The sequence below is a fragment of the Oncorhynchus mykiss genome, chromosome 13, assembly GCF_013265735.2.
Source record: "Oncorhynchus mykiss isolate Arlee chromosome 13, USDA_OmykA_1.1, whole genome shotgun sequence".
Classification (NCBI taxonomy): domain Eukaryota; kingdom Metazoa; phylum Chordata; class Actinopteri; order Salmoniformes; family Salmonidae; genus Oncorhynchus; species Oncorhynchus mykiss.
Genome location: NC_048577.1, coordinates 39,823,195 through 39,967,373, shown reverse-complemented (window position 1 = coordinate 39,967,373; position 144,179 = coordinate 39,823,195). Strand labels below are relative to the sequence as shown.

At 43.2% G+C, this 144,179-nt stretch overlaps 3 protein-coding genes across 5 annotated transcripts; all 3 read right to left on the bottom strand.

The window, feature by feature from the left end:
• Window positions 1-6,373: 6,373 nt before the first annotated feature.
• LOC110486331 (probable G-protein coupled receptor 146) lies at window positions 6,374-23,493 on the bottom strand. The gene is made up of 2 exons (XM_021557843.2): window positions 23,084-23,493; window positions 6,374-9,745 (listed from the first exon to the last, which is right to left on the bottom strand). Exon 2 carries the CDS (start codon window positions 9,700-9,702, stop codon window positions 8,695-8,697), a length of 1,008 nt encoding a protein of 335 aa, XP_021413518.1. The 5' UTR covers window positions 9,703-9,745; window positions 23,084-23,493; the 3' UTR covers window positions 6,374-8,694.
• Window positions 23,494-74,912: 51,419 nt separating this feature from the next.
• LOC110486329 (BAI1-associated protein 3-like) lies at window positions 74,913-112,795 on the bottom strand. Of its 3 annotated transcripts, XR_005035535.1 has the most exons (35): window positions 111,408-112,795; window positions 103,546-103,698; window positions 95,170-95,257; window positions 93,886-93,969; window positions 93,111-93,218; window positions 92,225-92,284; window positions 90,818-90,884; window positions 90,167-90,380; window positions 89,986-90,030; window positions 89,820-89,897; window positions 89,541-89,649; window positions 88,438-88,545; window positions 88,266-88,358; window positions 88,055-88,158; window positions 87,688-87,805; window positions 87,306-87,430; window positions 86,387-86,477; window positions 86,249-86,305; window positions 86,005-86,102; window positions 85,823-85,874; window positions 85,482-85,633; window positions 85,154-85,277; window positions 84,726-84,866; window positions 84,428-84,523; window positions 83,721-83,936; window positions 78,880-78,948; window positions 78,659-78,738; window positions 78,379-78,487; window positions 77,689-77,763; window positions 77,508-77,591; window positions 77,022-77,142; window positions 76,773-76,896; window positions 76,406-76,611; window positions 76,131-76,282; window positions 75,911-76,022 (listed from the first exon to the last, which is right to left on the bottom strand). XR_005035535.1 is itself a non-coding variant. In XM_036941042.1 (34 exons), the coding sequence occupies exons 2-34, from the start codon at window positions 103,689-103,691 to the stop codon at window positions 75,919-75,921; spliced, it is 3,546 nt and encodes a 1,181-aa protein (XP_036796937.1). In that variant the 5' UTR covers window positions 103,692-103,698; window positions 111,408-112,793; the 3' UTR covers window positions 74,913-75,918. The 3 variants fall into 3 exon arrangements, 2 of the variants coding, with proteins under 2 accessions (XP_036796937.1, XP_036796938.1); XM_036941042.1 differs by lacking the exon at window positions 76,131-76,282 and having other exon boundaries at window positions 74,913-76,022; window positions 111,408-112,793; XM_036941043.1 differs by lacking the exons at window positions 76,131-76,282; window positions 103,546-103,698; window positions 111,408-112,795 and adding an exon at window positions 95,499-95,583 and having other exon boundaries at window positions 74,913-76,022.
• Window positions 112,796-126,726: 13,931 nt separating this feature from the next.
• Window positions 126,727-138,595, bottom strand: ube2ia (ubiquitin-conjugating enzyme E2Ia). Its single transcript, XM_021557840.2, has 7 exons — window positions 138,445-138,595; window positions 136,547-136,626; window positions 135,962-136,045; window positions 133,990-134,062; window positions 132,500-132,609; window positions 127,546-127,625; window positions 126,727-127,322 (listed from the first exon to the last, which is right to left on the bottom strand). The coding sequence occupies exons 2-7, from the start codon at window positions 136,610-136,612 to the stop codon at window positions 127,262-127,264; spliced, it is 474 nt and encodes a 157-aa protein (XP_021413515.1). The 5' UTR covers window positions 136,613-136,626; window positions 138,445-138,595; the 3' UTR covers window positions 126,727-127,261.
• Window positions 138,596-144,179: the final 5,584 nt, after the last annotated feature.

Below are 144,179 nucleotides of genomic sequence, written 5' to 3'. Positions count from 1 at the left end.
AATATATTACTTGGTTATGGCGGAATGGAAAATTGTCGTCATGGCTGCCAGGAGGTATTTTTGCGATGCCTCCATATATAAAAATGTTCCGGGTCCCAAACTGTACCAAGTTTCATGCTTTTATGAAAAAGTGAACATAATTTTCACATATTGCCTAGACTAATATGCTGTACGTTTAAACATTTTGTCTAGAGAATGTCTGCGCATTAATATACTCAGTATCCGCAAAGAAGTTATTGTACAATGTCAAGGGATGGTATGGGCTTGTACATGGCAGGACTATCTGATACTTTATGTTCCCTCATGTCCAGTTTCATTCAAACACAGTAAGTCGGGTTATATATATCATTGAAGGTTATATCTGTCATTGTAGCTTCTTCTATCATTGAAACGGAGGCTCACGAGAGAACGCCAAAAACACACTTACCATAAGGTAGTGCCAAAGGACATTTATTCAGCTATTTTGGACCAAAAATGTGCTTTTCTTTCAAAAACAAGGACATTTCTAAGTGACCCCAAACTTTGAAAGGCAGTGTATGTTAGCTAGCTAAGTTAGCAATGTTATGATTTCAACTCCCATCTGCTCTCCACATCAGGATAAGATTTGAGAGCACTATTTAACTCTACAAGGGGTTATAGCTTTGACTGAATGCTGACAGTGAATTCAGAGCCATTCAGTGGCTAGCTACACTAAAAACATACTTTTACCAGGTTCCTGTGAAGTAATTGTAATGACAGTCCACCACATCATACCCAAGAGTTTCCTAATTAGCAAGGGGTAGTCTGTGTTTAATTTATTTGTGTATTAGAACCACAGTTTGAGATCATTGTGAGGGGATTGAGCATCCAGGGAAAGTGTTGTCCGAGGTTGCAACAGTAACCAAGGGGGGAGGAGCTTAGTGAAAGGTCAACTGCACACTTTTCTCTTATGATAAAAATGATGTAACCAAGGGAGGGAAATATTGAAAATAATGTGTAAGTATTCTGTGAACAAAACAAATACTATAAACCAGCACAGATATTCCTGCCATGTGTGAAAGGCCAAGTAAATCACGTGATGAACAGGTCACAATGAGGCTGGAGTAGGTCTTTAGCAGTGAATTTTGTATTCACTAAAACATATGTATTTAAAGTTTTGCAGAAAGTGGTCTAAGATGTGCAAAAAGTGCACTGTTTGGAAGTTGGAATTATTTTGGAGTGGACGAATGTTTGCAGGTAGCCTACTTTTTTAAGTGATTTGTTTGATAATCAGATGGAAACCTCATGACTTGTTGTAGAATTTAAAAAAAAATAGAGACCCCCTGAATGTCACAGTCTAATTCACACTCTGTAGGTTTCAACACAGATCCAAAAATGGTTTGTATCAACTGAGAAAAACTGTAGTCAAATACTGGTGCATCATCAATGGATGACCACTGGGAGGCACACTAGTATTAATTATTGATGATTTATGAACTTAACAAAAACAATGCTACAGTAGTGGCTTGGAATGTTTCGAGAAATCCTTTTTTTTGTGGATATAGTTGTGTCAAGAGTCTAGAGAGCTTGTATATTATGAAAAATAGCAACAAAATGTTTGTTCACTGCAGATGTGATTCACAGTGGTCATACACCCTTAGAAAAAAGGGTTCCAAAAAGGATTATTGACTGTCCCCATAGGAACATCCTTTTTGGTTCAAGGTTCCACCTGGACACAAATAGGGTTCTTCAAAGGTTTCTCCTATGGAAGGGATGGGCAACTGTGATGGGGGAGGGGCCACAAACAAAATGGAACTAACCACCCCCACCATCTTAGTGGCCCCATCTTGACAGCAAAGTGACAAAAATTGTTTGAAAGTTCATTTCCTGCTATTCTGCACATTTTTCCATGGGGCGTAAAGAAAATGTTTCCGTTTAAAAGCAATTTTTCTGCAATTCTACACATTTTGCCATGGGGCGGAGTGAAGATTTTTGAAATGTTATAACTAGTTTCAGGCAATTCTACTCATTTTGCCAATAGGGTGGATGTTTGCAGATTTTAATATGATTACCCCCCCCCCCCCCCCCCCCCCCCCCCCCCAGTTGATTATTCGACCATCTTACTACAAGTTTAGATAGCTGGCTGCTAGACTAATTTACTAATCCAGAAAGAAAATGTAGCTGACATGGGCTAATTGAGTGATGAACAACCAAATTTGTAATTTGTGTTTAGTGTATTCTATTATTCTAACTCAACAGTAAGTTGAGACCCCGACTGAGCTTCTTTTATTTTTTTATTGGTCCGTGGGCCTGCAATGGGGACAGCTAAAGAACCCTTTTAGGTTCCAGATAGCACCTTTATTTCTAAGGCTACAGTCGCTAGTATAACAGACTTGTCTGTGCCTCCCTGGCAAAGCTAGTGTACTGTGGCTAAGAAGAGATCATCGTGTACTTCATATCCTCACCTGGCAGAGGTCAGAGGGTACTGACCTGGGATCAGTTGATGTGGCTGTTGTTGTGACACACCCACAGTGAACTGTGCATGTGCGCTCTGAAAAGCAGGTCCAGCTGCCTCCTTGAACAGTGCACTAGTCTTCTTGGGTGACACCGCACTGGCTCCCACCGACACTGGCGAAGGTGTGTTGGGGGGAGTAGGAGGAGGTGTGTGTGTGTGCATGGGTGCCACCCACATTGTTGTTGGTTTTGGAAAGACCAACATTATCTGAAAGAATGACTACCTGTGTGCCACATTGGACATCCTTTGAGCCATAATGTAAGCACGTTCCTTGTTTATTTATTAAATTAGTCATTGTTGATGGCTGTCTAACAGGCTAATTAGACAGATGATCTGATGTACGTTGATAGTACTCCCTGGCGGATTATGACGAACTGCTTAGATTCTCAGTTTGAGTGGGTGTTTGATAATAGGATGAAGAAAGAGGGGTGGGGTGATGGTTTTGTTGTGATTAATGCAAAAAAACATGTCAAAGGAGTTCTCCTTCCACAACTCATGCCCCTTGGTACAGCAGCACAAAAGAAAGGCTCACCATCAAAGAAAGAACAACAACACACACCGCAGCAAGTTACAGACAAGACAATGTGAACAGGATCCAAATGTTATTAGTGGAGTGCCGTGCCAGTTTTCTGTCTGTGGGTTCTGGGGGAAAGGAGGTGGGAGGTCTATTGGGCTTCAATAAACTGGGGAGAAGAAGAAGGAGGGTGTGAAGAAGAACACATTCATCTGCCTTCACTTAACAGCCCTTGCTGCCTGGCATGCTGCTGGCTCTCCGACAGTCTTTCAGACCCACAACCACAGCCTCATGATGGGGCATCGTACACGGACCGGCTCCTCCAGTGGTTCCAGGACCCTGCTTGATATTCTGCTGACGCTGTTCTCATTGTGATTGTGTTTTTGATTCTCTGGTCCCCATCTGAGGGAGAGGGAGTAGAGATCATAGAGTATGGCTGGCAGGCGAGGGAGGGTGGATAGTGTTTCAAAAAATCTGCTTTGGTCTGGTTGTCTTCCCAGCGGAGGGGAGAGGATAGGGTGGCACAGGGAGGATGATTTCACTGAGCGTCTCTAAAGTAAACCTCCTCACCCCAAATCCATGTCGTGTAGTACAGCTTATCATCAGCCGTCAGAGGAAGTTACAGGGCCAGGACAGCAGTGTAGCCAGAGTCCAACTCCACTCCGATCATGAGGTCATTGCTCTCATCCGTCCTACAGTGCTGTTGTCATAGGAGATAAGCAAATTCCTAGCCAACTGACAAGACTGGAAATACATCAGGCTGCAAGCCTTCAGTGTGCTCGACACCCAGAAATGATCTAATAATATTTTTTTAAATCACCGATTGTTTTTCTTTTCCCTGAGGTTACAGAATGCAGGCTTGTCTTGGACTTGATTTTGGCACGTTATTGAAGGAATCGCATGAACCAATGGCATTGCCTGAGTTGACCTGACTGGCTGTGTTTTGAAAGATCTTGTGAGGGATCTGGGTGCCAGCCAACCGAAACAGCTAGGTGTAAGTGATAAACCAAATGTGCAAGCTACATAGGTGGTCTAGCATGCTCTAAGGCATGTGTAAGCTCCCGTTTAACCTAATTAACAGCAGGTCACAGTTAATAGCATAGCAGCTCATTATCCTATGTTAGCATGTTAACTGAATTAACCCTCTGTTAGCTGGTATCATTGCTATTCGTACCATTTCCACAGCCTGAAACATGTAGCTTAAATATATGCTTTTCTCTTGTTGTTCATTGGAGAGCCTCTGGCCAAATGCTATGTATATTTAGTAACTCGGCAAATAGACCATAGGATACGAGGGTGAAGGGGTCAGTGGCAAACATGGTGACCTCACCAACTGTCTTTTCATCAAGAACATCAACATTCTCTCCTGGTCAGGCTAAAGCAGGTTGTTGTTGTTTGATGGCTGCTCCACAGGTGTATCTCTGACAATGGAGCTGAGGGGAGACAATGAGTTGATTGTGTCCAGGCACAGGGTCATGTCCTGTTGTCTGTCCTCAGGCTAGTTGGCAGCATGTTTCAATGCCCTTCACCTACATAGGACTTCCTGTGTTCTTGGAAACAGCGTCTCTCTCCCATTTGGTACATGCAGCTGACACACAGAATATAGTACATTGACAGATGGATATTATCGTACAGACCATAGTTCATTAATGGAAATAACTACAAATGACGACATGCAGCCACAAGCTAGTCTATTTATTTCAGCAACTAAAATGGTTAACATGTGATCATAGTGAGGGAAATGTAAACTGATAATGGTTAGTGTGTTGTTTTCGTAATACTGCTTTCTAGTGAGTCTACCTTAAGAAACTCCTATTCTCAGAAGGGAACTGCTTCCATGGCAACCGTTTTCAATTCTCTCCATTATCATATCATTTCCAGATGTACAGTCTGTAGTATTTTAAGCCTTGTCTTTTAAACTATGGCAGGACCTATAGCTACGAGGACTCAAAGCACAGCAGTAGTGTATAATGTACTGTATATGTTGCACGACTGTGCAGACTCTGGACTTCCTAAAGCCTGAACATTTACAGTATCTATGAACAGTAGCTGAAGCAGCAGCAACTGATCATGAAGTTAGTTTTCCCCCCCAGCAGGGAATCCCTTTAAAGTAGATTAAAGGGTTGTCCTTTATGCAATGGCGCTTAAGCTCAAATTTCATCCCCTCATAAGTAATTACAAATGTGGACTGAGTTAAGTGCGAGGGGTCTGTTGAGTATAAACCCTGCCAAAGTCTCCAGGGCTCGATCTCATGTCTGTCACCTGTTCCCCATGCTGGAATACGTTAGAACCATGTTTACCCTCCTTCTACTCCTCTCAGTTGGACATTCTAACAAAACAATTTGCTATTTAATCTCTTCACTTTTCTGCTTCTGCTTTCTCTGACTCCTTTATCTCCAGCACGACTCCCACATCAGCTGCTCCACACGGTTATCGTGTGGCAGAACAATGTTGCTCTTGTTGAGAATTGCCAACAACACTGGGCTGTGTAGCCAGGCCCACGGATGTCAAAACAATTCATAGAATGCCTGGATTGTTCCTGTTTTACACAGTGTGGTTAAAGGGACGTGCCACAGCCACGGTTAGTCTAGTGGGTTTACAGTGCAGACAGAGAGTCTATTCTAGGTCTCGGTATATGAAGAGATTAACGTTGGAAATGGATGTGTCCCGCTGTCATACAGATGTTTTTTTTTTTTTTTTTTACGTCTATAGCGCACAATGGTAGCTCAACATTAACCCTGGAAATGGACATGGGGGAGGGGATATCAACCCATAATTACACCATCTCTCAAAAAGGGGGCTTCAATTCATCAGAACATATAAATAGCGTCGATTCATTTCAAAATGTGTGGGTGTTTTAAGTAGATCCTGCTGTTGCGAAGGCTGGGTTTCAACCACATGGATGTAAAACATGACAGGTCTGTATTTGGACCAAAGAAGGGAAACACCCCCAGGTCACAGGGTCCCAGGTGGGATTGTCTGAGCCTGTCCCATGTGATTAGTGTGTTGATTTGGGGGGAAAAAAAAGAGACCCAGCTGCCAATGGGAGAACGGGCAAACAAGCTCTTTTTACAGTATAAATGGCTATGGTTTACCAAGCTCTGCAGATGGGCAACCAAACCTAATTACGGTATGTTGCAAGATAACCCATAAGTGTGGTTTCTGCTCTCTATAGCTGGCACTATCCCCATGAATTCAAACAGAAATGAAAAATAAGTTTGGCATTGTTTACTGACACAAGAATACCCTCAGAAACGGACTACAATGCAATCTATTTTGACATTGATTTGTCATGACAATGCACTGTGGATACTGGATACCGTTGACATTAGCATATCAAAGAACACTTTGAACGTCAAGACAAAGAGAAACTAAAAGAACAGACATTGTGTTTAATTCCCATGTTAGTTTATTGTGTAAATCAGTCTTTGACTCAACCGACAATAGAGAAGATTACTGAAGCTACAGTATCTAAATATATATTTGAGAAAATAATACTGTATTTGTGAGAGGACATGGTGTTTTTCCATTAAATCTCTAACATACAATATATACAGATATTTCAATATTATACATATATACTGGTATATACACAGTCACAAAAGCATCACATCTGAAACTGGATTCATCTTGACCTGTGGAGCTAAACCTCATGAAATAAAATACATTCTTATCTCTGCTTATATAGGTGGATTTAAAAGAGTAGCGTTTCCCATAAACATACAGTACTGGTTCTTTAAAAAATATATACTAATTGTGGTGGGTTATAACGGCACAACATAAAGGGGAGGTAAAGGGCGATGCAATCTGTCATACTAAAACTAAGAATCACAGTAAAGTGACGTGCCAAAGGTTTTGTATCATTTCAGCCAGTAGTTTTGAATGTAGTGCTCGAGCCAAAACTGGTCCCTGAAAGTAGAAAAGAATTGTGTACCATGTCGTCCATTTCGCATGATATGTTAGGAATTTGTAAGTGCTTAAGATCTCTGAATCTTTAACTGAGAATTCACTGTTCCCTATTTCTGTTCCTAAATGTTCTTTATTTCCTGGTGTTGTTGGTCATACCTAAAGGTAGCATAACATTGCTTATAACTAACTTTACCATGCAAAGAGCCAGAATCCTTTTCATTGTATGACATTTTCAGTGAACTCTACCATCATTCAACAACCCTGGAATGAAAATGAGCCAATTTAAGTCTAGATATAAGTCATTTGTTTGTTAGTAGCAGGGCAGAACATGTGACATATCTGTCCCTCTGTTGCTCTACTGCTCAGAAAGAGCATTTCAACTGTAAGAAATTAGGACTTTGACTAGAGCTTAAATAATGATTAACAGGGTGTGGACTCATTTTTTTTTAGGATTCCTCAGCATGAAACTCAAATGGTTTTGCTGATCTTTTAATTAAGTCAATACTTATCATCAGGTGGCCTGGATACCCCAGCAGTAGCAACATGTTTAAACAATGGGTTACAGCTTATCAATGTATTGTCTCTTTTAAATTGGAGATGACTAAACTGACCTTTTCAATTTAGCAACAAAAAGACTTCAACACTTCATAGCATCATAACCGCATGCAATAACGTCACCGTGACAACAGCGAAATGTGATTGGACGTGTTCATTATTTAGCTCAATTATAAATAGGACATGTTTTATATATAAACAGTCTTCCTCTTTAGTGGGAAGCAAGGTAGCAAAAACAGCTGTGCAGGTCACTTCTGTGCCTCTAAGCAGCGTTTAGACAACACATAAACTGAGCCAAGGCAAATGTTCCCCACACAATGACTGGGTGTTGTGTGCAGCCGGTTAAGTGAGAGCATTCTAGGAGACAAGAGGTAAGTTGGCCATGCCTGAACCCTGAATAGAAGCTGTGTGGAGAATTCTCTCGGTAGTTCACTTGATCCTATGTAATGTCGTAGGTTTGTGAAATTAAAATGAGGTACATGTATAGTAGTGTGTAAACTGCTGAGGCTGACGAGCAGGCAAAGGTTCTCTCTAGGTGCAAGACAGTGGAGGACAGAGGATGTGTCCGTAATGGGACCCTATTTCCTATATAGTGCACTACTGTTTAACAGGACACACAGGGCTCTGGTCAAATGTAAGGCACCATGTAGGGAATAGGGTGCCATTTGAGACCCCTCCAGAGTGTTGTGGCCGAGGCTGGACAGGAACTCTTCAATGAGACATGGCCTCAGGCCCCGGGGCACTGGGTGGTCTGACAGGGTCATAAACAGGTTGCATTCCACTTCCTACCTACATGCGTAGTAGTAACATGCTGATTGACACATGAGATATAAAAACAATTGTTACTCCAATAGTATCACTCATTGTCAGTTTTGGTGTGCAGCGCAGTATCTCTACAGCCTGTGTTGGTGAATCACCCTGTGTGTATTAGGAGAAGAGACACCGCATTACAACGGCTTTGCGCCCCAAATCTAACAACCAAGTGTCCAAGTGACAAGCTTGCTAATGCACTTAGTGGTTTCTAATTGGTTCGTCCTCTCGCTACAGAACTGGACAAAGAAAGTCAAGTTCTAGAAAATCACTGAAAATTCCTTAGTTTCATTGAAAGTCAAGACTCCAGCCAGATTGGCAGCAGTGGACCTGTGGCTGACTTCTAAGGCCACGTGTTGTGGGCTCTGTGGGGTCTGTGATAATAAGTGCAGCCTGGGTAAGAGGTTAGGGGTTAGTAAGGCCTGGCCATGTCTCACGTCGCCACCTGCTGCACTGAGGAGTGTTCGTGAGGGCAGGGTGTGCCCCTGCAGTTTAGCCTCTTTAGCAGCCGCTGCAGCTTGTGGGAGAAGTTCTTGTTCATCTGCCTGTACATGAGAGGCATGATGAAGCTACTGGAGAAGGCCAGCAGCTCCGACAGACACCTCAGGAAGAAGTAAATTGTGAACCGCTGTTTGTTGTTGCTGCTGTAGCTCCCCGGCGCCCCGGCTATAGTGTGTACCAGTAGAGTCATGTAGTACGGGGTCCATAGGACAAACTGCATGCAGACAGAGGCCAGCAGCAGCCGGTGGATAGAAGGGTCCAGCCGGGATGAGTCCTGGTCCAGCGGGGTGGACTCCTTCCTAATGCGCAGGATGAGCACGAAAGCATACAGCACGGCCACGGCCGGAACCACGTAGCCGATGAACATCATGATGGCGTCCGCAGCCTCCTTGTTCTGCATCTTGGAGCACTCGATGATCTTGGTGGAGACGTGGTTGCACACGTAGAAGAGCAGCGAGGAGAAGCTGGTGAGCACGGCGCCGCCCCAGATGAAGCCGCACACGTGCTTGGTGTTGTACACGCTGGACATGTAGGTGCGCGGCAGCGCTCGCTCGATGTAGTAGTCCAGGCTGAGCAGCGTGGTGGAGTACATGATGACCAGGGAGGAGACGTTGAAGAGGATGAGCAGGGTGATGTAGATCTCATTGTTGTACTCCCACACAGGCCATCGTGTGAAGCTAGGGCCTAGCAGCGCCACAGGGGCCACCAGGTTGAGGACCAGGCCAGCGATGGCCATGTTGACGAAGTAGACGTCCGGCATGGTCATAGACATCTTATTGGAGAGGTGGACCACCACCAGCAGGGCGTTGTAGCAGAGCCCTATGGGGAAGCACACCATGAGGTAGAACAAGGAGAAGACGGAAAGGATGAGGCCAAAGTCCTGGCAGAGCCGGTGTTCGGGGCTGGAGTCCGTCTCATTGTAAGCCATACAGCTCCACATAGCTAGGGCTCTGAGAGAGGGCTGGACTGGTGCACTGGCTTGGCTGGAGACAGACAGAGAGAGGAGAACAACATTAGTTAAGTTATCTTGTTTTTCATTACATAAACAAGTGCTGATGTGTGGTCAAGTATTAACACTATTGACTGAAGAGAAAACGTCCTCCACCCTCATTTGTCTCCCCCTCTCCTTCCTACTGTTTAAATTAAAATAACTCAAATATGAAGAGATAATGCGATTCCATTCTCTTTTAAACAAATCTCATTATCCATCATGATGAAGATCAGTAGATTGTTTTAAATATATTTTTCTATGTGGGAAATCACAAACGAAACTAAACAATGGGCATGGGTTTTTCTCATGTCAAGGGTTTCCTTGAGATGTTCTAGGACTATATCTATGTTATTGGAGTCAGTCTTGTGGTTCTTTAAAAGTGCTACGCTGTGGAGAGAAGCAAGCAAGACCATACACACACACACACACACACACACACACGGCATGCTATTATGCCTGGGGTAACACCATTAATTCCACTTCATTGCATTTCACTGGCTGAATAAAAACTCACTGGTCAGCTCCAGCCTTAAAAAGCATTCTTTCTTTCTGCAGTGTTCAGGGCCAATCCAGCCAGAGCAAGTGAATCCCTTGTTCTAATGGAAGAATAACATGCAGGGGCCAGGATGCCTTCGGAGAGTTGCCCTTCAGATGAAGACCTCCCTCTTTACCATCGCCTGACTCTGCAGGCCGCTTGGCTTCTACTTCTTCCCATCCATGACTCTTCCAAAGCATGAGCGCCTTCTGTTCAGGTTACTACACTGGCTTGTGTGTGTGTGTGTGTGTGTGTGTGTGTATGTGTGTGTGTGTGTGAGCGAAAGAGAGGAACAGAGACGAGAGAGAGAGAGAGCGAAGGAGTTTGCGTGATGTTGCGGGGTGATGGGTCGATTTATAGACTGTGAAATGTGATGCAGCCCCCCTGCGCCTGGCCGTCCCAGGGAGGGGTCAGTGTGGAATGGACTGAGAGTGATGTTAGAGTTCAGGGTAAGGTCAGAGAGAACGCCTGGGCGCATGGAGGGGGGGGAACGGCCTGAACGGCCTGCTGCTCGGCGCAGTGAGAGGCTGCTCATTAAAACAGCAGTTACAGAACTCTGCCTGCCGGAGTCTGAACTGGAACATGCCAACTCTGATCATATTAGTTCTGCTCAGGAAGAAGTGAAAGCATACGCTAACAAAAGAGCTTATGTCAGGAGGGAATGGGACACGGGGAGAATTCTCAACATTGTATTCAAGCTTGCTTGGACAGTTCATAATGAAAAACATAGAATCAATGACCAGATTCCCCTCAGAGAGACGTGGGGTTTGATGCTTCGTAAAAGTTCGAGACAAAACACGTTCGATTTTAAAAAGGTTGGATGAATCAACTGGTGCACAAGCAGCTCTCGTGCAAAGTAAGGAAGCATATTTACAAGCTCACATTACGGAGTGTTTACCTGGTGACCAGCCAGACTTCTACAAAATAACATTTCCAGACAATGTTTTGGAAAGAGAGCAGACGGATGATTTTGTTTGCAAGAGGCTGAGAAGATACCACCGCCAGTAAAGAGAACATTCCTTCTTTCAATTACATAACCTCAGTTTTGGCCTGAGGACACACACACGGTTATTGACGCCCCACACTCACACAGAAACACTTTCACATATACGGCTGCAACTCTGTTTATTATCTATCCTGATTACCTAGACACTTTTACCCCTACCTACATGTACATTTTACCTCAATTACCTCGTATCCCCAGACATTGACTCGGTACCGGTACTCCTTGTATAAAGCCTCGTTACTGTCATTTTATTGTGTTACTACACTGCTCAAAAAAAGTAAAGGGAACACTTAAACAAAACAATGTAACTCCAAGTCAATCACACTTCTGTGAAATCAAACTGTCCACTTAGGAAGCAACACTGATTGACAATAAATTTCACATGCTGTTGTGCAAATGGAATAGACAACAGGTGGAAATTATAGGCATTTAGCAAGACACCCCCAATAAAGGCGTGGTTCTTGCAGGTGGGGACCACAGACCACTTCTCAGTTCCTATGCTTCCTGGCTGATGTTTTGGTCACTTTTGAATGCTGGCGGTGCTTTCACTCTAGTGGTAGCATGAGACGGAGTCTACAACCCACACAAGTGGCTCAGGTAGTGCAGCTCATCCAGGATGGCACATCAATGCGAGCTGTGGCAAGAAGGTTTGCTGTGTCTGTCAGCGTAGTGTCCAGAGCATGGAGGCGCTACCAGGAGACAGGCCAGTACATCAGGAGATGTGGAGGAGGCCGTAGGAGGGCAACAACCCAGCAGCAGGACCGCTACCTCCGCCTTTGTGCAAGGAGGAGCAGGAGCACTGCCAGAGCCCTGCAAAATGACCTCCAGCAGGCCACAAATGTGCCTCAAACGGTCAGACACAGACTCCATGAGGGTGGTATGAGGGCCCGACGTCCACAGGTGGGGGTTGTGCTTACAGCCCAACACTGCAGGACGTTTTTCATTTGAAAGTGAAAACCAAGATTGGCAAATTCGCCACTGGCGCCCTGTGCTCTTCACAGATGAAAGCAGGTTCACACTGAGCACATGTGACAGATGTGACAGTCTGGAGACGTCGTGGAGAACATTCTGCTGCCTGCAACATCCTCCAGCATGACCGGTTTGGCGGTGGGTCAGTCATGATGTGGGGTGGCATTTGTTTGGGGGGCCGCACAGCCCTCTATGTGCTCGCCAGAGGTAGCCTGACTGCCATTAGGTACCGAGATGAGATCCTCAGACCCCTTGTGAGACCATATGCTGGTGCGGTTGGCCCTGGGTTCCCCCTAATGCAAGACAATGCTAGACCTCATGTGGCTGGAGTGTGTCAGCAGTTTCTGCAAGAGGAAGGCATTGATGCTATGGACTGGCCCGCCCGTTCCCCAGACCTGAATCCAATTGAGCACATCTGGGACATCATGTCTCGCTCCATCCACCAACGCCACGTCGCACAACACAGTCTGTCCAGGAGTTGGTGGAGACCATCCGCCACCTCATCAGGAGCATGCCCAGGCAATGTAGGGAGGTCATACAGGCACGTGGAGGCCACACATACTACTGAGCCTTATTTTGACTTGTTTTAAGGACATTACATCAAAGTTGGATCAGCCTGTAGTGTGGTTTTCCACTTTAATTTTGAGTGTGACTCCAAATCCAGACCTCCATGGGTTGATAAATTTGATTTACATTGATCATTTTGTGTGATTTTGTTGTCAGCACATTCAATTATGTAAAGAAAAAAGTATTTAATAAGAATATTTCATTCATTCAGATCTAGGGTGTGTTATTTTAGTGTTCCCTTTATTTTTTTGAGCAGTGTAATTCCATGATTAATAATTTTTTTGCTAATCTTTTCTAACTTTTTAACTGTGTTGTTGGGAAAGGGCTTGTAAGTAAGAATGTCATTGTAAAATCTACACCTGTTGTAGTCGACGCATACAAAAAAATACAATTAGATTTGACACACACAGTTCCTGTGTGCTCCTCCACACCTTTCCAGCTGGCTGTAAGGAGAGTACACTGCATGGAGGGGTATGCAGCAGGGGGGTGGGGGGGTGGTGTACGGTTACCCTTTCAAAAGCTCCCAGATGCTTTCCTTTCCCAGAGACAGGTGAAATGGGGCTGACACTGCCCCTTGTAAAAACCACTCTAAAACCACCAGGTGACTCGTTTTCTGCTCCAGTTTAAGGGGGTGGGGGAGGGCTCACCAAGACTAAAGACAAAGGCATGTGAGTAACCCGTCTTTGGGAATAACACCCTGCCATACTGAACAGGAAGAACAGGTGTGTATCTTGAGCTCTTAAACCCCTAGTTAGAGTCGGTCTCTCCTCAAATCAAAGTTTATTGGACGTGTACACAGCTTAGCAGATGTTATAGTGGGTCCCTATAGTGGGTGCAGCAAAATGCTTGTGTTACTAGCTCCTAACATAACATACAGTATATGAATAAGAATCCAGCATACACTGAGTGTACAAAACATTAAGCACACCTTCCTAATACTGAGTTGCACTCCAATGATTCTCACAGCTGTATCATGTTGGCTGGATGTCCTTTGGGTAATGGACCATTCTTGATACACAGGAAACTGTTGAGCATGAAAAACCCAGCAGCGTTGCCGTTCTAGACACACTCAAACAGGTGCCTGGCACCTGCTACTATACTCCGTTCAAAGGCACTTAAATATTTTGTCTTGCCCATTCACCCTCTGAATGACACACATACACAATCCATGTCTCAATTGTCTCAAGGCTTAAACATCCTTCTTTTAACCTGTCTCCTCCTCCTACAGTGATTGAAGTGGATTTAACAGGTGACATCAATAAGGGATCATAGCTTTCACCTGGATTCACTTGGTCAGTCTATGTTAAGGAAAGAGCAGGTCCTAATGTTTTGTACACTCTGTGTATAATCAAGCAATAAGGCCTAAGGGAGTAGGCCAATAAACAAAGTCTAAGGGCTGTTCTTTCGCGCAACGCAGAGTGCCTGGATACTGCCATGCCCTGATCTGTTCCACCTGTCCTTGTGCTTGTCTCCACCCCATCCAGGTGTAGCTTATTATTCCTGGTGTATTTATCCCTGTGTTTCCTGTCTCTCTGTGCCAGTTCATCTTGTTTGTCAAGTCAACCAGCGTTTTTGTGTCTCAGCTCCTGCTTTTTCCAGTCTCTCTTTTCTCACCCTCCTGGGTTTTGACCCTTGCCTGTCCTGACTCTGAGCCCGCCTGCCTGACCACTCTGCCTGCCCCTGACCTCGAGCCTGCCTATCGTCTTGTACCGTTTGGACTCCGACCTGGTTTATGAACTCTCGCCTGTACCCGACCTGCCTTTTGCCTACCCCTTTTGCTATAATATATATCGGATCTCAACCATCCTGTGCCTTTATAGATACAGCCCTTAGCCGTGGTTTATTGGCCATATACAACAAACCCAAGGTGCCTTATTGCTATTATAATTATCCAGTATGTAAATACGTAGTGTGTATAAACGGTGTAACAAAACTGCAATGTGAAGAATACAGTATATGAATACACAGTGTGAAAAACATTAAATGTCTATTTATTCATGGGACAGCAGTGTTGGCTGTGTGAGTCTTCCCAGAGACCTGGACAGTGTGTTCAATAATGAACACAGCAGCCTAATGGGATGTGGAAGTGTGTGTGAACAATCAAAAGGCACAGCACACAGTGTGCTTGAGACGTAATCGCCCTTTTATGTCAAACTGTCATCCCCTCTTAATTGTTTTCATTTGATTTATTTCACCTTTATTTAAACAGGTAGGCTAGTTGAGAACAAGTTCTCATTTACAACTGCGACCTGGCCAAGATAAAGCAAAGCAGTGCGACACATACAACGACACAGAGTTACACATGGAATAAACAAACATACAATCAATAATACAGTAGAACAAGTCAATATACAATGTGTTCAAATGAGGTAGGATAAGGGACGTAAGGCAATAAATAGGCCATAATGGCAAATAATGACAATATAGCAATTAAGTGATAGATGTGCAGAAGATGAGTGTGCAAGTAGAGATACTGGGGTGCAAAGGAGCAAAATAAATAAAATATATAACAATATGGTGATGAGGTAGTTGGATGGGCTATTTACAGATGAGCTATGTACAGGTGCAGTGAACTGTGAGCTGCTCTGACAGCTGGTGCTTAAAGCCAGTGAGGGAAATATGAGTCTCCAGCTTCAGTGATTTTTGCACTTATTTCCAGTCATTGGCAGCAGAGAACTGGAAGGAAAGGCGGCCGAAGGAGAAATTGGCTTTGGGGGTGACCAGTGAAATATACCTGCTGGAGCACGTGCTACGGGTGGGTGCAGCTATGGTGACCAGTTAGCTGAGATAAGGCGGGGCTTTACCTAGCAAAGACTTATAGATGACCTGGAGCCAGTGGGTTTGGCGACAAATATGAAGCGAGGGCCAGCCAACGAGAGCATACAGGTCGCAGTGGTGGATAGTATCAAAACAACTAATTTATTTTGTATTCCAGTACACTCGTTGTGTCGCAATAGACTGCAGTGCTTCTCTGTAAAGCTCTTTTCATTCACCGGTTTTTCAGAACCTTTTCTCCCTCAAGAGACCATGACAAAACTTGGACTGGGATGGTAGACACATTCCTATGGGTGTGAAAAAAGTGAGCTACGCCACTGACGCTTCACTGACAGTAACAGGCACATCAACACAACAGGGCATCCCATAGGCGCTTTCTCCACTATAAAGGGCACCTGGTTGAGATGGGAAAATGTCATTTACAGGACACCTGGTTGAATTGTAAGAAGCCTTCGGTCAACAGTATGTCACGAAACCCTACCATGACTGTGGTATTACACTAGCCTGGTCCAATATTGTATGCTGTAACCATAGAAGTTAACCACAACACATTTCGTATGGGAACGGCAAGATATTACACCCGACCTGATCCAAGACAATCTGCTCATTTCACTCATCTTCGAGGTTCAATGTTGTTAGTTTAATATGACCAGAAGTAGAAAAGGAGAAACTCTGCTTTGGCAAGTCCCCTCCCTCCAGACCGGGTGTTGAGGGATACAGATGGGTTTGATATCTCAGGGTTTTTGATGTGAATAGCGTGACACGCTGTGATAGGCTCACACCCCTCACTTCCCCTCTGGAACGTACAGCTATTTCTCAGAATCGCCTGAATGACGTCACATGAGAGCACATGTATGTCTGTAATCGTGTTTGATAGCTGGAGCAAGAGCAGCCTTCTGGAAGGATCATACTGCACATTTGGAGACTTACTTTCAGATGTTGTTCAAACTAACAACAGAGCATTCAATCAACTCTGAATCTAACCACAATTAGATTAGGCCAACATTTCATTCAAGATCATACCATACCATACAAGCAATTTCCTCTGCTCAAAAATCGAGCTATTCTCCCAAACAGGATAACCCTGGCATCGCGTCTGGTTTCACACCGATTGTCCTCGTTGCACTTCGTTTGAGGAGAGGCTAGGAGGGAACACACATTAACATTTCAGAACGATGAGAGAACACGTTACTGTTTCATGAATAATTCCACCTGTGAAAGTCCTTCAGCTCTCATGAATAGCTCCCTTTGATATTCTCACCTGCTTTCGCTTCCCTCAGAGTAGCATAACAAGCCAGGGGAGCGGCGTGTGATTCATGTTAAGGTGCCCGCTCTGGTGAGCCGCAGGCATAGGGTTTGTTATATACCATAACGCTCCAGTGTAAAACCTGTTGCATTTTCACTCATTATAATTATTGGCCTAGAGCGACTTTGTTACACAATCACAGCAAAATGATGAGCAAGACTATGCATTCTGATGCTGTATGTCATGTGGCAGGTGGCTTCTTTTACTACTTACAACTTATTTACAATATTGGGGTAAATAGTTCTGTTCATTTTGTCTGACGCACTCTATTCTACTGACTTTATTCCACACCATCACCTCTGTGCTTTCTATTGATAGACTGGCTGAGATTAAGGACCGGCTGGACTGTGTACTATACATGCTAGACAAGAGACTAGAGGCGATAAAGAACAGTGATCAACCTCAGTCTAAAAGGGTGACCTCTGACGTCTTGAATTCCTGTAAACACTCTTTCAGTTGTTTGGACGGCACTCGGTGAAGCGATTGAAGGAAGACAACGTTGATGACGATATGGGAAAATGTGATATGTCTCTTATGTAATCCAGTAGAAACATGTTGTCAGCTACACACTTGGAAAAACCCTCCCGAGTGCTTCCCCTTGCTCTCATATAGGGGAATGCCGCTACTAAAAAAGCATGAATTCATGTAAACTAATGAACTTCTGTTCTATATTGGCATTCCAGAATTCTTCTTCATAAATGGCTTGACAAAATAATACAGTATTATTAGAATTTCAGCCTATTCAGGTGGGATGGAGTTTTTGGCCCACTGCATATGACATCACAATTGGATCTGATTATTCTGACCAATATTTTATTTGCATATGTATCCTCCTACTTTGAAGAGGTACGCGGGAAGGCTCTAGTGCAGGGGTATTTAACTCTTACCCTACGAGGTCCAGAGCCTGATGATTTTCTGTTCTACCTGAAAATGTTACACCCAACTGGTGTCCCAGATCTAAAATCGGTGCCTGATTAAAGGGGAACAATTAAGAAAAAAAGCAGTGGAACTGGCTTCGAGGTCCAGAGTTGAGTTCGAGGGCTCTAGAGTCTAGATCACACGTGCCAAGCTCATTCCACGGAGGGCCGAGTGTATGGGTGTTTCCGCTCCTCCCTTGTACTTGATTGATGAATTAAGGTTACTGATTAGTCAGGAACTCCTCTCAACTGGTTGTCTAGGGCTTGATTGAAAGGATACATTTTTTTTTACCCACAGACACTCGACTCTCAGTGGAATGAGTTTGACACCCCTGGTCTAGAAGATCCTATCCGCCAATCAGAGCTGTGTATGTAAATATATTTACATTTGTATCAACACGACCACACGATCAGACTGAGCATTTCAATGGAAAAAGGAGGCTTAGGGAAATAAAATGGAAAAACATGGAAAGTGTGTAGTTGGTTGTAGTGCAAGCACTTTTCTAAAACCAAAGTCATCTGTGAGAGAATGGCCTGTCAGTCTTCTGGAACATTGCCTATAGTTTCCCACAACTTACTTGTAAAATGGCTCATGTGAAGTTCATTGGAGCATATCAAATTAGGTTACAAACAAAAGCTAACAGTCTATGTTTTCAGGAAATGAATGCATGGATACATTTTTCAACCATTTTCCATCTTAAAAAATAGGCATAAGAAATGACTTTGATTTCTGGTCAAACAGAATGAAAAGAGGTCAGAAAACATCTACCAGAAAAAGTCTTAAAAGGAATACATCAAAACACGATAATGTTTAAGTAAATACCTCTGACAACTAATATCAATATTTAGTTTTGAAGAAATTATTTGACTTCTGTAAGTTTAAGAAACATTGCCTTGTGTATTTTCACTTTTACCAAAAACCCACATACAGTGGGGCAAAAGAGTATTTAGTCAGCCACCAATTGTGCAAGTTCTCCCACTTAAAAAGATGAGAGGCCTGTAATTTTCATCATAGGTACACTTCAACTATGACAGACAAAAGGAGGGAAAAAAATCCAGAAAATCACATTGTAGGATTTTTAATGAATTTATTTGCAAATTATGCTGGAAAATAAGTATTTGGTCACCTAAAAAACAAGCAAGATTTCTGTCTCTCACAGACCTGTGAGGCTCCTCTGTCCTCCACTCGTTACCTGTATTAATGGCACCTGTTTGAACTTGTTATCAGTATAAAAGACACCTGTCCACAACCTCAAAGTGCCACTCCAAACTCCACTATGGCCAAGACCAAAGAGCTGTCAAAGGACACCAGAAACAAAATTGTAGACTTGCACCAGGCTGGGAAGACTGAATCTGCAATAGGTAAGCAGCTTGGTTTGAAGAAATCAACTGTGGGAGCAATTATTAGGAAATGGAAGACATACAAGACCACTGATAATCTCCCTCGGTCTGGGGCTCGCAAGATCTCACCCCGTGGGGTCAAAATGATCACAAGAACGGTGAGCAAAAATCCCAGAACCACACGGGGGGGACCTAGTGAATGACCTGCAGAGGGCTGGGACCAAAGTAACAAAGCCTACCATCAGTAACACACTACGCCGCCAGGGACTCAAAATCCTGCAGTGCCAGACGTGTCCCCCTGCATAAGCTAGTACATGTCCAGGCCCGTCTGAAGTTTGCTAGAGAGCATTTGGGTGATCCAGAAGAAGATTTGGAGAATTTCATCTGACCATATGACACCAAAACATAACTTTTTGGTAAAAACCCAACTCGTCGTGTTTGGAGGACAAAGAATGCTGAGTTGCATCCAAAGAACACCATACCTACTGTGAAGCATGGGGGTGGAAACATCATGCTTTGGGGCTGTTTTTCTGCAAAGGGACTAGGACAACTGATCCGTGTAAAGGAAAGAATGAATGGGGCCATGTATCGTGAGAATTTGAGTGAAAACCTCCTTCCATCAGCAAGGGATTGAAGATGAAACGTGGCTGCGTCTTTCAGCATGACAATGATCCCAAACACACTGCCCGTGCAACGAAGGAGTGGCTTCGTAAGAAGCATTTCAAGGTCCTGGAGTGGCCTAGCCAGTCTCCAGATCTCAACCCCATAGACAATGTTTGGAGGGAGTTGAAAGTCTGTGTTGCCCAGCAACAGCACCAAAACATCACTGCTCTAGAGGAGATCTGCATGGAGGAATTGGCCAAAATACCAGCAACAGTGTGTGAAAACCTTTTGAAGACTTAAAGAAAACATTTGACCTCTGTCATTGCCAACAAAGGGTATATAACAAAGTATTGAGATAAACTTGTTATTGACCAAATACTTATTTTCCACCATAATTTGCAACTAAATTCATTAAAAATCCTACAATGTGATTTTCTGGATTTTGTTTCCTCATTTTGTCTGTCATAGTTGAAGTGTACCAATGATAAATTACAGGCCTCTCATCTTTTTAAGTGGGAGAACTTGCACAATTGGTGGCTGACTAAATACTTTTTTGCCCCACTGTAGTTGTATGGTTAAACTTTGAAATCAGTGGTTTTTGTTTGGCATACATTTTAAAGTGAAAGAATCTGAGTCTGAACATCATTCTGTTACGTGGAATTTCCCTTGAAGCATTAGATCCATAATTACACTTTATTACCATGCTAAGTCACAGGTGGACTTTAACAACATGGTCTCAGTGCATCTTGTATTATTCTGTACAGAAATCTGAGACACTCCATTTGGTATGATACGTTACGTTTTGTATGGTATGTATAAATTTGTGGATGTCATCATCCATTTCGTATGCTATATTACAAATCACAATTCGTGTGATATGTTACGAATTGCAATTCATACAATATGTAAGGAATTTTGCAAAATGTACAACATGTTACAAACTAACAAAACGTATGATATGTGACGAATTCCAATTTGTTGTGGCTAACGATGGCTAGGTGGCTAATGCTAACGTTAGCTAGCACTAGGGGTTAGGAGTTAGGTTAAAGGGTTAGGGGAAGGGTTAGCAAAAATATGTAAGGTTAGGGTTAGGGGAAGGGTTAGCTAACATGCTAAGTAGTTGCAAAGTAGCTAAAAAGTAGCAAGTAGTTACAAAGTTGCTAATTAGCTCAAATGCTAAAGTATTCGGTCATGAGATTCGGACACGGAACCTTTGGGTTGCTAGACATTCACGTTATACACCTACCCATCCACCCCGACCAACCACCCTCTTCATTTTTTTCCTTAAGTAATCTTCTATCTTATGTAACCATACTCTAACCATATATACAAAATTATGTGGACACCCCTTCAAATTACTGGATTCGGCTATTTCAGCCACACCCATTGCCGATAGGTGTATAAAATTGAGCACACAGCCATGCAGTCTCCATTGACAGAGGAACTGCCTTACTGAAGAGCTTAGTGACTTTTAACGTAGTACAGTCAGTCATAGGGTGTCACCTTTCCAAGAAGTTACATTTCTGCCCTGCTAGAGCTGTGCCAGTCAACTGTAAGTGATGTTATTGTGAAGTGGAAACATCTAGGAGCAACAATGGCTCAGCCACGAAGTTGTAAACCACACAAGCTCACAGAACGGGATCGTGGAGTGCTGTAGAGTGCAGCACGCAAAATTCATCTTTCCTCGGTTGCAACACTCACTACCGAGTTCCAAACTGCCTCTGAAAGCAACGTCAGAACAATAACTGTTCGAGCTTCATGAAATGGGTTTCCATGGCCGAGCAGCCACACACAAGCCTAATATCACCATGACCAATGCCAAGCATCAGCTGGAGTGGTGCAAAGCACCCCGCCATTGGTCTCTCTAGCAGTGTGAACGTGTTCTCTGGAGTGATGAATCACGCTTCACCATCTGGCAGTCCGACAGACAAATCTGGGTTTGGCGAAGGAGAACGCTACCTACCCCAAAGTATAGCGCCACCTGTAAAGTTTGGTGGTGGAGGAATAATGGTCTGGGGCTGTTTTTCATGGTTCGGGCTAGGCCCCTTCGTTCCAGTAAAAGGAAATCTTAACGATACAATGACATTCTAAGCGAATTCTGTACTTCCCATTTTGTGGCAACAGATTGGGGAAGGCCCTTTCCTGTGTCAACATGATAATGCCTGCATGCACAAAGTGAGGTCCATACAGAAATGTTTTATCGAGATCGGTATGAAAGAACTTGACTGGTCTGCACAGAGCCCTGACCTCAACCCCATCGAACACCTTTGGGATGAATTGGAACACCAACTGCGAGCCAGGCCTAATCACCCAACATCAGTGCCCGACCTCACTAATGCTCTTGTGGCTGAATAGAAGAAGCAAGTCCCTGTAGCAATGTTCCAACATCTAGTGCAAAGTCTTCCCAGAAGAGTGGAGACTGTTTTAGCAGCAAAGGGAGGAGCAACTCCCTACTAATGTCCATGATTTTGGAATTAGATGTTCAACGAGCAGGTGTTCACATACTTTTGGTCATGCAGCTTATCATACTCATTCGAGTGTCCCGGATTTACATTTACTATGTCTAGTCTATGAGACCAGACTGACTTTAACGGTAGGTTCATGTAAAATGTTCATATGTTTGTAAATTACATCGTCCTTCAAATCAATGTTGTTGATGATAGACACAGTATGATCTACCTATGTATGAATTAGATTGCTGGTAATAGGGTATTTGTGCAAGTGTTTCCAGAAACATTAAAGCACATAAATGCTTCTGAGTTCTGTGATCACTGCAAATCAGTCAATTAAATGTTGGCTATCAAATCAAATGTTATATGAACACATGTATGTATGGGATAGTGTTAATTTAGACAAAGTATTTAACAGTCAGCTGTGTGTTTCTGTTTCTTAAAGCTGTTAAACAATTACTTTTTCGTAACTTATTGAACTGTCTAATGCCATACATCCTGCTAAACTAAAAGCAATGTATCATTATATCGGTTACAGAATCTAGACTCGCGGATAAATTGCATCCATTTGCTTGTAACCTATTCGGCGCCGGTTTGCTATGGGTGCTACCGACCATTGGGAGCTAAGCGAGGAGAACTGTCATCGATAAAACTATAGATGACATAACACCTGCGAGGCTATTGTTGACCACTACATTCAAACACACGCTATATTTTATCATAGCCTACCTATTTATTCTACAGCCAAATTAAACAGTAAAGTCAATGCTTTCGTCCGAACATAGATAGGAAATGTGTTTGCGTGGAAGTCAATATGCAGTCTGCTGAAAAAAATTATACAAACATTTTAGGAAAACTCACCAGAAAAGTACAGATTTGGCACGGCGACAAGTCTACGGAGGCATCGGGTTTTGCTGTACTTCCACTGACATTTCTCTGTAATTACATTTGGTGTTGACTTGTAACAAACGTCGTATCCTCTTCTATTCGGAAGAAGAAAAAAATACAAAAACGGTATCGTTAGATCTATTACTTTTTGCGTAGTTACTTAGGTTACTGCCACCGTTTCTAGTCTGACGAGGTTTGTTCTCGAAAGGGGAGGACGTTGACAACTTACTACGAACTGAGTGGTACTGAACCCTACAGTGTATACACACGTGACCCTCCCCCACAGTCTCCTTCGTTTCGTCGATGAGGCCCGACTCGCCCTCGACGCACTCATTGGACGAAGCAGATCAGAGGGGGAGTTGGAGGGACTCTCAACAACATACCCCGCTTTTACGTGCGCAAAACACCCGGTCTTAGCGAGGGAGCCTGACAGCAGTTTTAGGCCAGTAATGTATGCCGTTAAATGCAGAAAGAGTTGGTTGGAAAATCAGTTTTACTTTGAGTTTGCGGTTATCAGTGTTCTGTTTTTTTGTTTTTCTCAGTCAATAATAGCCCACTATTCACTGTACTTGTGAAAATTGGCTGTCTTCAAAGTGCATGGATGCAATGTATATCACAATCACCTGCTTCTAATTTAAATCTGACAACTCCAAACGGATACAGCTCTAATTCTGGAAGTAGAAATGTAGCTAGTAATAAGCAGAAATTGTGATTATGCATGATGTAACAGGATTATATCTGGACATGGAATGCCTGTATCAGATAACTGGAGTGAAGGATATTTTTATCCTCTAATCTTTCACACCTCATCTCTGTGTTTTCATTTGGCAGTGTTTACATAAATAGATTTACCAAATCTGCATGAAATGCTAATAATATTGGTGGGATGAACTGCCCTGTGGTCTGTTTGTCAACTGTCTGGTATGAAGTGATTGGTGTTTGACAGGAGAGGGTTGTGGGTTTGGGGTAAGTTTGTGCGTTGTCCCTGTCATGTCCCAGAGAGGCAGGTCTAACTTAACGCTGACTGGAGAAATCCTGGAATCAGACAAATCTATCCTGATCTACCACTGGTCTGGACTGGTGGACTGGGCAGGCAGAGGTCTAACAGCCGTCTCTGCTTACTTTAACTGAGAGGGGGAAATCGTACGCAATACAAACAGGTACTGATGAACAGCATTTTCTTAATAAGCATACACTCAAATGAACAAGAAGGATGTTCTGTTAGTTATAGCAACATGTATTACACGATGAGGCACACTGTTTGTGGTTGGAATGAGACTACTGGAGTTTGCTCAGAAGATTAAGGATTACAGAAGTAGTGGCAAACTGTAAATACTTCACCACTGTTTACGACCCACATACTCCAGCTATGTGCTGACCCACACAGAGAGAGGGTTTGTAATGAACTCTGTGTGTGTTCTAATTGGACAACAGCAAGGTTGAAGCTCATATACAAATGACAGGGTGAAACATATTATTGATCATGCTGTTCCATCTTAAATCAGATTGTCTATAAACACTCATCTGTTCATTAATTAAGCAATAAGGTCCGAGAGGTGTGGTATATGGCCAATATACCACGGCTAAGGGCTGTTCTTATGCACGATGCAACACGGCAATATACCTCAAACCCTGAGGTGCCTTATTGCTATTATGAACTGGTTACCAATGTAATTAGAGCAGTACAAAGAAATGTTTTGTCATACCCGTGGTAGGCTTTCAGCCAATCAGCATTCAGGGCTCGAACCACCCAGTTTATAATCATGATTATAACAGTGTTGTATTGTCTAGAGATGGATTTCTGACCCAGATATGCCAGCATGATCATTTGTTTGGAAACCTACTTATTATATACTACAAGCTTGTGTTTTAGATGGGCATAGTTCATCTTGTTAAGAGAGAAATCACTGATTGCCCTTCTCACCATTGTGGAGTAGTTTTTAAGTGGATAATACATCAGTTTTATTTTGGTATTTTGGATAGGCAGTTTGATAGTGAAATCGATGTTGTTTTTTGGTTGGTCTTTGTTAGAACATATCACACCGAGAAGACATCCATTATCACCATGATGTTACATTTCATTAGTCTGTGTGTCCTGCTAAAACTCCCCTCTCTCAACGGCTCCTTGAGATTTCTCTGAAGAGATTTAACCAGCGGCTTCTGATGACATGATGACATAAGGTCTTTATTAGTGCTGGGCTCCTATGAACACAGAGCCATACTTTCATTTCCTGCTCTTCACCTGAGGGGCAGAAGAGATACGTCAATAAAACAGCCTGAGCCGAACCCTCTGGGTCATCAGTGGTGTGAGGCATGTGATGGCCTTGCTGCTGCTGTTGTTTCATTTGATACTTCCTGGTATACGCCCTATCTATCACTCACTCCCTCTACTCAAACAGTGAACTACACTCGAGCAGGTCTATTGCAGCTTTTGTAACTAGCAAAATGATTCGCCCCAAGAGGATCCATGCAGCCGATTCCCTGGTGTAAGTGTTTTGCTTGAACCATTCAATGTGATACTGTAAAACCATACAGAGGCACTAGGGGAGTATATGAATACCATAGTAGTAAGGATATGTGTGCCAGACCACAATGTTCTCCTCAGGGAAAGGTTATGGTATTGATCTCCACCTTTTAAAAAGGGAAATAGAGCAGAGTTTACGTCATCCTATTGATTGATGTGCTTGAGGGATGTGGCCTCAGTCACATGGGCTCACATTTACAATACATATCCCCAATGAATATGGATGAACATATAAACGTTTTAAATCAAATCAATTCAATCTTTATTAATAAAGCACATTTCAGACATGGAATGTAACACAGTGTGCTTTCCAGGAAGAAAACGAATAATGTTCTCTTCTTGCTTGTGCTGTGGGGGAAATTATTGGGATTCGTCTGTGTTTGCCATTCATAGAGATTCAAGTGTACCTTTGTGTTTGGCACTGTGGGATTTATGTAACAAAAACACATGAACACAATTTAAAGTCGAGCTTCCTGATATCCAGGATGTTCTAACACGTAATTACAGGGTACAATGTATGGTTGTGGCTGGACAGGTTCAAGACTCAAACCAAAAATAGGTTCTTTTCAGTTCCTCCAGTTCTCCAGGTCCATCATAAAGCTGCTTAAATGGCCTCTCGTTTTGAGTTGACTTGTGCTTAAAGTCCCTGGGACAGCCAGGCCTAGCGTGCTCCTTGCCAGAGACTCGTGTTGTCAGACCCAGTCCCTGACTCTGGAACATAGTCTCTCCCAGGTGTCTTCTGAGAAGTTCACAACTCCTAAGGATTACGCTGTTGTGGTATTACTATTTCTTCTGCTGATTTGTTTATGCATTTGTAGTAACAACCGTAAGTCGGGGAAGGAGTAAGGAAAGGGAGGACGTCTGTATCCAGTGCTTGAGACGATTGGCTTTTGTCTCCAATTTAGAGTGGATTTGTAAGCTGTCCAGTTTATCTAGGGGAGTGAGGTGCTGGATAGGTAATGCTGGAATTTAAACCTCACGTGTGTCTGTTAGCTTTCACTGTCAGGCAGTGGTGGGAAAAGTACTCAATTGTCATTGTTAAGTAAAGATACCATAATAGAAAAGGACTCGAGTAAAAGTGAAAGTCACAGAGTAAAATACTACTTGAGTAAAAGTCTAAAAGTATCAAAAGTACATGGATTTGCTCAAATTCCTTATATTAAGCAAACTAGACGGCATCATTTTGATTGATGGATAACCAGGGGCACACTCCAACACACATCATTTACAAACGAAGCATTTGTGTTTAGTGAGTCCGCCAGATCAGAGGCAGTAGGGATGACCAGGGATGTTCTCTTGATAAGAGTGTGAATGGGATCATTTTCGTGTCAAAATGTAACAAGTACTTTTGGGTGTCAGGGAAAATGTATGGAGTAAAAAGTACGTAAGTACGTCTTTAGGAATATAGTGAAGTAAAAGTGAAAGTTGGCAAAAATATAAATAGTAAAGTAAAGTACAGATGCCCCCCAAAAAACTACTTAAGTGGTACTTTAAAGTATTTTTTACTTAAGTACTTTGCACCGCTGCTGTCAGGGTTAGGATCACAGCACAGATGCACATTTGACTTCACTGGGATCTCTTGACTGGGCCAATACTGACTGAAAATGTGATCTTGTTGTTGTGACATTGATTGCAATTGCCTTTGTACGCTGAAGAAGGGATCACACACGAAGCGTTCATGTGGCAATACAAATATGTACATTTAAGAGGATTCACCGGAGTGCTGTCCTATTTTAGTTCTTTACATGTTTATTATCTCCCAGGTAAACGAAGAAGGAAGTCAAAAGGGTGCCATCTGACAAGATTATAGAGCCCATGTTGCATTTCCCCCAAACACCTTCTGATCTTGACCTTGCACAAGCATAGACTTTCCCCTCCCAATCTCATGCAGATATTTTACAGTATCATTAACACCATGATAATGGCATTACAAGAGTCTTATCACAACGTATCATTGAGATGGGGATTAAAGAGGTACTATTGTTTGTTTAATCTGACATAAATACATGTTTCGCTGGCAGCTCCAGCAGGAGCAGCCGTGACTCAGAGGTGAGAAATAATTCATGGGTGTATCCGTGAATTAAAGGCAGGGGAAACAAACACTACATGACAGGCAGACCCTGTAAAAGGGCAGATACGGGCTGGAAATGAACAGCCCCATATGATCTTCAAAGTCCCAGAATAGAAGTTTGAGATTTGATAGATCCCATATCCCTTAGGTACTTAGCATTTTTCATTGGACAGATGTAAGATCCTAATTTGATTATCCTGTGGCAGGAGAACTCCTGCAATACAGGACATTTAAAACTTGTAGTGTATTTGAGGTTTAGAAAGGCTTCTGAAGTTTGTCATTTCCATTTTGACATTTCAAACTTGATTTTATCTTAGGAAAAATGCATCAACCCCTACACAGTGTCCATTAATTATAATCTATATAATAATTACCTGTTCCTCTTGCTGCAGGATTATTTTCCTGCTGTAGTAAACTGGCTCAAGATCCTACATCTGTACAATACTCAACTGTCAAGTCTAATCAAGAACTCTGCATGCTGTATGATATGGTGATACTGTATATAGGAATCTGCCCAGTGCATTTTGGGAAGTTGTACTGTGGTCTGGTTTTACAAACATACTGTCAATTTGGTTGTTTAGGGCATTTTTTTAACTGTTATTGAGTTACAGTGTTTGCTACTTCAGATGCTTTAGTCTTGAATGTTCACTCAACAATCTCCCTGTCAAATATCCTTTCTGTCAGTTCAGTTCCCTCCCAAAGAACCTGTTCCATGAGACAAACTTGGCCATGTCAGAGGTATTCCATCGACAGGAAACAGAGCGTATTTCAGATAAGCAGCGTTATTCTGCCCCCTTATATGGCCATTATGATTTTATCCAAGATGTGAGTCATATTGAGAATTAATGGGACATCTTATCATCACTGGTGGAATGAGGGCTGTACAGTGAGCATGCAGGCTGCTGTGAATGAGGATGCATTCAGCGCTGAACGTTCTGCTCTGAAAGCCGTCCTGATATCGACCATGACCAAACACCGACAGGGATGAAGCAAAGACGGTCTAGCTCTCCTTAACTTCACACTGTGTACTACACTGATGCAGCATGACCTCTGGAGGAGTTGCTGTGATGAATTGGAGGACTAACGTTTTTTTTTTTTTATAGAGAATTGAAAGCCTTTTTGTAGTGTTCGTATAATACAATTATGATAAGAAGGAGAAATCCAACTTAAGTGGGCGCAGACTTGTTCCGTGTTTTGCGTTTCTGTCTGTGTCTGTTCGAAGGATTTGTAGCATAGCTATGCATGTCCTTTGCATTGAGGAGGGAGAGTGAGTGAGTGGGGGAGAGAGAGGGAAAAGGATTGAACCACCTGAAGAGTGAATCACTGTTTATCCCCAATCAAGCTCTAAAATCTGTCCTATTCCTGGAAGCTCCTACAGCACTGTAAGGCCATGGCCTGCATTCACCTTCCTTTTAACATTACAACTGTTGTGCCTCGAGGGACCCCCATTCTAGCTAATGAGCAGTCATATTGACTGCAACATTCTAACTAATTAATACATGTTATATATGTTATCGCAAAAAAAAATGTGGTTGTGTTTACAAAGTGCTAAGGTAACATTAGAATTTTGATTTATATTTCCTTTCAATAACACAATAGCATTTTCTTCATTTTCTAGGGAGAAGCCGGGGCACGGGTTAAATCCATAAAGGCAATGACATGCCCTCATAAAACTGGTTGTAACTCCAGTTCTGTCTGTGATATTAAGATTCTAACATCGGCAATGTGTTATATAGACTTATTTAGGAAAAGTCAAGGACAGAGGGTGGCACGACTTTAAAAATGGCAGAGTAATAATTGTTTTAAATTCATGAGCAGTCCAGATGACTGTTTACAAATGAAAGTCCGCCAGTACTCTCAGCATCAGCCCCACTCACAGATCACGGGTCTGTGTCAACTGTTTGCTCAGTCACTCTCACACCAGATGGCCAGAGACACGTAATACTGAATGTGTGGGTGACAATGAATAGAAGCAAGGTGATGCTGGAAACATTGAAATGCTCATTGCTTGGATTCTAAAGAAATTGAGTAAAGTCCTTCCTGGTAAATAGGAGGGTTGTTGAAAAGCGATGTATTTCCTGAACAGGAAGCCTAACTCTTCCCTTTGATGCTCTCTGCTGCTCTCCTGTCGTTGGGGCAAAGGCCTTCCCAGCAAGAACCTTCCCTTCTATGTGGACTTGTATGTTGAGGACATCTAACTCTAACTGTGTTGTCAGGCATGTCCTGAGCTAGCTATAGGAACATCTGATGTTTAGAAAGTTGCACTTCTTTTTACTGGAGGACATCAACAAAGTAATTTTCAAAGATTGTAGAACAAACACACACACGCATGCGCACACACACACACACACGCACAAGCACATGCACATGCACAGAGGCCTGTAAGCCCAGATAGAGGCCTGATGGTAGTGCACATTAAACCCATTAAGTCTGGTGGAGATTATGTCCTATAGCAGCCAGCCCAGCCCAGGAATGGGCAGGCGGATGGACAGCGTCTGTGACCCCCAGGGAAGAGGCAGAGAGAGAGAGTACACCCCCCTCCCCTTTAGTATCACTTCAAGATGTGACCACAGATCCTATTCAGACAACTGGCAGACAGTCATGTCTTATTAATGCCATATAACACAACACTGAGCACAGCCAGTTACAATAGCTTGGATATTTTCTCATCTTGTTCTGTGGATCTTGTGTAAGTGCTATGTTAAGCTCAGAGATAGTGATTCATTGGAAATACACATACAAAAAAATACACTGTTCACATTTACTGTCTGTTTAGTAAAAGGTTAAGACTTCCATTTGTCAACTGTCTTTTTTATAGTGTTTTATTACTGTAAAACAAGGCACGTCAACAGGTTGCATGGCAACAGGCCTGATGCCTGGTAACCTGTAAGGTTACCTAATATTATTTTTCCTGGGAGGAATCGCAGATGGAGAGGGAACAATCAAGTTGTTGATCAGATCCGGCATCCTGCAGGGAGGACATTGGCTTTATGATACAAACGTCACTGTGACCCGTCCTCTTGCTTGTGTTTTATCCTGGTGATAGAGATGTGACGACTGTGACTGCACCACGCTGAGGTTGTCATCCTGTCAGATAGGTTCATGGAAAAAGGCCTCTGGGACCGGGACCCCATAGAGCTGCTGATGTTTGTAGGATTAGGACCAGAAGCACAGGCTGTGTGTGTTTTGTGTGTGTGCATGTGTGCATGTGTTGACACTTGATTCTGTGTGTTTTTGCATATGTGCATGGATGTGCATCTGTGTGTATAGGGGCAGATGTATGTATGCATTTCCAGGCGCTGCAGAGAGGGAATAGAATGGCATTGGCCCTGGATTAAGATAAGGCTGTGTAAGCCAGTTTCATAAACCGTGTGTGTGTGGTGCCTGTGTTTGTGTGTTTGTCTGCCGGAACAAATTATGCTTAGGAAAGATTTTTTGATAATACAATTTCGTTTTGATATCCCCTCCCCATCTGCTATAGTACTCATATTATTTTCCCCATGTCTCATTAACCTTTTGTGCTTTGCAAGGCAAATGATATCATGGGCAGTGGTTTTACCTGGCCCTGCCATGCAGGCAGGACTCTCTCCTTTGTTTATACTCAAATGAGTGGTGGACCTTAGCGGCAGGGGGCTGATAACATCTCTGCTGAGAGGCAGCATCTAGCTAGAGCCTCCCTCTACTGAGGGGTTAATCTCCCTGGATGAAGCCAAGGGGAGCCTGCTCCAATATTGGGCTCCACTTTGTTTCCTACCCGCAGACAACAAGCTTCAAGGGGGCTGCTGTAGGGCAGAGTTACTTTAGAGTCAGATGAAAATCAAGCAAGGAGGTTTAAAGAGTAATTGCAGAGTTACTCTGGCGGAAAAACACTAGCAACCCAGCCAAAACACTGAGGCTGTAATTCCCAGAGAACCTATCCCAAATGTGCAGGACTGCACGCAGATGTGCGTACAAATACACACGGTCAAGAAAACACCCACTCACACACAGATGGGAGGTTTCCGTACACACGTCATACATCTTGGCTGGAGAGAGGCCTGCATTGCGGAGAGACATTCCTGGAGTAAGTGAACTGGGCAGATAGTGTTTTGGCACGCCTGTCCACAGCGATGGCACGAGGTTGAAGTGTCTTTGGCTCAGAGTAGTCAGTTAGTCAGGCAGCAGCATCACATAAAACCTCCAAGCAGACCCATGGTGTCTTACGCCTCAATCATACCTACAGCGTCATTGAGAAAATGGTACGCAGCGTTATCTGGATATGTGTGCAACAAAAGTTAAACGTTCACCTTCTGGTACCATTTCTGTCAAGCCGTCTACGCATACAGTTTGACACATAGGTTCAATAAATCCAACGTATGCACCACACAGAACACACCTTAACTGCCTCTACAACGCAATGCTGCAAGGCAAACGCAGCGGTCCATTGGAAATTACTGTACTTCTGTTGTACCAAAATGCAATGACGTTGTCGGTGTGATCAAGGCGTTAGTGAGTGAGGCATAGATGACTGACCTGAAGTAAACCCTGTATTGTTGCCACCTTCACCATCCACCTTCGCCATGCTCTTAAACAGTGTTTTCTATGGCACCTTCCCCCATTTCCCCCTTTTCATCCCCTGGAGGGGAGATTTACACATGTTCTCTTCTGTCACATAATAGGAGTCCACCTTGGGATAAGACTCATATCCTGAGTGTAAGACAAGAGAGCGGCTCCTGAGACACTCCAGGCGGCTCCTGTTATCAGAACATATTGACCTTAAACTGAGATTAACCCCTAATCCTAATTCCAATCCTAACCCTTGCCAACCACACCAGCCTATGTGGTCAGCCAGGCCAGACAGACACCACACCTTCAGCCTGGCGGTGGTCACATCTAGGTTAAGTCATATAAAAACACCCCAGGACCTGACAGCACGTCAGCATCCACAGCTTTTATTAATGCCGCCTGGTCAGGAAAGTCCATGGTAATCCTCTTGCACCTAATCCAGTTAAGAATGTATAGGGTTTTAGACCTTTTTATTGTCAGAGAGAGCCTTGTTGGTTTTAATGCTGATCGTTGATGTCCATGCTACAATAGGCACATACTGAGGAGTCAGTCATTGCATTCACTTGCAGTTGCACATGCACATAGAATGACTGTGTAATTGTATAATTGCTACATGGACTGAAACATTAGCACTAAATTAGGTGGAGATTATCCAGGGTAAATAGAGAGGACAAGAACTAGAAGAACAAATAGTACAAATTAACTAATTAATCATATCAAGAGATTTGTGAGTGTGTGTGTGTAGTTTGTGTGTTGTCTGCCTGCTTGTGTTTGTGTGATATTTGAATGACACACAATGCATTTTCCTGGTAATGGTAATCTGGGGTCTGCTATAGAAATATATTGAAACATTATTGTTATTTCCCAGAAATGCTCTGTGATGGAGAACAGCTGGAACATGACAAAGCCTTGTTACATACTGTATGAGCTCTTAACCCTGGGGTTCAAAAGATGTAATAAAGTATTTCCACCATTTCAGTCTATTGGAACATCAGCAAAGTGATGAAGTATAATCAGGAAATGCGATTTTTAGCCCCTGTAGTAGTAAGTTACAGTACAGTTGTTACCTCTTATACAGGAGATCTCCTTAGAACTTCCCGTCTGTGATAGCCACTAACTCTGTGGCTTTCCATAGCTAACCAACCATGTTCAATGTTAGCTAGCTAACATTAGCTATAACTAACCAAGAAAATGGCTCTGAGATACGAATAATGAGATCATACACGTCACTTTAGCTAGCGAGCCAGCCAGCTAATGTTGAAACTTGAAATGAAAACAACTTTTACTTGAAAGATTCATGCAGGATAGCAACGTCATGAGTTGGGATAACGGTTCATTGTTTAGCTAGCTAACTAGCTACATGTCTTAACAAAAGACTCCACTATGTACGTGTCCATTTTAATAGAATGTCACTGCAACAACTGTTATCCAGAGCAACTTACAGGACCAATTAGTGTAAGTACCTTGCTCAAGGGCACATCGACAAATTTTATTCACCTTGTCAGCGTGGGAATTCAAACCAGCAACCTTTCGGTTACTGTCCCAACGCTCTAACCGCTAGACTACCTGCTGCAAACTCTTTACACTCACTACAGGTGTCTGGGATGTTACAGATGAGATGTGTATGTGTGTGTGCGTGCGTGCATCGGGGTGTGTGAAGCGGATGCTACCCCAGGATGTTGTTTGATTTCCTCCCCCGTGTGTACAGGATCAGACTCCCTCTGGGTGTAAAGAGACATAGAGTAGAACAGAGCTGAGACCCGGGGCCGCCAGCCAGGCCTCCAGCCCACGTCTCTGGGCCTGGGCCCCCTGACCCATTCTTCTCTGGGCATAAGCCAAGATTATTGCGCTGTTTAGTTCACCAGATGTTGCAGCGCCACTGGACGAGTTCCGTCTGGCCTGGATGGGCACATATATAAGGGGGATTAGAGGGTTGCTGGGGCCGAGCAGCGGGTGCCGGCAGGAGGCCGTCCACACACAGCTGTGTGTCTCTGTGTTCCCCCCCCCCCCCCCCCCCCCCCTCTGAAATATTACTTTTGTGACTGACCGCCTTGATTCCGTCTTATGTATCAACATTTGAAGTGGTGTTTTTTACAGTGGATAAAAGCAGAGACACAGAGCTACAAAATTGTATATCAAACACAGCATTTGAGGAACAATGGGAAAGTGATTCTGCTTTGAAAGTTGATAAACTTGTAACCTTACTTTTGAGAAAATGGCCTTTGAATGTTTTGGTACCTACTGGAGAGCCCTTCTTTGTCTACACCCATTCAGCATCGTTCACACCCTCTTAAGCTTTAACTAGACCAATCTCTTTAAAGCTTGATCCGAGCGTTCTGTCCTAACAACAGCAGTCAAGCACCCAAGCTAACTGGCAAACAGTTGTCTCAGTGACATTCTATTAAAATGGACACTTGCTTAGTGGAGTCTTCGGTTAAGACATGTAGCTAGCTAGCTAGCTAAGCAATGAATCATAATCCCAACTCATGATGTTACTACCCTACCCAGAGCCTGTTTGGTGGAGTGCTGCAGAGATGGTTGTCCATCTCCACAGGTTCTTCCATCTCCACAGAGGAACTCTGGAGCTCTGTCAGAGTGACCATTGGGTTCTTGGTCACCTCCATGACCGAGGCCCTTCTCCCCCAGTTGCTCAGTTTGGTCAGGCGGACAGTTCTAGGAAGAGTCTTGGAGGTTCCGAACTTCTTCCATTTAAGAATTATGGATTTTTTTGGTACCCTTCCCCAGATCTGTGCCTTGACACAATCCTGTCTTGGAGCTCTACGGACAATTCCTTCGACCTCATGGCTTGGTTTTTGTTGTGACATGCACTGTCAACTGTGGGACCTTACATAGAGAGGTGTGTGCCTTTCCAAATCATGTCCAATCAATTTAATTTACCACAGGTGGACTCCAATTAATCTCAAGGATGATCAATGTTAATAAGATGCACCTGAGCTCAATGTCGAGTCTCATAGCGAAGGGTCAGAATACTTATGTAAATAATGTATTTCTGTTTTTTATTTTTAATACATTTGAAAAAACATCTAAAAACCTGTTTTTCTTTGTCGTTATGGGCTATTATGTGTTGATTGATGAGGGGAAAAAATAATTTAATCCATTTTAGATTAAGGCTGTAACGTAACAAAGTGTGGAAAAAGTCAAGGAGTCTGAATACTTTCCGAATGCACTGTATCATATAAACCATAAGAGAGTATTTTTAACGTTATTCACTTTTTATCTATTGATCTATATTGGGTTTTGCATCTACAGTATTTTCAACAGTATTATTGCTTCTCGTGAGAGTTCTTGATCCAAACCCAAACATATCCATTTCCTTTCAAGGACAAAAAGTCATCGTAAAAACTTAGCAATAACCAACAAGGTACCAATCAGATGCCATGTCTATGAAGGTTTACTAAATATTGGCAACCTGTATGTGACAGAGGGAACTGTTGCCATCACAGGGCAGGTTAGGTTGCCAAGTCCTGTTTAGATACTGTCAGCACGTGCGCTCATATTTCATGTCCCCATGGCTGCCACTGGTGGCTGGTGACAGCTCCTATTTACTGTAATCCAATCTGGCGAACAAAGCCTTTCCCTGATGGAAAATATCAGATGGTAAATCTCTCATGGCGAGAATCGGGGGTTCTGATGAACACCATTATAGGTGGAAACTGTTGCAACATACAGGACATTCTCGTTATGCAATAGCAAACCATTTCAAACAGGAAATTAGTAGAGGAGCTACCTTAAATAATCGAACTGGAAGTCAAGGAAATCAAGTCTGTAAGTGCTTGATTATGTATGGGTGTGTGTGTGTAACGGCTGGGGAGTCAAGCACATCTCAGAGAGCTCCCCAGTTCTCTGGCATATGGTGTTTTACTCCCTTCTTCCTGGCTCTGGTTCGGCTGGGTTTTTTCTTTCCCTTTACACACTTTCACTATCAAATACTTTTTCCAAGAAAAGGGAAAGTGAAGAGGTTAAGAAAAATTACTTCCCTCCTGCACTTTTTCTTCAATGGATCTGTCTCTGTCCGTCCGTCCGTCCGTCCGTCTGTCTGTCTGTCGAGTAGGACTCTATTTGTTTAGAGCCCTGGCTCGCAGTCTAGTGTGTGTGTGTGTGTGTGTGTGTGTGTGTGTGTGTGTGTTTTAATGTGTGTGTGTATTGTATTGTGGCCTGGCTCTCCTATAAAGTGTTCAGTACAGAGTGGTTACTTTGGGCTTCATTCTGACTCACTGGCTTACTGCCTACTCCCTGCGGTCTACCATCCACTGTAAGATCTGCTAGTGTGTATGTGTGCATGTGTGTATGTGTGTGTGTGTGTGTGTGTGTGTGTCCGTGCGTGCGTGCGTGTGTTTTCCACAATGAACATTATTCTGTTTTGAATGTTATTCTATCTTTGAAAATGGCTTTGTTTTCGTCTGAAAACTAGAAGAGAATGTTCTCCGGGTACTAAGTGTACAAAACAAAACTGCTCTTTCCATGACAGTGTCAATAGACTGAACATTAATGTCACAAGCTCAAATGCCTCTACAGTACCTATCAGCATCAAATGGGATACATGTTCTTTATACGCTGAGTGTACAAAACATTAGGAACACCTACTTTTTCCATGAAATAGACTGACCAGGGGAATCCAGGGGAAGGTTATGATCCCTTATTGATGTCACCTGTTAAATCCACTTCAATCAGTGTAGATGAAGGGGAGGAGACATGTTACAGAAGGATTTTGAAGCCTTGAGACAATTGAGACATGGATTGTGTATGTGCGCCATTCAGAGGGTGAGTGGGCAAGACAAAATATTTAAGTGCTTTTGAACGGGGTAATGGTAGTAGGTGCTAGGGGCACCAGTTTGTGTCAAGAACAGCAATGCTGCTGGGTTTTTCATGCTCAACAGTTTCCCGTGTGTATCAAGACAGATCAAACACCCAGAGGGGAGGGTGGGGGGGTGCAACTCAGAAGGTGTTCTTAATGTTTTGTACACTCAGTGTATAACCTCCTTCTAATCCGCTGATGTTTCCCAGGATTATGATCATATATACTGAACAAAAATATAAACACAACATGCAACAATTTTAACGATTTTACATATAAGGAAATCAGTCAATTGAAATAAATTCCTTAGGCCCTCGTCTCTGAATTTCACATGACTGGGAATACAGATATGCATCTGTTGGTCACAAATACATTTAAAAAAAGGTAGGGGCGTGGATTTAAAAAACAGTCCGTATCTGGTATGACCATAATTTGCCTCATGCAGCGCGACACATCTCCTTCACATAGTGTTGATAAAGCTGTTGATTGTGGCCTGCGGAATGTTCTCCCAATCCTCTGGATATTGGTGGGAACTGGAACACGCTGTTGTACATGTCGATCCAGAGCATCCCGAACATGCTCAATGGGTGACATGCCTGGTGAATATGCAGGCCATGGAAGAACTGGGACATTTTCAGTTTCCAGGAATTGAGTACAGATACTTGTGACATGGGGCTGTGCATGATCATGCTGAAATGTGAGGTGATGGCGGCGGATGAATGACACGACAATGGGCCTCAGCATATCATCACGGTATCTCTGTGCATTCAAATTTCCATCAATACATTGTATAGTTGTGTTCATTGTCTGTAGTTTCTGCCTGTCCATACCATAACCCCACCATGGGACACTCTGTTTACAACGTTGGCATCAGCAAACCGCTCGCCCACACGACACTATACACGCTGTCTGCCATCTCCCTAGACAGTTGAAACTGGCATTCATTCTGAAGAGCACACTTCTCCAGCGTGCCAGTGGCCATTGAAGGTGAGCATTTGCCCACTGAAGTCGGTTACGATGCCGAACTGTAGTCAGGTCAAGACCCTGGTGAGGATGATGAGCACGCAGATGAGCTTCCCTGAGACAGATGAGCTTTTCTGACACTTTGTGCAGAAATTCTTCAGTTGTGCAAACCCACAGTTTAATCAGTTGTCCAGGCGGCTGGTTCCAGATTGAAGAAGCTGGATGTGGCATTGTGCTGTGTGACAAAACTGCACATTTTTGAGTGGCCTTTTATTGTCTCCAGTACAAAGTGCACCTGTGTAATCATGTGGTTGAATTAGCTTCTTGATATGCCACACATGTTAGGTGGATGGATTATCTTGGAAAAGTAGAAATTTCTCACTAACAGAGATGTAAACAAATTTGTACACAAAATTTGAGACAACATTTCTGGGAACTTTTATTTCAGCTCATAAAACATGGGATCAACACTTTACATGTTGCGTTTATATTTTTGTTCAGCATTGTAAAGTACTGTAGCTGCTAGCTCAGGAGATTTGAAAACCTGTCCTGTGATGGAGGAGAGGAGGTAGCATTACCTCAAGAGGCCCAGTTATAGAACATTTTCATTAGACTTTAATGAAACCCTGTGGCCTTCGTCTTTAATCACAGTTATCCAGTCAGTGATGGTAGAGAAGAGAGGCAGTGGCAATGCAGCCTAGACAGAGGAGAGTGAGTGGTCTGGGAAGGGAACCGCTGAGCTTGTCTTCTGAGACATGACCTGTCCTTCGTTCACCTGGGGCACTTGGAGAAGTGCAGCACCTCTCTTCTCTTCTGTACTGCAGCTCTGCAGCTCAACAACCCCTCATTAGTAATAGATCAACTTTGAGAAATGGAAAGTGAATGTTTGATACTGAGTCATCTCGGTTAGCCCAGAACCTAAGTATTGCATAATAGGCTAGCTGCTCGATTATCCATACATGTTATGGGAAGGGACCGAGAAATGGTAGAATGAGGAGCTCCACCTACTCTCTTTGCAAGTTACGGGCTGTAATTTCCCCTCCCCTTCTGAAATTTGATTTGTCCAAAATAACCAGTGAAGAAAACCTAAACACCAGAACTACTGCTGCTCGTTATCCTACACATCCTGTTCAGTCCCGACAGATTCTACGGTACCAGTTATGTTTATGCAAATCTCTCCATGAGTGATTAGATACTAACCTTTGGTTTTTGTCACTAAGATACTCAAACTTTCATGTTTGTCAAACCCCTGGACAACAGAACACTAATAATTGTTGCTGATTGGACTATCCTGGTTACATACATATAATTGAAAAAAAGAAAGATATTTGACCTTTTTTGCTGTTCTGGGGATAAGTGTAATTCCTTCAGTACCGAAGAACCAAAAGTAAGATCCCAGCAAATATGCCCATTCTCCTCCTCAGCCATGAGAGCTTTTAGCATTCATTTACACAGGAGTCATAAACAGTCTCCTGCCAGAGCTTTTAGCATGAATTTACACAGGAGTCATAAACAGTCTCCCGCCGAAGCTTTTAACACCCCTCTGATGTTGTTGTGGAAAACAAAGCTGTTTAATGGAAATCAACCTATAGTGTTAATGGAGATTAGCTAGCTACCGCTATAATGCGGCAAATTCATTCTGAAACCTGACAATTGCATAATTTGGCTCTCCTCCTCATCTCATCCATATGGAACAGAGAGATTTTTTCGCTTACTGTAGTGTTCGGTTCTGCAATGCTTCCCCACAAGCTTCTCATTAGCCCAACAGAGAGCGTGGCTTCTGAATATTTTAGACTTCATCAACATTACTAACATTTTGCCAATAGGCATCTGATGTATAGCTGAACCATGTTAAAGCCCCTGTAGATAAACAGAAAAGCTTTTAGTTCAGCAGTGATGGTGTGTTTATTGAGAATGCAAGAGGCACTGGTTTGTCATGTTGTGCCGAACCTAATAGTTGTGCTTTTGATAGAAGCTGTATTGTTTGGGAAGATTATTATCAGTCTGTTACATAATGGACAAAGGCCTCAAAGGTGGTAACCTACTCTACTGTTGTGTCTATACAGTATGTCCAGAAGCAGGACAGAAAGGGACAGGAGCAGAGAGGCAACACAGGAAGTGTGTGAATGCCAGTGACTCTTCGCCATCTGACCATTTACAACTTTTTTTTACCTCTGCATGAAGTTGTGTTCTTATGCACGGTCCGTCTCAGTAACTAGCAGCGCAGCAGAGTTGTGCCTGTAACCCTGCATCTGAAGTGTGGGGAATTTGATTGGTGCAGGATGTTTGTGGAAGGGAACGAATGACAGCAGGGGGAGGAAATGCTAATGACGTTTGTCAGCAATAAACAGGGCAATACATCCTCAGGCTGATAGATGCACATGACCTCTGCAGTGATTTTGTTACACTCTGGAGTCAGTCTGAGCTGAGGAGGAAGAGTGACGTCAGAAGGATTTTGGAGCTCTAGAGAAGCAGAGCCGTTGTAAAGCGAGGCATTCTGAGGCTATTACCTCAGAATTATTACCTTTTGTCGTTTCTTTCTCTAAATGCTCCACTTACCTCAAATGCCTGCCTATCCCTTCCTGGATGTGCTTAGCTATCAATGACTCAGAGTAGGATGTAGGATTTCAGAGTAATGCTTTTCCAGAGATCTGTCTATTTCTCTGGACCCACAGAGACTCATATAAAGAGTAGGTCCCTACACAATTTTTTGGAATCCTGTAATTGTCATGGCAAAGTTAAGCAATAAGGCACAAGGAGGTGTGGATATGGCCAACATACCACGGCTAAGGGCTGTTCTTATGCACGACGCAACACAGAGTGCCTGGATACAGCATTTCACCATCGTATATTGGCCATATACCACAATCCCCGAGATGTCTTATTGCTATTATTAAGTCGTTACCAACGTCATTAGAGCAGTAAAAATAAATGTTTTGTCATACCCGTGGTATACGGTCTGATATATCAGCATTCATGGTTTTAACACCCAGTTTATAAAACGATATAATCAGCAGTAACATACTGTATGAGTTGAATTCCGTAGATTACCTTAAATAACATTGCATTGTGGGGGAAAAAATAAACAGCCAGGAAATATTTAATATTTTGAACATTACTGTAAAAATTGCTACGTAAAACACAGTTAACTTACTGTATTTGTGAATATTCAAAATAGAATGCCAAACGAAAAGCACACAGGCAACAAAATCAAAGCAAATCCTCTGAAGCAATGTCATATTTATTCTTAGTCAATTGCTACCTGTTTTGTTATTTTAGATGCATTGCTGTGTTTGTGGCCATGCTGTTTTATATTATTGTAAAAATGTACAATCAGAAAGGCACATGTTCAATCATTTTACATTGTTAAAAGTAAACCAAGCACAAATATAAGAGCAGCTACATGTAAAACGCAGGCCCCTTGTGGAAATTAGGCAAATTGCAGCCTGAACTCAAACAACTCTCCCCTCCCCCAACCAATACAATAGATTACAATACCAAAACTGGTACCGTAAATGGATTACAGTAAATACATTGTTTACGGCAACTTACTGGTAGCCAGTTACCTGTAAGTTACTGTAAAACAACAGTAATCATTATCATTTGTCATATCTGTGTTTTTACATGTACAGAGTGCGGTCCTAAATGATTGAAACCCTTGATAAAGATGAGAAATAATGACTTTGTAAATAAATAATACAAATATGTACGCTCCAAAAAAATGGGAAATTATACTATTTTATACTAATGCAATTGCTCGGGGAAATAGATTTTGTTTAAGAAGTAATATTTTTTTTTCTCAAAAAGGTAGCGGTCAAAATGATTGACGCCTGTAAAGATTCTTATAAATAAAATAGTAAAACGTTTTATATTTGGTCCCATATTCCTAACACGCATTGACTATGTCAAGCTTGTGACTATACAAACTTGTTGGATTCATTTGCAGTTCGTTTTGGTTGTATTTCAGATAAGATTTTTGTGACCAATAGATCTGAATGGTGAATAATGTATTGTGTCATTTTGGAGTCACCTTTAATGCAAATAAGAATAGAATATATTTGAACATTTCTATATTAATGTGGATGCTACCATGATTTCGGATAATTCTGAATAAATTGGGAATAATGATGAGTGAGAAAGTTACAGAGGGTTAAAGATGATACCCCCAAGCGCATTTCATGACTTTATTGAAGATAATTGTAACACTGATTTGTGATTGGTTGAAAAGGGTAGAGTCCAAGGTGAGGCCTGATGGGATTATACTTAAACCCTGTCATTTCATGGTGCTGTTATTTGGCGGTTTGTTTGATTTATTGAGCTCAACCTTTGATTTATTTTCAGTTATTACCAGTTTAGGTACCTGTCTACATTCTTTTTGTCATTTTGTTTGTATAAATGTACAGTTTGTATTACTTTAACCTTTATTTAACTAGGCGTGTCAGTAAAGAACAAAATCTTATTTACAATGACGGCCTACCGGGGAACAGTGGGTTAACTGCCTTGTTCAGGGGCAGAACGACAGATTTTTACCTTGTCAGCTCGGGGATTTGATCCAGCAACCATTTACAGTGGGGCAAAAAAGTATTTAGTCAGCCACCAATTGTGCAAGTTCTCCCACTTAAAAAAGATGAGAGAGGCCTGTAATTTTCATCATATGTACACTTCAACTATGACAGACAAAATGAGAAAAAAAAATCCTGAAAATCACATTGTAGGATTTTTTATGAATTTATTTGCAAATTATGGTGGGAAATAAGTATTTGGTCACCTACAAACAAGCAAGATTTCTGGCTCTCACAGACCTGTAACTTCTTTAAGAGGATCCTCTGTCCTCCACTCGTTACCTATATCAATGGCACCTGTTTGAACTTGTTATCAGTGTAAAATACACCTGTCCACAACCTCAAACAGTCACACTTCAAACTCCACTATGGCCAAGACCAAAGAGCTGTCAAAGGACACCAGAAACAAAATTGTAGACCTGCACCAGGCTGGGAAGAATGAATCAACTGTGGGAGCAATTATTAGGAAATGGAAGACATACAAGACCACTGATAATCTCGCTCGATCTGGGGCTCCACGCAAGATCTCACCCCGTAGGGTCAAAATGATCACAAGAACGGTGAGCAAAAATCCCAGAACCACACGGGGGGACCTAGTGAATGACCTGCAGAGAGCTGGGACCAAAGTAACAAAGACTACCATCAGCAAGGGCATTGAAAATGAAACGTGGCTGGTCTTTCAGCATGACAATGATCCCAAACACACCCCCCGGGCAACGAAGGAGTGGCTTCGTAAGAAGCATTTCAAGGTCCTGGAGTGGCCTAGCCAGTCTCCAGATCTCAACCCCATAGAAAATCTTTGGAGGGAGTTGAAAGTCCGTGTTGCCCAGCAAAAGCCCCAAAACATCACTGCTCTAGAGGAGATCTGCATGGAGGAATTGGCCAAAATGCCTGCAACAGTGTGTGAAAACCTTGTGAAGACTTACAGAAAACGTTTGACCTCCGTCATTGCCAACAAAGGGCATATAACAAAGTATTGAGATAAACTTTTGTTATTGACCAAATACTTATTTTCCACCATAATTAGCAAATAAATTCCTTAAAAATCCTACAATGTGATTTTCTGTTGTTTTTTTCCCCTCATTTTGTCTGTCATAGTTGAAGTGTACCGATGATGAAAATTACAGGCCTCTCATCTTTTTTAAGTGGGTGAACTTGCACAATTGGTGGCTGACTAAATACTTTTTTGCCCCACTGTAGTTACTGGCCCAGTGCTCCAACCACTAGGCTACCTGCCACCCCAGTTAGCTACTCCTGCGCTGTAAATAAACATCCAACCTGGACTTTGCACTTCCACTTCTTGTTGCCTCCTCAACATGGAAATTCGGTGCGCAGTAGGTTTGCAAACTACGTTCAGAGGTGCTAAGTACACTCGGCCAGTAAACGCTATTGGTGTGTCTTGGTCATAAAACCTACACCACTAGGGAGGCTTCCGTTAGTTGGAAGCAAGGATAGAGGAAGCCATGTGTGCTAGATCTGATGCTCTTCCCTTTTCATCTTTGTTTTAGTCTTTTAGCTCTTAGCCTGATTTTAATAAGCCGTTGTATTTATATATTTATTGACAATACATTTTTGGAGTAAAACTGTTCCTGACGTTTTTATGTGCCCAGTAACGGCCAACTTCACCACCGTACTGTAAATCAATTACAGTAACATTATTGGATACTGTCAAATACGCTACGGTAACATACTATTCCTTCCTAACTTACTGGCTGACAGTAAGTTACTGTAAAAAGTTTTTTTTTTTACAGTGTTGCCTACAGAGTAGAACATGCCTGTGTCATTCTTTCGTTACAAAGTTACAAGTGATGCCAACCTATAACCGGGGGCGGCAGGTAGCCTTGTGGTCAGAGTGTTGGGCTAATAATGGAAAGGTTGCTAGATCAAATCCCCAAGGTAAAAATCTGTCCTTCTGCTCCTGGACAAAGCAGTTGTTCAGTGGTTGTCATTGTTGTAACGGCTGTTGGATGAAGGAGAGGACCAAAGCACAGCGTGGTAAGTGTTTCTCTTATTTAATGTAGAAACTGAATAACAACGCAACAACCGACACATTTCTGTCTGGTGCAGATGCACAAAGACTGAAAATAACCACCCACAAAACACAATGGAAAACAGGCTACCTAAATATGGTTCTCAATCAGGGACAACGATTGACAGCTGCCTCTGATTGAGAACAATACCAGGCCAAACACAGAAATAGAATATCATAGACAAACTAACATAGACAACCCACCCAACTCATGCCCTGACCATACTAAAACAAAAGACAAAACAAAGGAACTAAGGTCAGAACGTGACAATTGTAAATAAGAATTTGTTCTTAACTGACTTGTGTAGCTAAATAAAATCTCTGCTCGACTCTTGATGATATTATTGATCTCTGTGGTTTCACTTTGCCATTGAAGTGACAGTCTGCGGCTGACCGGGCCTGCTCGTGTGTACTACCAATGTTTTTATCTCTCTTTTCTGTTTGTGTTGCACTCCATGATCAGAGATGAAAGGCTTTTAGAGAGGGGTGGAAGGCGCCCTTCACAGTGGAGTAATATTGAGGGGTATCCTGCAGCAACCTTAATGGAGCAGAAAGGCCCCCTTCCCTCCCTCTCTCCCCTAACCTCCTACCCTGCCACTACCAACCCTGAGACGCCATGGGGCCCCTTCATCAGATAACGCCAGCAGTGACAAGCCCTGCTCTGTCTACTGCCTGTCACACACTGAGGGGGGCCATTCCTCCTCCTCAGCTTTGCACAGCAAACACACAAACATGCATGAATGCACACACACACACACACACGCATGCATGAGCACACACACACAATTGTACTGGACAGGTTTAGGGACTAACACAACTAATTATGTATTGTACACAGTTGAGCTCGTCCACCTTCAAAATCCTGCAGCACAAGGTTTTTATCTGTAAATTAACAATTGCAGTCTTTATGCTTCAAGTTCAACTAATCAAATCTGAATGGAGATTATCTTCGTTTTTTTTTTTTTATAAACCCTCTACATCCTTCAGATACAATCTTGTTCTGGCACAAATGTTATTCCCTGAGCATATGTTTTCAATTTATGACTAAGAACAAAGTACAAGAATGACTGTTTCCCAAGAAATGTAGGTGGCTTTAAATTCAAAGGTATCTCTTCCTGGAAAAAATATCATGTTTTGACACCATCCTCTCTGACACCTGTTGCTGTGCAAAAAAAAAGACGAAGTGCAAAAAAGACTGTGCTGTAACGTCCTCCTTTTCCCGGGAATAATGGGGTTGATATGCATGTAGCTTTTATTATGATCCGAGTATGCAATACTTCCATGTCTTGGTCATAATCGTCGTTATTGCCCACACTATGGACCCAAAAAGAAAAAGACCACAATTGATGAGGGATGTACACTACAGTTAAAAAATGTGGGGTCACTTAGAAATGTCCTTGTATTTTAAAGAAGTGCACATTTTTTATCTATTAATATAACATCAAATTGATCAGAAATACAGCGTAGACATTGTTAATGTTGTAAATGACTATTGTAGCTGGAAACGGCAGATTTTTTATGGAATATCTACAGAGGCACATTATCAGCAACCATCACTCCTGTGTTCCAATGGCACGTTGTGTTAGCTAATCCAAGTTTATAATTGTAAAAGGCTAATTGATCATTAGAAAACCTTTTTGCAATTCTGTTAGCACAGCTGAAAACTGTTGTACTGATTAAAGAAGCAATAAAACGTGCCATTGGAACACAGGAGGGATGGTTTCTGATAATGGGCCTCTGTATGCCTATGTAGGTATTCCATAAAAAAAATCTGCAGTTTCCAGCTACAATAGTCATTTACAACATTAACAATGTCTACACTGTATTTTGGATCAATTTTATGTTATTTTAATGGATGAAAAATGTGCTTTACTTTCAAAAACACGGTGATTTCTAAGTGACCCCAAACTTTTGAACGGTAGTGTATGTCCAAGTACTTACTCTCTGCATGCAGAGATTGTGGTGCACCAAATAGTAGGTCTAACTAGTGAAATACCTCCCAAGTAGCAACCATTAGTGTGCAGAACTATTACTGCAAATGGAGAAAACCATCATGTGTTTCACAGTCCTATCAGATATCATTGTGGGCTGGTTATGTTTACACAGCAGTACCCACATTCATGCCCCTCAATAGCATCATTAAACATAAAACCTGGCCACATAATGCCCTCACAATAAAAGACGGACGGACGGACAAAAGACAGACAAAAAGACAAAACAGTATTTGCTACAAATCCCTGCTGCCTCATGACAGTATCAGTGTTTACCATAGATGCTATACTAAAACAGAGCAGTCATGAACGACCTGTCCTGAGATGAAGTACCTTGCGTTTATTCCCCCGCCATTATGAATTCACTGGTGTGTGTTGACCCCTGTCATCCCATCAAGGCTTTTCATCACAAAGCTATGCTTCTGCTTCCTGAACAGGCAAAGGACTATTATTTTATATAACCAGCTTCAACCAGAGGCTAATCTGCATTCCTGGGCCAATATTTTTCAAAAAATTTGAAAGCGCTTCAGCTCAGCTTTAGTACATTATGCAGTTCACCAGCCCTGTGGAATCTCTTCTGGCTCTAAGTACAGATGCAGTAAGAGAGGAGAGAAGCTGAATTGTAAGTGACTTGTTTTTAGAGCAGGTATGACCTCCAAGTTAGCTATAGACAACAAGAAAGGATGCTTGACGAGCCGTTTGTTAAAGCCTACTGACCATGGCTGTGAACAAACTAAAAAAAGAGCACCCCAAAAACAAAAATCCCAATTGCGGTCACAGACTTGTTGAGCAAATATTAGGCTACTTTGATTATTTAGTTACATTAAATGGTCACATCTTAATGGAAAATTAAATGACATAAAAAAATACCCCCCCCCACCCCCGAGACACCGACAGGGAGTGGGGCTACCATTGTACAGCATCCCTGGAGCAATTAGGATTAAGTGCCTTGCTCAAGGGCACAGCAACAGATTTATGGCGCTTATCAATGACCAAATCTGCCATTTTCAACAACTTTAACCACAAACTGCAGGCAGTGTGTTCAGAACAACAAAAACACCAACAACAAAGACTTTGGGGGGAAATATTACTACCACCCAAAAGGCCACTTTGGGGACTGGAAGGGCAAAGAGGCATGTGCTCTGCTCAGGTAGAGCCCTATCTAAGCACGTGCCTGCTGCTGACTCTAAACCTTACTGCAAGGTCACTCAAATGTGCTTAAGTCATGGAAGATCATATCCCCCTTCAAATAAGGCTTGCAGATAAGATAAAGTGGATGTGAGAGGGAGTAGAGGAGGGAGAGGTAGGAGGGAGATGACCACTGAGTACACATCCTGTCACCAGTGGGTGGTGTGGGCAGCTCTCCTCTAATGGTTCCTGCACAGCTTAATCATTAGACTACCACACACACACACACACACACACACACACACACACACACACACACACACACACACACACACACACACGCACACACACCATGCACCAGAACAGCCCTGAGCTCTCTGCCTCCTGCCTCTCCTCTCTCACACGGCCAAGCAAAACAGATGGGGTCGAAGGAGAAGTAAAAAAAAAAAAAAAAAAACAGCACCACTGGTCTCTGTTCAACCTCAAGGGGATGCATTTATCACCGGGCACTCTATTAAAGCAAAAGACTGGCTGACGTTCTTAAACAATGGCCATTTTGTCTCAGCCACATGCTGTTCAACTCCAGTTCAACCAAAGTGTTATACGCTGCATGTGGCTGAAAACCAAATAATATTAAGAAACCAACTTATGACTTGACAGATTTTAGCCCCATTACCTCCCTATGGCATAGCAGATTAGAAGACAGTTGGCTGTTTGTTTGTCATCTGTTGCATCTCAATAAATAAACACAGAACAGGGCATGTCTATGTTGTCTATGCGGTGGGTAAAGGTCAGAAATCCCATTGGTTCGTCTGTGTGGGAGTGGTGGTGTACTTTTAGCAGTACACCACCTCCTCCCCCTCTCCTCCCTCTCCCCATCCCGCTGGGTTTTGGACCGTACTGCCGCCCCTCTATGGGCCCCCACTGAAGCCATCCTAATCTCCATTGTTCTTGTGGTGCCTGCCTCCCTGTGAGGCAAGTCCCTATCAACAGCATAGCCTGCTCCCTCCCTATAGTCCCCCTTACTTCTCTCCTCACTGCTTTTTCCTAGATCCCCCTCCCTAAAGCAAACAGATATCAACTATGACACCAAACAGGGCTGAACAGGGTCGGTATCCGTTCAAACCTCCCGTAGCACTCCCAGTGCAACCCAACCTGGTTCTGTCTGTCTGGCTACATCAGATCTCACGCTGATCCCAGCCCTCCCTAGGCACCCTCTCTCTGTACTCTACTCTCCGCTATGTCTGTTTATTGGCTACCTTTGAGTGCGTTCTGAGAGGTTTGTGTGGAGGTAGTGCTGAGGTGGCTGCGCTCGCCTGGAAGCCATGTTTTATGGGAGCTCTTGAATGACCGCAGAGGTTTTTCTGGGAGATGCAGACGCTTGTCAGCCAATGTATTACCGGCACCTCTAGATTCTGTTTGGCTTCCTCTTTGCTACAAACTTGTGTGTGTGTGTGTGTGTGTGTGTGTGTGTGTGTGTGTGTGTGTGTGTGTGTGTGTGTGTGTGTGTGTGTGTGTGTGTGTGTGTGTGTGTGTGTGTGTGTGTGTGTGTGTGTGTGTGTGTGTGTGTGTGTGTGTGTGTGCCAGTGTGTGTGTGTACTGTTCAGCTCCACTGGTTCCAATGGGAGAGGGATGAGCTGTGTGAGTGAGTCTGGTGATGTCATGTTGAGGTGGGTGAGGCACAGCAGACACATGTTTATAGTGAACACATGGAAGGGATTGGATGGTATCTGGATCTATGGCCTCCTGAAGTATCATATACTGAGAGAGAGAGGTTGTTTTTACACATCAGCCACAGCATTCCCTTGACAGCCAAAACATGTGACTAAACACAACACACTGGACGTGCTTCAGTTAAAATCATTAGAGAAAAATATACAGACTGTCAATGTAACTGGAAATGTACACAAACCATGTCTATCCATATACGGCTATAAATTCCCTTTGACATAGTAGCTCGGATTCTGTAGTGGCGCCTGACTAGTGCTAAGCGATTAACCCAAATGTCTGTTATTTCCCGTTAAACTTTTTGCATTCCATTGTGTTTTCTTTCTTGAGAGATAAATCAGATCAAGCCCGAATTGTGCGATGTAGGCGGGTTGTTGTTTCCAGCAGGCCAATATGTTTGTTTAGCACAGAAAACACGGTAATTAACTACAACGCCCATAATCCATTGCATGCGTACTTGTCTGGTCTGTGTTGGCAGACAGAGAGAAGAATGCTCGATCGAGAGGGATAGAGAGCAGTTGATTCCCGAGGTATCTCTACCTGAAAATACCTGATCTAAGTGATTGACAGTTGGTATTCAACGGTCATAAACGTCTAATTTACTTCTAAAATAGTGATTTTGTCAGGCAACAGAGGCAGAAGCTCTATAGAGATGAGATTATTATTTGGAATGAAATAATAAAGTCATCAAATAAAAAAAATTCAACATTCACAATAAATATTTATTAAAGTAAAGTAATGTGAATAAATGATGGTTAATAAGTGATAAGCTGTAATGGACAGTCACTACCATCATGGGACTTGTATTATTTATTTGTATTTGATGTTGTTACAGCATTCAACCCACATAATGCATGGTGCATTTAAAGTCTAAAAAAAACTGTGACTTAATTTTTTTTTAACCGAAACCGAACAGACCTCAAAAAGCACCCTACTAGACGTGTAGGCTTCTTTTAAAGAGCCAAATTAGAGACCTAGGCCTTTCCACACTATCAGATAAGGATAAACCTAGAAAACAGGCCTGGTGTGAGGCTGAGCATTCCACCGCTGCTGCCTGCCACACACAAGGCTGCCTTTGTCTGCCCACTCTATCTCCACATGGTGGGTTCTCTTCCTTTGGGCTGTGGTGTGCTGGAGGATGTATGTGGTGTGCTGGAGGATGTATGTGGTGTGCTGGAGGATGTATGTGGTGTGCTGGAGGATGTATGTGGTGTGCTGGAGGATGTATGTGGTGTGCTGGAGGATGTATGTGGTGTGCTGGAGGATGTATGTGGTGTGTTGGAGGTTGTATGTGGTGTGCTGGAGGATGTATGTGGTGTGCTGGAGGATGTATGTGGTGTGTTGGAGGTTGTATGTGGTGTGCTGGAGGTTGTATGTGTTGTGTTGGAGGTTGTATGTGGTGTGCTGGAGGTTGTATGTGGTGTGCTGGAGGTTGTATGTGGTGTGCTGGAGATTGTATGTGTTGTGTTGGAGGATGTATGTGGTGTGTTGGAGGATGTATGTGGTGTGCTGGAGGATGTATGTGGTGTGCTGGAGGTTGTATGTGTTGTGCTGGAGGATGTATGTGGTGTGTTGGAGGATGTATGTGTTGTGCTGGAGGATGTATGTGGTGTGTTGGAGGATGTATGTGGTGTGCTGGAGGATGTATGTGGTGTGTTGGAGGTTGTATGTGGTGTGCTGGAGGATGTATGTGGTGTGCTGGAGGATGTATGTGGTGTGTTGGAGGTTGTATGTGGTGTGCTGGAGGTTGTATGTGTTGTGTTGGAGGTTGTATGTGGTGTGCTGGAGGTTGTATGTGGTGTGCTGGAGGTTGTATGTGGTGTGCTGGAGGTTGTATGTGATGTGTTGGAGGATGTATGTGGTGTGCTGGAGGTTGTATGTGGTGTGTTGGAGGTTGTATGTGGTGTGCTGGAGGTTGTATGTGTTGTGCTGGAGGTTGTATGTGTTGTGTTGGAGGATGTATGTGGTGTGTTGGAGGATGTATGTGGTGTGCTGGAGGTTGTATGTGGTGTGCTGGAGGTTGTATGTGATGTGTTGGAGGATGTATGTGGTGTGCTGGAGGTTGTATGTGGTGTGTTGGAGGTTGTATGTGGTGTGCTGGAGGTTGTATGTGTTGTGCTGGAGGTTGTATGTGTTGTGTTGGAGGATGTATGTGGTGTGTTGGAGGATGTATGTGGTGTGCTGGAGGATGTATGTGGTGTGCTGGAGGTTGTATGTGTTGTGCTGGAGGTTGTATGTGCTGTGTTGGAGGATGTATGTGGTGTGCTGGAGGATGTATGTGGTGTGCTAGAGGTTGTATGTGTTGTGCTGGAGGATGTATGTGGTGTGTTGGAGGATGTATGTGTTGTGCTGGAGGATGTATGTGGTGTGTTGGAGGATGTATGTGGTGTGCTGGAGGATGTATGTGGTGTGTGGGGACCACCCAGTTGTGGCATCCAGGAGCAGAGAGAGGTTTGGCAGGGAGATAGTGGGGACTGGAGGCATACACTGTTCCACCACCACTCACCATATCCACAAACCTCTGATGACATTTAAGTGCATTTATACTAGAGTGGTTTGGAAAGGGCTGTTACAGGCCGTAAATTCTGTTTGTCATGATTCCGTTATTAAAGATGTTTTTTGAGAGTGTGATGGAATAATTTTAAATTATAGGTACAGACTAAAGCGGGATTTTGCTTAGATTAAGTTTTATTCTGTGGGATTTAAGCCCTTGACTGAGGACAAGTGCGTTACATTGAACTCTAAACATTGATAAAATGTCGTTCCCTGCTGCGCGTGTGCTTTAAAAACAATATCCAAACCAACTCCTCTCTCTCTCTCCCTCCTTCTTTCACCCTCTTTCTGAGTAAACATATTCTTATTAGCTTTCAGTCTCCAGAATAGAATGCAATGCTCAAATTCACTATCAAATCTGTATGCATATGTGACTGGAACAGAACCAGCCTTACATAACGCTCTGCTTCCTGTCAGGGGATGCTTTACTGTAATTACTTACAGAAAATAAATGCCTTTAGTTTCTTCATCTGATTCCTAAAGGCCCTAAAATCCATCTGTTGGATTCAAACCACGAAATGCCAGTTGAACTTTTCTTGTTCCATTGTTCAAGAGAAAACATATAAGCACTCCACCCCCCTTCTTTGTTGCAGTTCACATCATCCTAACGTTCATGATTATGTAGTTTGACTATTGAAGTCCGGCCAAAACAATAAATCATTGTGCAAACGAGTTCTTGTCCATCGATGCAAGATGTCATGGCATCATTGTATTTCCAGATTTAGCGTAAATAATATGGCATCATTATGTGTAATGATTGTCTTACTGTTACGGTTTCCAAGTCTTGTGGGGGTTCATATCATATGAGCCTTTTGTGCCAACCTCCCATAGTACTACACAGGCAGACAGACTGAGGACTGTTTCATTAGAATTGATTTAACCTCATGCCTCTGAACGTGACAATGATTATTAAAAAAATGGCGTCACCATGTCTGTCTATATCACATCTCTCATAATCCTTATGGTATCCTCCCCAGGCTTTCAGATGATGTAAGCGCCAAAGGGTATAATGACTGCATGTTTATTATTTGAACGAATGGGCATTCTTGGCCTTTCATTTTGATGTAATTACAGTGTTCTGCCACAATGAACAGGGAGCAGACAGGTTGTGAAGTCCCATCAGAGACAAAGCAATTTGACAGTCCTTTTATTTCTATGTAGTTTTGGCTGCTGGATCCAGCTGAATCTCCCCTGCAGAGAAAACACAGATAAATAAAATGCTGAGAGGGCTTGTGTGTGTGTGTGTGGGGGGGGGGGGGGGGGGGAGTGCGTGTGTATTATTATGTACAGCAGGGACTCTCAGAGAAATGCCGTGGCACCTTCCCCTCCATGCTTCCCCGCTTCTTCAAACAGAGAAAACACACCATGAAGTGAGGCACACTGCAGACCTTGGGCAAGAATACATCATGGTTTTCTAAGACTGCTCACCAGAGGCCTGCCTTTTTATGGATCGATTCCAGAAAGTAGAATAACCTTCCCCGTAATAATGACAAATTCCACATTTTAAATATATTTTTGCATTCATTTAACTAGGCAAGTCAGTTAAGAACAAATTCTTATTTTCAATGACAGCCTAGGAACAGTGGGTTAACTGCCTTGTTCAGGGGGAGTACAACAGTGTGTGTACCTTGTCAGCTCGAGGATTCGATCTTGCAACCTTCCGGTTACAAGTCCAACGGTTCATGTTCTGTCTCATGAAAAGTCCTGAAGTGCATGGTATTAAAGCAGACTTTTTCCCATGTTTTTGACCAGATAATTTCAAGTATCGTTCTAATTATTTAGAACCGTGAGGAGTCGCCTCACCCTAAAAACACACACATGGGCTCACTGAACAACCACAGAACACAGCCTACATGAAGATGAACAGGAAAGTACTTCAGACTTCTGTGGAGCGACACAGATCGGCTACTAAAAGCACCAGAGAGGAGCATGGGATGGGACCGGACAGCACTGGCTTGCGTTGCCAATTAACAGGCATCTGGATGTAGTTGCTCCACCCAGGCCAGCGGGGCTGGATCCCCAGCAAGGCCAGGCAGGGCTCTGCTCACTAAACAAACAGCCAGACCTGCCATGACTAGAACCAGAGGTCCAGCCCCTCTCTCTTAGATACACTCCTGTGCTTGTCAAAGGACCAGTTTTAATAACACTCCCTGCAGAGGGGAGAGTTCCTTTTCTGCCCAGGCAGCTCTCTGTGGTCAGAGTAGAGAGGGAGGGCTCCGTAGAAGAGAGACGGATCTGGTAATCCAACCTTGAGTTGGTTTGAACATTTTTGTGAATGAGGAATAAAAACAGTGCGTGTTTGGGCCTGGGTTTGGGCCTTCTGATTCAATGCTGAATAATTATTCTGTGGGCTTTTAGATTCACTCTGCGAAGGAAGTCATAACACAGTAGTTCCTGCTAATTGCAATTATCATAAAATGTTGTATTTACACTTGGAAAAATATATCAACCATCCAACATGGGCTCTGAGCTGTTATTCAGGGATTGAGGCCAGATGGCTGTAGTAAACAGATCCATTAAAACCGATCCTCTCTCTTCTATAAAGTCTGTTGTCAACAGGAACAAATTATGGGAATATAACAGGACCCTATTAAGCAACATATGAGAGTAAATGATGTAGGTCTCAAAGCCTTGGCTCAATGACACACAACATTTCCCCCTCCTTTTCATCCCAACTTAGTGCACGCTAGATTTGACCAGCATTAGCATTGGGGAGCCCGTGCCAGGGAGCGGGAGGAGGGGAGCGTACAGCACCGTGCCACACTGGCAATGGAGGTTTAGCATTAGATGGCAGGTCCTTCAGGAAAGCCGAGCTCGCCACATGCCATTCACATGACAGAGGAACAGAGTGCAGCGCTGAACGGCGAAGCCACAATTCCACACAGCCTGCCGCTGTGGTTGTGGGGGCTGATGAGAGCAGATCGTGAGTGTTGGCAGCAGCCTCGGTGGTCCCTTATGAGTCAACGATGACATCCATCAGGCTGAGGAGAGCCTACGTTGTGGGATTTAGGCTAAATCCATGGCTGGACGGACAGATACACACAAACGCTTGGCATGTTGGGGACATGTTGCCGTGTGCTTTAGAGTACAATGTTGGTCCAGATGTGTTTTCTCTCCCAGCCATGTTGTTCCACTCTGCCAGTGTCTCTACGGTCTGCCTTTGACACACTGCAAATGCACAAAGTTGGAACACATGGAAATTCTGTTCAATTATTGCTAATGAGGATAACTTGGTGTGGAGTTTGTATACTGTACCAATGTGACAGCATGTTGTGCAGAGCGTGATAAGCTGAGTCCCCAAGAACATGTGACTTCATTGTGATGGAATGAGCTCAACTCACATACATCAGGCCATGGATTTGGAATCCTGTCAAATCCTTCCAAACATTCTGCAGCAGGCAGCAGTAGGAGGGATTGAAGCCAGGGCCCTTTCCCCTGACAGGAAACCAACCCCAAAGACTCTGTATACAGCATGTCATGTCAGAATGCTCTTCTCTCACTGCACATACAGTATCATCCCTAATGTCGATATGGACTGTCATTCAGTCATGAACTACGTGTTGAGGGCCTACAGTTAGTTCTCACCTGTAGCACTCATGTGGGATGTTCATTTCCAACTAGAAAAACATCAGGTTCACAGGACTTTGGAACTAAAGTGGACAGCTGAGCGAGTTGAGACACATGGTTTCTCTATGTGCTTTGAGAGAATGTTAGGATAACATTTCAACAGCTGTTCCTGCCTTAATCAAAACCTTCCACCCCACCTCCCCTTTGCCACACCCTCATCCCTCTGCTGTTGAACCGCCCATTCAATCCCCCTACCCTGGATGAGTTGGAGGTTGGGCTGGATGGTGGATGGGTGTCACGATCGTCGTAGTGAGGAGACCAAGGCGCAGCATGATGTGAATACATGGTCTACATTTAATGAAGAAAGAACACTGAAACAAACTTACAAAACAACAAACGTGACACTATATAATCTAAATGTGCAGACACAAGCAACTAAACATAGACAGCGTCACGTCCGTTTGTTGTTTTGTAAGTTTGTTTCAGTGTTCTTTCTTCATTAAATATAGAACATGTATTCATATCACGCTGCGCCTTGGTCTCCTCACTACGACGATCGTGACAGAATAACCCACGAAATACCCAAAGAAGATGGCTGCCTAAATATGGTCCCCAATCAGAGACAACGATAAACAGCTGCCTCTAATTGAGAACCAATCTAGGCAACCATAGACATACATGAACACCTAGACGGTAAACAACCCCATAAACCTACAAAACCCCTAGACAGTACAAAGCACATACATCACCCATGTCACACCCTGACCTAACCAGAATATATAAAGAAAACAAAGAATACTCAGGTCAGGGCGTGACAGTACCCCCCCACAAAGGTGCGGACTCCGGCCGCAAAACCTAATCGAAAGGGGAGGGTCTTTTTCACGGCGGCGTGGTAATGGACAGCAGCAGCAGCGAACACAAGACTCCTGAACTTGGGAGGAGATTATGGACGGTAGAGGACCCTGGGCACAGCCAGGGGAATATTGCCGTCCCAAGGCAGAGCTGGAGGCAGCGAAGGCAGAGAGGCACTGGTATGAGGAGGCAGCACGGCAGCGCGGCTGGAAGCCCGAGAGGCAGCCCCAAAAATATCTTGGCGGGGAGCACACGGGGAGTGTGGTGAAGCCAGGTAGGAGACCTGCACCAACTTCCCGTGCGGTACATTCCAGCTCCTCGTATCGGCCGGGCTAGAGTGGGCATCGAGCCATGTGCCATGAAGCCGGCTTTACGCATCTGGTCTCCAGTGCGTCTCCTCGGGCCGGCGTACATGGCACCAGCCTTACGCATGGTGTCCCCGGTTCGCCAGCACAGCCCAGTGCGGGCTATTCCACCTCGCTGCACTGGCCTGGCTACCGGGAGCATTCACCCAGGTAAGGTTGGGCAGGCTCGGTGCTCAAGAGCTCCAGTGCGCCTGCACGGTCCGGTCTATCCAGTGCCACCTCCACGCACCAGCCCTCCTGTGGCAGCCCCCAGCACCAGGCTGTCTCTCCGTCTTCTGCCTGCAGGTGCTCCCGCCTGTCCAGCGCTGCCAGAGCCTTCCTCCTGTCCTGAGCTGCTAGAGTCTCCCGTCTGTCCTGAGCTGCTAGAGTCTCCCGTCTGTCCTGGGCTGCTAGAGTCTCCCGTCTGTCCTGAGCTGCTAGAGTCTCCCGTCTGTCCTGATCTGCTAGAGCCGCCAGTCTGTCCTGAGCCACCAGAGCCCCCAGTCAGCCAGGAGCCGCCAGAGCCTCCAGTCAGCCAGGAGCCGCCAGAGCCCCCAGTCAGCCAGCACTGTTACGTTCTGACCTTTATTTCCTTTGTTTTGTCTTTATTTAGTATGGTCAGGGCGTGAGTTGGGGTGGGCAGTCTATGTTTGTTTTTCTATGTTGGTTTTTGTGTTCAGCCTAGTATGGTTCTCAATCAGAGGCAGGTGTCGTTAGTTGTCTCTGATTGAGAATCATACTTAGGTAGCCTGGGTTTCACTGTTGGTTTGTGGGTGTTTGTTTCCGTGTGAGTGTTTGTCGCCACACGGTACTGTTTCGGTTTTCGTTTTCATCACATCGTTTATTGTTTTGTATTTCAGTGTTCAGTTTGTTGTTAATAAATCATCATGAACACTTACCACGCTGCATCTTGGTCCGATCCTTACTCCTCTTCAGACGAAGAGGAAATCTGCCGTTACAATGGGTGTCATCCAGGCCTGGAGAGGTCTGGGTCTTGAGTCCCGGGGTTTTGTTTCTCTGTGGTCTGATGGAGGTCTGGGCCGGGGCATGAGAGAGAGTGAAGTTGACATAATTAGCTGTTCCTCGGACACACATACTGTACCCACTACAGCCCCCTCGTGACCATGGCGCTAGAGGAATCTGTGTTTCTCACTCACACTGAGGTCCCTAGTGGGAAGGCTCCCTGAGTACATTCCCACAGCCTCCATGTCCTGGCCCCACCAGGAGTCAGCGGGGTCACAGGAGGAGAAGAAAGGGCTCTTTCTAGGCCCAAGTCTCCCTCGCGCCACAGGACGTTTTACTGGGGGACATTTTATGGTACTTTTAATGAACTGGAGGAGCATTTCCTTCAGGTTCAGACTTTACCTTTTTGAACCCTACAGCCAGGTCTCAGACAGACAGACTGACAGTCAGGCCTCAGACAGACAGACTGACTTAAGGGTCGCACAATTCCGGTAACTATCACAAAATTCAACTCAAAACTCGGAGACATTTGGAGACTGTTGCTTTTGCATTACTTTTGTCTCCGCTTGTCCTGAAATGTGTATCTCGCCCTCTCAGTGTTGTGCGTCAGTGTTAGCGGTGCGATGGAGGCATGTGAGGCCCTTCACATGCACTGACTGGTACTTGTCCAACAGGACTGAATGACTGGCTTTATACTAACATAATGTACTCCACTTGTTTCCCCCCCTGCACTTCAAACTTTACATTCATCCAATACTGATTAGGCTACACTGTTCAACAAGGAATGACGTAATATGATCAACAGTATGCAGTGCCATTTTATCAAGAAGGTTTGGAAACTATTACAGTCTGTTTAGTGTTTCCACCTCTTCATTGTTTTAATTCTATGTCCAAGTTTGTGTATATTAGCAAAACTAGCAAAACTGTTTTTCCATGTTAGGGAAGTCAAGGCAGTCTGCTGACCTTGACATGAACCAGGAGATTACATCTATGGCAACTAGTTGCATTCTTTCTCATTCACTGCTGGTGGTCATGGATACGGTTGTCTTTGTTACTCGCTGGTCATCAAAGACATCAAAGAGGGACTTGTGAAAACTTTGGCTTGGGGACTGACCACTTGACCCTCGGATGCCCTCTTCGTGGAGAACTGTAGTAGGAAATGAACTGAAAATTACTACCACCACGGTGTCAACGGATGATTGTGGGCTTTACATCATAGGGCTAATGCCGATTCAGAGAGGAGAAAAGAGAAGGGGGAGGGCATCCAGAGACAAATGCGAGGGTGGGGGGCATCCAGAGACAAATACGAGGGTGGTGGTCCTTCAAATTCAATTAATACGGACTTTGGTGGTGACTGGACTGCTCATTCATTCTTCTCTTTGTTTTGTTTTTTAGTAAGATATGTGATTTATTTTTTACAATACAAAAAATCCTGCTCTTTCTATACTCGTTCATTAGACAGACATGGAAACCCGAGACAGACTGTGAGACAGAAAGAAGGGAGACCAATAAGGTGCTCTGGTCAAAGTGTCATCTCTGAAGTCACCTCGGTCCCTGATGCGATGGTGTGGTTCAGATTTGCGTTCGTTTCGACTCATTCAGTCCAGTTCCATGTGAGTTGATCACCATGCAACCACCCCAGACGAATCCTCACTCTGTGAAATTCTGCTCCCGGCCAATAAATGATTAAATAACAAACTCATGCGATGTAAATTAGACGGATGCATTAAGCTCAAAACAAATCTGAAGTTACAACAAGCTGGAAAATATGGTATTTAGACAAGGACTCTGGAAGTCCCTTTGATTTCTAACCTCTGATTATGTTTGTGAGGTTTGTGAGGTTTGAGCTAGATGTAAAGTTACAGATTGCTCAGCGCGGAGGCTGAGTCTAACTGTTTGGGATGTATGTGCTGTAGCAGAAAGCCTGGGCGCTGATGTGTGTGCAAGGGGCCAGTGGAGGGAACCACAGTGTCTGTGAAAAGCAGAGCTGAATAGGTAAGCAGAGGATTCATGTGGACAGGCCACGCCACAACATTGTGTACTGCTCTACAGAGGCCTACAGATAGCCCCCAGACCAGTCCAAAGAGAGGAAAACTCAGGCTGCTTTCATTCCGGTACTAAAAATGAATGTCTCCCAGCACTTCAAAAGGTTTTCTGGGATTAGTTGAGCAGCTTCACTTTCAAAATGTTCACATCTTTATTTTGGAGACTTTGTTTTTGCAGTTTTGCCACTCTCGTCACAGTGAACGGACCAGCAATTGGCTGCAGGCAGAGGGAAAATAACGAACAAACAAGGTTGTCAATATGTTGTGATTTGATTGCCTATTGGTTTTCTGATGGGAGCCAACATTGATCAGGCCAGCTGAAGACCCTAGAGTCAATTGGAATTGTGAGGCAAAACATGTTTCCCACTGCTGGCTTCCGTCCATTCGATTTCTGAGAAAGTGCCAGCCGCAGAAACACAAGGACCAGGGGAGAAGGGGAGAATCAGATGCAGCTCATGTGATGCCTTCCTTGTATTTTTCTGGCTGGGATTATGCAGAAATAGATCCTGTGGCTGAACTGGAGGGAGCACTCATATAGAGCTCTATTCAGAAAGGCCGCAATGAAAAATGGTTGTGTGCTCATTGTATAACAACTTAGCGCATATATCTTCAGTCATGATTTTTAACCTTGGGGTGCTTTCTACGTTCTATAAAATGTAACGTTTTTTTCCCTAGAACTCATTCACTGCTTACAGTGTGCTGTTAGGACAATAGTGTCTTCTGATTATTGTTTACCACGTGTATAGCTAGTGTAATCATAGGTCTGTATATGAACACCAGCTTTATGATACACACCTAGATAATGAGACACCTCATCCCTCCACAGTTTCCCTCTTCCTCTTTGATTCCTCCCTCCCTCCCTCCCTCCCTCCCTCCCTCCCTCCCTCCCTCCCTCCCTCCCTCCCTCCCTCCCTCCCTCCCTCCTTTTCTCTGAGCTGTTGTGGTTGTGCCCGGGCGTCCTGTGTGGAGCCATAGGGGTGACTCTGCAGTTTTGTGGCCCCATGCCAAGTGGTTGGGAGCAACGGGCCCATTTTAAGCGGCTCAGTGGAGGCGAGGCGTTGGGCTCGGCCCCTGTCCAGCCCTGTCCCAGTTGCATTCCTCCGGGCGAGCTGTCCAATATCATTTCTGCTCTCTCTGCCAGGGACCCCCGAAACCACAAAGGACCCGATGTGTTTGCCTCTCCTCACCCTGGCCCCTCCAGGCCACCATCTCCACTGGAGAGGAGAGGCTGGAGCTCTGAAGTATGTAACTATCCCGACGCCACAGGCCAAACCGTCTCCCTTCTGCAGACCACAACCAAAGAGTCTTTCAACAGGTGTCTGGGCCCACGTTGTGTGTGACGGGCCAGAGAGGACGCTATTTGTGGGAAACTCATTAGGCCCTGTCAGTTCAAAGCACAGTGTTTCTGACACATTGGTCACATTTTCAATCACTAATAAGAATATTTCTTGGCTGGGTGTATTTTCCCCTCAGTGGCATTACATTATTCATTGCTCCAGTAACTTTTAGAAGATACATGTTAAGTGAGGAGGGGGTTCTTTCTACTGTAAGTTTCAGTTTTTTGATACAGCTGCACTGTATCAAAGACACACACACACACACACACACACACACACAGCAGACTGGAAGTTCCCAGTGAGTCGGGCTTTGCTATCACGATACAGGTCTGAACACGAACAGAGTAAAGTGCGCCCTGGCATTAATGACAGCCCTCTGCCTATAAATCCCAGATGTAAATATATCTTCTATGATATCATGACTAAGCCTGCAGAGGAACAGGCTTCCCAGGAAGCCCAGACAGCTTGGGATGCTGCAGGTGTGTGTGTGCTTTAGTGTGTGTGTGTGTGTGTGTGTGTGTGTGTGTGTGTGTGTGTGTCTGTGTGTCTGTGTGTGTGTGTGTCTGTGTGTGTGTGTGTGTGTGTGTGAGAGAGCGAGAGAGAGAGAGAGAGAGAGAGAGAGAGAGACTCTGGGTTGGCCTGAGTTCCAGAGCAGGGATCTATAGTGTTACATTTCTGTGGGGGAATTAGGGTTGTCTGATATGAGATAGGCATGTGAGATCACAGTGTTGTTAAACGTACCTGCCAGAGACAGAGACCCAGCCAGGGCCAGATCCCAGAGCCAGGACCCAGTGGAGGAGCAGCAGCAGTCATCCCGAAGCTCACAACTCTGCCAGCATTCTTAGGGATCAACACCAGTCCTATTCTTCCCACTCACTCTCGCTCTCTCTCTCTCTCTCACCCCCCACTGCCTAAACTTACACAATACATTACACAGGCGGTTGGCGGCACCTTCATTTGGGAGGATGGGTCCATAGAAATGGCTTAAATGGAAAAAATGGAATGGTATTAAACACATCAAACAAATCGTTTCAGTGTGTTTGATATAATTCCATTCACTTCATTCCTTCAGTTATTATGAGCCATCCTCCCCTCACCAGCGTCCTGTGATACAGTCCCTGATGAAGTCAACTCAATATATTCAAAAACAAGAGAATGTTTAACTTACTGTATATAGATCTTTGACTCACTTGGCTTCCAATATGTTTCCTTATTTACATAACGGTATGTACTCTAGTAGCCTAGCTACCCAGTGGGCAAAGCTGGTTTTAAAACTTGGCAACAAGTTTTCCAAGTGGGGGAATCATAGCCTACATATAGAACATTCAAATCAATCCCTCCACTGTGATTTGTTTTTTTCCTGTGTTTCAACTGCTTAATTTGTGCAGCTATCAGAGGAAGCTCCTCAGAGGAGGAAGGGGAGAACCTCAGTGAATTTCATAAAAATAAAAATAGTGAAACATTATAAAAGTTGTCATTTTCAGATAAAACTACACAAAATATAGTCACGTCACTAAATAATTGATTAAAACACAATGTTTTGCAATGAAGGTCAACAGTAGTCTCAATAGCACTCTGTAGGGCAGTACCACAGTGTAGCCGGAGGGCAGCTAGTTTCCATCCTCCTCTGGGTACATTGACTTCTATACAAAACCTAGGAGGCTCACTGTTCTCACCTCCTTCAATAGACTTACACAAAAACTATGACAACTTCCAGAGGAAGTCCTCCAACCTATTAGAAATCCTGCAGCATGAACTGAGATGTTGTTCACCCAATCAAAGGATCAGATAATGAATCTAGTACTGAAAGCATAAGCTACAGCTAGCTAGCACTGCAGTGCATAACATGTTGTGAGTAGTTGACTAAAAGAGAGGGAAAGACAATAGTTGGACAGTTTTCAATAAATGAATTTATTCAAAAATGAAGGAGAAGCAAGAGAGAGAGAGCTAACTATATTTATTTGTATTTTTTGTTCACTTTCACTTAGCTTGTGAATGCAGCTAGCTAGTTTAGCCTACTCAAACACCCAGCTCAAATAGAGAGGGATGCTATGTTAGCTAGCTGGCTATGTAATATTTTGTTTTTATTATTTTATTGCCACCGGGGCCTGCTGGTGTAACTGCTAAACTGCTTTCTGACTGTATGCTGTGCTTCATGATTGTAGCGGGTTTACTAATGTGTTAGTTCTAGTAGCTAGAACGATGTAGGTAGGCTGTGTGTAGTGATTAGTCATTATGATAGGAAGGTTTTGCTTGGAAAAGTTTTTCCGCCTGGTCACAGACAGCTGATGTGTTGTGCACTGAAGTCCACAAGCAAAGGGGAAAGGTGGAGAGTGCGTAGATGCAAGAAGGAATTCTACAACGAGCAAAACGATCATGCTGTTTGGATGTGGCTGCTATGAAAGTGAACTGTGTTTGGGTCTGGGGTGTATTCATTCTGCGGATTTGTTTCTTAAACTGAAGCAAATGGAACAAAACTGGGATAAACATACCTGCATTTGTAACTGTTGGACTCATTTTCATTTTTTTATTGTTTTTATTTCACCTTTATTTAACCAGGTAGGCAAGTTGAGAAGAAGTTCTAATTTACAACTACGACCTGGCCAAGATAAAGCAAAGCAGTTCGACACATTGTCACGACTTCCGCCGAAGTTGGCTCTCCTGCCTGTTCGGGCGGTGCTCGGCGGTCGTCGTCACCGTCCTACTAGCCACCATCGATCCCTTTTTCGTTTGTCTGTTGGTTTTGTCTTATTAGTTTCACCTGTGTGTATTTTAGTTTATTGACGTCCTTATATGCCTCACTGCGGTGCTGGTCAGCGCTCCTCTTCTGCCGTTCGCCCGCTAACCGTAGTGAGTCCTGAACGGCTTTCCATGTGTCCTTGGAGCGCTGTACCCATTCCTCCACCGCAGGAGCCTCGGTCTGGCTCTGATGCCATGGGGCCAGGACCGGCTGGTAACCTAACACACACTCAAAAGGAGACAAGTTAGTTGAGGAGTGGCGTAGGGAGTTCTGAGCTAGTTCAGCCCAGGGAACATACCTTGCCCACTCACCATGCCGGTCCCGGCAATAGGTCCGGCACTATGGGGTGCCTGAGGACATCGTTTCTGATCGGGGTCCCCAATTCACGTCCAGAGTATGGAGGGCGTTTATGGAGAGACTGGGGGTCTCGGTCAGCTTAACCTCAGGTTTTCACCCCGAGAGTAATGGGCAGGTGGAGCGCGTAAACCAAGAGGTGGGCAGGTTTCTGCGGTCCTATTGCCGGGACCGGCATGGTGAGTGGGCAAGGTATGTTCCCTGGGCTGAACTAGCTCAGAACTCCCTACGCCACTCCTCAACTAACTTGTCTCCTTTTGAGTGTGTGTTAGGTTACCAGCCGGTCCTGGCCCCATGGCATCAGAGCCAGACCGAGGCTCCTGCGGTGGAGGAATGGGTACAGCGCTCCAAGGACACATGGAAAGCCGTTCAGGACTCACTACGGTTAGCGGGCGAACGGCAGAAGAGGAGCGCTGACCAGCACCGCAGTGAGGCCCCCGTATTTGCACCGGGGGACAGGGTCTGGCTCTCGACCCGGAACCTGCCCCTCCGCCTGCCCTGTCGGAAGCTGGGGCCGCAGTGTGTGGGGCCGTTCAAAGTCCTGAGGAGAATAAACAAGGTGTGTTACAGGTTACAACTTCCTAGGTATTACCGTATTAACCCCTCGTTTCATGTGTCTCTCCTCAGGCCGGTGGTGGCTGGTCCCCTGCAAGAAGGTGAGGTGCCTGAGGTCCCTCCGCCCCCCCTGGACATCGAGGGGTCCCCGGCGTACACAGTTCGGGGCATTCTGGATTCGAGACGCCGGGTGGGGGGCCTACAGTACCTTGTGGACTGGGAGGGGTACGGTCCGGAGGAGAGATGCTGGGTTCCGGTGAGGGACATTTTGGACCCTTCTCTCCTGAGAGATTTCCACCGCCTCCACCCGGATCGCCCAGCACCTCGTCCTCCGGGTCGTCCTCGAGGACGGTGGCGGCGCGCTGCGGGGGCCGCGCGTCAGGGGGGGGGTACTGTCACGACTTCCGCCGAAGTTGGCTCTCCTGCCTGTTCGGGCGGTGCTCGGCGGTCGTCGTCACCGTCCTACTAGCCACCATCGATCCCTTTTTCGTTTGTCTGTTGGTTTTGTCTTATTAGTTTCACCTGTGTGTATTTTAGTTTATTGACGTCCTTATATGTAGTAGGTTGTCCCGCCCTTGTTTCGTGCGGGATTGTTTTGGTTTCATGTGTTTTCGTGAATACGTATTGTGTTATTTGCTCCGATACATTTAATCCTGTGTTGGATTATTTCACCCTGTATTTTGGGTTGACCGTGTTTGGTTCCGGAGAATAAACATTCGACTCACTGCACCTGCTCTCTGCGCCTGATTCCACCCACCTTGTTAATACGTGACACACATATAACAACACAGAGTTACACATGGAGTAAAACAAACATACAGTCAATAATACAGTAGAAAAGTAAGTCTATATACAATGTGAGCAAATGAGGTGAGATAAGGGAGGAAAAGGCAATATATAGGCCATGGTGTGCGAAGTAAATACAATATAGCAATTAAACACTGGAATGGTAGATATGACAGTAGATGAGTGTGCAAAGTAGAGATACTGGGGTGCAAAGGAGCAAAATAAATAAATAAATACAGTAGGGGAAGAGGTAGTTGTTTGGGCTATTTATAGATGGGCTATGTGCAGGTGCAGTGATCTGTGAGCTGCTCTGACAGCTGGTGCTTAAAGATAGTGAGGGAGATAAGTGTTTCCAGTTTCAGAGATTTTTGTAGTTCGTTCCAGTCATTGGCAGCAGAGAACTGGAAAGAGAGGCGGCCAAAGAAGGAATTAGCTTTGGGGGTGACAAGTGAGATATACCTGCTGGAACGCGTGCTACGGGAGGGTGCAGCTATGTTGAACAGCGAGCAGAGATAAGGCTGGACTTCACCTAGCAGGGTCTTGTAGATGACCTGAAGCCAGTGGGTATGGCGACGAGTGTGAAGTGAGGGCCAGCCAACGAGAGCGTACAGGTCGCAGTGGTTGGTAGTATATGGGGCTTTGGTGACAAAACGGATGGCACTGTGATAGACTGCATCCAATTTGTTGAGTAGGGTGTTGGAGGCTATTTTGTAAATGACATCGCCAAAGTCGAGGTTCGGTAAGATGGTCAGTTTTACAAGGGTATGTTTGGCAGCATGAGTGAAGGATGCTTTGTTGCGAAATAGGAAGCCAATTCTAGATTAAATTTTGGATTGGATATGTTTTATGTGGGTTTGGGAGGAGAGTTTACAGTCTAACCAGACACCTAGGTATTTGTAGTTGTCCACATATTCTAAGTCAGAACCGTCCAGAGTAGTGATGCTGGACGGGCGGGCAGATGCAGGCAGCGATCGGTTAAAGAGCATGCATTTAGTTTTACTTGTATTTAAGAGCAATTGGAGGCCACGGAAGGAGAGTTGTATGGCATTGAAGCTCGTCTGGAGGGTTGTTTACACAGTGTCCAAAGAAGGGCCTGAAGTATACAGAATGGTGTCATCTGCGTAGAGGTGGATCAGAGACTCACCAGCAGCAAGAGCGACATCATTGATATATACAGAGAAGAGAGTCGACCCAAGATTTGACACCCTGAACTCTGTCGGAGAAGTAGTTGTTGAACCAGGCGAGGCAATCATTTGAGAAACCAAGGCTGTTGAGTCTGCCGATGAGGATGTGGTGATTGACAGAGTCGAAAGCCTTGGCAAGGTCAATGAATACGGCTGCACAGTATTGTTTCTTATCGATGGAGGTTAAGATATCGTTTAGAACCTTGAGCGTGGCTGAGGTGCACCCACGACCAGCTCTGAAACCAGATTGCATAGCGGAGAAGGTATGGTGGGATTCGAAATGGTCGGTGATCTGTTTGCTAACTTGGCTTTCGAAGACCTTAGAAAGGCAGGGTAGGATAGATATAGGTCTGTAACAGTTTGGGTCAAGAGTGTCTCCCCCTTTGAAGAGGGGGATGACCGCAGCTGCTTTCCAATCATTGGGAATCTCAGACGACACGAAAGAGAGGTTGAACAGGCTAGTAATAGGAGTTGCAACAATTTTGGCAGATCATTTTAGAAAGAGAGAGTCCAGATTGTCTAGCCCGGCTGATTTGTGGGGGTCCAGATTTTGCAGCTCTTTCAGAACATCAGCTGACTGGATTTTGGAGAAGGAGAAATGGGGAAGGCTTGGGCGGGTTGCTGTGGGGGGTGCAGTGCTGTTGACTGGGGTAGGGGTGGCCAGGTGGAAAGCATGGCCAGCCGTAGAAAAATGCTTATTGAAATTCTCAATTATAGTGGATTTATCTGTGGTGACAGAGTTTCCTATCATTAGTGCAGTGGGCAGCTGGGAGGAGGTGTTCTTATTCTCCATGGACTTTACAATGTCCCAGAACTTTTTTGAGTTTGTGTTGCAGGAAGCAAATTTCTGCTTGAACAAGCTAGCCTTGGATTTTCTAACTGTTTCTGTATATTGGTCTCTAACTTCCCTAAAAAGTTGCATTTCACGGGGGCTGTTCGATGCTAATGCAGAATGCCACAGGATGTTTTTGTGTTGGTCAAGGGCAGTCAGGTCTGGAGAGAACCAAGGGCTGTATCTGTTCCTGGTTCTAAATTTCTTGAATGGGGCATGCTTGTTTAAGATGGTGAGGAAGGCATTTAAAAAATAAAAAAAAACAGGCATCCTCTACTGACAGGATGAGGTCGATATCCTTCCAGGATACCCGGGCCAGGTCGACTAGAAAGGCCTGCTCGCTGAAGTGTTTCAGGGAGTGTTTGATAGTGATGAGTGGAGGTCGTTTGACCACTGACCCATTACGGATGCAGGCAATGAGGCAGTGATCGCTGAGATCTTGGTTGAAAACAGGAGAGGTGTATTTAGAGGGCAAGTTGGTTAGGATGATATCTATGAGGGTGCCCATGTTTACGGCTTTGGGGTAGTACCTGGTAGGTTCATTGAACATTTGTGTGAGATTGAGGGCATCAAGCTTAGATTGTAGGATGGTTGAGGTGTTAAGCATGTCACAGTTTAGGTCACCTTGCAGCACGAGCTCTGAAGATAGATGGGTGGCAATCAGTTCACATTTGGTATCCAGAGCACAGCTGGGGGCAGAGGGTGGTCTATAGCAGGCAGCAACGGTAAGAAACTTGTTTTTAGAGAGGTGGATTTTTAAAAGTAGAGGTTGAAATTGTTTGGATACAGACCTGGATAGTAGGACAGAACTCTACAGGCTATCTCTTCAGTAGATTGCAACACCGCCCCCTTTGGCCGTTTTGTCTTGTCTGAAAATGTTGTAGTTAGGGATGGAGATTTCAGAGTTATTGGTGGTCTTCCTAAGCCAGGATTCAGACACGGCTAAGACATCCGGGTTGGCAGAGTGCTAAAGCAGTGACTTAAACAAACTTAGGGAGGAGGCTTCTAATGTTATCATGCATGTAATGATTACACCCTAGATCAGTTTGATGCAGGCAAGAGTGTGAAAGGTGATATTGAATGTGTCACTGTCTGTCACCTCGATTACTTAAATGTTTCTATGTTGTAAACTTTCATTCATAGTCTGAGGTCCTGAGTGCTCTGGAGCAGGATCTGTCTGTACTTTGCTCTGTTCATCTTTCCCTCAATCCGGACTAGTCTCCCAGTCCCTGCCACTGAAAAACATCCCCTCAGCATGATGCTGCACCACCATGCTTTACCATAGGGATGGTGCGAGGTTTCCTCCAGACATGACGCTTGGCATTCAGGCCAAAGAGTTCAATCTTGGTTTCATCAGACCAGAGAATCTTGTTTTGATGGTCTGAGAGTCCATTAAGTGCCTTTTGGCAAACTCCAAGCAGGCTGTCATGTGCCTTTTACTGAGGAGTGGCTTCTGTCTGGCCACTGTACCATACAGTGCCTTGCGAAAGTATTCGGCCCCCTTGAACTTTGCGACCTTTTGCCACATTTCAGGCTTCAAACATAAAGATATGAAACTGTATTTTTTTGTGAAGAATCAACAACAAGTGGGACACAATCATGAAGTGGAACGACATTTATTGGATATTTCAAACTTTTTTAACAAATCAAAAACTGAAAAATTGGGCGTGCAAAATTATTCAGCCCCTTTACTTTCAGTGCAGCAAACTCTCTAGAAGTTCAGTGAGGATCTCTGAATGATCCAATGTTGACCTAAATGACTAATGATGATAAATACAATCCACCTATGTGTAATCAAGTCTCCGTATAAATGCACCTGCACTGTGATAGTCTCAGAGGTCCGTTAAAAGCGCAGAGAGCATCATGAAGAACAAGGAACACACCAGGCAGGTCTGAGATACTGTTGTGAAGAAGTTTAAAGCCGGATTTGGATACAAAAAGATTTCCCAAGCTTTAAACATCCCAAGGAGCACTGTGCAAGCGAGTATCAGACCACTGCAAATCTACCAAGACCTGGCCGTCCCTCTAAACTTTCAGCTCATACAAGGAGAAGACTGATCAGAGATGCAGCCAAGAGGCCCATGATCACTCTGGATGAACTGCAGAGATCTACAGCTGAGGTGGGAGACTGTCCATAGGACAACAATCAGTCGTATATTGCACAAATCTGGCCTTTATGGAAGAGTGGCAAGAAGAAAGCCATTTCTTAAAGATATCCATAAAAAGTGTTGTTTAAAGTTTGCCACAAGCCACCTGGGAGACACACCAAACATGTGGAAGAAGGTGCTCTGGTCAGATGAAACCAAAATTGAACTTTGTGGCAACAATGCAAGACGTTATGTTTGGCGTAAAAGCAACACAGCTCATCACCCTGAACACACCATCCCCACTGTCAAACATGGTGGTGGAGGCATCATGGTTTGGGCCTGCTTTTCTTCAGCAGGGACAGGGAAGATGGTTAAAATTGATGGGAAGATGGATGGAGCCAAATACAGGACCATTCTGGAAGAAAACCTGATGGAGTCTGCAAAAGACCTGAGACTGGGACGGAGATTTGTCTTCCAACAAGACAATGATCCAAAACATAAAGCAACATCTACAATGGAATGGTTCAAAAATAAACATATCCAGGTGTTAGAATGGCCAAGTCAAAGTCCAGACCTGAATCCAATCGAGAATCTGTGGAAAGAACTGAAAACTGCTGTTCACAAATGCTCTCCATCCAACCTCACTGTGAGCTCGAGCTGTTTTGCAAGGAGGAATGGGAAAAAATGTCAGTCTCTCGATGTGCAAAACTGATAGAGACATACCCCAAGCGACTTACAGCTGTAATCGCAGCAAAAGGTGGCGCTACAAAGTATTAACTTAAGGGGGCTGAATAATTTTGCACGCCCAATTTTTCAGTTTTTGATTTGTTAAAAAAGTTTGAAATATCCAATAAATGTCGTTCCACTTCATGATTGTGTCCCGCTTGTTGTTGATTCTTCACAATAAAATACAGTTTTATATCTTTATGTTTGAAGCCTGAAATGTGGCAAAAGGTCGCAAAGTTCAAGGGGGCCGAATACTTTCGCAAGGCACTGTAAAGGCCTGATTGGTGGAGTACTGCAGAGATGGTTGTCCTTTTAGAAGCCTCTCACATCTCCACAGAGGAACTCTGGAGCTCTGTCAGAGTGACCATCGGGTTCTTGGTCACCTCCCTGACCAAGGCCTTTCTCCCCCAATTGCTCAGTTTGGTGGTTCTAAACTTCTTCCATTTAAGAATGATGGAGGCCACTGTGTTCTTTGGGGACCTTCAATGCTGCACAAATGTTTTGGTACCCTTCTCCAGATCCTGTCATGAGCTCTATGGATAATTATTTCAACCTCATGGCTTATTTTTATGCTCTGACATGCACTGTCAACTGTGGGACCTTATATAGAGAGGTGTGTGCCTTTTCAAATCATATCCAATCAATTGCATTCACCACAGGTGGACTCCAATCAAGTTGTGGAAACATCTCAAGGATGATCAATGGAAACAGGATGCACCTGAGCTCATTTTCGAGTCTCATAGCAAAGGGTCTGAATACTTATGTAAAAAAAATGTAATACATTTGCTAACATTTCTAAAAACCTGTTTTCCCTTTGTCATGATGGGGAATTATGTGTAGATTGATGAGGGGAAAAAATAATTGTATCAATTTTAGAACACGGTTGTAACGCAACAAAATGTTGAACAAGTCAAGGGGTCTGAATACTTTCCCAAGGCACTGTATTTGTATGACAGGTTACACAATGATAGCAATGATAGGATAGCACAATGTACAGTAAATTGTGTGTGCTACTGTATCCACATCTCTCCTTCTTCTCTGGTTCCATCTGTTCTGTATTACTGTGGCCTCAGGAGGAGTCCTCTCCATGGAGCTGTCTGTCCCTGACACACGTAGAGAGGGAGCCATGACCCACAGCAGGCCCACTGTGGTCCCTCTCTCTCCCATCATACGTGTGCTCTGTGGAGGGTCAGAGCCCTGTGAAGGGCTGAGCCAGCAGAAACAAGGATACGACACAGTCCTCCTGGTTTGCCCTCAAAGACCTCAACCTCCACTGAGTTTGAGCCCCTGAAGAGGCCCATATATACCATGCCAGGAAGGGCACAATAGAAGTGGATAGAATCCAACATATATCCTACAAGTAGGGTAAATACAATCCCTACCCAGATGGGAAGTGGGTTTGTCACCAGCATGAGACACTGCCTGAGGAGAGCGACAGCTCTTCCACCTCAGGAGGCTGAAAATATTTGGCATGGGACCTCAGATCCTCAAAATGTTATACAGCGGCACCATTGAGAGCATCTTGACTGGCTGCATCACCCCTTGGCATGGCAATTGCTTGGCATCCGACCACAAAGTGCTATAGAGGGTAGTGCACATGGCCAAGTACATCACTGGGGCCGAGCCCCCTGCCATCCAGGACCTCTATATAAGGCGGTGTCAGAGGATGGCCCTGAAAAGCATCAAAGACTTCCGTCACCCAAGTCATAGACTGTTCTCTCTGCTACCGCAAGGAAAGCTGTACCGATGCACCAAGTCTGGAACCAACAGGACTCTGAACAGCTTCTACCCCCAAACCATAAGACTGTCAAATAGTTAGTTAAATAGTTAACCAAATACTGTAGCTACTCGGACTATCTGCATTTACTAACATTTTTTGACTCATAACATACACTGCTGCTACTGTTTACAATCTGATACTTTGTTACTAGTGTACATATCTACCTAAATGACCTCATACCCTTGCACATCGACTCCGTACTGGTACCCCTTGTATATAGTCAACTCATTGTGTATCTATTATTAATTGATTATTATGTGTTTTACTTTATTTGATTTCTCTCTGCATTGTTAGGAAGGGCCCATAAGGAAGCATTTCACTGTTAGTCCACACCTGTTGTTTAGGAAGCATTTCACTGTTAGTCCACACCTGTTGTTTAGGAAGCATTTCACTGTTAGTCCACACCTGTTGTTTAGGAAGCATTTCACTGTTAGTCCACACCTGTTGTTTAGGAAGCATGTGATGAATACAATTTGATTTGATAGCACCAAAACATACTTGGTAAATCAACATGATTTACTGTATCAACATTTGACTGCTAAATGTTTTAGACTTGTTCCTCCCCCACTCTAGTTCCACCTCCAGCTGTAGTTTGTCTCTCTGCAAGGCCTTGAGTCAGAGGCCGTGGGACGATGAGGCTGTGTTACCATGGTGCCTGATGACCTCGGAGCTCCCAGCAGGATGGTTCAGCGATCCTGTCGCTCAGCACAGATGTAGAGTGACACAAGGATGACCAGAGACATGCTGTTATTGTGACTTAGTAATGAGTTCAACCAATAGAGATCCAGCGTGGATCACCAAGTATGGTGCCATGTGCCACCTAACGTCAGAATATTGAACTGATTAAAAAGTGATTTGTGAAACTATGGGGACACCCAGTGGTTAAAGCTCTTACTGTCTGGGTATTAATGCAAATGCTGTTTTGAGCATCCTCTCACCCAACCCAATAATCATTATCTCCACTGAAAAATTGATTACACTAATTTACTTTTTAGCGATATGGCTACCACATGTGCAGCATTCCTTGAATGTCAATAGCCTTAAGCTCATTGTGGGTAGCCTAGTGGTTAGAGCTTTGGACTAGTAACCGAAAGGTTGCAAGTTCATATCCCCGAGCTGACAATGTACAAATCTGTTGTTCTGCTGTCTAGGCTGTCATTGAAAATAAGGATTTGTTCCTAACTGACTTGCCTGGTTAAATAAACAATTGTGTGAAAGCTACATTGATGTTCTTATTTATTTAACTAGGCAAGTCAGTTAGGAACAAATTCTTATTTACAATGACGGCCTAGGAACAGTGGGTTAACTGCCTTGTTCAGGGGCAAAATGGCAGATTTTACCTTGTCGGCTCGGAGATTTCATATGGCATATACCTTTCGGTTACTGGCCCAACGCTCTAACCACTAGGCTACCTGCCATGTATAATCTACAGAAATATATTTGGTCATACTATATATCTAATTCCCTCCTTTTGCTTCTCTGTGCTGCTGCATCAACAAACGACAAAATACAAGCATGCCTGTTGGTTTTGAGCTGTAGTGTAGATTCCTGTTGCAGTACAGTGAACCAATCAGAGGGTGGGAGAGCGAGGCTGTGGAATGGAATGGTAAGGAAGCTGAAGCTGTCAGATGGCATGATAGCTACATTAAACAGGTTCTGACCACAGGGCATGACGTCTGGGTTACAGAACCATGAAATGTCTGCTCCCCATCACACCTGAGACACCACAGCACTGTCCACACTCAATCCAATACCCGTATTGGGCTTGGTGATTTTTTTTTTTTCTGCGGATTGGGGTGTTGTTTGATTGATTGATATTACCAAATAAACACTCCCTCTCTCTGTAAAACATCCCAACATATCCATCAAAACACTACCGACCTATATCTAGCAATCTATCTATCTATCTTAGCCCATATTATTACAGAAGTCCATCAGTCACAAACACGTCGGTCTGTGTGTAGGCGGATGGGGATGTAACCGGGTCATTGTGGTTCAGACTTCTATGATTTGATAGATTGGACATAATCAACATAACCTTGCTTCCCTTATTACTGGACTCTGAGTGTTTCTCTTTAGGGTCACTGTGGTCGTGCAGCAGCGTGTTTTCCATCCAAGGTGGCTCTCTTGAGGTGAGTGAAGGTCTGAAAGGTCAAGAGGGGAACCGGAAGAGGACTATGATAGAGGGAACACTGTGGAGGAAGAGGGAGAGTGGAAGGATAATGGAGGTGGAGGTGGTGGGAGCAGACAGGCCTGCATCTGAGAATGACATTCAGAGGGAAGTGAGGAGAGAGAGAGAGAGAGAGAGAGAGAGAGAGAGAGAGAGAGAGAGAGAGAGCCTGTAAACAGACATCAGCTGTTTCCTTTTGTAAGCCTTGAAACTAAGTGACAAGAGCCGAGCGAGAGAGCGAGAGAAGGGGAGGGCAGAGATAGACAGAGTGAGAAAAGCAAAACAAAGAGACAGAGAAGGGAGAGAACATGCAGACACAAGACCGGCAGAGACGGAATCTTTCGGTCTGGAAGAAATCAAAATGAATCCTGGCATTTAGAACTAAACACAAAGGACAGTTTTTTTCTAGATGTCTAGTGCTACTATATGTTTGTGAGTCCATTTAGTTTCCATTTAGAAAAAGACTCATGCAACATGAAGAGGAACATGTTGATGTCATATGGGCAAGTCCACTACAAAGAAGGAAACATATTTTTCTAAGGAGAACAACATGTAATAAGAGCTAGTGAATCATATTCAAATACAATCTTTATTAATAGACATTTTCATCTGAATGGTACAATGAACAGCAGCACAATCCATTACAATCCAAGGACAAGTAGTTCACATTTACAATATAACAAATAGAGTTAACACTCTTTTCTTCGGGGATATGGTTCATAATCTGAAGAGATATAAACATCCAATCATCAATGAGCACAGATGGCGTCACATAGGCTGTGTTTACACAGGCAGCCAAATTATGATCTCTTTTCCCTAACTTATTGTTCTTTCGACTAATCAGATCAGCTCTGAAAAAGAGCTGGCGTGAAAAGATCTGAAACATTTCAGAATTGGGCTGCCTGTGTAAACGCAGCCATACGTGACACTACTCCTTCTGCTGACTTACAAAACCTGGCTACAGATGGCTTTTCCTTGCAGTGTTACATCCTTGTGCTACTTCGCCACATACTCAGAAACGGTAGTTGAGTATATTTGTTTTCAACGATTGATCCACCCACATGATTCGACTGAATACATATCAGTTGCAAATTAGTTTTTGATTCAGTTAAACGTTAGCGATGTAATACAACAAAGATAATATAACAGAGATAATATGACAAAGATAACATTCAATGAGCTCTTTAGAAACCAAAATATTCACTGTAGGATAAGCTGTTCCTCAGATTTCTCAGATAGGACCCTTGGATATTTCTGACTCTTTAACTCCACAATGTTGGGAAAGGGCTCGTAAGTAAGCACTTCACGGTAAAGTCTACACCTGTTGTATTCGGCGCATGTGACAAATAGCATTTGATTTGAGGCATAAAAATACAGCAGAGACAGGACATTCGTATTTCAATTTAAAAAGTCATGCCTCACTGTGTTTTGTTCGGCATGACATTTTCAGTGCACGTACAAGAGGATTTGAAAACTGTAAACATTGTAAACATACGGGTAGTACGACAAGTACAAGAGCACATGTGGCAAAGACGTAGTCAGAATACACCAATACACCAGACCAGTGCTGACAGCTTCACTCCTCTTCCATGGATTTCTCAATCTCCTTTAGCTTCCTCACAAACTCCTGAGCCTCTCCATCTCCCGTCCGTGCGTCCAAAATCCTCATGATTGGCTTCTCTGGATGGAGAGATCAAACAGAGACATAAGTGCATCCATCCAACGCCCGCCACAATTACCTTTAGATTGAACGGGTCGCTAGGTTGGATTACAGAAGTAATAGGAAACCTTTCCCAGACTTAACAGGCTCTCCTCCCTGGGGACCCGTTCCCTCTCAGTGAGGAGTAGAGGGGTGGTGTTATGTACTGAAGTCTATCCGGTGGACTGTCCTTCCAGGGTTGGGGTCAATTCCTTTCAATTCAGTAAATTCAGGAAGTAAACTGAAATTACAATTCAAATGTTCCTAAATTATTTTCAATGAGGAAAACGTGGAATTAGAATACGGGTTTACTTAATTAATTGACTGAGTTGAAATTCAAATTGACCCTAACCCTTCTCCCTACCGCTGGGTTTGTTCCGGGCCAGGTGCAGAATGGTCGGCTGGATGGTCTTTCCGGCCGCTGAGGCGTTGGGTCTCCCTGGCCAACAGAAGTCACTGAGCGGGGCCAAGGCCTCCCCGGCAAAATCGTTGGTGGACAGCCAATCATAGTCCATCACAGTAAAAGTCAGACAGGCAAACCTGTGCCTGTACTGCTCTGGGCTGACATGGCTGTGGGACAGCAGATAGAGGAAAATGAGTCAAACTGAAGTCTACATCTCCATGTTTTGCTTTTCAATCTAGCTGCTGTCAAGAGAGAATTATCATATCATCCACCAATCCCAACATTTCCTTCTCTGTTAGTGCATACAGAAGGCAGATTAGACACTCACAAATAGAAGAGCTCATCAAATACTGGGTGCAGGGTCTTGAGCTTCACTTGGGTGCGCTGGCTCTTGGCCATGGGGAAGAGGTGGTGGGGACAGAGCTCTATGATGACAAAGGGGTCACTCAGCCCTGTGTGGCACCAGAGAGAGAGAGAGAGAGAGAGGAACAGGAATGAATGAGGGGCTCATACAGAAGATTGGATTGGCATTCTTTCTGCATAAGGAGCTGCATGCCAATGGAACTCTGATATTTACCATTGGCGTCCAAGGCAATGAGATCGGCGGCATGCAGGATCTCCACCGTGAGCCTCTGCTCAGAAGCATCATAGTAACACTTCACACTGACGCGGCCAAAGCGGGTGTGCTTCAGTGTTCTCTGAAAGGCAGATCCATATTATAACTCATACATAAACAGATGATTGATTGATTGGATTGTTATACATCCATTCAGTATGATGAATCCTGGACATCAAATCAAATGTTATTTGTCACATACACATGGTTACCAGATGTTAATGCGAGTGTAGCGAAATGCTTGTAGTAAGTGGACATGCCAGTAAAGTTGTTCTGGCGTTCTAAAATAAACCGCTGTTACAGAAAACAGCTAGCGACCACATTAGCATTAAAGAGATGAAGAAAAAGAAAATGTGTTGTGATCTTTCAGCTCCTAATCAACACTCCCCTACTACACTAGCCTGGGGGTTAGAGTCACATGTGGCAGCCCAGCAGGCTGCAGACTACCTGCTGAGAGATCTTCTCCAGGAAGTACTGCTCGATCAGCTCAAAGGACGAACACTTGTTCAGCCTCAGCTCCTCGTCAAGAGCCTATAGGAACAGCAGTGGGGAGGGGGCTCGTCAGGAACCAGCTGAACAACCCCTACTAAAAAAGGCTAGATGGTACATAAACCCATGGTGCTCTCACCTTGTAGTCGACATGGTTCTTCAGATCTTCTATGGCAAGTCCCTTTCCATCAGCACAGAAGAACTGCACCAGGGCCTGAAAGGAGCATTGTGGCGGGGAAGGTTTCAGTTTTCAGGTTACATGTCCTGATACTCCGCTCTGTTCGACTGGCATGACTAGCTAATTAGCTGCGGTAACTATAAGTAACGCCTTTGGTTGGAGCATATGTCAGAGGATATTAGCAGACCGGTATGTATCCTCGCTGACAGCGTGAATCCCCCAGTAGAAGGAGATCACCATGGAACACACCACATGTTCTACCCACGCAGCTTTGCATTTTCACGACTTTTCATCCAAATCTGTCGTGTGTCCCTTGCCAGCTCTATGCTCCATTAGAATACAGGAACTGTCACATTGCCATTCTGGTGGGGACTCTCCTCAGCAGGGACTGAGCAGCCGGGAGACCTGATGAATATCAGTGGTATGGAAATTATACCACACAAGTAATTAGCAAGGATACAGTAGCGGATGATGGTGAAAAGGAGGAGGAAGATGAGGAAGAAGGGGAAATAGGCCCCTACTGTGATTCTCCCTGTCTCTGTGGTTAACTGAGAGAGAGAAAGAGAGAGAGAGAGAGAGAGAGAGAGAGAGAGAGAGAGAGAGAGAGAGAGAGAGAGAGAGAGAGAGAGAGAGAGAAAGGAGCCCACTGACCTCCACAGTGTACTGGAAGCGGTTGTAGAACTCCACCTGGACTCCCATGTTCTCCGCCACCGTGTCTAGGATCATTCTGAGGAGCAGCTCCCACATGCCGAGGAGAACTCTATGCAGAAGACAGGAGAACACAGTTAGACAACAACCCCGCTGTATGTCAAGTGATCATAATGGCTAGATAATGACCAGTACTACAGCATAATGTGTCAGAGGGGTATCATTATTGCGTGCATGTCTAAGATGCTCATCTAGATAAAGACGTGACACAGCAGGTAATTACCTAGCCAGATTCTCCTTCACCAGAGACTCGCTGAGGATGACTAAAGTGTCACGTAAGTACTTCATGAGGGGGGACACAGCCTGAAACAGAACAATGTCACAGACATCTTAGGGGGAAGCTTATTGAGGAAATGTCTTCCAACCCAGAAAGGACAAAGAAAGAAAGCAGAGAGGTTGCTGCTCCATGACAGAAGCGGAGCACAATTTACTGTTCAGTCTTACATCATCGTTGTTGATGGAGTCAGGGGACAGGCTGATGTGTTGGAGGTACCTCTTCAGCTCTGAAAGCATCTAGAAACACACAATATCACAATGCACTGGTTTACCTTTCTGTTCAAGGCATTGTGACAACGGTTACCAGGCAAGACCCCATTTTAGTATACCATATCATACAGTATTACGTAACCAAACCTGGGTTCACATAGTATTTGTTTTCTTTGAAATACTTTAGCTGTGCTGGATTAAGGTTGCCTGACGCAATGGAACCCATGGAATAGTCCCAAATGTGAAACCCCCGACCGTCTTGCACTCCAAACAAGCTCTATCAAACGCCCCAAAAAACATCATTTATGTAACCCGTTCTCATGGAAACTGATATTGACATGCATGCCTGTGTCAACATTCACAAGGCCACCGGGCCAGATTGATTACCAGGACGTGTACTGCGAGCATGAGCTGACCAACTGGCGAGTGTCTTCACTGACCCTTTCCAGTTGGTCAGCTAACGCTGTCGTAGTCCATGTGGGGTCAAACGACATAAGGAGGGCTAGCTCGGGAACATTTGAAAATGTATTTTTAAGAACTGATTTTAGCATTAAAAGACTCCAAAAAACAGCCAATAATTTCAGGTCCAGTACCATCGTTGGTCAGTGGGTGTGAAAGATTCAGCAGACTGCTGGCATTACACATCTGGCTAAAAGACTACTGCAGCTCTGCTGGAGTCACTTTTATTGATAACTTTGACACCTTCTGGAAACAGAAGATACTCTACAGGAATGACGGAGTCCATCCAAATCATCTTGGCTCCTGTACTCTGTCCACACATTTCAAGGCTGCGATGAAACAATGACTGGTAAATGATCCAGGACCAGCTCAGTTAATCCCTAGCATGGTAGGTATAATGCTGCATCATAATGCTGCATCAAATATACATGATCTTAGGGGCATTGGCAAACACAATGTAAGTAATTCAATTTATGTACCCCTAATTGCACCGAACACATCTGTTTATCCTCCAGCTATTGTATGCAGTAATCATGAGCCTATAAACCAGAGTTACACTGTTAGCACTGAGGCGGTGTGCAATAGTAGCAAGACCACTTTATGCAACTCACCCTTCACTATCAGCTCCAATGTAAATAACATGAGTAAGTCTACCTCTGAAAAGCTTCCCAGTAAAGCATTCAAAACAATCAAGCAACCCAGAAAAGTGCTAAAAATAGCCCATATTAACATATGTATCCTAAGAAACAAGGTCCATGAAGTCAATAACTTGCTTGTAACGGATGACATTCATATTCTGACTATCTCTGAAACTCACTTAGATAATACGTTTGATGATACTGTGGTAGCAATACATGGTTATAACATCTACCGAAAAAACAGAAACGCCAACGGAGGAGGTGTTGCTGTTTATATTCAGAACCACATTCCTGTAAAGCTTAGAGAGGATCTAATGTTACTAATATGGCTACAGGTTCATCTGCCTCACCTAAAGCCCATTCTTGTGGGAAGCTGCTATAGACCACCAAGTGCTAACAGTCAGTATCTGGATAATATGTATGAAATGCTTGATAATGTATGTGATATCATCAGAGAATAATATTTTCTGGGTTATTTAATTTAATGTATTAAATTTATTGACTGGCTTTCATCAAGCTGCTCACTCAGGAAAAAACTTCCAACTGTAACCAGTGCCTGCAACCTGGATCAGGTTGTCAGTCAACCTACCAGGGTAGTTACAAACAGCACAGGAATTAAATCATCAAAATGTATTGCTTTAAAGCAATATCCAAATCCATAGGATATAGTGATCACAATATAATAGCCATATCTAGGAAAATCAAAGTTCCAAAGGCTGGGCCTAATAGAGTATAAGAGGTCATACAATAAGTTTTGTGGTCATTCATATGTTGATGATGTAAAGAATATTTGCTAGTCTGCGGTGTGTAATGAGGAGCAACCAGATGCTGCACTTGACGCATTTATGAAAATACTTATTCCAGTTACTAATAAGCATGCTCCCATTAAGAAAATGACTGTAAAAACTGTTAAATCCCCTTGGATTGATGAGGAAGGTATGGCAATTAAGTCTGGTAGCCCAAATGTACTTCAAATATATCAAATATATCAGACCAAATTATGAAAGACAAGAATTGTACTTTTGAATTCCGTAAAGTCAGTGTGGAAGAGGTGAAAAGATTATTGTTGTCATTCAACAATGACAAGCCACCAGGGTCTGACAATCTAGATGGAAAATTACTGAGGATAATAGCAGACGATATTGCCACATCTTCAATTTAAGCCTACTAGAAAGTGTGTGCCCTCAGGCATGGAGGGAAGCTAAAGTCATTCCACTACCCAAGAATAGCAAAGCCCCCTTTACTGGCTCAAATAGTCAACTAATCAGCCTGTTAGCATCCCTTAGTAAACTTCCTGAAAAAATAGAGTTTGACCAGATACAATGCTATTTTACAGTAAACAAATTGACAACAGAATTTCAGAATGCTTATAGGGAAGGACACTCAACAAGCACAGCACTTACACAAATGACTGATGATTGTCTGAGAGAAATCGATGATAAAATGATTGTGGGGGCTGTCTTGTTAGACTACAGTGCAGCTTTTTACATGACCGATCATAGTCTACTGCTGGAAAAACACATGTGTTATGGCTTTACACCCCCTGCTATAATGTGGATAAAGAGTTACTTGTCTAACAGAACACAGAGGGTGTTCTTTAATGGAAGTCTATCAAATATAATCCAGTTAGAATCAGGTATTCCCCAGGGTAGCTGTTTAGGCACCTTTTTTCAATTTTTACTCATGACATGCCGCTGACTTTGAGTAAAGACAGAGTTTCTATATCTGCGGATGACTCAACACTATACATGTCAGCTACTACAGCGACTGAAATGACTGCAACACTCAACAAAGAGCTGCAGTTAGTTTCAGAGTGGGTGGCAAGGAATATGTTTGTCACATCCTGACCGTAGTTCCTTTTTTATGTTTCTGTTTTAGTTTGGTCAGGGCGTGATTTGGGGTGGGCATTCTATGTTTTGTATTCTAGGTTTTGTATTTCTGTGTTTGGCCTGGCATGGTTCCCAATCAGAGGCAGCTGTCAGAGAGCTAATATTAATAATATGCATGTCAATCTCTCCTGATTGAGGTATTGACATGTTGAATGCACTGAGCTGTCTGTCGAAACTACTGGCACACAGCTCGGACACTCATGCATACCCCACAAGATATGCAGCAAGAGGTCTCTTCACAGTCCCCAAGTCCATAACAGACTTTGGGAGGCACAAAGTACTACATAGACCATGACTACATGGAACTCTATTCTACATCAAGTAACTGACGCAAGCAGTAAAATTAGATTTAAAAAACAGATTTAAAAAACACCTTATGAAACAGCGGGGGCTGTGAAGCAACACGCACATTGGCACAGACACATGCATACACACACGCACACACACACACACACACACACACATTTAGTAATGTGGATATGTGGTAGTGGTGGAGTAGGGGCCTGATGACACACAGTGTGTTGTGAAATCTCTGAATGTATTGTAATGTTTTAAAATTGTATAAACTGCCTTAATTTTGCTGGACCCCAGGAAGAGTAGCTGCTGCTTTGGCAGCAGCTAATGGGGATGCATAATAAATACAAATACAAAAACACTGACATTTTCAGCCTCTCCCTGTCTGAGTCCGTAATACCAACATGTTTTAAGCAGACAACCATAGTCCCTGTGACCAAGAACACTAAGGTAACCTGCCTAAATGACACATCTGTAGCCATGAAGTGCTTTGAAAGGCTGGCCATGGCTCACATCAACACCATTATCCCAGAAACCCTAGACCCACTCCAATTTGCCCTAACAGATCCACAGATGATGCAATCTCTATTGCACTCTACACTGCCCTTTCCCACCTGGAAAAAAGGAACACCTATGTGAGAATGCTATTCATTGACTACAGCTCCACGTTCAACACCATAGTACCATCAAAGCTCATCAATAAGCTCAGGACCCTGGGACTAAACACCTTCCTCTGCAACTGGATCCTGGACTTCCTGACGGGCCGCCCCCGGGTGGTAAGGTTAGGTAACAACACATCCACCACGCTGATCCTCAACACAGGGGCCCCTCAGGCGTGCGTGCTCAGTCCCCTCCTGTACTGCCTGTTCACTCATGACTGCTTGGCCAGACATGACTCCAACACCATCATTAAGTTTGCCGATCACACAACAGCCTGATCACCGACAACGACGAGACAGCCTATAGGGAGGAGGTCAGAGACCTGGCTGTGTGGTGCCAGGACAACAACCTCTACCTCAATGTGATCAAAACAAAGGAGATGATTGTGGACTACAGGAAAAAGAGGACTGAGCATGTCCCCATTCTCATCGACAGGGCTGTAGTGGAGCAGGTTGAGAGCTTCAAGTTCCTTGGTGTCCACATCACCAACAAACGAACATGGTCCAAGCACACCAAGACAGTCGCTACCCAGACTATTTAACTTTACCTACAGGTACATATTACCTCAATTACCACGACTAACCGGTGCCCCTGCACATTGACTCTGTACCGGTACTCCCCTGTATATAGTCTCGCTATTGTTATTTTACTGCTGCTCTTTAATTACTTGTTCCTTTTATTTCTTATTCTTATTCAATAATGTTTATTTTTATTTATTTTTTAAACTGCATTGTTGGTTTGGGGCTCGTAAGTAAGCATTTCACTGTAAGGTTGTATTTGGCGCATGTGACTAATTTGATTTGATGACTGGTTACTAAGTATGACTGACAGAGAGGACAGTTTAGTGAGATGGAGGAACCTTGTCTGTGAGGTGGGTGATGAGGCGCTTGGCCTCCCTCTGTAGGTCCGCATCCACGTTGTAGAGCTGTCCGTTCAGGGCCTTGTTGACCTGCTCCTTCCCCTCTGCCCCGCAGGACTCCTCCATGGCCTGCTCCACGCCCTGCCAGTCCAGGTCCCGAGGCAGGTGGCCCAGGAACACACGCACATGCTCTGTGTTGTTCAGGGCGATGCACAGCTAGCCCACACCAAGATCCAGGAAGTACATTAGTAGAGGGAAGAAGAGAAAGCCAGAGGAAAGGTTGAGAATGGTTGAAGGAAACAAAGGACGAAAAAGAGGCAGGGCTAAAAAAAAAAAGAGGCAGGTAGGGGATTGGGGGACGGAGTGAATGATTGACAATGAAAAGAGGCAGGACGGTAAGTAGACCAGTGGAGGCTGCTGAGGGCTCATAATAATGGCTAGAATGGATTCTAATGGACGGAATGGAGTGAATGGAATGGTATCAAACCCACGAAAACCATGTTTATGATACCATTCCATTTACTCTATTCCAGCCATTATTATGATCCGTTCTCCTCTAAGCAGCTTCCACTGAAGTAGACCAAACATATTACGCTGCGGACAACCCGCTGAGGTCTTTGTGTTGCCAGGGAAAGAACGCTCGCTGACATTTACTTCCCACGTCATCCTGAAGCCCCCCTTCCTTCCTGCCTTCCCACAGGCGTTACCTGCACTGTCAGGCTCTTGATGTCTCGACCCTGCTGGCTCCTCTCAATCTTGCGCTTTATCATCTCTGAGTAACACACGGCCTCGCTGCAGAAATTCTGCAACACAGACAACATCTCACTCACCATCATCATCATCGAGAGTGAAACCCTCAATTTGCATTATTTTCTTTCTGCTCTGGTTGTTTGTGATTGTAGAGCTTCTTACACTGTCTCTGAATGTGTAGCGTGTGTGAAAGCACGCACTTGTGTGTGTGTGTGTGTGTGTGTGTGTGTGTGTGTGTGTGGCGATGGCACTCACGTCTGTCAGGCGGGTGACAAAGATGAAGGCCCCTGCAGAGTCTGGCCAGGACAGCTGTTTCCAGAACTCCCGCACCTGGCTGAAACACGCTGTCACATCCACCGCCGAGGAGCTGTGTTTGGCCTGCTGTACTGGCTCCAGCTGCTCAGTGTACACACACACACACACACACACACACACACACACACACAACTTATAGAAAGTCATGCACATGTACTGTACTAGAAATACACTGACACACAGGTACAGTTCACAGAAACTAACTCATATTCCTAGTACATTAGATAGAAACATCATGGTGGGTTACAGATCACCAATGGGTTCTGCTGTAGAAGTGTAATGGATATCCTGATTGCCGTATGTTCCATGGTTTCTCTTTTCATGGAATAGCAACCTCTATAGAGACTTCCATAAAACGCCATTCTCACCTGGTCCATGTCTACTGCTCTGCGGATCCTGTCACAAGCCTTGTCATGGACTATCTGCAGCCACTTGTGGATAGACGTCTTAAACCAGTTGTGATAGCCAGTCAAGGCCATCATCTTAGCGTCCCTGAGAGAGAAATACTCATTAACCACCTGACATTTAGCGAATCTACTGTATGTTCAAGCACATGGAGAAGTTCAATGCAATATCAAATCACCAAGCAATAACAACATCTAATCAATCTTTCTGTTTTCTAAAAGTTCAATGCAACCAAGCTGAACATCCACCATCCACCAGTCTGACTGGGTGGTAGGGTGTTCACAATCTCACCTGAGAGGGAGAAACTCTCTGAAGCGTTTGAGTATTTTCAGAGACATGTAGAGCTCTAACAGAGTCTCTCCCATGGTCTGAGTTAGCCTGGAGCTCTCCTGCTCCAGAGTGCCACACACCTTCTCCATGGCAACGCTCACGTCGTCCGCGACCTGGGGGAGCACAGGGGTCAGTCACCCCATCTCAGAGGTCAAGGGTCAACGGTGAGGATACATGCATGCTGAACATACAGGAACACTATATGCATCAGTATACTGTATATCATCGTGTATGGATAAATATCATGTGTGGATAAAGATGTTGGCAGGTTCTATCCCTTTTGGTGTCAAAGGAATTCTCACCAGTTTCTCCAGCTGTCTATACGCGATGCTGAAGAAATCCACTTTCACAGCACTGCGGGGGTTTAAAAAGACAAAACAAAGAACAGGATTCACTTGCTATTTGACATAATCTACTTAAAAGTCAAGTTCGCCCTGTCACCGTCCTTGATTAACACAATAAACTGCAGGGACTGTTTGTGTACCTGTAGAAGAGCTTGTTGTAGACGTTCTGTCCCCTCTGTACATCTGCACACACTGCATCCACCACCTGGACCAGTCTCCCCAGCTGCTCCTCTAGAGCCTATAGAATCGACACACTACAGCTCACACCCCGACAGGCCCATCCATGTGTTACCCAATAAATGACTGGGAGATTATATATAGAATGCGCGACTCTCTTTATTTGTATGACTTTGTGTGTTATCAATTCTTATGGTGTCAACTTACCCCGTCCTCTGGTTTGAATTGTGAAATTGTGCTCTCGTACCACTCCACTGTACCTTTCTGTTGAAATCAAAGATTGCAGTCATTCGAATTAGTCAACAGTGCTAACACTAACAGGTCTTCCTTGTATTTATGTTGTACCTTGACAACAGTGGCAATTTCCAAATGCAGTTCATTTCGAAGGGGGCACGCAGTCTTGAAGGCCGGCATGGTCTGCATGTGTCCTACACCCCTGAGTCACAAACACAAAGGGAGAGAAACATTATTGTTGTTATTGTAGCCCAACAACTCATTACTGAGTAAAAGACAAAAAGGCACAATGCAAGGTGATTTGTAGGTAATCAAAACGATTGATGGACACAAACGTTCCAAATGATTGCTGGAACAGACAATCCTGACTGGCCTAGCCTGTCATTTCTGTCAGCCTTCTTACGTCAAGGTGACTGACAGCAAGAACGATTAGTATGTGTTTGAGTAAAAAAAAATGTTTGGTGTCGTCTGTGTCCACAATACACAGAGATCTCTGTAGGAGTGTCAATCACTGGGCAGACTTTGAAATCTCATTGGAAAAGGCCCTGCAGGATCTCCATTCATCTGGTCTGTGTGACACAGAAGTACAGTGCCCCGTTGGGCTGCTCACAGAGAAAGAGCATAGCAACATGAGCCTCAACATGAGCCTGCTTTTATTGGCACAGTCATCACCATTCAAGTAGAAAACCCTCCCAATAGGCTTATGACTTAGTCACCCTGCCCTCCTATTGGCTTGACTGTTCTAGGTACTCTGTCTGTGGTTTTATTCTAGTGACTTGGTTGAGTGTTTGGTCTGGTATGACAGCGCTGGCGAGTGTTTGATGCCGTGATGTGTTGAGAGAGAGAAAGGGTGGTGGAGTCACAGGTGGCTGGTGTCACCTTAATTGGGGAGCACGTGCTCATAGTAATGGCTGGAACGGAATGGTATCAAACACATGAAACAGGTTTTCCATATGGTTTAATGTGATTCCATTCCAGCCATTACTATGAGACTTCCTCCCCTCACCAGCCTCCTGTGGTATGAGTTTACCTCAGCATGAGCTCGCAGCGTGTGACGGCGGCTGGACTGGTGCAGGGGAACACCTGGCGCATGCTCTTCATCAGACACAGACAGTGGTCCATGTACAGCCTGAAGCTGTCCGACAGCTGCCGCTCCTGAACACAGGAAGTACATCATCATCACATCACTCAACCTTACAATGATCGATCTAGCCAATAATAGCACATTCAGACAGGGCTTCAGTCTAGCTTCCAGAAAAAGTACCGCACCGAAACAACCAGGTTTTTATTGAATAACAGACCCCTAGGTCATAGGATGATGGATGTTGAGTGGTGAGTTAATGAGGTGTCCTAATGCCAGACGAAAGGTGATTGCGAGCCAGAGGGGAGCTGTGAGGAGACAGTAGGCCTACCAGGTCTCCCTGCACAGCTTGGGGATCCCACTCTGCATCGATGGTCCTCAGGAGCCTCAGCAGCAGAGTGTAGCACATCCTCTGGGACCGGTGGTGGCTGCTATAGCACTGCCAGCGACTGAAGACCAGAGCAATACATTCTACTATACATCTACTGTACATAACATGACTTTCACCTCTCAGCTGAGATGAATGGTTTCAGACCTAAAAGGACTAGGAAGGAAAAGGTACAACTCATAATTAGAAATGTGGTACTTTATTGGCACAGGCTCCACCAGCTTGGTATAACTTAGATTTTCTTATTTGGACCACCGCAATACCTTTGGCATATGATCTACATTGTAGTGTTACTATTGTAGCTACTTACATGATGGCCTGTTGCAGGGGCGAGAGGTCAGTTTGCACAGCATGATGGGACAGCACAGTCCATGCTGGAGGACTCACCTGCCCATTCCAGTTATAAGGCTCTTTCTGGAGAGAAAAACCAGATGATTTACATGGATAGCATAAGGAAACCATCCATAGCCATTGCTGTCATTTCACTTGATAATAGAATGCACTGTATAGTAGAGTTTCACCTGAATATGAGCATGCTCGTACTCCAGAATCTGACTCAGCATCTTCTTATGAATGGCTTCTTTCGATTCCCTCTTACTCAGTGTAGTGTCTCTCTGGGGAACAAAGTGGAATGATCAAGTGACTTGGGTAGACTACACAGGTACTGTGGAGCAGAGAGAGTGTAGTAGCTACCTGGGTAGTGAAGAGCCTCAGAATCAGGTGACATTCTCCCTGGACCTTGGAGGCACTGGATCGGGGCTCCAGCTTAAACCACTTGTCATATCCCATCACAGGAACCTCCTACAGGCGAACAACGAACAGGCTAGACCAGGGATGGGCAACTTTGATGAGGGTGGGGACAACAAAAAGTCTGAACTCATCATGAGGGGCCGCAGTTGCTCGCTGGTCTGCGAACCCACATCCTGTTTCACAGCTAATTTCCTGCAGTTCTACACATTCTTCCATGGGAGAGTGGAGAGATACGTTAGCAGTTTTTAATATGATATCTGAGTGAGACTGATACAAAGTTTAGATAGCTGGCCGCTAAGCTAACTTAGCAATCTACATTTTTTTAGCTGAAATGGGATAATTGACTGACTATCAGTGACTGACATAACAAGAGGAAAAACTGCCAAAGTTTGAAATTCCACTTTTTCTATTCTACTATTCTAACTCTCAACAGCCAAAGTTTGAAATTCCACTTTTTCTATTCTACTATTCTAACTCTCAACAGCCAAAGTTTGAAATTCCACTTTTTCTATTCTACTATTCTAACTCTCAACAGTAAGTTGAGACCCCGACTGAATTCCTAAATATATATATATATATTTTTTTGTTTTAATATATTGATCCGAGGGCCTGCCCGTGGGCTAGACACTAAGCCAGAAAAAAAGGTGTTGTGCTTATTTAAGGTGCTGCCTTAAATAATAGTGGATGTCTTTAGAGGTGGAGGCGCGACACTCTCATACATTATAAAACTATCATTTACTCAAAATCCATTAAAACCGAGTGTCGTTCCGGTCTGATGAAGGTGAAGGCCGAAACTTCACACTCTTTATGATGGATTTACAATAAATGAATAACGGGTGTTTGCGCCTCTCTGATAGACAGTGAGCCAGGAACCAAATTTGGAGGAGTATAATCAATAAAATGTTAGTTAACACTTATAATAGCTAATAGATACAAATATTAGAATAAACTGCATCAAGTAAGACGTATTACTACTGTATAAGAGAAGAAACATTACCAGTAGACAGCAGTTGGGAAGTGAAAGCACTGTAACTTTAAAGAATTACATTCAGTGGAATGTTGATGCAGCCCAGGAAGTCATCAGCATTGTCCTCAGATGATCCTGATGACGACGTTCCATTGGACCGCACCGATTTGGCAATCTGCTTAAAATACCTGGTGGGATAAGGCACTGATGAATACAATCTGCTTAAAATACCTGGTGGGATAAGGCACTGATGAACACATTAAATATAACACAGAGCAATCAAGTCAAGACCTCCATTCACTATATTAAAGGGCCTATTTCACCGACTTTATCATTAGCAAATAGAAGCCTGTTCTACCTGCCCATTCCTCTAAGTCCGCTGACTTCATTCAGTTTTTTGCAGGCCTCTGCGACAGAGACGTCATCGTCGTGGTCCCTGAGAAGAAGAGCAAGGGTTATTAGGACCGTTGGGTTAGTAGGACGTTTTCAGGAACCTGGAATTTGGACTGAAAGTTTAATCTTACCATATGTCCATATGCAGTAGATCACTGTGGACATCATCAATGTCACTATTGGAAGAAGGAAATATAATCATTGAACATGGTGTGAACAAACATTGTTACCGTTAGGCTCTGAGACGCATAGAAATGTCAAGCATTCTGCCAACAACTTCCAGAATCGGCGTACCGTCAGCACTGTACTTACAAAACAAAGTGCTCATTCCAGACTGGGTTGAGAGTCTCTGGCTTGACCTCAGTCACCTGGATGCACGTGGCTGCTAGAACCTCCTTGGTACTGGACCTCTTCTCCAGCTTCTCCTTCCTCTTCCTGAAGCTGAACTTCCTCTCCTTCTTCTCCTCTGTCTCCCGGGGGCTCTGGCCCAGGAGGATTCCCAGCATGCAATAGGGGTCGCTGTACCCTACCCAGGCACAGTAAGGGTTAAACTAATACAGAGACACACTGAGATTATACCGTTAGAATGACAGCGATGTACCTTATTGAGGTTCAGGAATCAAAAGCAATTGGTCTGCTTGTAATAGCAGCCTGTGTACTTTTAGACAAAGTGGTCCAGTGTTGTCTAAAGTGGACAGTGACGTGATGATGGTTCTAGTGTCTTGGTTGAACCACTGTATCATGAGAGGTTTTTATTTTTCTTCCAGGCAGAAAGAACAATGTGTCTCACTCAATATAGTTGATCTGAAAATGTTCTAATCTTATTTCAATAATAAACAATTGCATTCATTGTCAATGGGGAGTTGGAGTTGGCAAATGGACACGATGACATTTCATATCCACGCACAGAAAACAAATGCTGCTTCCCATCAATAGCAGTAAACGAACACAAACACCCCTCACCATTTGCATCCTTCGCCATTAGATTTTTCCCTTTCATGACAGACACTCTCATGGTGAAACTGGCTCTCTGCAAAAACAAAGTGCACAAAGTAACAGTAGTAATCAAGCTAAGAGTCATGCATTAGTGAGACATCTCGCTGAAGCGATCCATAAGCACGCTGCATTCCAAAACCGGGTCCTTGAACATGGCATAGAGTGCACGTTGAAAACAACAGCTAGTCGGTGAACTTTATTTTGATTCTGATTCTTTAACTCGACAAATACACTTTCATCAGTGGTAAACAAGATACCAGCAATCACTGCAGTGTGAGACGTGAGTCTGTCAAGAGAGAATAATCCATGTGTGTTTTCTTTGTCTGGTGTATAATGCCAGGGCTTTGTGTGTCACTATAGTGGAAAGACACTGCTGTGCCGGCGAGAAACAGAGATCATTGTAGGATGGAAGAGTTAAAAGGCACAATATGTTCTTCTCTGCACACAACCTTTCAAGGAGTCTTGCAGAAGAGCCCAGCATCTCTTTCAAACTGACATTTGAAAGGTTGCTGGTAGTCAAGGGCATCATACAAAGTGGGCTTTCAGAGATCATTATGTCTCCTGGTGCACAGTGAGCCTCACTATGGCTATCAATACACTCCATCAGCTCAGTCTCTCCGGGTACATAGTGCTAGTTAGTGCTTTCCATGCATTTTACTTTAACCTTGTGAATGCAACATGCTATACACTGAGTATAGCAAACATTAGGATCAATTTCCTAATATTGAGTTCCACCCCCCCCAGCCTCAATTTATCGGGGCATGGACTCTACAAGGTGTCGAAAGCGTTTCACAGGGATGCTGGCCCATGTTGACTCCAATGATTTGACACAACTGTGTCAAGTTGGCTGGATGTCTTGATACACATGACAAACTGTTGAGTGTGAAAAACCCATCAGCGCTTCAGTTCTTGACACAAACCGGTGCACCTGGCACTGACTACCATGCCACGTTCAAAGGCACTTAAATATGTTGTCTTGCCCACTCACCCTCTGAACGGCACACACAATTCAGTTCTCAATTGTCTCAAGGCTTCAAAATCCTTCTTTAACCTGTCTCCTCCCCTTCACCTACACTGATTGAATTGAATTGAACAAGTAACATCAATATGGATCATAGCTTTCACCTGGATTCACCTGGTCAGTGGAAAAGATGTCATGGAAAGAGCAGTTTTGTAAACTCAGTGTATAGCTAAACACAAAAGAAAGGCACATATGGTGCAGACAGAAAGATCCTCACAGTGACAACTCAGCGGTGCTATCTTGTTCATACAGCTTACATGGCGTGTGTCTGCAGATGGGAGATACAGGAAGTGGCAGGAGAGGAGACAGAAGATGGAAGTTGACAAGATGGGAAGTGGAACAAAGCATCTCACCTTGGATTCTTGGACTCTCTGCAGAATGATGTCATGTTCCTCCTGACCCATATCAAATACCTAGGAGAGGGAAGACAGTGGGAAAGGGTGCTCTTTGCAAGAGAGCCTCATAGGTCTGTGAGCATATTTGCAATACACATCCAACTGTACTCCTGCCTGAATTTTGACCTGCATGCTTTATAAACCACAGCATAACTTTAAAACTATTTGAAACAATAATACAATGGTGTTAAGCATTACATCCCTTGCCAATGATTTGCGTTCTCATAAGCACGACCCAAGATGGCTGTACAGGTTCAATCTCACTATCTTCAAAAGGCCAAAGAGAACCAGGGGTCACTTCAAGCATGGGGACATGTGCCCTGGTCCACCACCTCAAGCAGAGAGCGACAGAGGAAGCAAGGATGCAGCTTTGGAGTGACAGAGTCTGAATGGATGTAATATTACAGCTGAACATCAATACTCAGTGGGCCTGGGCTTTGATGTTTAATCAGCTCTAAGCCAAAGCACATCTGCTCAGTCTCCTACAGATGTCTCAAAGCAAACATGGCTCTCTACCGCCGGACTGAACCTCTAGGATCAGTTGGTGAGGACAGAGATTAGAGGAGGGGTTTACAACAGGAGTCACATGACGAGACAATCTGATTTCTGCTGTTGGTTTTCCAGCAGTAATTATTTCAGCTTACTTGGCTCTTTCTGGTCTTGTCTATTTTATTGGTCAGTATTTGAAGTGTAAATTACAGCACACTAGGGTGCATTCATAAGTGTGTGTGTGTGCTTATCTGTATGAGAGTAAGTGTTTGTTGGTCTCTGCCGTGTGTGTGTGTGTGTGTGTGAGAGAGTTTGGCCAGGTGGGTTGTTTAGCCGATCAAAGGAGTGTGTGTACCTTCAGTAGATAACTGAAGATGTCGCCTTCATTGGTGACGTACTCTGGCGAGGGCACGCCCACCCTGTTGACTACCGTGTAAACAGCCTCTTCATACAGGAGGTCCAGCTGGAAGAAAACAACCTCAGTGAATGCCTTAAACCACCATTTTTCTTTCTTAAAGCAGGGTCACTGCTAAATAAGAGCTGGGAAACATGTCTCTGTCAATAGAATGATGTGACCTTACTGTAGCTAACCATGTGTGAGGTTTACGCAACAGTGTAGCTAGCTACAGCCGTGTGAGGATAGAGGCAAACTGGGTCAGAACACTAGATTCTAGTTGGGGAGCTAGATATGTGTCACGTTCTGACCTTAGTTCCTTTATTATGTCTTTGTGTTAGTTTGGTCAGGGTGTGAGTTGGGGTGGGTAGTTTATGTTATTTTTTCTATGTAGTATTTATGTGTTTGGCCTGGTATGGTTCTAAGCAGGTGTCGTTCGTTGTCTCTGATTGAGAATCATACTTAGGTAGCCTGTTTTACCCATTTTAGTTGTGGGTGATTGTTTTCTGTCTCTGTGTCATCACCAGACAGAACTGTTTTGTTTTCGTTCGTTCTCCTTGTTATTTTTTATTTTTTTGTGTTCAGTGTTAATAAACATCAACATGGTCCGATCCGTCATACTCCTCGACAGAGGAAGACGAATCGCGTTACAATATGAGAAAAGGCCAATAACAAGTAAAATACCCCTCCATCGCTAGAGCTTAATGTTCTACCCTAGGGAGCCCAGGCTACTCACCTCTCTCCTGCTGGACCTCTCTGGAACGAAGGCCTGGTCTACGTGCTCTGCTGGTGGTGCGGCTGTGTTACCTTCCCCTTCGCACTGCGGAGACACACAGAGAGATAACTTTAAACCTCAGAGCCACACAATCTCCCTTAAGCAGGCTCCATCACCATGACTGCTTCAATAAGGCTTGGAAAGGGTTGTGAGGTTAAGTCACAATGAGCTGTTATCGCCAACCAAACACTTTCGCCTTCAAACGCGGCACACAATCAGACAGAGGCAATGAATGCATCATTGATTTTCTTTTTGTTCCCCTTTCACCACTTTAATAGCTGAAGAGGGTGGAAAACAAGTGGTCTCGGATAAACATCTTAATAGCGCCCCATTCTGTCCCAGTCTCTTTCCTCTTGTGTGGGAAGTGAGGGGGTAGAGAGCCATGGAGAGCAGCTTCTTCTGACAGCTGAGCCTCCAGCCTTTTGCGCGTCCTTCTCAACCTTGTCCGTCTGTCCCCACAGCCCACTGTGTAACACAGAGTTACGAACGTACCGTAAGCTAGCTCCACAAATAGCTTGAAATGTACCAGACCGAGGGATCCAGACAGTACGTTTCGGGTGGAACGTTGTTAAGGAGGGCGGTCACGTGTGTTGCGAAGCAGAGGATCGCTGGTTCGAGCCCAGTGTGGGACAGTGGAGGAAGTTAAGCTGTTGGCAGCACATTGACCCCCGTTACATAGGCATAGCAGAGGGGACCGGCGAGAGCAAAGTATGTGTATACTACCCAAGACCTTTCCTCTATAGTCTCCTTTAAAAAAAAGGATTTTCATTTCAAGGAACTTCCTGCTTAAATCCCCCATGCAGTCTTTTTTTTTCATCACTGTCTAAAAAAATCCCTGTGTGTGGTTAATACATGAAAATAACTCAAAATATACTTTTTATCATTGCTCAATCTGATTTTGTGGGCGTGTTGACACAAATGTAAATATATTTATATGCACAGCCCTGACTGGCAGATAGGATAGTCTAGACTCTAGAGCCTACCCCTTCAAAGTAAGAGGATACATATGCAAATAAAAGATGATTGGTCAGAATAATCAGATCAGATTGTGATGTCATGCAGTGGGCCAAAAACTCCATCCCACCTGAACAGGCTGAAATTCCAGTCATTTTTTGTTGTTCGTTTTTTAAAGCTCCAAAACTAAAAGGGCATTATCCTACTTAAAAATAATAATACAATTACAAGAAAATCGCATTTTTGACTGCACTGCCCCTTTAAATAAACATAAGGAGGTTTAGGGTTTACCTCAGCCTGGGCAGCACGCAGCAGATTCTCTTGTTTCTGGAGGATGCCATTCATACGCACAAAGAACTCTCCATTCCCCTCAGACAGCCTGTAAAACATACAGAGGGATAACACTGTCAATTAAATTCTCATTTGACACGTTCTGTTAAATATGATTTATGAATTTTCTGTTAAGATTATAGAAACAAAACTGTCCTAACGGGTCTATATAGAGAAATGCTTTCTTAATGCCTGGTTTCCATTTAGCAAAAGACTAAAGGAGACCTAATGCTGAGCTGTCAATCACAACCAGCAGCACATACAGTAGACTATCATGAACAAACTGTTACATTATACATGATTCAGTAGCCCTGTCCTTTCACTAGACTAAACAGACATTCCTTCCTGCAGCAACAAGTCTGAGGGGAATTGTCTGTCATTATACAACAGGTGGGTCTAATCCTGGATGCTGATTGGTTAAAAAGCGCATTCCAGACGTGTCTATTCCACAAGTTACCACCGGCTAAATCTATGACATTAAAATTCCTATTTATTCTGTTCCATCTGACTGTGCAATCCACTGTCTCATAAACCCATGCAGGAAAGTTATACACTTGATCTCCACTATAAAAAGCATATTGACATTATCTCACATTTCTTTTAGACTAACATTTAGTTTTCAACGGGGAGATATGTATAAACCAACATTTGCAACATTGTTTCAATGTTCATCCAACTGTCCCGTAGTAATGAACGTGTAAGGGTCGGGACAAGAGAGAGGCATGCAGCGTTTTTTATAGATATTTACAAAGAAATGTTAATTGAAAAAAGGTCCAACTAAATTAAGTGCAGCTAGTTTGCAGTCTTTCCAGCTTCAGTTTCAAGTTATTGTGTTAGCTGTGTTGTTGGCTAGCTCCTCTAAACAACAGTGTCCTAACGAGAGAGCACATTTTCTATGCCAGCGAAATCATGCCTCATTAGCTTATTGTTAAATGTCACTAGAAAACAGTATAAACAAATTGCTATTGTTATTCTGTCTGCACTGTTTGACGTGACTGTAAATTAGTCATAGTTGGCTAGTTAGCAAGCAAGGGATAAGAACGTTGCCAGCCAGTATGCCAATGGAACATTTAGAACGAACGACTGGGTCGCGTCCATAGATACAAAACAAAAAGACTGAATGACTGGGTCGCGTCTCTGGCAACCGAACCGACAGAACGAACGACCAGCCGGCTTGGGCAGCAACCCTAGATTTGTTTCGGGACTATATCTTGTGGAAGGATGAAATAGTATGAATAAATTCATTTAAATTAAAATATGTTAAGCATTATTTGAATATGTTGAGAACCCGTTTTATAAACGTGATATCGCCCTCGAAGCCGGTGGTTGGAGGATATATTGCTAGTTTGCCAGCCCCCAACTTCGTCTCGGGCCTAACAACACCCGTGCCAATACATCCTCCAAATAACGGCTTCTCTGGCATTATCACTTAAATAACGTGTGTGTCTGGGAATTTATGGTAGCCTAAGACCAGTATAAACAGACAGTGGATAGAAGGTGAGACAGCAGCCCATCTGTGGTGATTCAATAAGAATCATCTCACTGCACTACACTTAATATGAAGTTCAACAAAGATTCAAAGCCATCCTACCATGTCTGCCATCGAACGTTACCTTACCGTTACCGTTATTCTAATTCTAATTCTCTCTCTGAGCTGGTGAATTCCTGGACTCCTGCCACTTGCTAATTTCATATCCCCAGTCGCCATGGTGATGAGGCACATTCGTGGTTGGAGGGATTCACTGGCACAACTGAACACCTTGGGAATACCCCCTCCCCCTCCCCTCTTTTCCTCCCTCCCCAGACTAGAGGAGTGTTCTAGAATGAGTTGTATGGCAGAGCACCAGGCAACAATACAGGCCTGACACCTCCACTCCACCCCCCCCCCCCCCCCCCCCCTCCTAGCTCAGACCCCCTGTCTCATTATGCAGAGAGAGGACAGAGGAGCTGTCCACATGGCCCCCTCTCAGTCACGCACCTTTATTAGCGCTGCCTGTCACATCACAGCGGGTGCGTGGCAGTCTGCTGGCAGCCGACACAGCGCCCACTGATCTCCCCATGCATTGCATTCCACGCCCATGTCTGAGACACTGTCTCCAGGGAGCAGGAGGTGGTGGTTGGTAACACCCCTGATTATTTGTGGCCAGGGTACGTTTAGTACAGGACGAGGATGACAGAGGAATGAGAATGCCCGTCTGTCTTTACAATGGAAGCTTGACAGAATCCCCAAAGAGCTAAAATACCTCATTTCTGTAGACATCTAATTAATGAGCATGAAAAACATTCCTTCAATACAGTGACAGAATTCAAGGTACAGATATTTTATTTATGTTGGAAAATGGTAGTCCTGTAACGTGTCAGCCTCATTAAATAGGTACTTTCATATCTGACAGCTAACCTGACATTTTTGTGAAGGCATGCCAAGCTTGTCTGCTTTGTTACCAGGTTGGTTACATCATGAGTCATGTGGTGATTAAATAGGTTATTTGAGTCTATCAACATTTAACACCATGTATCCAAAACAAGACTTTGGCTCAATGTTCAGTGTACCACTGGCACCTTTCGCTTTTAACCTTTGTAATTGTGTTTTCTGACATCTGGGTTCTCTTTGCAGATTTGTGATTAAGAAAAACCCACAATCACAAATTATAGGGGTCTGTGTGAGTCAGTCAATCTCTTTCTCTCTCCCTCTCTGTCTCCCTCCTCTCTCTATTCCTCTCCCTCTGTCTCACTCGCTCTCTCTAGCTCTCTCTCTGTATTTATCTCTCTCACACACACACACACACACACACACACACGCACACACACACACTTTTATGTTGCTAGGAAACAGCTTCTTCCAATACAGTTTATTATTAATATTCCATTTTATTTTGAATATTTATTCAAAAGCTTTGCTCATGTTTTGCTGTCTAAAAGGTGAATTATGAGCTGAAACAGGCAACTAGACATGCAGACTCGAACATATACAGATGAATACAGAGGAATACTTCATGTGTTTGGGTATATGCTGAAACATGACAGAAAAAAAAACTATTTTACAAAATAAATGTTTTCTCTTACATGTATCTTACATAGCCTGTGTCCCCATATGAATAGTCATCCTGAGGGTTATGAGGATGCAGCTTCAAAGCCTCAGAAAGTATTTCCCAAAACACCACATCGAGAATGTTTGCTAGGTGTGAGTGTTCCGGTCTTTCCTGCATTCTTTAATATTAATGATAATGAATTAAGACATTCAAATCCCTCTAATGGTGTTACAAATCAATGAGCTGGGAATAATCCGGTAATGCCTGAATAATGATGGCGCGTGTTTAAGGTGAGGACAGGACTTTGAAAAGAGCAAGTCATAGTCATTAGAAAATACAATCACCCTCAGGAAATGTCTGTCTATTGGTTAATAATCTCCTCTTCAGGGTACATTTCCTCACTGGGGATCTACAGTACTTCCTACATGTGATGTCTCTTTAAGCACGACTAACATATAATGGCTTCCTTCCAACCATGGATGAGAACCCACATTGTGATTATTTAGTTCTGACTGAAGAAACAACTGCTTATAATCTTTTCCCCCATGTGTGTTTGTCTCTGACCTGGAACTGACGTTACGTCAGACGCCCATCTGGGTAATTTACACCCTGGGTCGTCTACACTGGGCCGGACACCGGTGCTTTAGCCATGCCTCATTTGCATCTTTAGGAATGAGCGCCAGTGTGGATCATAGGTGTCGGCTCTCTCTCGATCCCTCTATATGGCTAATGATGGACACAAACGGGCTTTCATGCAACCTAATGATGAGCGTCCAGCGGCTCAGTCAGACTTCACTCAGGGTTCACTCTAGCATTCTTCAGTGGGAGACGACGACCATGGTTGCTGCCTGCCTGGCAGAGGAAGACAAGTCTCTCTCTATCTCCTTCCTCCATCTCCCTCCTTCTTCTCTCCAAGTGGTGATAGAGTGAGTGATCGTTTAGAGCCATCATGGTGACACAGGGGCCAGGTCTAATTATAATCTCTCTCGTTGCAGTCCAGGAAGGTACAAAATGGATGGAGGGAGAATGTCACATTTTCAGTGCAAATCAATGGGTCAGATTGACGTGATACTGATCCAATTCATATCCCATAGCTGGGTTGATAAAGGGGAGACCGGGGTTGATTGTCACACTTATTTTTTTACTCTTGTGTTTCACAGCACCGGTACTGTTAAGGTGTCAGCATGCCTCGGTCGAACCAAACGAGTGTGCTTGCATACTCCCTTAAAAGACATTTGCTTGAAAAAAAGTAGCAATAGTACTGTTTGTTCATCTTGAGATGCCATAGCCAGTATACTCTTCCTCAAACTCACTCATGAAATGTGTCGTACATTTTTTATTTTTGTTGAGATTTTAGATCGAAGACATTTGGTGCAGTATTTCTCAAGTGAAATAATTTGCATGAAAACGAGTCGTCTCTCGTTGAATGACAAACACTTCATTGAAGAATCCTTAGGCTAGAATCCTTAGACTCCTAGAATCCTTAGACTTAGGCTACTGACTTCGGCTTGCCTCGAGAGACATTTTTGTGTGCACAAACAGCCCAAAAAAACCCGTGCAGATGACCAAACATCACAAAATGTTGTCATAATATATAAACAAACTGTTCCCAACTGTTTCAGATGGGAAGCATTTACAAGACTTGTTTTAATATTAGGAGAAAGAACAATGTCTTGGGTTGAAATGGGGAGCCTTTAAAATAAATCTTATCCCAGTATGGAGTTAAGCCATCAAACACACTCAGCCCCAACACGGGGTTGGATGTCACAGTACGAGTTTGGTTGTTCGCTACTAGCTCATTCCTTTAGTAACAGGAAATGAAGATATATAGGATACAGAGTCGAGTCTTGTAAATAGCAAAGTCTTTCTTTGACTTAACAATATTCAGAACAAAATGAAGCTTTATATGCCGTGAGAATACCATATGACATTAAGTAAATGTGTGTGTGTGTGTGTATGCGTGTGTTTGCACATGCATGTGTGTGTGGGTGTGTGGCAGAAAATATATTTGTGAAAGAGAGGCAATGAAGGAAGCTGAAAACACAACAAAAAAAAAGCACAAAAGAGCTTGGGATGTATTATAATGGAGTTGATAATGACAACCAACCGCCCCCCCCCCCCCCCCCCCCCCCCCATGTAAATCAGACAGACTTTTTTCACATTTTACGTAACAGCTTTATTCTAAAATTGATTACATTGTCTTTTCCCCCCGCTTCAATCTATACACAACACCCAATAATGACAAAGCAAAAACAGGTTTAGAAATTGTTGCTAATTTATTACAAATAAAAAAAACGGAAATATCATATTTACATGGGCTCTGGCTGGGCCACTCCTGCGTTGTCTTGGCTGTGTGCTCAGGGTTGTTGTCCTGTTGGAAGGTGAACCCTCGCCCCAGTCTGAGGTCCTGAGCGCTCTGGAGCAGGTTCTCATCAAGGATCTCTGTACTTTGCTCTGTTTATCTTTCCCCTCGATCCTGACTAGCCTCCCAGACCCTTCCGCTGAAAAACATCCCCACAGCATGATGCTGCCACCACCATGCTTCACCGTAGGGATTGTGCTAGGTTTCTTCCAGACATGATGCTTGGCATTCAGGTCAAAGAGTTCAATCTTTGTTTCATCAGATCCGAGAATCTTGTTTCTCATGGTCTGAGAGTCTTTAGGTGCCTTTTGGCAAACTCCAATCGGGCTGTCATGTGCCTTTTACTGAGGAGTGGCTTCAGTCTGACCACTCTTCCATAAAGGCCTGATTGGTGGAGTTCTGCAGAGATGGTTATCCTTCTGACATCTCCACAGAGTAACTCTAAAGCTCTGTCAGAATGACCATTGGGTTCTTGGTCACCTCCCTGACCAAGGCCTTTCTCCCCCGATTGCTCAGTTTGGCCGGATGGCCAGCTCTAGGAAGAGTCTCGATGGTTCCAAACTTCTTCCATTTAATAATGACGGAGGCCGCTTTGTTCTTGGGGACCTTCAATCCTGCAGCCATTTGTTGGTACTTTTCCCCATATCTGTGTCTCGACATAATCCTGTCTCGGACCTCTATGGACAATTCCTTCAACCTCATGGCTTGGTTTATGCTCTGACATGCACTGTCAACTGTGGGACCCAGGTGTGTGCCTTTCCAAATCATGCCCAATCAATTGAATTTACCACAGGTGGACTCCAAGTTGCAGAAACATCTCAAGGATGATCAATGGAAACAGGATGCACCTGAGCTCAATTTCGAGTCTCATGGCAAAGGGTCTGAATACTTATGTAAATAAGGTATTTCTGTTTTTCTTTTTATTTAAATACATTTGCAAAAATGTCTAAAAAACGGTTTTGCTTTGTCATTATGGGGTATTGTGTGTAGATTGATGAGGAACACATTTTATTTAATCAGTTTTAGAATTAGGCTGTAACGTAACAAAATGTGAAAAAAGTCAAGGGGTCTGAATACTTTACAAATGCACTGTAGGTCGATAGATTTACCTAGCAAAAATACACAAATTCTCCTCACCTCAATGTTTCGTTATGCTGACATAAATTGACCAGGTGGGTGGATGAGTTATTTTATCAAATTCCCACGTTACCCTTAAAAATATTAGATTGGGAGTAATTAGCCATTTAAATTGGGAGTAATTAGCACTGTGACAACCAACTCACGACACAATCAACTAATGAGACAACCAACCTATGAGACAACCCACCCCTGAGACAACCCACCCCTGAGACAACCCACTCCTGAGACAACCCACCCCTGAGACAACCCACCCCTGAGACAAACCACCCCTGAGACAAACCACCCCTGAGACAACCCACCCCTGAGACAACCCACCCCTGAGACAACCCACCCCTGAGACAACCCACCCCTGAGACAACCCACCCCTGAGACAACCCACCCCTGAGACAACCCACCCCTGAGAGAACCCACCCCTGAGACAACCCACCCCTGAGACAACCCACCCCTGAGACAACCCACCCTTGAGACAACCCACCCCTGAGAGAACCCACCCCTGAGAGAACCCACCCCAATCTCCCCTGTGTATCAATAGTGTTGGGTCGCTGTAGCTCCTCAAGTCTTTTAAAGAGCCAGTGTTTAATAATTCAACAGATCAAAGTAATAATTACAAAAGGTTCTGCTCAGAGCATCACAGGTGTTTTTCTCCCTCACAAATAAAATAGGCGCCGTCATTAACAATCTAGCTGTTCATATTTTAGGAGCAGGCTGTAACAAACAGACGTTGTTGGGTTGCTATAGAAACCTCAAGGTTCACATGCCCATTACTTATGGCTTTGACATTCAGCTGAAGAGGAATCAAAACAGAAGACTCGCTCCAAAGGACGAATGGAAAAACAATTGATTTATTCACCTGCGCCTGTCAATTCTGCTGTGGACAATTCATCTGCCAATATTCTTAGGATGACAGCTCATCACAACCATCTCAGTTTGGGGTTAATCAATCAAATAAATGTGTTAATCAATAACATAAGAAAATTCTGTTGACACGTATTGGATTCATTTGGTTCGTTCTTTTTCAATAAAAGTTCTGAAAAGTTCTAGAGTTACATATTAAAGATAAATGATAGACCATTTAAGTATTTCTAAGTGTTGTTCCCCCCCCAAAAAAAATGTTCCCCGTTCACTAAGTGTCTGACTGTGCATGTAGCTGTTGGTATTTTGGGATGTTTGATGTCTCCTTGGGGAAGACCAGACTGATCGAGGCATTTTAGAAACAGGTCCCATCTCTGGAGTAGAGGAGAGGGACACATTAAACATATTGGGTTTGTCCAGAATATTTATAGTCCCCCGCACCAGACTAGGCCTTCTTCTCAGAGACAGAAGAACCTTTTCTTCATCCAGTCTGAATGCTTGTGTGTGTGCAGCTGTATCCGTCAGACTGAATTTCTCCCTGGCTACCATCAATATCCCTCTCTCCACTCAAGCCACACCAGAGATTGACTGCCATTTCAAACTGCCTGACTAGAGACAGCTTTCGCTTTCCATTTTTAATAAATAGTTTATTTGCAAGCGCTTTGAGATTCTATGTTGTAATGAAAAGTGCTATATTATTATTATTACTACCTGAGTGAATGAGTGTGTGAGTGAATATCCGTGTTTACATGCATGTGAGCGATTATAACTGCTGTTGATTCTGTGTGCCATTGAGCCTCACCCGTGAGGTAGCTGGTCTGGGCAGTGTGTGAGACTCACCCGTGAGATAGTTGGTTAGGGCAGTGTGTGAGACTCACCCGTGAGGTAGTTGGTCTGGGCAGTGTGTGAGACTCACCCGTGAGATAGTTGGTCAGGGCAGTGTGTGAGACTCACCCGTGAGGTAACTGGTCAGGGCAGTGTGTGACGGGGATGCTGCTGGCTGCTGAGGCTGATGGCTCCCTCCTCCCCCTCAGAGACTGGCTCCTCTGCACCTGCCTCAGAACACTGCTCTTCAGGTCCAGCAACGTCGTCATGCTCATTCACTACCTGGGGTCACAAGGAGAATAATTCACATGAACATGAGCCTAAAACATGTGTCAGGTTGTACAACAATGTTCAGTAAATGTCTGAAAATCCTTGTAATTGTTTATCCCAGTGTTTATTTGAACTATAGTTGGATATACAGTATCTACCACAGATGTGATATATCTACTTGAGGAGCTTCCCTTTGGCTACATAAACACAGGACTAATCACAGTAATCACACCCTCTTAACTCAATTATGCTCAACCCATGGCAGAAGGTACGTGCTATTTCTGTCCAAGGCTGACTGATATCGTATGCTGTTTGATTTCATCATAGACTTGCTGGTTGGCCACTGTTGTGACAAGCCTACCTGCAATAACTCTCATTAAAGCAATGCTCTCTCAAATCCTCCTCCGCCGACCCCCATCTACTGTAGCAGAGAGAAGTGCTGCTAAGATAGAAGTATCATCACCACAGACATCTAATTCATCCCTGACTTTGTTCTTAAGGGTCCTATTTAAACTGTGACACGATGTGAGATTTCTAAAGAACAAGGCCATCGTTAGGTTCCACCCCAGTGAGTATGAGTCACTCTCCAGCCTCTGACCAGCTTGTATGGTGGCTGACACCAGTAGACGCAGCAACAGTACAATGTAGAGGTGGAGAAAAAACTAAAAGGCACTAAAAGACAAGAAATGACATGGATACAAGAGAGAGGGTTTGATTGATGGCAAAGTTTTTTCAGGGGACAGATATACATTCTTTTCATCAGCTGACAGCAAATGTATTTTTTTTGTCACATCTCTGAGGGAAGAGGAAGAGAGACAGACTGGCAGCTCTGTGTTCTGCCTTCTCTTAAAACAGTGAAAGTGACACATTAAATAACAGCTAGCTAGACAATATATTTGTAATAGGAATTAACTCAATGTAACTGGTCGAGACAGAGTTAGTTAGAATGTCAATAGTATCATCGATGTAGGTATTCATATGTCTATGATGCAACCAGTGAGGACGGTTCTGGATTGCAGTGCCCCTTGGATATGGGTCAAAAGAGTTACTGCCTATGAATGAAGTGGGTTTGAATCTCATGCCACTATTTCCTATACAGCGACACCATAGTTAAACCCACATGATAAGAAGTACTGTTTTCATTTCACATTTTCATTTCTCAGGGGAGGCTTTTGTGAGAGAGATTTGTTATATATTGGTCAACTGTGTGCACCGTTTCATGTTTCCCCAAGGTCATAGACACCTGATGCCGTTTTAACCGAGCAAACTACTAACACCAGATACCTGCTTGTGTCTCAGATGCAATACTTGTCTGTTAGGTATACACTTGCAGCTCTGACTGGTGATAGTTAGCAAAGCATCACAGTCAGGTAGAAGCCTTCTCCCAGGTGAGCAGCTCGTTTCAATTAGACGTGGCTGGCCTCCCAACTGGATGTCCCTCTCTCTCAGTCATCAAGTCCCAGTGACAAAAAACGAGTCAACGTGCCAAGGAAACACTCACAGCCAAGTGAATATCTGTCTCTCTTACTCTCACTCTCACTTTCACTCTCACACAAACACACACACACACACATCACAGGTGCCCGAACCTTAACAGGGACTGACGGCGTTGCTCAACACTGTGTTTCTCCTGTGAGAAGCCAGCGAGCCCCAGCAGCGAAAGGCTCCTTGCTGTTAGGGGATGGAGGGGTCTCTATGGTAACGGTGGAGGGAGAGAAAGGGGTTGGTAAATCCAGGTAGACAGAATTCTACCGAGGCAGGCTGCATAAATAATCACTTAATGTTATTATATCAGTCTTCCCCTGGCCAGGCTAGCTTAACACACCACAGCACCAATGAGGAAAAAGTGGGTCCCGATCCCACCTAGATTCTCATCTCCTCATCTCCATATTCAGGGAGGCTAAAGGACTGCTAATACCCAATCATCAGACTCCCAGGGAGCCAGAATGACACAGTTCTTTCCAAAGCCAATTGTGATGGAGATAAAAAAATGGATTTATGACTCATATCTATAAAAAAAATATATCCCATTCCGTCGCCGGGGACTCATCCTGCCGCTGATGTCATTATCATCCTTATAGATTGGTTAACCTACTGGTATCTATCAAATGACATCAGCCAGCCTAGACTGCTGCTGTAAAGTGTATCCATCCGTGGGACCCTGGAGTCTCACAGCAAGCTTTCTTGATCTCATTTCTTCAGGATTGAGTGAACAGACTCTGCCATGATATATTTTTCAAAATAGAAGGCAGGCATTTTTATTAAATGTAATTTGAATGCCGTTGTTATCAATTAGTCCACAAGTGTTATCTATTTAGCCATGTTTGGTGACGATCCTGCCAGTCCATCAGAATACAGATTGTTTAAATGATCTCGTTGGTCCTATGGGAGATCGACTTGATTATGTGCATGGACTGTAGTGTATATGGCCTACTGTGTGTGTGTGTGTGTGTGTGTGTGTGTTTTTTTTTTTTCTCTAATCCAATTGTATTTTCCACAGTTGTCATTTCTCAATATTATTGTGGTTTTGGGACATACACTGGAAGTAATTCATTCTATTATTTATTACGTTATGTATGTTCAGGATGCTCTACAAACCACTGAAATGTCAAGAATGCTTTTCATTAACGACTGGCAATCAAATGGACATTCTGCAAAATGATAATTAAATAATAAGATATCCACATAATAAAGATATCCACATGTTGACCTTCCGCTTTGTCAAAATGTAATTACATTCAAAGGCACACAAAAACAACATCATTATGGAACCAACCCAATTAACCGCTATCTTTTTGATTGATGAATCCTTTGTGTGTGGGCCAAACAAGTGGTCACTCAGGCCCACAGACTGAAACCTGTGTGAATGGCTCATCTACAGATAATCAGGGGGAAAGGACCTTATTGATTTGACAAGGGCTCACTTACAGTGGGGCAAAAAGTATTTAGTCAGCCACCAATTGTGCAAGTTCTCCCACTTAAAAAGATGAGAGAGGCCTGTAATTTTCATCATAGGTACACTTCAACTATGACAGACAAAATGAGAAAAAAATCCAGAAAATCACATTGTAGGATTTTTAAAGAATTTATTTGCAAATTATGGTGGAAAATAAGTATTTGGTCAATAACAAAAGTTTATCTCAATACTTTGTTATATACCCTTTGTTGGCAATGACAGAGGTCAAACGTTTTCTGTAAGTCTTCACAAGGTTTTCACACACTGTTGCTGGAATTTTGGCCCATTCCTCCATGCAGATTCCCTCTAGAGCAGTGATGTTTTGGGGCTGTTGCTGAGCAACACGGACTGCGATCTGGAGACTGGCTAGGCCACTCCAGGACCTTGAAATGCTTCTTACGAAGCCCCTCCTTCATTGCCCGGGCGGTGTTTTTGGGATCATTGTCATGCTGAAAGACCCAGCCATGTTTCATCTTCAATGCCCTTGCTGATGGAAGGAGGTTTTCACTCAAAATCTCACGATACATGGCCCCATTCATTCTTTCCATTACATGGATCAGTCGTCCTGGTCCCTTTGCAGAAAAACAGCCCCAAAGCATGATGTTTCCACCCCCATGCTTCACAGTAGGTATGGTGTTCTTTGGATGCAACTCAGCATTCTTTGTCCTCAAACATGACGAGTTGAGTTTTTACCAAAAAGTTATATTTTGGTTTCATCTGACCATATGACATTCTCCCAATCTTCTTCTGGATCATCCAAATGCTCTCTAGCAAACTTCAGATGGGCCTGGACATGTACTGGCTTAAGCAGGGGGACACATCTGGCACTGCAGGATTTGAGTCCCTGGCGGCATAGTGTGTTACTGATGGTAGGCTTTGTTACTTTGGTCCCAGCTCTCTGCAGGTCATTCACTAGGTCCCCCCGTGTGGTTCTGGGATTTTTGCTCACCGTTCCTGTGATCATTTTGACCCCACGGGGTGAGATCTTGCGTGGGGCCCCAGATCGAGCAAGATTATCAGTGGTCTTGTATGTCTTCCATTGTGGGAGTTAATTGCTCCCACAGTTGATTTCTTCAAACCAAGCTGCTTACCTATTGCAGATTCAGTCATCCCAGCCTGGTGCAGGTCTACAATTTTGTTTCTGGTGTCCTTTGACAGCTCTTTGGTCTTGGCCATTAATACAGGTAACGAGTGGAGGACAGAGGAGCCTCTTAAAGAAGAAGTTACAGGTCTGTGAGAGCCAGAAATCTTGCTTGTTTGTAGGTGACCAAATACTTATTTTCCACCATAATTTGCAAATAAATTCATTAAAAATCCTACAATGTGATTTTCTGGATTTTTCCCCCCTAATTTTGTCTGTCATAGTTGAATTGTACCTATGATGAAAATTACAGGCCTCTCTCATCTTTTTAAGTGGGAGAACTTGCACAATTGGTGGCTGACTAAATCCTTTTTTGCCCCACTGTATGTCCAACACAAACATAACAGCCATACTAGAGTCCTGGGCATTGTGACATGGCAAACAGAACATGTTGGGCTGGGAGCTCCACATCAAACCTTTAAGGCTCTTGTTGAACATGGAGAGAAAATTCCTCACATGGAATGGGGAGACATAGCTACAGTATCATTGGGATCTGTGTGCATGTCTAGATAGATAAGGGCTCTGATCCCCTCTAGGCTTTGGCAGAACCACCCGATGACAATCAGAGGTTCCACGGTAGCAGCTTATTCTCAGTAGCCCCTGCACAGCCAATGAGCCAATCTGATAGGTTGATCAGCGGGCGCTCAATTCAGGATTGACATAAGACTGACACTTTGCATCTGAGATCGATAGGCAGTGAATATTTGTCAGTGTTGGTGGGATTGAGTCTGGGAGCTGTTTAACAGCATGGGTAAAGTCTTTCTGTGCTAGTTAGGCTATACAAAGCCACAATCTGGCAACACAGCAGAAACTACTTAGAGATCCACATGAACAAGGGCATACTGCAGGGAGCAACAATTCTCTATTCAATGAGAATTCACTTTTATGACTATTCTCTGAATACACTGGGTACATGCAATGCATTACATGATATGTAAAACAATACAGACTGGTTATGTTATGTAGATAAGGAAGGTCTCCTCTCTATTCTACTCAACTCAACTCTCAATACAAACACAACCTCAAACACAACACAATATCAACCATGGTGACTATGACAGGATATATTATATTATATGAAAGGTTGCATGATGGTGAGGGTAAATGCTTATGAGCTCGATCCTTTACAAAACCATGATCCTGTGTGAAGGGACAAATGAATGATTCACAGCGTGTTCGTCTCTCTTTAGAAAAAAGGACCGGGGAACCCTTCAACCAACATAATACGACCTGGATCCGTAGACTCATAGTCATACGTAGTCCTACTATAAGGGCCAAATTGACATATGGACACATCGAAATGAAGTTACCCTCTCACTCCACCTTTTCACAAGTTGCTCTTTTGGGTATTTAAGGAGAGAGAGAGAGGGGTGCGGGGAATAGACAGTGTTAGCCAGTGTTTTTTATAGCACCAGTAGTGCTGAGAGTGTGACTCATAGGGCTAAGCTCTAGAATCAAGTAGCCTCTAACCTGCAGCATCTAAATTAGAGGTTTTAGAGGCTCAAAAGTAGCCACTAACCTGCAGCCTCTAAAGTAGAGTCTTTAGAGGCTCTAAAGTAGTCTCTAAAGCTTTGAGGGAAGAAACTGTACCACACAGACAGATTTAAACCGTCAATCAATAAGAGAATGGATTTTTTTTTATAGCCATAGATGTAACCATAGATGTGGGAACAACCATTCAAGTGACTGATTGTGTTTAGAATGATATCTCTGCGACAGCGATTTCTAATCAACCGTGTTTTTTCATATCTCAAACTGAAGTGACCGTTACAGAACCAAGCAATCAGACAATCACATGTCACAATACATTAGGCATATCCCAAAAATAACAGCACTATCAAACTGTGTGCTAATGTTACTCTCAATACAGCACTGTAAATGCAGTGTGCAGACATAACATGACTATTCTGTAATTGTTCTCTTTGTATAAGATTGAGAGACCTATTTTCTCAAGAGAACTCAAGGGGGACTTCTAAGAATTGTGTGAAACAAAATGGTAAAAGAAAATCGGATTCAGAGTTTTCTGTCTTCTGGGACATTACGATGTGTGTCCAGAGGCACATTTTGTTAAATTATTTTGATTAGCGTAATATGATGCAGGATTAATTACAGGCTATGAGGCTACTCATGTAGGAGAGGCAAAATTCAGTGGAGGAAATAATATTTTCTTCACTGAATGCATCCACTTGGTACATGATGATGAAATGTAATTCCTTATTAAAACTCTAAGTGATTACTTTCTAGGTGCCGTGGAAATACAACAACACCTGTCTGAGTTATTTGTCTCCTTAAGATACTTAATGAGCTCCTTCTAAGTGAACACTTAGGACCCCGCTTGTTTTTGTTTACCTCTAAAGAGCTTCATTAAAAAAGGAAATCATATTCCTGCAATCTGCATAACAGTCATACACCTCTCTGGCACATGCAAATCGTCTGAGTGCAGAGTGTATTGCCACAAAGACCAGACTGATTATGCATCAAACCTCATCATTGAAATGCACAAATGAGGGCCAATATCGCACAATTATTGGAGAGAGACCATCGGTACTTTCAGAAGTATTGTTAAAAGTTAAAAGGGAGGTTACCAGGAGTGATTGCTATAACGAACACACCAACCATCCCTACGTCAGGTTAGTCAGTTTCCAAGACAACTGCATGATATATACATAAGACAGGTTCTCTTGGCGAATACATCCCTCATGCAGAAAACTGTGCTTCATGACAATTTTGTAGGACTGGATGATTGGGGGAAAGTATGCTCTACAAAGGATTCTAATTGTGCAGTAATGGAGATTTGTTGAAAGCACTATAAGTGTAACTATGCAGTTATTATCAATTCACACATCTAGCCTTTAAGTGAAAATAATCATTGACATACATACTTCTGTATTTAAAAAAAAATGTGTGCGCTTCTCTGCCTGTCTGTTTCTTAAATTATTTCCACATACCAAATAAGAGTTTCAGTTCAGCAAGGTTGGGTTGCCTTGACCAATGTAGGGAACAGGTTGCAGCTTTTCTAAACGTATCATTGACATGAACAACTAAGATGGAACAATAGGATGAAATCCTTTGAAAGATCACATGCAGAGTGCATGTTAGAGAACACAAGATCCTCTGAAAGATAGTGCGTACCATTAGACAACATCTTGTTGAGGAAATGAAATCACCTGTTCGTACTTTTTTTCTGGTCAATAATCAACCAACAGATCAACCAAAAGCATAATGAATAACTAGGATTTCATTTTAAAACCGAAATTAATATTACTGGATTCTGAGGGGATGGATAAACAACTTTTTCATAGAATAATAAACTTAAAGGGGGACTAGCAGCTAAGTGACAACAAAACGACATTCATACACATGAGATTTACCATGGCATAAAATATGTATCTGTCAACTTTTTAAAATATTCGTTGATTATGCACGCAAGTTGGTTACAATTAAATTCAACAGGTATGGAAGCAATGAAATGTCCCCTCCAAAATGTTCACATATTGAAACAGAATACAATCAATAATGCAAAGTGCTCTTTTCATCTTTAAAACAAACAGACATGGAATAGAGATGGTATACGCGCAACTAAATAAAGTTGAAATGCTGTAGATAAAGAAAAATAATGCTCACCTGTAGCTTTCTCATTCACAGTTGCGATGTGCGTATGTTTTTGCTTGCGTCTCTGAGTTCCTGTTTTGGCACAACAAAATCGACGGAAAATAGGTGTTTGTCTCTTTAAGATAGTAGATAGTCATCGGCCGCAATAAACGTTAATTTATTTTATTTGATCACAGACAAACGCTCTCATTTTTCCTGGAGATGTTTTCTTCTTCACTCATGCTATACCGGTGGTCTCCATATATAGTCACAGGAAGTGAAGGCACACTTTCCCCGCCTCGGGCTGTTGCGGAGGGATGTAAGAAATACACTGTGAAGAAGAGGGTAGATCTACCTGTCACATTTAGCTAGCTATACCTGTGTCTTCTGTCATAATCATCTGCTATAGCTTCAAAATTACACAGTAATAAAGGATATTTGTGTTCAGCCAACTACACCAGCATTAACACAACGGGTTATTGTTGATTTGGTACAGGGAACAGTTGATGGAATATGTACCTGAAGTCAAACATTATCAAGTCAACCTGTAAACGGGCCAGATTTGGCCTGCAAGTTTTATTATTAGACATAAAAGACTGTAAAACACCATGAAACCAACGGCAAGTGATTTAAATGTTGGAAATCTGTTCCCAAGTATTCCCACGCGTAATACAGAGAAACATGTAACTATACACAGATGTAAGCAAGGTTTGAAATTATTGTTTAAGTCAAATATTGTATCTGTTTGGGCTTCTTGGTGTCAATTTGCGGTCTAAAAATGATTTATAATTATCTTCCTGCCCCCCGACCATCAGCTCATGAAAAATAACTGACCCCCGACTTAATATAGTGGATGATCCTTTCTGTGAATGATGGAAATTATAAATAATAGGCTATAACATGACAACAGGTATTTAGGTGGAGCTGTCTGCCTCCCAACCAGATCCAAAATATACAAATTGTAGTAAAAGCTTACAAGACTCATGATATTGAAATAAATGTGTACCTTAACTGAGTGAAGATGCCAAATAGACATTTATGGTATTTGTATTAAGGTCTAACACAGTGATTAACTTACAGGCTTGACATTTCTCAAGCTTGCTCCTTGTACTGAGGCTACTGAGAAGAGGTGAGATCCTACAGAATTATACTGAAGACATTAATTAAAAGCATTGGGAGAAATATAATTGACTGTGAGTTTGTTCCCTCATAACCGAACAATGAGTCAGGCAGAAAAAAGAGGGTTTTGAAATGTATCACGGAAATAGCATGACACAAGGTAGGCTCAGCGATGTCCACACTATCTATGGAATAAAAATCTATCTTTCAGGTACACCAGACAATCTGACCTTAATGGCAATGTACTGTTATAATCTCCAACCGGCACAGCCAAAAGAGGACTGGCCACCCCTCAGAGCCTGGTTCCTCTCTAGGTTTCTTCCTAGATTCCTGCCTTTCTAGGGAAATGTTCCTAGCCACCGTGCTTCTATATCTGCATTGCTTGCTGTTTTTCTGTATAAGCACTTTGTGACATCTGCTAATGTAAAGGGCTTTTTTATTTTACTAGGCAAGTCAGTTAAGAACAAATTCTTATTTTCATTGACGGCCTAGGAACAGTGGGTTAACTGCCTGTTCAGGGGCAGAATGACAGACTTGTACCTTGTCAGCTCAGGGATTTGAACTTGCAACCTTCCAGTTACTAGCCCAACGATCTAACCACTAGGCTACCCTGCCGCCCCATCTGCTATAGCTTCAATACATGTGATTGATTGACAACAATTGTGTGGTGCGAAAGAGAGACAAGAATCAGAAGCATGTTTGAAATAACTCCTAGGTCTCGCAAAAACATGTTTCAAATTGTCTATCGATTGGTTCAATAGTTCATTTTACACATCCTAGCATAGACCACTGGGAATGAAGCTGGTCATGAGGGTCAGACTGAAGACGACCTACAATCACTCTGAATGGCTGTCACTCAGGGGATCAGAGGTTCCAACCCCCAATGGGATGTAATATTGAGTGACATGGAAATGTACTTGCTTACAAATATATATATATAGATATAATATATACAGTGCCTTGCGAAAGTATTCGGCCCCCTTGAACTTTGCGACCTTTTGCCACATTTCAGGCTTCAAACATAAAGATATAAAACTGTATTTTTTTGTGAAGAATCAACAACAAGTGGGACACATGAAGTGGAACGACATTTATTGGATATTTCAAACTTTTTTAACAAATCAAACACTGAAAAATTGGGCGTGCAAAATTATTCAGCCCCTATACTTTCAGTGCAGCAAACTCTCTCCAGAAGTTCAGTGAGGATCTCTGAATGATCCAATGTTGACCTAAATGACTAATGATGATAAATACAATCCACCTGTGTGTAATCAAGTCTCCGTATAAATGCACCTGCACTGTGATAGTCTCAGAGGTCCGTTAAAAGCGCAGAGAGCATCATGAAGAACAAGGAACACACCGGGCAGGTCCGAGATACTGTTGTGAAGAAGTTTAAAGCCGGATTTGGATACAAAAAGATTTCCCAAGCTTTAAACATCCCAAGGAGCACTGTGCAAGCGATAATATTGAAATGGAAGGAGTATCAGACCACTGCAAATCTACCAAGACCTGGCCGTCCCTCTAAACTTTCAGCTCATACAAGGAGAAGACTGATCAGAGATGCAGCCAAGAGGCCCATGATCACTCTGGATGAACTGCAGAGATCTACAGCTGAGGTGGGAGACTCTGTCCATAGGACAACAATCAGTCGTATATTGCACAAATCTGGCCTTTATGGAAGAGTGGCAAGAAGAAAGCCATTTCTTAAAGATATCCATAAAAAGTGTTGTTTAAAGTTTGCCACAGGCCACCTGGGAGACACACCAAACGTGGAAGAAGGTGCTCTGGTCAGATGAAACCAAAATTGAACTTTTTGGCAACAATGCAAAACGTTATGTTTGGCGTAAAAGCAACACAGCTGAACACACCATCCCCACTGTCAAACATGGTGGTGGCAGCATCATGGTTTGGGCCTGATTTTCTTCAGCAGGGACAGGGAAGATGGTTAAAATTGATGGGAAGATGGATGGAGCCAAATACAGGACCATTCTGGAAGAAAACCTGATGGAGTCTGCAAAAGACCTGAGACTGGGACAAAGATTTGTCTTCCAACAAGACAATGATCCAAAACATAAAGCAAAATCTACAATGGAATGGTTAAAAAATAAACATATCCAGGTGTTAGAATGGCCAAGTCAAAGTCCAGACCTGAATCCAATCGAGAATCTGTGGAAAGAACTGAAAACTGCTGTTCACAAATGCTCTCCATCCAACCTCACTGAGCTCGAGCTGTTTTGCAAGGAGGAATGGGAAAAAATGTCAGTCTCTCGATGTGCAAAACTGATAGAGACATACCCCAAGCGACTTACAGCTGTAATCGCAGCAAAAGGTGGCGCTACAAAGTATTAACTTAAGGGGGCTGAATAATTTTGCACGCCCAATTTTTCAGTTTTTGATTTGTTAAAAAAGTTTGAAATATCCAATAAATGTCGTTCCACTTCATGATTGTGTCCCACTTGTTGTTGATTCTTCACAAAAAAATACAGTTTTATATCTTTATGTTTGAAGCCTGAAATGTGGCAAAAGGTCGCAAAGTTCAAGGGGGCCGAATACTTTCGCAAGGCACTGTAGATATAATATATATATATATATATATACAGTGGGGCAAAAAAGTATTTAGTCAGCCAACAATTGTGCAAGTTCTTCCACTTAAAAAGATGACAGAGGCCTGTAATTTTCATCATAGCTACACTTCAACTATGACAGACAAAATTACAAAAAAAATCCAGAAAATCACATTGCACAATTGGTGGCTGACTAAATACTTTTTTGCCCCACTGTATATATCTAATTTACAGCCAAGATAAAGCAAAGCAGTGCGACAAAAACAACAACACAGTTACACAAACAAACGTACATTCAATAACACAATAGAAACATCTATGTACATGGTGTGCAAATGTAGATGAGCAGGGAGGTAAGGCAATAAATAGGCCATGGAGGCTAAATAATTACAATTTAGCATTAACACTGGAGTGACAGATGTGCAGATGATGATGTGCACGTAAAGCCACGGGTGCAAAAGAGCAAGAGGATAAGTAACAATATAGGGATGTGGTAGTTGGGTGTGCTATTTACAGATGGGCTGTGTACAGGTACAGTGATTGGTAAGCTGCTCTGACAGCTGATGCTTAACGTTAGAGAGGGAGATATAAGACTCCAGCTTCAGTGATTTTTGTAATTCGTTCCAGTCATTGGCAGCAGAGAACTGGAAGGAAAGGCAGCCAAAGGGAGTGTTGGCTTTGGGGGTGACCAGTGAAATATACTTGCTGGAGCACGTGCTACGGGTTACGGGTGGGTGTTGCTATGGTGACCAGTGAGCTGAGATAAAGGCAGGGCTTTACATAGCATAGACTTATAGATGACCTGGAGCCAGTGGGTTTGGCGACAAATATGTAGTGAGGGCCAGCCAAAGAGAGCATACAGGTCGCAGTGGTGGGTAGTATATGGGGCTTTGGTGACAATACAGATGGCACTGTGATAGACTACATCCAGTTTGCTGAGTAGAGTGTTTGAGGCTATTTTGTAAATGACATCTCCGAAGTCAAGGATCAGTAGTCAGTTTTATGAGGGTATGTTTGGCAGCATGAGTGAGCATTCTAGATTTAATTTTGGATTGGAGATGCTTAATGTGAGTCTGGATGGAGAGTTTACAGTCTAACCAGACACCTAGCTATTTGTAGTTGTCCACATATTCTAAGTCAGAACCGTCCAGAGTAGTGAAGCTAGACAGGCGGGAGGGTGCAAGCAGCAATCGGTTGAAGAGCATGCACATAGTTTTATTTGCATTTAAAAGCATTTGGAGGCCTCGGAAGTAGTGTTTTATGGCATTGAAGCTTGTTTTGGAGGTTGGTTAGCACAGTGTCCAAAGAAGGGCCAGATGTATACAGAATGGTGTTGTCTGAGTAGAGGTGTATCAGAGAATCACCAGCAGCAAGAGCGACATCATTGATAAATACAGAGAAAAGAGTCGGCCCGAGAATTGAACCCTGTGGCACCCCCATAGAGACTGCCAGAGGTCCGGACAACCGGCTCTCCAATTTGACACACTGAACTCTATCTGAGAAGTAGTTGGTGAACCAGGCGAGGCAGTCATTTGAGAAGCCAAGGCTAATGAGTCTGGCGATAAGAATGTGGTGATTGACAGAGTTGAAAGCCAGGTCGATGAAGACGGCTGCACAGTACTGCACAGTACTTATCGATGGCAGTTATGATATCGTTTAGGACCTTGAGCGTGGCTGAGGTGCACCCATGACTAGCTCGGAAACCAGATTGCATAGTGGAGAAGGTACGGTAGGATTCAAAATGGTCGGTGATCTGTTTGTTCATTTGGCTTTCGAAGATTTTAGAAAGGCAGGGCAGGATGGATATAGGTCTATAACAGTTTGGGTCTAGAGTGTCTCCCCCTTTGAAGAGGGGGATGGCCGCGGCAGCTTTCCAATCTTTAGGGATCTCAGATGATACGAAAGATAGGTTGACTAGGCTAGTAATAGTTGCAACAATTTCCACTGATAATTTTAGAAAGAGAGGGTCCAGATTATCAATCCCAGCTGATTTGTAGGGATCCAGATTTGGGGGGGGGGGCTTGGGCAAGTTGCTGCAGTGGGTGCTGAGATGTTGGCCGGGGCATGGCCAGCCGTAGAAAAATGCTTATTGAAATTATCGATTATCGTAGATGACAATGTTTCAGAGCAGTGAGCAGCTGGGAGGAGGTGCCTTATTCTCCATGGACTTTACAGTGTCCCAAAACTTTTTGGAATTAGTGCTACCGGATGCAAACTTCAATCCTTCCTCACACAATTACATTTTACATTTATCCAGAGCATACATTTTCATTTTTCATACTGGTCCCCGTGGGAATCGAACCCACAACCATCGCCGCAGGAAGACGACTGAGCCAACGGGACCCAATGCCAGGCATTGATCTGTATGAGCTGTTAACTCAGAATGTGTGAACTCTGAATTGGCGTGAACTTTGAATCTCCTATACCCAATGCTTAACGCTTAATTGGCCCACAAGGTAGAAAAGGCTTCCTGCTTGGGTGATGTCTTTTCCCCCCAACTCAGTTTAGCATAGTCGATAGCCACACGCTGTTAGCTACTTGGCTAATTAATAAAAGGAAAATTCCATGTAAAACACATCATAGTATGACACTTTCTGTATTTTGAAAGTCAGTGGTGGAAGAAGTATTCAATTGTCATACTTGAGTAAAAGTAAACATACCTTAATAGAAAATTACTCACATAAAAGTGAAAGTCACCCAGTAAAATAGTTCTTGAATAAAATACTAAAAGTATCTGGTTTTAAATGTACTTAAGTACAGTGATGGAAAAAGTACACAATTGTCATACTTGAGTAAAAGTAAATGTTATACATCAAATTCCTTATATTAAGCAAACCAGACTGCACACATTTTTTTTTTTTACAGATAGACAGGGGCACACTCCAACAGTCATAGATCATTTACAAACGCAGTATTTGTGTTTAGTGAATCCGCTAGATCAGAGGCAGTACGGATGACGACGCGTTATATTGATAGGTGCATGAATTGGACCATAATGCTGTCCTGCCTGAGCATTTGAAATGTAACAAGTACTTTCGGTGTCAGGGACAATGTATGGGAGTAAGTACAAATTTTGTTTAGGAATGTTGTCAAAAATATAAATAGTAAAGTAGATACCCTCCAAAAATAGTTAAGTAGTACATTAAAGTATTTTTACTTAAGTACTTTACACCACTGATGAAAGTTATATATCTTGCAAACTCGATTGCTGACAAGCAAAACATTTTGGTATCAATAGTGGACTAACCTGGAGCGCTGGAATTCTCTTCCGATTTCATGGTTAGGTAGAATATCCCTCTTGAAAATTAATGTTTTACCTAGACTACTTAACCCAATCCAAATCATCCCGGTCTTATTTTCCAATAAAGTAAGAAAATATTTAAATGGCTGGTTAAGTTCCTTTATATGTAGTAAACGCAAGCCAAGAGTTAAGATGGCAATATTGCAGCTGCCAGGTTCTATAGGGCTCTTATATCTGCCCAATATGAGGTTTTATAAGTGGTGTGCCCAATTAAGGCATATTACTGACTGGATAACAAGTGATGACTCCTCTATTTGGTTAGATATTGAGACTTCTTTTTAAAAACACCCCTTGCAGGATCTTTTATTTTTCAGAAGCTTCCAATCTATAAAAGATAGCTGCAATAATCCCATTACACATAATACACTCAAAGCATGGAGATCAGTTCAACGTTTTGAGGGAAGGTCCAAACTAACCTCTGCTCTTACAGTGACTCTTAACAACCCTGATTTTGTAACAGGATTGCTGGATGTTGGCTTTAACCTTTGGCTTAATAAGGGCATAGGCAGACTAAATGATTTATTAGCTGACAAGATTCTAATGTCATTGGAGCAGATGGTTGAGAAATATCAGCTCCTAAATCAAATCAAAATCAAATCAAATGTATTTATATAGCCCTTCGTACATCAGCTAATATCTCAAAGTGCTGTACAGAAACCCAGCCTAAAACCCCAAACAGCAAGCAATGCAGGTGTAGAAGCAGGAAAAGCAGGAAAAGTCTGTTTTATGCTCATTTTATGATGCTTTAAGGCCCTTTTCTACTGTAGACACACAAGGTGTCAAGCCAGTGTGGGAGAATGAACTGTCTGTTACTATTCGACGAGGAGATGTGGGAGTACATTTGGAGATATGCATGTTTTTTTCCCAAATTACAAAAGGTACTGTTCTAATGTCTTTCAAGAAATTGAACAAATTCTAGGGGTTGACCTAGAATTGGTCCTGGTTTCTTTGTTGTTAGGTCTCCCTAGTAGGCATGTTACTTCTGTGGGTAAGAGAAGGTTGTAAAACATCCTTACCTTCGCAGAGAGGAAAAACATCCTCTTACAGTGGATTGCTGACAAGGTCCCATCTTTTAAAGGTTGGCATAAGATACTATTTCAATGGGTTCCATTGGAATATTTGACATGTACATCACATTCTAAAACAGATCAGTTGTACAAAGTGTGGGAACCTTACCTGAATTACTAATAACCTGATTTATCAGCTATCATTGCTGCAAGGATTCTCTTAGAATGGTTGTTTACTTGTCTCATGATTACAATGTGAATTCCATGTAATTGGGGCTAATTCCTTTATTTAAACCAAGCTTTAGTGTTTAATTTCCATTTTTTGTTTGTTTTTTATTCTTATTTTATATTTCTGTTGTATCTCTTAATATGGAAGAAAACTTACAATAAATGAAACAAATACCAAAAGATAGTTTTTGAGTGGTATTTTGGCTCTAGCCTAATATGGGAAGGGCTGCTACTAAACCAGACTTTGGCTCAGAAAAGACCATAGCTGGCTTCCTCCTTGTGAACCTACTGCCAGTACTGCCACCAATACTGCCAGCATTAATTGTATTAATGTTATTTGATGGTGGGCTGTATGGTGTACTGTTATGAATAGGCTGCAGGATATAAAATCCCATAATAGGGTGATACATGCTACACCCATCTAAGGACTGGCTCTCTCTTTCCTAACTTTTGACAGGTTTTCAGATCAGAAGCTTTTTCCCTCTGGATTGTGGAGGCTATTTTGCCTGCTTATTCAAATGCTGTCCAAGAGTCCCAGAATGGCTGTTACCACCTCCTGGGCACTGCTCAGAGGTGATCTGTTGAGGGCATCTGTGCTGCAACCGTCTGGGCATCCATGCACACATTGTGGGGTTTTGTAATTGGATTATTACAGACTTTTAACTAGTGTACGGGGCCCCAAGCCTCTGTAAGGTCTCTCCTGTGCCTTGAGATGCCGCATTACTCAGTGTGATTGTAAATCGCCTTCAGCCTGAGTTACATGTATTACATGTTACTCCCCTCAGCCAGGAAACCAAGATTTCATATTGTAATCAGACGTTTTACAATAGGCCCACAATGACTCTTTTAGAGAAGTGATAAACTACATGAGAATATTGTCAGCAAGGAAAATGTGTTTTTCTTTCACACACAACAACACGATGGCAACTTGAGAGGGTCAATTCCCAATTCCCATGAACCAGCATGGAGGAAGTGAAAGGCACCATCACCAACAACCCTTCCCTGTCAGATACTACACATCGCTCTCTCCCTCTCTTTCGCGCACACATATTAATTAAGCGGCTGCTGGGGTTAGGTGCCTCTCCACATGCAGCAATTATTCTACACACAGCCAGTGAAGAAAAAGCTCCAGTCAGGCACCATTTCATGGCACAGGGATGGACACTTCCCAAATCGAACCACTTAGTGCCAGCGGAAAAGCCAAGGCGCAACAGGATCTTGTGATTAGGCTGTTCACATCCATTGATCTGCTGAAGGAAAGGCGATTCAAGGGCACTTTTAATTGACTTCAGTTATGTGGACGGAATTATACTGAACGACAATATAAACGCAGCATGCAAAGTGTTGGTACCTTGTTTCATGAGCTGAAATAAAACATTCCAGAAATGTTCCATACCCACAAAAACCTTATCTCTCTCAAATCTTTTTCACAATTTTGTTTACATCCCTGTTAGTGAGCATTTATCCTTTGCCAAGATAATCCATCCACCTGACAGGTGTGGCATATCAAGAAGCTGATTAAACAGCATGGTCATTACACAGGTGCAGCTTGTGCTGGGGACAATAAAAGGCCACTCTAAAATGTGCAGTTTTGCCACACAACACAATGCCACAGATATCTCAAGTTTTGAGGGAGCGTGCAACTGGCATGCTAACTGCAGGAATGTCCACCAGAGCTGTCGCCAGATAATTAAATGTTAATTTCTCTACCATAAGCTGCCTCCAACATCGTTTTAGAGAATTTGGCAGTGCGTCCAACCCGGCCTCACAACCGCAGACCCCGTGTAACCACGCTAGCCCAGAATCTCCACATCTGGCTTCTTCACCTGTGGGATTGTCTGAGACCAGCCACTCAGCTGATGAAACTGAGGGATATTGCTCTCTGTAATAAAGGCCTTTCGTGGTGAAAAACATTCTGATTGGCTGGGCCTGGCTCCCCAGTGGGTGGGCTGGCTCCCAAGTGGGTGGGCCTATGCCCTCCCAGGCCCACCCATGGCTGTACTCCTGCCCAGTCATTTCAATTATTTCAATTGACTGATTTCCTTATATGAACTGTAACCCAGTAAAATCATTAAAATTGTTGCATGTTGCGATTATATATTGCTCAGTATAGTTGTTATTGCTCAGGAGCCATGTAAAGAGTTTTCCATGCCTATTGTGAAAGGAGAGAAAAAAAGGAGTTAAGAAGACTGTGGGCAGACAATGGCATTAACAGATGAGTTGGTTATTTTAATATTTCCTCTTTAATAATGAAAATGAATGGCTCAGCAAGGGTTAGACTGTGATTGGACTGTTGCCCATGTAAAGAGCCCCTCTAAACGTAATTGTTTGTCTGCTGCTAGGTGCCTTTCTTCCTAAGGACCTCTCAATAGCACCTTTTTTTCTAAGAGTGTACTATCTACAACCTAAACGGGTTCTTCAGCTGTCCCCATAGCATAACTCTTTGAATAACCTTTTTGGGTTCCATATAAAACCCTTTCCACAGAGGGTTCTACATGGAACCCAAAAAGGGTTCTACCTGGAACCAAAAAGGGTTCTCCAATGGGGACAGCAGAATAACTCTTTAAGAACACTGTTTTTCTCAGTGTGCCTGTATCGGAATACATTTTAATGGCGTGTCGCAGCACTTGGCCTCCAGGGTTCCCAGAGTCAGAAATTAGAAATGAAAGCACAGCATTGAAAGAGGATGCAACAAGTCCAGTCAACGGGTCCTCTTAGGCCTTTGAAGTTGCAGCTAGATGGAGCACCAGTACTCCCTCCTCCACCTACTCGTCAAGGACAGGTTGTGACTCTCTTCCATTTGCTGATGAACCTAGTATAGGATTCCCTCTCCTGCCTAGTCCCACGTCCCAGTTACCAGGTTTCGAAAAGTACGATTGCTCCACAGCGAATAAGCATGTTTGAATGAATATGCAATTAATTTATTCCATGGTTTATCTGGTTTATCTTCCATCATGTCAGCTATCCTAACTCTAAAACTGCAGAAGGGAACAAAGGATTGTCCTTGTTTTGTGCTTAGTGATAAGACACAGGGTGACCCTCTGGCCGCTCCGTTTCCATGGCCACATCATTAGTGCACCGCCCCAGCTGGCTGGAACTGTTTGAAGTGGCAGTGGCACAGTATCTTTAAAATAACAAGCCTCTTAGTTTAGAGAATAAGGAGGGGAAAATAACGTCGGGGAAAAAATGATTAGCTTAAATCCATGTTTAATGACGTCCCATAAAGCCACCCTGCAGATAGTCATTAACGCTCTTCCATTTCACCCAGTTTTTTGTTCGCACCCTGAAATGATTTTCAGTAGTGCTATTTGAGCTGATCCATTAATGTGGGGTTGTCAAAACAGCACAAGTAGCGAACATTGACTTAACTCTGACTAAATCAATAGCCATCCACAACACACCACCTTGTCACTGAGGTGTAACCAAGGTTTGTATCATGCTTTTTAACGAGTATGACACCAAGGAGAATTTCTGAAATTGATTGCCTTAGTGGATGAACTGAGCTGATTAGAAATCTGACTTATGAATTATGCCACTTCAACCCAAGGAACACCTTATGGCAACGGCTTGGTTCATCAACACAGCGACACTCATTTTGGTTATTATTCATGTACACAGTAAGAGTAGCAATTTGAGGCGGATCAGAGGAAACTAAGGAATAATGGACAACAAAAAACTTGGCAGTCTGTCAATGACAATCAGACAGAAATGAGTCACTTCCAAACACACAGCCTGATAAACACGCTGGTCATGTAATATCAACACTGATTTGTGTTCCTGAGCAAATCTGGCACAAAACAGGATGTATAGCTGGTGTGCATGACAGTGACTGCACTAATGATATAATTTGCATCACAAAACCTGAAATTTGCATGATGTGTTAATTGCTAGCTGTAACCAGAATGTGAAACGCAATCATAAGGGCCCATGGGGTTAGCGTAGAATGAAGAGGATTCCCTCTTTGAAAAGGTGTGACATGCACACACACAGAAGTCAATTACTATTCCCTAGTTATAATGATTAAAGGAATAAGAACGAGATTTTGGCTATTTTGCCTTTTTCTACCTGCCCAGTCAGATGAACTCATGGATAACATGTCTTAGCTACCAAAATCTCGATCCCTGTGCTAAAGGGATAGTGCAACTAGATTCAACACGGGATGCGTTTTCCTTGAGCAGATGGTCAGGGGGCCGGAACATAACAAATATTTGCAGACCGCAAGAATCCCCAAAAGATATTAGACAAACCATTTCAAAACTTGCTAATGATCACATCTCTATTATGAGTGGGAATACTTTGGAACAGATGTCAAATTAAAATCACTTGGAACTGATTTGTTGGTGTTTAATTCTTATGTGCAAAAAAAAAAAAGAAGGATCTAAAACAAAAACAAATCACAGGCCGCCAGGATCTATAAACCCATTACATCCTCCCTTAAAAGGGTCCCTTATGTAGGGTTACTAGATTGTCTCATAGGTACAGTCTCGTTTGAACGGTCCTGACAGTCACCCAAAACCTATTACTAATATAATCCAGTATCCTTACTGTTCACAATCAGCATTAAAGGTAGACTTTGGGCACGACAAACTGTCCAACTCCTCCGCATTCTCCATTTTCAAACAGAAATGGGGTGTGCTTTTAGTGGTTCATTCTGTTCATGCATGCAGAGACCGATGTACAGTTGAAGTCGGAGGTTTACATACACCTTAGCCAAATACATTTAAACTCAGTTTTTCACAATTCCTGACATTTGATCCTAGTAATAATTGCATTTTAGGTCAGTTAGGATCACCACTTTATTTTAAGAATGTGAAATGTCAGAATAATAGTAGAGAATAGTAGAGTGGGTCAGAAGTTAACATACTCTCTATTAGCATTTGGTAGCATTGCCTTTAAATTGTTTAACTTTGGGCAAACGTTTCTGGTAGCCTTCCACAAGTTTCCCACAATAAGTAGGGTGAATTTTGTCCCATACCTCCTGACAGAGCTGGTGTAACGGAGTCAGGTCTGTAGGCCTCCTTGCTCGCACAGGCTTTTTCAGTTCTGTCCACAACGTTTCTATAGGATTGAGGGATTTGTGATGGCCACTCCAATACCTGGACTTTGTTGTTCTTAAGCCATTTTGCCACAACTTTGAAAGTATGCTTGGGGTCATGTCCAATTGGAAGACCCATTTGTGACCAAGCTTTAACTTCCTGACTGATGTCTTGAGATGTTGCTTCAATATATCCACATATTTTCTATCCTCATGATGCCATCTATTTGGTGAAGTGCACCAGTCCCTCCTGCAGCAAAGCACCCCCACAACATGATGCTGCACCCCCGTGCTTCACGGTTGGGATGGTGTTCTTCGGCTTGCAAGCCTCCCCCTTTGTCCTCCAAACATAATGATAGTCATTATTGCCAAACAGTTCTATTTTTGTTTCATCGGACCAGAGGACATCTCTCCAAAAGAATATGATCTTTGTCCCCACGTGCAGTTGCAAACCGTAGTCTGGCTTTTTTATGGCAGTTTTGGAGCAGTGACTTCTTCCTTGCTGAGAGGGTTTTCAGGTTATGTCGATATAGGACTTGTTTTACTGTGGATATAGATACTTTTGTACCGTTTCCTCCAGCATCTTCACAAGGTCCTTTGCTGTTGTTCTGGGATTGATTTGCACTTTTCACACCAAAGTACATTCATCTCTAGGAGACAGAACACATCTTCTTCCTGAGTGGTATGATGGCTGCATGGTCCCATGGTGTTTATACTTGCATACTATTGTTTGTACAGGTGAACGTGGTACCTTCAGGCGTTTCGAAATTACTCCCAAGATTGAATCAGACTTATGGAGGTCTACAATTTTTTTTCCTGCGGTCTTCGCTGATTTCCCCATGATGTCAAGTAAAGAGGCACTGAGTTCAAAGGTAGGCCTTGAAATACATCCACAGGTACACCTCCAATTGACTCAAATGATGTCAATTTGCCTATCAGAAGCTTCTAAAGCCATGACATCATTTTCATGAATTTTCCAAGCTGTGTAAAGGCAGTCAACTTAGTGCATGTAAACTTCTGACCCTCTGGAATTGTGATAGTGAATTATAAGTGAAATAGTCTCTGTAAACAATTGTTGGAAAAATGACTTGTGTCATGAACAAAGTAGATGTCCTAACCGACTTGCCAAAACTATAGTTAAGAAATTTGTGGAGTGGTTGAAAAACTAGTTTAAATGACTCCTACCTAATAGGTTGACCACACTGCTCGCAAAATAAATGTAGAAAAATGTTATTCAATTATTGCACCCACACTGCTCGCGTGCATCAACGAGCGTCTGCGTTGCCAAGGGCTTAAATAGGACTCCTTTCTATTTCCGACGCAGATCACGCTGCAAGTCCTGCCTGTCCCATCTCATTGGTTTAATGAAGCAGGTACCCACATGCCATCTCCTCATTGGTTATACCCACATGGGTGATTGAAAGACAAACTGTGTTGCCGGTCAGTGTAGTAATACTATGAAAGTTTAGATGCCAATCACCATAATAAGTTCAAAGATGAAAAAGCCTGGAAGGAGGAGAGATGACTAGAAACGAGTCAGTTGACCATTTTGTGTGTGGATTAATTGTCACAGTAGGACCTTGTGCATTTCTGGTAAAATGTTTATATCCAAGGACAAATTAGCTAGCAACAGCAAGCTAGCTAAATAGGACAAATTAGCTAGCAAGTGCAGGTTTACTAGCTGAATTGCCTTTTTTTTTAATGCTTTTTGACCGGTTCCCAAATTAATGTAATTGGTTCAGAGGTCATTGTGATATTTTAACCTGCGTGTCGTGATCATGTTTGATGTAGGGGGACAAAATAAATTAATGCACGATGGCGCACGCGCAGCCGGTTTAGGCTCCGTGTTAAGTTTATGTAAACTGCCGACTTCAACGAGCCAATAACTCGAGTATGTATTGTCATTTGACAGAATTTGTTTTTTGGACAGAAGCAATTGATAAATGGCACTCCTGTAGCCATAGCTCTTAGTCAACCATTTGTTTAAGCATTAAATGACCGTGAAAGATTGTGATTTGATCAGATACACCTTCTAAAACTGTTATTTTTTACCCAAAGTCAGCCTTCAACAGTAACAAGCATTCAACTGGCAACACAATGCATTGGGAAAGATGGAACGGAGTCCATCTACATGTATTAACACTTACTTGGTACAAACATTTTATTTAAACCTAAATATTTGGACCAAAACAACTTAACAGAGTCTGATGCAGATACACTAAACTACCTTTGAATGGGTTCATTGAGGCCTGTTTTTCTATATCTTTATCAGAACGTAGGCAAAATAATTCTAACATTGAATACATTAATAATAAAAAAAAATCAACAGAAGTGACTCCCATTTCATAGTCTTTTCTGACAAGCATGAGCTCTTGAAAAAGAAATACCACAGTTGGAGTACGGAAAATCCTTTGTGGTGGAGGCATAGTCCACCTTCAAATCCAGGACTTCCGAGTCAAAAAAAGCAAAGGGGTGCATCAGTATGTGGGTGATGGAGAGAAATGGCACACATTCAGTTTTAAAACAGTCCAGCAGGAAATAGGTGAACAATGGACATAGTTGGAGGCAGACAAAAAGGGGGCAGAGACAAAATCTTCAGCAAACCAATTTCAATCTTGCGTAGTCTTGAAGCTTTATGGAGAAAACTTTTTGGCTTGTGCTCGAACCCTTTTTTCATATTCCACTCTGTTTTGGCTGAAATGAAAGATGGAGGCATGTTATGAGGAATGGGATATTTCCTGGAAATATCAAGTATCAACTAACAGCCTTTCAACAATGTTGGCAAACAGCTAGACAAACTATTGGCCAGGATGGGCACAAGCTAATGAGAAGATTGCCAGCAGCTGTGTATATCCTATTCCGACTGACATTTGACAAACCTTTCACTTAATTAAAATATCTACTGGCTCAGACCCACCAGTAAATTGTATACGCCTCAGCTTGTGCAGGATCCTGGATATTTGGTTCATTTAGGAGCTCTTGGATTCCTAACAATATCTGTGGATGAAAACAAAGTATAAAGGCAATTTGTTTCACAACCTTCCATGGCTTCAAATCAATTTCACCTAATAGGTTACCACCATGAAGCCATGCTGCCCTCTGCAGCAAAGCAGTTTACAGTGCAGTCAGAAGTCACCTGTGTACACGGGTACATTTCTCATCCACACTGACGCAAAGATCTCATCTAAATGTAGCCACTCCATATGCATTTGGACAGTAAAGCTAAAATGTTTGTCTCTATAGCCCAGCATTTTGGATTTGAGATCACTTAGAGACATTTATTTAAGTAGGCAAGACCGTTAAGAACAATTCTTATTTAGAATGACTGCCCACACTGGCCAAACCCAGACGATGCTGGGACAATTGTGCACCACCCTATGGGACTCCCAATCACAGCCGGTTGTGGGTGTCTGTAGTGACATCTCTAGCACTGAGATGCAGGGCCTTAGACCGCTGCGCCACTCAGGAGCCCAATGAGGTGACAGTACAGAATGTCAACTTTCATTCAAGGATATTTTCCTACACCCGTTTTACTGTTTCAAAATGTATTGGTGAATTATGGTAAGTGAGGTTAGAGGCACAAAAATCATACCTCTGAAAAATGCTAATCTCCTGTTATTGGGAATGGTGAGAAGGTAGCATGTTTTGTTGAAGCCTGACTAGAATCATTCATGACTTAAATCATGGCATTCTCGGGATTAATTTACAAATGTTCAAAAACCTAGATAAAATTACTCCAGTCATCAAATCACCATTCAGTTCCTATTTGTCAAAACAAAACCTCAAAACTGCAAATGCATTCAACGAGTTAGTCACAAGCTTGATGTAGTCAGTGTGCAAGGAATATAGGCCCAAATACTAAACCTGACTACTCTGACACAGTACATATACTATTTACCAAGAGGGTGGTCATCTATATTTTTATTCTGTCTATTTACCCCCACAAACCGATGCACAACGAGCTGTATAGGGTCATAAGCAATCAAGAAAATGCTCATCCAGAAGTATTGCTCCTAGTGGCTCGGGATTTTAATGCAGGGAAACTGAAATCCATGACAATTTCTACCAGCATGTCACCTGAGCAACTTGAGGCAAAAACTCAACTTTACTCTCTACATGGATAAGCATATACAAAGCTCTCCCTCGACCTCCATTTGGCAAATCTTTATCATAACTTTATCCTCCTGATTCCTGCTTACAAGCAAATATTCAGGAAGTACCAGTGACATGCCCAATATAGAAGTGGTTCAATAAAGCAGATGCTAGGCTACCAGACTGTTTTGCTAGCACAGACTGATAAAGTGCTGGGATTCATCCGATTACATTGAGTAGTTTATCACATCGGTCACCGGCTTCATTAATAAGATGTACATTAGGGCTGGGCAACATAAAATGTATGTTTCAGCACAATGTTCCAAATGTATCTCAAGAATACATGATGAGTGTTTGTCTTTAGGGTCTATCTAGTCTCATTCGCTCCTTCTGTGCCCCTTCCCACTTGCAGACAACAAACCACTCCCCCGCCAATCACAAGACAGAAAAGGTCCTCATCTCTGACAAGCAGTTTGAACTCACCATTTGCATTTTGTCCCAAAAAACACATTAAAATAATGTAGTCCCTGAAATACATCGAAACTCGAAATACATCAAAACCATTTTACTGTAATAGAGAACTTATCCTTTGTAACCATACCCTTGTGTCTCAACTCCCAAAATGTAGAACAGAGCAGGAGTATCAACAAATAGGATTGTGGAAAATTAAATAATCAGTTTGTCGCATACAGCATCACATACCGCTAGCAGCACTTTAGCCAGACTTGTGCTAGCTGTCTTGTCTTTTATAAATGTGCAATGAACATTAAAAATACATCTATGAGAAATAAGCATCTTATCCAGGTAGGCCACTTGATTTCAACATCTAAACAGCCTGTTCAAACAGTTGGGAGACAGTTGTATACATAAAAATGCAACTGTTCTGCCTTGTTAGCAACCAAATAGTTACAAGTTGGCTAGACTTTAAATAAAGATCAGCTGGCTACTCACTAGCACGTCAGCTTGAGACCAGTGTTCATTTTCTATACTGCCTGCTACCAGAAGTTTGTCATCAGTGGATGTGCATTGTTCTAGTTCAATTTGTAACAAAGGGCATTTTCATAGAGTCGAAACCCAGACCAGGTTAAATGGGTAGGTAGCATAAACGTAACCACATGTAACCTATGGATTTGTATTAGAATATGCATCCAAATTCCCTCACTTCTGTATTGTTACTACATAAAACTGATCGGAATTCTAAATGCATTACAAAGCCACAATTGATTACACTCATGACTACTGGTTTCAATTACATTTTCTGCCAACTAACAAGCAAACACTTTGAATGTATTGCTACAAATTAGCTTGCAAGTTTGCAAGCCAACTAGCCCGCTATTGTTATCACTAACAGCCTGCTAACACATTAGCACTACGCAAGTCAGGACGGCCAGCTGATTGTCCTCGGAGTGGCAGACCACATGTTACACCTGCACAGGATTGGTACATCACACCTGCGGGACATTTACAGGATGGCAACAACAACTGCCAGAGTTACACAAGGAATGCACAATCCTTCCATCAGTGCTCAGACTGTCTGCAATAGGCTGGGAGAGGATGGACTAAGGGCTTGTAGGCCTGTTGTAAGGCAGGTCCTCACCAGACATCACCTGCAACAACGTACCTATGGACACATACCCACCGTCGCTGGACCAGAGAGGCCTGGCAAAAATTGCTCTTCACTGACGAGTTACGGTTTTGTCTCACCAGGGGTGATGGTCGGATTCGCGTTTATCGTCAAAGGAATGAGCGTTACACCGAGGCCTGTACTCTGGCGCGAGATCGATTTGGAGGGGGAGGGTCCGTCATGGTCTGGGGCGGGGCGGTGTCACAGCACCAGTGCCCTCCAAGCGCATCACTTAACCGATCTCCCTGGGACTGAATACCTCCCTCTGCAACTGGATCCTGGACTCCCTTACAGGCCACCCCTAAGTGGTGAGGGTAGGAAACAGTCACGCTGACCTTCAAAACAGGGGCCCCTCAGCGCACAATTCTAATCCATCATTAGGTTTGCTGACAAATGGCAAATTGTTGTCTGTGATCAGGCCGAAAGGAGTTCAGAGACCTGGCAGTGTGGTGCCAGGACAACAACCTCCCCCTTAACAAGACAAAGGAGCTTATCGTGGACTACAGGAAATGAGGGCCTAGCACTCCCCCATTCACGTCGACGGGTCTGTAGTGGAGCGGGTTGAGAGCGTCAAGTTCCTGGTCATCTTACAGCCTTAAAGCTAAAATGCATCAAATACCCCCCCCACAATACCGTTTAATGACAAAGCAAAAACAGGTTTAGAAATTTTGCAAATGTATTTTAAGCTATGGAACTGTTGAAGCATCTTTGGCAGTGATTACAGCCTCGAGTCTTCTTGGGTATGACGCTTGGCACACCTGTATTTGGGGAGTTTCTCTCATTCTTCTCTGCAGGTCCTCATGCTCTGTCAGGATGGATGGGGAGTGTCGCTGCACGGCCATTTTCACATCTCTCCAGAGATGTTCGATCGGGTTCAAGTCCAGGCTCTGGCTGGGCCACTCAAAGACATTCAGATACTTGTACCGAAGCCACCCATGCCTCATCTTGGCTGCGTGCTTAGGATCATTGTCCTGTTGGAAAATGAACCTTCGCCCCAGTCTGAGGTCCTGAGCACTCTGGCGCAGGTTTTCATCAAGGATCTCTACTTTTGCTGTTTATCTTTGCCGCGATCCTAACTAGTCTCCCAGACCCTGTCGCTGAAAAACATCCCCACAGCATGATGCTGCCACCACCACAATGCTTCACTGTAGGGATGGTGGCAGGTTTCATCAGATAATCTTATTTCTCATGGTCTGAGTCTTTTTAGATGCCTTTTGGCAAACTCCAAGCGGGCTGCCATGTGCCTTTTACCGAGTGGCTTCCGTCTGGCCACTATACCATAAAGGCCTGATTGGTAGAGTGCTGCAGAAATTAAATAGGCCACTGTTCTTGGGAACCTTCAATGCAACACATTTTTTGGTACCCTTCCCTAGAACTGTGCCAGAATCTTGTCTCGGCGCTCTAAGGTAAATTCCTACGACCTCATGGATTGATTTTTGCTGACATGCACTGTCAACCATGGGACCTTAGACAGTTGTGCCTTTCCAAATCATGTTCAATCAATTGCATTTATTACAGGTGGACTCTGTTGTGGAAACAGCTCAAGGAAACAGGATGCACCGGAGACCAACTTCAAGTCTCATAGCAAAGGGTCTGAATATTTAAGTAAATAAGGTAGTTTTTGTACAAATTTGCAAACATTTCTAAAAACCTGTTGTGTTCCGTCATTGTGGTATTGTGTTTAAATTACTGATTTAAAAAAATCATTTTTAGAATAAGGCTGTAACGTAACAAAATGGACAAAGTCCAGGTGAATGCACTATCTACGGCAATTACCTCGTATCCTTGCACATCGGCTCTACTGGTACCCAATGTATATAGCCAAGTTAACGTTACTCACTGTGCATTTATTAATACTTCTCAAATTTCTGTATCTTTCTCTATTTTTGGAAAAGGGGGGACTAGATAGAGTGCTTTCATTTCTAAATGTTTAAAACAGATCTGTATGAAAATACTCACATAAAATGTGACATTCTGTACCGTCGCATCATATGAAACATTTGATCCAAATCCAAAATACTGGAGTATACAGGCAATTTTTTTTATATTAACTTCACTGTCCAAATACATAGAGGGGAGTGTATATTACTATTCTAGGGTTATAGGCAAAGAAAAAGCTAAAACCAGAGAAGGGGTCTTGGATGAAAGCTCTTACTTGTTTGATAGTGATGGCTGGCCTCCAGTCTTTGTCCTCCTCTAAAATCGATAGACAGACTGTACCAGAGGGATATACATTTGGATGGAACAAAGGGGGCTCAAATTTGCCTGCGGAGAAAATATAATTATTCGCACAATATGGAGAAAATTCCAGATGGCACTTATTTGCAGTTCATTAAACACTGATTATCAATAGATATCTCCCTCTATCCAGAGGTTGGAATAATACTGAACATTATGATAATGCCCTTTTAGTATATGAGCGGTTGAAAAGAGACTGAAATTTCAGCCTGTTTTAGTGGGATGTAGTTTCATCCTGCCTGGACAAATGTGTTAATAGACCAATAAGGAGTTCAAACAGCTGGTTCTGTTTTCCCCCTAACCACTCACACCACCAGTCCTAGCAAAATTATCTTGAGAAATTGCTCTTCATAGAAACTATTTTTGTTTGTTTTCAATTAAAATGGCCAACAAGGCAAGAGTAAACATGTCATCACCCACTAATGCAGCACCCCCTTGGGGCAATCACTAATTTTGTAATTGACAGGTCCATTTATTAAGACGCATCACTCCAAGTTGTGTCAAATGGGTCCCGTGGTGTCAGATATGGCGTGGGCCCGTGGTGTCAGATATTGCGTGGGTTAGCTAGACTCATTTCCCTGAGCATGTGTGCCAAATTTCATCACTGAGTCAGACAGCAATAAAAACATGTGCGCGTTATATAGCCACCATGTGGTCAATATGAATGCGCTTGCATATGTTAAGTATTGAGTGTTTGCAACATGCTTACCAAATTTTGTTACACTATGAACCTGCTTGACTTGACCGACATATGTGCCAGACCACATCCATGTAAACATTGGTCATTTTTATTTTATTTAACTAGGCAAGTCAGTTAAGAGAAATTATTTACTATGACCGCCTACCCCAGCCAACGCTGTGCCAATTGTGCAGCGCCCTATGGGACTCCAATCCCGGCCAGATGTGATACAGCCTGGATTCAAACCAGGGACTGTTTGTGACGACTCTTGCACTGAGATGCAGTGCCTTAGATCGATGCTACACTCAGGAGCCATCAATAGTGGCCATGTTTTAGGTACTAGTATGAAAAATATTGCGTTGAGACCTTTGGCCATAGATGCCATATCAAGTTTCATGTAGATCAGTCATTCGGTGCCATAAGAGTAGCACCTTAGGTGTATCACAAATTTCTCAATGGCAGACCTTATGGGTCCCAGAGGCAAATTAGTTCCTTATGAGGGACCCATGTGGCAAATTTCATGACTTTGTCAAACGGGGTGAGGAGCATGACCTTTGAAAATTTGCATTTTCTTGTTACAGGGCCACCATCTGGCTAATCAGTGTAATATTGTAAATGCTGGATCTCTACAGCAAGACGCATCATTCACCCACAGTAAGGTACTTAACTGTTACCCAGAAATTATACAGATAACAGCTTCATTGGACTTTTAAAAAGAGAAAACATACACTTGGGAGGTGAAGAAGGATAGTCATCCTTGAAGAGCATTCGGAGTTTAAACAAGCCCCCCTCCCATGGGGTCTGTGGAGAGAAATATAGCAATTTGGTCAACACTCCTTCAGTAACTCGAGTTATTCATAGTGAAGCAATGAGAATGTCGCACAACTGTGGTAATCAATTAACATTGGTCATCCAGCAGCTATACAGATGTTAGTACCAGCACCTCAGTGTATTTAATACTTCCTACAACCAATTAATACCCTGCTTAGTTGTATTAAAACAAAATCTGCTGTCCATACAGTGACAACTTATTAGGCTGCAAAGGAGTGATTGCTTCCTCCAGTCTGAACATAGTGATACCTACTAGAGGTCGACCGATTAATCGGAATGGCCGATAAATTTGGGCCGATTAATTTTTCATAACAATCGGAAAACTGTATTTTTGGACACCGATTTGGCCGTTTTTTTTCCTTTTACACCTTTATTTAACTAGGCAAGTCAGTGAAGAACACATTCTTATTTTCAATGACGGCCTAGGAACGGTGGGTTAACTGCCTTGTTCATTGGCAGAACGACAGATTTTTACCTTGTCAGCTCGGGGATTCAATCTTGCAACCTCTCAGTTAACTAGTCCAACGCTCTAACCACCTAATTACATTGCACTCCACAAGGAGCCTGCCTGTTACGCGAATGCAGTAAGCCAAGGTAAGTTGCTAGCTAGCATTAAACTTCTATAAAAACAATCAATCATAATCACTAGTTAACTACACATGGTTGATGATATTACTAGTTTATCGAGTGTCCTGCGTTGCATATAATCGATGCGGTGTGTATTCGTGAGAAAGACTGTCATTGCTCCAATGTGTACCTAACCATAAACATCAATACCTTTCTAAAAATCAATACACAGAAGTATATATTTTGAAACCTGCATATTTAGCTTAAAGAAATCCAGGTTAGCCAGCAGCATTAACCAGGTGAAATTGTGTCACTACTCTTGCATTCATTGCACGCAGAGTCAGTGTATATGCAACAGTTTGGGCAGCCTAATTTGCTTTCGAGAGTTTCCGGATTCGACCAAATTAATGACCTATGGCTTGTATTTCTGTGTGTTATTATGACATAACTAGGTCTATGATTTGATAGAGCAGTCTGACTGAGCGATGGTAGGCAGCAGCAGGCTTGTAAGCATTCATTCAAACAGCACTTTTGTGCGTTTTGCCAGCAGTTCTTAGCATTAGCTTCAAGCATTGCGCTGTTTATGACTTCAAGCCTATCAACTCTGAGATTAGGCTGGTGTAACCGATGTGAAATGCTAGCTAATTAGCGGGGTGCGCGCTAATAGCGTTTCAAACGTCACTCGCTCTGGGACTTGGAGTGGTTGTTCCCCTTGCTCTGCATGGGTAACGCTGCGTCGAGGGTGGCTGTTAATGTGTTCCTGGTTCGAGCCCAGGTAGGAGCGAGGAGAGGGACGGAAGCTATACTGTTACACTGGCAATACTAAAGTGCCTATAAGAACATCCAATAGTCAAAGGTTAATGAAATAAATACAAATGCTATTGAGAGAAAAAGTCCTATAATTCCAATAACTACAACCTAAAACGTCTTACCTGGAAGTATTGAAGACTCATGTTAAAAGGAACCACCAGCTTTCATATGTTCTCATGTTCTGAGCAAGGAACTTAAACGTTAGGTTTACATGGCACATTGCACTTTTACTTTTTTCTCCAACACTTTGTTTTTGCATTTTTTAAACCATTATTTGAGGCTAAATTGATTTTATTGATGTATTATATTAAGTTCAAATAAGTGTTCATTCAGTATTGTTGTAATTGTCATTACAAATAAAAACAATTCGGCATCGGCTTTTTTTGGTCCTCCAATAATCGGTATCGGCGTTGAAAAATCATAATCGGTCGACTTCTAGTACCTACAAAACATACAGAGAATGTTCTGCTCTCACTCATGAGAGACTCTTACCCCCTTCTTTCCAGGGATGGCACACTCCCAATTCATCAAGTTCATTGTTCCATCTGGGTTTTTTGTTGGCACAGCAACAAACCCCTAGGGAGAGGGAAGAGATATTGTTCAACATGTTAAATGTCTAACTCCATGAAATTGCCAACTACAGCCCTGCCCAGAATCAATCCTGAGCCCCCGACCCTCTATGGCTGCGTAACTAAATGTGTTTAGTTGGCAGCGCTGCCCTGTTAACGGCTCAGTCACCTGTAATGTAGGCTATTGTATTAGTTCTAACAGCCATCAGTTATGCAGTACCTGTTCAGATGTAGGCCTATGCCTGTGTTTATATTGTCCCCCTGTAAGAGTAATGCTGGTGACAAATCCAATTTCCCACTTGGGATCAATAAAGTTTATTCAACCAGGCCAGGGCAGTACAGCTGTGCTTGGCATAGTGTAAAATGTTATGAGGAATAGACGATCCAGAAACATTTCCACAAGCAGGTCTTCCAAAATGACACATGCCCTTAAAGAACCAGCTAGGCTTATACGAAAAAGGCACTGTTGACATGAAAATGGCTTCCACCCAAGTCCCTTGATACTCACAAAAGGATGGTCTTTCCTCCAAGCCTTCCTTTCTTGTGCAAGACGACTTAAGGCTATACCAGACATGACGTGAGGACTCCCTAAATCAAAAACAAGAGATCAACAGTGGTGTACAGCTCTATTGAAATAAACAATGCAGATGTGATGCACAAGTTCAGCATCAGATCAGTTCAGGTGGTTTTCATTTCTCTGGCATTTGATCAATTCATGTTACTAGTCTCTGGATAACAGCACAGCCAAATGTTCACAATGCTGCAACCACTTCAACTAGGTCACATCCACAGGTTCCAAGAGGCACAACCAAACACCTAGCCTAAATGTGTTCAATATGAACTCAGTCTTTCATATTGTTTTCAACATTATTGTAATGCAGCTTGTTTGCTTTTTTTGTGTGTGTAGTAAAAGGTACAACTGACTTCCATTCAGGTAGGCTCCAAGTTCTTCAAATGTCCCCATAGGAAAACCCTATGCAGAAACCATTTTGGATCCAGGAATAGCCTGGAACCCCAAAGGGTTCCCCTATGGGGAGAGCCAAAGAAACCTTGGAGCCTTTTTTTCCCCTCTTAGTGTAATGTAAGCATTGATTGCATAAAACAAACTAAAGACCAAAACAAACTGAATAATCTGGTGAAAATATTTTACTTTACATTATCTGGGGAGCCTAGTTATTGTAGGTAGCTGGGGGCCCTGGTGTAGAAAAGCTATTGCAAATATTTTAACTAAACCAAGATGGACCACACTGTCAATTCCAATGGGAACAGATGAGTCATAGTGGGCAGAACAAGCAAGGTGGGCAGAGCCAAGCTAGCGAGATCCTATTGGCCAGTTCTAGCATACATCTGAATCCTTCCGTTAGGGAACGCCTACTCAAATGCGTGTGTGCACTAACTGAATTCGACATTGCACTCCTAAACACTTCGATTTTATAAACTTTGGCAAAGGCTAAAGTCTACTGATCTTAGTCCACTGTTCAAAACAGACTAGTTTTGGGAAAAGGCTTGAGAACAAATGTTTCATCGATGAGAAAATGTGCAGAATATAGTCCAAAATCGATTTCGTTCCATCTTCTCCCACTGCGTGCCAGTGGGCTTCCTCTCACTACCATATTTGGTTGAGAGATTAAACGCCAAGCGACGCTTCATATTTACAAATCCAGTGTAATATCCGTCTCGTTGTTCCATCTGTGGCTATAGTATTGAAGCTTCATACCAGACTAACGCGACACATTTTTTTTATGTGCCACTATCAATATGCTGACAAGATTGCGAGACCTAAAATATAATGACAGGAGAAACTTTGGCCTCGAGGTTTAGGAATTCAATTCCCACAAACGAGATATCTGTTGGATGTTTAGGTTATCACTCAGCGGAATGGTACAAAGGAACCGGTAACGCTGGTTGCAAATGTAGCAAACTAGCATGTTCGCTATAGCAGCTTTTGTTGACACACACATGCCCCATAAAGTATGTATTGATTGATAACTTGTACAGCAGTAGTTACAATTGCAGTCTTTCTGTTGTCCAACGCGAATATGCAACTCTGCGCAATGCTGGCACAAAAAGCCGCTAAACAAGTGTGCAACAGAGTGCGCAGTAGTCACATTTCGAGGCTAGGTTAGCTACATGGAAGTCCAGTTTAGGATGCCTTACCAATTTAAATACACATATCCAGCCGAGATAAAACATGTGACGTTTAAGATTGACGTAAATACAGGTGTTTCAGTCTTCCGTCTGAATAGCGTAGTTAGCTAGCCAACTACTTTAGCCTAGCTAATAGTAGCAAGCCTTCTGGCGTTAGCTTCATAAACCCCAAACCACAAAAAAACTTACAAAAAAAAAAACTTACACCGACTACGGATAAAAAAAAAAAAACTTTCTCAGTAGGCGACAAAGACTTACCTTCAGTGTGATAAAAATCACTATATTTTTAAAAGAACACTCGAGTAGCCCAATTTTTAAAATCTAACTCGAGACAAATCTAGCTAGGCTAGTGAAGTTTCCCTCCTGAAAAAAAAAAAGTGAAATTTAGCCTAGGCTAAATAGGACCTGATTACTTGCTAGTGCCTGAAAACAATTAGCGCCAATGACTTAATATGACAATTAGTTCTCTACAAGGTGTTGCTTATTAAAAGAGTGGTTGTAATCAAATTTGCTACCATCCCAAATTATTTTGAGTCAGCTATTTAACAAGAAAAAACAGACAAAAACATGAAACATTGAATATTCTGTGAACTATGTGGTGACACAACTAATACGATGAATATATTATATTTAGCAGAAAATTAAGGTACGGTGTTGGCACAAATTATATGATAATTTAGAGATTTTAATCATGATTTTCAGGCAAAGCATTGGACAGCTATGCATTTAAAGAGACAGTACACCCAAAGTTAGGGACTGAGTGTATCCAAATGATTTTGACCCTACCATTATGCTTGTTTACACTGAGCTGCACTGGGGTCGGAACGCCGTCATAGTTAATTTAAGACAATGCAGAGTTGGCGCAAGATATGGGTCAGAAAACATACCTTAATACAGGGATGGGATATGTTACTGTATTCCAAGATCTGACCTTCATCCAAACTGATTCAACCAGAAGATTAAAATACTGTTGGTTTTTGGCCTCCCGGGTGGTTAAGGGCGCTGTACTGCAGCGCCAGCTGTGCCACCAGAGACTCTGGGTTCGCGCCCAGGCTCTGTCGTAACCGGCCACGACAGGGAGGTCCATGGGTCGAAGCACAATTGGCCTAGCGTCGTCTGGGTTAGGGAGGGGTTGGCTGGTAGGGATATCCTCTCATCGCGCACCAGCGACTCCTGTGGCGGGCCAGGCGCAGTGCGCGCCAACTAAGGTTGCCAGGTGCATGGTGTTTCCTCTGACACATTCGGGTTGGATGCGCGCTGTGTTAAGAAGCAGTGCGGCTTGGTTGGGCTGTGTATCGGAGGACGCATGACTTTCAACCTTTATAACTCCCGTACGGGCTCGGGAGAGACAGCGATGAGACAAGATAGTAGCTACTAAACAATTGGATACCACGAAACTGGGTTAAATTCAAAAAAATATATACTGTTGATTTTCTTTCAGCAGCCATTATGGAATGGCACGTCGTGTTGAACAACAAAATAATTGATTACACAGTCATCCCAAAATGGGGGACAAAAAAAGGCAGTTTTTCAACAGCAAAAAAAAACAGTATTTCCATCTTCTCATCGAGAATAATAACATCTTCTCTCATCGAGAAGATGGAAATACTGTTTTTTTTTGCTGTTGAAAAACTGCCTTTTTTTTGTCCCCCATTTTGGGATGACTGTGTAATCAATTATTTTGTTGTTCAACACGACGTGCCATTCCATAATGGCTGCTGTAACTACTTCTAGTTAGCATGAGTTCGAAAAAGGACAGCTTTTTTTGAAAGAAAATCAACAGTAAATATTTTTTTGAATTTAACCCAGTTTCGTGGTATCCAATTGTTTAGTAGCTACTATCTTGTTTCATCGCTATAACTCAAAGGTTGAAAGTCATGCGTCCTCCGATACACAACCCAACCAAGCCGCACTGCTTCTTAACACAGCGCGCATCCAACCCGAATGTGTCAGAGGAAACACCATGCACCTGGCAACCTTGGTTGGCGCGCACTGCGCCTGGCCCGCCACAGGAGTCTCTGGTGCGCGATGAGAGGATATCCCTACCAGCCAACCCCTCCCTAACCCAGACGACGCTAGGCCAATTGTCCAGTTTGGATAAAAGTAACATTTGGAGTTCAGTGCTAGTAGAGCTCACCAGCTTGTAGTCCTAAAACCCAGAAATTAGATACAATGACGGTCTACCCTGACCAAACCCAGATGACGCTGGGCCAATTGTGCACTGCCTTATTGGACTCCCAATCACGGCTGGATGTGATGCAGCCTGGATTCGAACCAGGTACTGCAGTGACACCTCTTGCACTGAGATGCAATGTCTTAGACCACTACGCCACTCAAAAATGAGTAGAGAAAGTTTAGGGTCTTTGAATAAATGCAGAAAATAAGGTCTGAGGTGAACACTGGCTTAGGAGATCTGATACATTTGGTTCTATACAATAATAGCAGTCCGTTAACATGACTTTTATGAATTATGAAGCCTTTGTGCTTTTTTAAAACATAAATTCTTAAACATTTACAAAATGTGACATTAGCTTATCTCATAGAACAACATATATAAGATCTCCTAAGCCTGTGTTTACCACAGACCTTATTTTTGCCGTTCATCCAAAACCCCCACAAAAACGTCATTTATATTCCTTATAGGCTTTGTCCAACGGACCACGGCGGAGTTCATGCCTACAAAAAGACACCATTACCATTTCTCTCTATACCCCATGCCTGCATTGACATACGTTTTCTGACCCATATCTTACTCTGGCTCAGTTGTCTTATTTTAACCATGATAGCTTTCCATCCCCAGTGCAGCTCACTGTAAAAAAAAATGTAATAGTAGGGTTGGAATCTTCTGGCTAGGACTGTGCAAAATCTTAGTTTATGACAATATTTTTGGGAATCACTCGAGAGTATTTTCCTACTTAAATATTGCATTCTGTGTGGAAATAGATAGTGATGCATTAATACGCGTTGTAGTAGCTGCTAAACATTATGATGACAATAATCACACTACTTCGTTTCTAACACATACAGATGATCCCTTCACAAACGAGGTTTGTTCACAAAACCTGGGTCGTGTTTAGGAGGGTGAAACCAGAACGGAACTAGAACATCTTTGGTGCATCGTAGGCTACTGAAACTTTAGTGTTAGATTGATTGACCAAAGTTCCTCGATGTGTTTCTATCTGAACGTTCAACAATGTTGTGCCATAAAGTTTCTAAACCCAGAGGCGCAACGTCGCGAGACTTCCGGGAAGGATTACAAAACAGACCAAGCAGACCAGGCCGGAGTTTGGGGTTTGAGAAGTCAATGAGAAAAAGGAAACATTCTTCCTTAGTTGTGCCTTCAGATTTCGAGAAAATGTACAACCTAGATTCGAGCCAATGTCTTAAGTAGTGGAACATGTTTTTACTCCAACCTCGTGAAGGTGACAAACTGACAAGTTGATATTGAAGGAGTGCCTTTGACAACATATATGCACAGTCTGGACCATTAGACTCGATGACATTGCCTACAAGTGTGAGGATTTCTATAGAGTACCACCCGAGTGGCATAAGGCACTGCATCTGTGCCAGAGGTGTCACTACAGACCCTGATTCGACTCCAGGCTTAATCATAACTGGCCGTGATTGGGAGTCCCATAAGGTGGCGCACAATTGGCCAAGCGTCGTCCGAGTTAGGCCGTCATTGTAAATAAGAATTTGTTCTTTACTGACTTGCCTGGTTAAAGAAATAAAAATACAACACAGTATGAGTAATACCCATAAAGCCTAGTGGTCAAACAGGGAAATGGTTACAATTGTTTTTCCACGATTCATTTATTCCCTAGGGGATTTTAGAAACACTTAAACTAAGGGCTGTGTTTCATGTAGGCTTACTCTGGCATGCCATTTTGATAACAGTGTAAATCTCTCTAGGACAAGGTTACTTTTATCAATATATTACCCCCCCAAAATGAAACGGTAACTAATGTGGCTGTCATAAAGAACTGCAAATGCCATGACGAGACTGCCGAATCGAAGCAAAGTTAAGAATCTCTGGATTAACTATCTAATGTTAGCTAAATCTAGTAATGATCAAATTGGCAACATTTCATTAAATGGACAATTATGTGAACGGTCTTGTGCAAGTTTTAAATAGACACAATACCTGTTAGCCAGTGATGACGTGCAGGAGCTTGCTGGGATTTGTAGTCTTGCATGATGTCTACTTTAATGCTAATTAGCAGAGAAAATAATGCTGAATATATTGATGAAAGTCACCTTATCTGAGAGATTTACATTGTTATCAGAACGTCACACCAGGGTAAGCCTTTTCAAAACACAGCCCTTGTTTTGATTCTAAATTTTCCTATAGGAAAATGAATACTGGAAAAAACAATTGGAACCATTTATCGGTTTAACCGCTAGGTTTTATAGGTATTATGACACCTCCACTTTGGGGCTCTGAGTAGCAGTTTCTGCCCATCTTCATACTGTACAGTAGCTCAATATGATTTAACTCTGTGATGGACCAAACTTGAGTCTGTCATTTGATATTTATCTAACTAGGTAAGTCAGTTAAGAACAAATTCTTATTTACAATGATGGCCTACCAGTGTCTAAAGATGTTTAGTTATTACCATATTTCCTTTCAAGTGCACCCTTGCTCTATACAGTACATCTAACATATTGATGACAGAGCCATGTGGTTATTTCTCTATGGCTCTGCAAGTTTGTTCAAATACAAGAGTTGACTTCATTACCATTTATTGATTAAATCCACCAGATCTAGCATCACCATCATTTCCATTATCCCCAGTCAAAACATGCTATATATACACAGTAAGCATAAAAAATATAAAACATTTGATACTGATATATTTGAACAGCAGTGACCAAATGGAGAAAATAACAATTGTCTGCCTCTGTTCATTTTTAAAATACATTTAATGGGAAACTGGAACAATGTCCCTTTAGAAACCCATAGCGGCCTCAGAGGGATCACATGTGTGTCTTGATAAGCATTATAGAAAATAACAGTCAAACAGGAGCTGAAGTGTCACAGTGGAGTGAAGTGGTGTCCTACAGAGCTGAGGGCATGGTGGAAGGTGCATCAGGCCATGCATGCAATGGCTGACACCCCCTTCTGTGTTTTAAGAATCTGCAGTCAAAGGACACCACACTAGACACACATGGCCCACACTGTTCAGAATGTCTTCACGGTCACTGCAGGGTGGACACAAACAGTGAGCCCTTGTGGTTATGGGCATCACTGCAATATTTCACATGCACTGTGAAGCATCAGAGGCACTTATCACCACAAGACAACTCAGTGACCAAGAAAAACTGTCCACGGAAATGTTGGAAAACTATCCGTCTGCGTACTAGATAAATGGCTGACAGCAACTACCTGGGTATCTGGGATATGTAAACACAGTAATATACAGATGTTTAAACCAGCCAAATTAGAGCATTGTGTCAAAATGGCAAGGTAAGTAAGATCCGGATTATAAAACACTAGACATGTAAACTTTACCTTGATCAGGCAACAGGAGGGGTCCAATTGACCTTTACAGATATTATAGCTTGTATTCCACTAGTTAAAGCCCTGTGTGTGTGTTAGGAAGAAAAAGCATACACTGATAACACATCTGAATATTATTATACTTTCTCTACGTACAACTCCTCATAGATATGCATGTAGACTACCGAATTTCCTTATCCCTGACAAAAGAAATTCAGATTAAAGTTGAAATCCAGACGTTGATTTGGTCATTGAACAAAGGCAACATTTTCCCAAAAGAAATGTTTTCATATACTGACAATGTTAATGTATTCAATAAGTAGCTCAACCATCTACAAATTGAACCATGGTAATGACTACAGATTATAATATCCAATCTTTTCATCAATATATGACCAAAGCATCTTAGCTTATGATTGAAAACTGCCAGTTTGGTGTAATTTTGCTTGGTATACAGCCCTGTCAAAGCTCAATATAGTCAAACCGCAGAAGC

Coding starts and splice junctions, on each gene's coding strand:
- LOC110486329 (XM_036941042.1), bottom strand. CDS start 103,691: ATGAGCATGACGACGTTGCTGGACCTGAAGAGCAGTGTTCTGAGGCAG. Junction 86,103..86,248: donor AATTCAAACCAGAGGACGGG/GTAAGTTGACAC, acceptor TCGATTCTATAG/GCTCTAGAGGAGCAGCTGGG. Junction 85,634..85,822: donor ATAGACAGCTGGAGAAACTG/GTGAGAATTCCT, acceptor GTGCTCCCCCAG/GTCGCGGACGACGTGAGCGT.
- LOC110486331 (XM_021557843.2), bottom strand. CDS start 9,702: ATGTGGAGCTGTATGGCTTACAATGAGACGGACTCCAGCCCCGAACAC.
- ube2ia (XM_021557840.2), bottom strand. CDS start 136,612: ATGTCTGGTATAGCCTTAAGTCGTCTTGCACAAGAAAGGAAGGCTTGG. Junction 127,626..132,499: donor CAGCCATCACTATCAAACAA/GTAAGAGCTTTC, acceptor TTTCATCCACAG/ATATTGTTAGGAATCCAAGA. Junction 127,323..127,545: donor GAGGCGTATACAATTTACTG/GTGGGTCTGAGC, acceptor CTTTCATTTCAG/CCAAAACAGAGTGGAATATG.